Source organism: Helicoverpa zea, chromosome 16 (genome assembly GCF_022581195.2).
Source record: "Helicoverpa zea isolate HzStark_Cry1AcR chromosome 16, ilHelZeax1.1, whole genome shotgun sequence".
In the NCBI taxonomy this organism is placed as follows: domain Eukaryota; kingdom Metazoa; phylum Arthropoda; class Insecta; order Lepidoptera; family Noctuidae; genus Helicoverpa; species Helicoverpa zea.
Genome location: NC_061467.1, coordinates 6,582,278 through 6,712,649, shown reverse-complemented (window position 1 = coordinate 6,712,649; position 130,372 = coordinate 6,582,278). Strand labels below are relative to the sequence as shown.

Genomic DNA, 130,372 nt, shown 5'->3' with positions numbered 1-130,372 from the left:
CAGTATCTAAGAAATAAATGAGGTGAAATATCTAAGATGAATTAAATACTCCTTACATATTTTCTAGATCTCGGGGTACGCGGACAATAAATAAAAGTGTGGACTAAGAATGTAAAAAGACGTATAATCTAGTATAATAATGTAAACAAAATGTGTGGGGAATTTTAAAAAATAATATTGCTTCGCATAATGTCGACCAAAATAAGACGGAAATAATGAAACTCATAAATGAACGTTTAAGTCATATTGATGAAGGGATGTTGGGTAATACTTGTCGACATGTACAAAAGAAAAAAGAAAAATACTATAGACATTTTGACATGGAGTCAAAATTTATAATTTACCTCGGTGAGAGTAGCGAATCCGAAAATTCATCATTTGATTTTTCAAGTAGCGATTCAGAATCATTATAAATAAATAAACATTAAATTACGTAATAACTGTTTTTCTTTAAACAGCCGTAACCCCTAAATAACTGTATTTGTACCCGACTGTACCTCTTGTCACGCACACAAAGTCACTGTGTATGTACAAGGGTTACCCACACATAAGGCCGCGCGCAAGACTGAGTTGAACTTACTATACCTATGTATGTACTTTTCTCTATACACGTATTCGGTATTTGACTGTCTAAGTGTTTCGGCAGACTAAGCCACTGACCGCGGCAACTCTGTGGTGGTAAGTCGCCACAAGTTGCGGTCGACATTACATGCATTTTCTATGAACTTCAGATTTGGCAGTCGACGCGTCCGAGCAAGTTGGTAGGCACGTCTTGGGCTAATTGTGGTCGCGACTCGCACTTGGACTAATGGCGACCGCAAGTCTGTGTTGAGTAGGCGGACATGTTTAGAATTGGACACCTACTGAAAATAGATACCTGTTTATTTTGAGGTTTAATCGTAAGTATAATACATTAAGAAATATCTTTTCTCGTTTGCAGGATGAGCGATGATGGTTTAGGGTGCATAGTTCATCATCATCATCATCTCAGCCATAGGACGTCCACTGCTGAACGTAGGCCTCCCCCTTAGATCTCCACAGATACCTGTTGGAGCATAGTTGCCACATATATTTTATGATATCTTCCCCCAAAATTAGCGTCCAATGTGATGTCAATGAAAAGTCAACATTTAAATAAGTTGTGAAAATGTGCAATCTTCAAAAGAATTGTGTAAATCAAGAGTAAATTGAAAATCAAAATATGTAATTATTTTATGTTTTACAAAATTGAATAGGTACTAAATTATATAACGTGTGGCCTAGTTTGCGTAAGCCCCGTTATGAAGCAAAGTTATCTAACAAATCATATGTCTCATTATTTTATGATTACAATGCTAAATTATACAACTGTTACGTTTGTTTACGTTTATGAGTGTTTGTAACTAAGTAATTACCAGTTCATAGTGACTGGTTTGATGTCCAATTTAAATTAAGCATTTTAGAGCTTAGATTGGTAAGTAATAAGTTATCATCTCCCGAGCCTTTTTCCAACTATGTTGGGGTCGGCTTCCAGTCTAACCAGATGCGGATCAGTACCAGTGTCTATACAAGGAGGGACTGCCTACCTGACCTCCTCAACCCAGGCAACCCAATACCTCAAGGTTACACTGCCGTCAGACTTACTGGCTTCTGACTACCCGTAACGACGGCCAAAGATTGGCGAGCTAGTGGCAAGAAATAATTTTTTGCAAAGTTATTTAAATACCAACAACAAAGGTCTTACCTAATTTATCTCGCCCTTTTTATTTATAAAAGAGAATTGCAAAAAGTCGAAGGTTCCATATATCACGTGATACGACTCGGTGTTAAGAACTACCGAAGTAAAAGTTTGAGCCTACTCACTATGACGTAAATGCCGATAATGGCGACATAAGTCATGATGTGAATGGCTTTATGATATAATGTGCGATTCAGAAAACTTTTATATATATTTAAAAACAATTTTACTGAAATAAAATTTGTATATGTTCAAAGGCCATAATAATATGATGATTTTTTTTTATTCGTAGATTGTATTGCAGTTGTTTTCCATCTTAAACCTGAAATACTTAGACCGTATGTGTGTAACTATGCCCACTTTGCTCAAAAGCCATAGTGATGTGATGAATTTGTTATGATAGATTAGAGTACATGTATATGATAGATTTTATTGCAGTCATTTATCATCACAATTAAGGGTATCTATTCAGCTCATGTTGATGAAACTGACACAGTTTAGTTAATAGTAGGTGAACTGTTTAGGTTTGTTATATCCTAATGATAGGTTGTGTGAACTAGGTTATTCTAACAAATGCAGTACTGAAAGCTGTGTGCCAAGACTCACCCCCCAATTAGTAGCACTTAGCTATCTATTCAACAAACTTTACTGTGTTGCCCTACTACTTTACACATATGAAATACGTTTGCAACTGACAAGGACTTTAAAAGTCAAATGAGGATTAATTCCTTTGATATTTTTGCGGCTTTGATTAGGCTAGTTTTGTAGGGCCAGAGAAATAATTTGAGCTAACAAACTTAACAAGTCTATTCGTGCAAACAGAGTCGTCAAAGGACATAATGAAACAACGCCGCGCAGAATAGCATCTTTGACGATCGTTTCCGCGAACTGTCTATAAACTTTTATCGATATCGATTTTTCAATCAAAATCTAGGGACGGTACGGCCTTTGTGTTACAGTTTTTTTCCGTATTTAAACTTGAGAATTACTAGATTAATCCCCAGTGCGTACGACCCATTCCCTTCATCTCCGAGTTAAAAACTAACGCAGACGTCGCTTTATTCAGAGGTTTTCCTCCTTTCACACTTTTTGTGCGCGTTCGTGTGACACTTCATTTATAATTCTGCTTAATCCAAGTGAGTGAGTTCTTACCGAATGAATTTGTAATGTAAAGATTAATGATATATCCTACGAGCTCTTTCAAACCGTTCTCTAACTGCTATTCCTTATCGTATTTATCAAGTCATACAGCTCCATTGTACTGTCGAACCTAAGCACGTTTTTCAGCTTGCGTAATTCGCGGATTATCAAGAATTAAATTGTGCGGAACGCAAATACTTTTTTGTAACACAAACACGGGTTCTAACCGATCCGTGTCCCTTATTGAAATGTTATGTTCAGACTTGGGAGTAAATTTAATTGTCGAAGTTCAGATTGAAAAAGTTACAGGCGGTCGCATAATTCCACAAAACGAGCCTCGGTGCCCGCGGCGTAATTATTAGATATGTTTGTTTTGTACAATTTGGTTAATGTAGCTGGTGCCTGCGCCGGGAGAGTTTTATGACTCAAATTTTCGGTAACCTCTTTAAACGTAGGTGGGAATTATTTCTTCAACTTTTATTACTTTTCCCTTAATAAAAGTTTTTAAGCTGCGTTCGCATTAAATTGAACTGCTTTACGTCGAGGTTGTTGCCTAGACGATTACTTGTGTGTTTTAGCTTTAAACATTCATTACTTGTAGATTGGTACTTAGTAGCGGTATTGCTGAACTTTGTGAATAAAGATAATCATTATGGATTACGCCTAACCTTTGAGAGCAAACAGTGGGGCTATAACAAAAGTATATTAAGAGCCTAAAGCCTTAAGTTCGTTTATTTATAATATAAATAGATTCCTAAACCTACGTAGAATGAAGCGGTCAATAACGGGTTCATGTAAAGGGAACTCTTTGTTATATGATTTATTGGAACGACTTTCAATAATCCGGGGCCCATTGCCTTCGCGGGCGTTAAAAAAAAATGGTATGGAAATGCGGAACGGCCGCAGGAAACCTTTATATTAAGGAATTCTTCTGATAAACTATTGTTTCGTCATACAAGGGCAACTAACGGAATATTTGAAATGATTCAGGATAAACAAGAGCAGCAACAACTTCTTTATTCGACACAACATAACCTAAATAAAATCTTCTGTAATAATATTTTTTCAAAGGTTCGATTTCGTTTACATATTCGTTGCATCAATTTATTTAAATCCGCATCGAATAAACTGGTTGCTTCAACTTCATGTAAAACTATCTCCGTACAAAAAAAAAGAGAACAAAAGACTACAATATCCACAATTTAAAAATAATTCATCGCGTGTCATTGGCATCCAATAAATTGGGGTAAAAATTGCTAACACACAGTGTTCGCAGTAACAAGTTTGCCCAACGTTTTCATGTACAGGGTGTCCATTACGCGAACAATCCAGCTGCGGCCGAATTTAATCCATTTAACTGTATAACGCCAGCAAAGTTATCTCTCTGAATATGTGTGTAAAATCAGCCCTGGTTTAATGAGTCCAAAATAACGTTGCAGTGTGCGGTCCGTTTATTTGCACGCCGTGTTTTTCTCAATTTGTTAATGTTGTAATTAATTTATTTGTGTGTGTTGTTGACGTGTTTTGTGTTTTGTGTTGTGATTCCGCTTTTAACCAATTACAGCCTGCTCACTACTCTGGTGACGGTCATAAGTCAGTATCCAATTGCGTATTAACAAAAGCGCAAGCACGCAGTCTTATTTCTTTAACAGAAAAAGTTTCGATTTAAATAAATGGACTGCATTACTACCAATACAAAAAATAACCAAACATAATACTACTACAATGACATATACTGAACAGTCTACAAACAACGCTACCACCGCGTAACATATTGCAGCACTTGCAAAGACTCCATCAGAATGATATATAATAAAACTTATCAATTGAAAAATGGAAACTCTTTGATCTACTTTAATCCCAGTATGTCGTGAACGAAGCGAGGGAATGAGACTGGAAATGTCTAACGAGATTTTATTTTGAAAAGAAACACGAAAACGCTATTTATTGCGAGTTGCTCTATTTGATTTGCTTTGCTACGGCTAGGTTTTGAAGTGTGCAAACGGATTAAGCGAAGAAAAATATCTATTTAAGTCCTCTCTTCCTAGTTTGTAGTTCTAAGCGGGGAACGAATTAAACTAGAGTATGTAGTCTTTTGGTGAGTTATCTGAATTACGTGATTCAACGATTCGAACTAGCAGGTATAATATGTTTTGTTTTTATAACGAAATATAAACACACTGTAGTTTCTTAGCTGCAGATATTTTCTTAAATCATCCATATTATACTTATCTGTTGCCTAACAATTCCGATCATGATAGAGGTGGTTTTATCTAATTTAGTTAATAATTCTAGCTAAAGAGTGTTCAATACCATGTAATCTTCTTGAAATAAGACCCTTTTGTATCCTTATACGCACTCAACTGTGAATACACTCACTATATTAACAGCACAGCAATCGTTGGCTTTTATACCTAAGTTCCGTATATCATACCACTGCTTATCATTCCATGCTAGTACCGAGAGTCACCTAGGGAAAACAGGCTATTACTGGCTCATACGCGCTGACTATCAATGCGTGTTATGCTATATAATGCCTGATAACTGTGTTTCATGCTTATACTGGAGAGCTTGTTTTGCTCCTATTCAACAGTTACGTCGTCGAATGACAATTTATGAGAGCAAGCGGCTTAGGAATGCACACAGCAGTAAATTAGCTCAGTCAACTCTTGAATTAATTTCCAGAAAGTTCATAAAAACATCGTAAGTCAAAATCTTCACTCTTAAAGATCACATCGTGTGTTAAACATTAGCCTATCCGATCGGATTTTTTTGTCATAAATACTGATTGAATTAATTTACAGGTAGGTACAAAATGGGAAGGCTGATGGTGCTAAAATAAATATTATAATCAAGCCATGCCTTGCATTAAAAGGTAAACAACATCTGAATAACTAATGCTTTAGTAAAGAAAGGTAAAATAAGAACATAGTGATTATGCAAAAGTTCAAAAGCAACGTGTTATTTAAAAAGATCTCAAGGTGGTTCGAGTATATCGCACTATATTCACAGCTCGTCTACATTGGTATTGGGTTTGTCGCTATTTGTCGGGCAGACTTCCAATCTCCGACTGTATCAAGAGTGTTTCGTACCAAGACTTCGTCACATACAAACATTTTTGTCTGACACATCTCTACGGTATTTGGAAAGGATTTTCTGAGTCATGGTTTAAGTTTCCTGACAATCACTATTCATTAGTAAAGATTTTCTTTGTAATTTTTGTATGCACAAAGACTATGTTGGTCACGTAGCATAGATTTTAAATCATCGTTTATTGCCTTTTCATAAAAGAGCTACGACCACATTTTCACAAAACCTTAATTTAAAATTCGAATCCAATATGCTTCATGCAAACTTTTTCATAAAAATCCTTCTATTTAATCTGTGAACAATGACATAACAGACGTCGAAGTTCGATAAGTGAAACTTTTTATTCATGTAAATCCATAGGTATAATAATATGGATAGAACGGAACAAGAGCTTGCCGGGATTTATAAATGGAACATTCACGTTCAAATTTCAATTTCCTACTAGTAACAGCTATTCTGATTTAAGGTGACATCATTACGGAAGATCGTTTATTATTATGTTTTATAAATAGTGATTTAGAATATAAGTAGAAAATAAAATAGATTCCGAATTTGTAATAAGATTTTTGGATAACAATGGATCATTATAAATTCTCATAAATCCGGAAGACATCCTTGAGATCCTTCCCATGATTGTCATAAAAACCCTAAAGAGGTTTAACCTGAATATTGAGGAAAAAAGGTACTTTAGTGTACTTAGGTAAGCGCCAACGTTCTTTTCAAGCATACCTCAATTTGTTCCGTAAAAGCAAGGCCCACAACAAATGATTATAATAATACATCCTCACATAATATAAATATTATTGTTTTTATCGAGTCATTTACAAAGAATTTCGATCCCCAAATTTCCCGCTATTTGCTTCGTTTTGTTAAGAAATTTATGATTGTATTTTACTGTCACTTGATGACTCCTAAACTTTGAAATGCGTCATAATAAATTTTAATGATGCCATTTGCCAAATATTCTGTTTGTCAAACATTCTCTTTAAGAGTCGTATTTTTGAAATAATATAGCACTTCAACTTTCTTCCTTTGCGTTATATTATCACTAATACTTTATATAATTTAGAATCAATATGACCTTCTCAGTTTACGGTAGCGAGGCAGAATACATTTTCTTAAATATATAGTCTTGACATTTCCGCTCATATTTTGTCAAGCATTGTTTGGTTTAAATATTTTTTGCCAAAAAATATTTTTTATAGCAGTGGTAAGGTAAAATAAAGAGCTTGGCTCCAAAATAGTCACAATGTTTTTTGTTGTGCTATAAACTAAATGAAGAATCTGTTTATATGGTACTTTAATTCGCCATAAATTGATAACCAAAGCCTCATGCAATGTAAAGGGTATGTGACAGTACATACAATTTTGTGCCAATCCATTATACAAGTTTAGTGTTATTGTGCCAATGTTCCACATTTTTTTACAAAGAAGTCTCAACTACCTATTAAAAAAAAAACAAATAATATTGACCAAAACATACTGCTATTTCAAACTCTTTTGCAGTCGAGCTACTACTAGATAAAAGGCAAGCAAATCATTAAAACTAGCAAAGCCTCGCTTTGTAAAAGCAGATACTCTTTCTATTAAAACTTAGGGAACCGCCCGACCGTTCAACCGGATTACATGTAACTTTAAAATGTGGTTGAATAGAGATGGCCTGATTAGAGCATTAATACAATTACATGTTCTTAATGCGACTAAAGATTTGCTTAAAACGTTTCACGGTTTGTGTTTACAAGTAAAGTGCTCATTTGTTTTGTTTATTTTAATCGTTATTGCATACGATTTTGAGAGCAAAAACGTCTTGGATTTGTATTTTTGTGGGAAATGATCCGGGAAATGGGTTTTCTGTTAGTCCATCTGTTGGATTTGGAAATCTAGGCGTTTATTACATTCAACGCTTATTAATTAACTTGTGTAATTGATAATAGAATAGGCTGTCGAGTGGCAATATTGGTTATAACGTGATTATATGGACGTTGCTAATACAGTCCGGCGTGCTAGCGTCTAGTAATTAACCTTTCACCTTTAGTTAAGCTATTCTTATCTGCTCGCCTGTCGCCTACCACATACTGGCTTGCAAGAATATTGTTTTGTTCAATATTTTTCTAATTAAACCTTCATTATTGGTGTGTGTTTCTTTCTCGTGTTTTTAATTGAGCTGTTGTTGGAACTAATGCATAGCTACATTATAATAAGACTTTAGTCATATTATGTACTTGTATATCTATATTAATATCATCATCATCATCATCAGCCTATCGCAGTCCACTGCTGGAAATAGGCCTCTCCAAGTGCACGCCACTGAGATCGATTTTCGGCTTCGTAATAAATTCCTCTATATTGATATAATAATCAAATATACCATTTAAATACTCTCTTTCGGAGTAACCTAGACTTTTCATCCCACTACGGCCAGTAGTTTCCATAGGACGTGAGTGAAACCACGGGTAAACGGCTAGTTGTCATTTAAATAAGAAAATAAATGGATGTGCATTTCTTTTTTCAGAAATTTTGTAAATACTTCTTTAATCTCAGTCAATTAGCCATTAGCTCAAAGAAAATTGCATTCGTATTATTTTTATTTAATCGCTAAACCGCAGCTTGTTATTGCCAATAAATAATTCAGGACTTAGTCAAACAGGCAGTGAGCAAGCTAGAAAATATGCAGAGTAACGACCAACGACCCATTTTTATAGTTTCCTGCTTAGAGTATAAATCATACAGTGTGTATAATGCTCAATTTAACTCGCACTTGGAGTTCTCTTTTAAATTGTATGTACCTAGCTACTTATTTATGAGAGTGTATTTATTTATTTTTTAAAGCTTTATCAACAGTTTCTGTAATGTGGTTTCTGTTACCAGTAGTGAAGCTAAGTAGGATAGGCTGGTATGATACTACTGTTTAAGTGTGACAGTAGTTTTTGAAATGTCTCTTCTTTCTAATAATCTATGAATGTTAAAATTGGTTCTACAGTTTCAGGCAGTCTCTGATTCTCTCATCTATACTAATATTATAAAGCTGAAGAGTTTGTTTGTTTGCTTGAACGCGCTAATCTCAGAAACTACTAGTCCGACTTGAAAAATTCTTTCAGTATTAGATAGCCCATTTATCGAGGAAGGCTATAGGCATATACTTTTTATCCGGGTTCGTGCAGAGATTCCCAACGGATGCGGGTGAAACCGCTGGCAGAAGCTAGTCACCTATATTGGTCTTTACTTCCTCTCTTCTTCTTGAAAACTTTTGACAGGTGTCAAATTTGACTTCAAATATTATTATACATTTTTAAAGCTTGTATGATTCATACTTGAAGGCTCTCCGGTAATGCAGGGTAACCGAGTGGCCGCATTATGCGACAGTAGCGCTCTCTGGGCCAAGTGGCTGCACCGAGGCACTACATATATATGAATTGTGCACAACCTGTATATAAAATACGGAGCAAGGAGGTTTAGTTTTAAGGTAAATATTTAATACAAGTATACCTAATGAATATTTTGAGTTCATGATTTTGAAACATTTTTAGGTTCTTGATTTTTGGTGACTAATTTAGACTAGAGCAAAATACAAAACGAATATTTTTTTTGTTACTACTATACTATCTATCAATGTAAATAAGTGCACTACAATGAATTATGAATTTGTAGAGCATATTTTGTCAATAATAAATTGTGGGAACAGGGCAGGAAGATGATGATGATGATGAATAAATTGAAAGTTTAGGTTGAACAGTTCTTGGTAAATAAAATGCCATCTGAAAACGTAAAGAATACTTACCAACATAACACATAACACTCCACAGAGTCACATTAGCAGTCATCCACTTAACACGGCCTAAATGTCGCCCCATACCTGTGCGTACATCGCTTCACATCCGAATCACTTAGTCACGTAAGATGAAAGCATATATCAAGCGGTATCAAAGGATCTAGGGAGCCCTAATCAGGTGTATCGCTCACTAATGATCCGATCTCAGCGCTAAGCCGGTTCCAGCCGGTTCGAGCCAGTGGGGGCAGGGCCACTTTTTCCCGTTAATCCCTTCATTAGCGCTGCTTACAGTTTTCCAAACAAACTGTGACCAGGTATTATATGGACGTTTTAGTGCATACGGTTCGGGTTCCATTTTTGAAAGTTTGGCTTTTTGACGGGTGATTTCATTTTGTGAGGTCTTTGCATCTGGATGTAATAAAATTAAAGTTCTTTTCATTTATGTCTCTCATTATCATTACGAAAGAGGTGTGGGTCCAGAGTGCGCGTAGAATACGGATATTTATTATTTCTATCCCCTAAAATAAAGCGTCATGCAAGAGTATGTAATCGATCCAAAAGTTATAATAGAGATTTATCCATTAATCTTACAAACATCTTCTTCTTCTTCTTAGCGTTTATCCCGTCTTGTGATGGGGTCCGCTTTCCGTATCTTCTTCTTCCACTTCGCTCTACGACATCTTCGCTCCTGGACATCTTCCTCTTTGAGTTCGCAGATTCTTACAAACATCCTTCCATCTTATTAGAGTAATAATTAAAAATATATTTCAAAATGAATTAAAGCTTAGAATTATGAAAATTATATCATACAAAACTCACTTGCATACTTAGATACTTAGATATATTTATATATATATATATTACATATGTATTTAGGTTAATGTTAGTAATTATTTTTAGTTATAGTTTCTTTCTTTTTTACACACTATTTGCATCTCTTCTTATTCTAACTCTCCCATAACGGGCCTGCTGGAAGACATTTCTCTTGAAATAAGCTGTGCCTATGTACTATGTGTTCTATCTTTCTTCTTTTCTGTATTCTGTGTGTGTATCTGTGTACATGAACTATTAAATAAATAAATAAATATCTGCATATACCTATAGGTATGTAGAGAGATTGAAATTACAGCTACGAAATGCTAGTTTTCGCTAACTTGTTTATAATGAATTAACTTCAGTTAACTCTGGCCGCTTACACGCAGTTCATACCCAAGTAACTTTGTCGTAAGCTTATGACATATAACGTTTATCTCATTTTCATTTAAATATACACACATCTGAATTTTAATGTTCCTTACGATACATACTTGGGGAACTCGGAGATAATGTGGAAGTTACGTAAATGTTATTATCTTCTGTGAAGTCAAGTCGTGCTTACTGGTTGATCTAAGGATGGGTGAATAATGTGACCATGCCGTATAAGTATATTGATAGAAAGGCAAAGTACATAGCATACTCAGCTGATGCTTTGATATGAAGTTCAATATTACAATGGCTACTAGAAATTTGGAGTTGCCGCGGTTTCACCCATGCTTCGAAAGAACTACTTACTGCATCCGTATAAAAAGTAGTCTAAACGTACTTATGATAAGTAAGCTGTCTTGTTATATCTGTAACTGTGAGTCGGACTGTGAGAAATTGCAGGAAGACATAGATAGAGTGGTTGAATGGAGCAATAAAAATAAGCTCTATTTCAATACAGCTAAATGCTCAGTGATGACGTTTACGCGCGCGAAGTCTACCTTAGCCTACAACTACAATGTGATTCTGCTGATTTTTAAGCCAACATTCTCCAGTCTCTGTTGCCAACTCCCCAATCTGCTCTGGATCTCAGGTCCGTCTTCACTAACCAGGACGATGTCGTCGGCAAACAGCATGCACCAGGGTGCCTCCTCCTGTATGTCCGCCGTCAAGGCGTCCATAATAAGCAGGAAGAGGTAAGGACTTAAAGCAGACCCTTGGTGCAGGCCCACAGCCACACTGAACTGGTCAGTATTGCCGGCCGACGATCGGACATACGTACAGGACTGCCTGTACATCGCACGAACTAACTCCACATACTTCCCAGGCACACCTTTCTCTTTCATGGCCCACCACAACACTTTCCGAGGCACCCTATCATACGCTTTCTCAAGGTCAATGAACACCATGTGCAGATTCCTGTGCACACGTCTGTACTTCTCGCACAATTGGCGAAGTGCGAAGATGGCGTCCATTGTCCCTCGACCTGGCATAAACCCAAATTGGTTTTGGGTAATTTCACTCTCTTCTCGCACTCTTTTCTCTATCACTTTCTCCCATACCTTCATAGTATGCGACATGAGCTTTATCCCTCTATAGTTGCCGCAATCTTGCACATCCCCTTTATTCTTGAAGATGGGCACTAGCGAACTACTGCACCATTCTTGCGGGATGACTTCTTCATGCAGCAACTTATTGAAGAATAAAGTTAGCCACATACATCCGTTCCTCTTTAATACCTTCCATACTTCAGCTGGTATATCATCAGGGCCCAAGGCCTTTCCATTTTTCACACTTCCAAGCGCTCTTTCAACCTCATCCATGCTAATTTCTCTTACCAATCCCTTATTTACTTGTGCCTCTTGGAGTATTCCATTCCAAACATTCTCTTCATTCATAAGCTTTTCAAAATAAACCTTCCATATCTCTTTTATTTCCTCATCTTTACATAAAACCTTGCCAGATTCATCTTTCATGCATTTTATGTGGGTTATGTCCCTCGATCGTCTTTCTCTCTCTTTCGTAATACGGTAGAGCTCTTTTTGGCCTCTTGGACTGTCCAGGGAGTTGTACAACCTCTCCTGCGCCTTAGCTCTGGCAACTGCTACCGCCTTCTTTGCTTTCCTCTTCCATTCCATGTAGATTCTCTTTCTGTCATCCTTCAGACTTGCATTCACTATTTCAACATTCTGCCACTCTTTGAATGCTACTTTCTTTTCTTTCAAAACCTTTTGTACCTCATCATTCCACCACCATGTATCTCTATCTATCAAACCTTTTCCTCTCGACTCTCCGCACACGTCTTTTGCGACTTCCCTTATATGGCTTGCCATTTCACTCCAACATTCATTCACATCACCTTCCATCTCCTTCATTTCTGAAATTTTGTCCACAACCTGACTCCTAAATACATCAGCACATTCTTCCTTCTCTAGCATACGCCATCTAATCCTTGGAGGGGGCCGATCTTTGTTGCTTTTGGGCAACACAGTCACTTTGACATCCAGAATCACAAGTCGGTGCTGAGTGACTAGTGCTTCGCCTGGCAGCACTTTGCAGTTTTTGACACAGCATAGACTACTCCGCTTCACTAGAAAGTAATCTATCTGTGTCGCGTGGTGGCCGCTCTTATATGTCACGAGGTGCTCCTCTCGTTTATTGAACCACGTGTTTGTTATGGCCAGGTCGAAGGCACTGGCAGCTTGAAGTAATGTCTCGCCGCTTGCATTCCGGGTTCCAAAACCCCTACCACCATGCACTCTCTCATATCCATCGCTCAGTCTTCCTACGTGACCATTAAAATCCCCACCCACATAGACTTCCTCACTATCCTGTACATTCATCATCAAGCAGTCAAAGTCCTCCCAAAACTTCTCCTTTACACTCTCCTCGCAGCCTGACTGCGGCGCATAAACACTTATCACGTTTATGGCCTTGCCGTCCACAATTAATTTAACCGCTATTAGTCTATCATTCATTCTTTTAACATCTACTACACATTCTTTCAGCCTGTTGTCCAAAACTATACCCACACCATTTCTCTTGCCGTCACTTCCACAATAGAAAAACTTATATCCTTCACCTATCTCTCTAGCCCTTGCACCCTTCTATTTTGTCTCTTGCAGGCACGCTACATTTATTCGTCGCCTTTTCAAAACATCTGCTAGCTCTCTTCCTCTTCCAGTCATCGTTCCTACATTCCAACTCGCATACCTCAATCTCAATTCTCTCACACTTTGAGCTTGCATCTTACGTCGCACCCGCCCGTTTTGGTGCGACAACCCTTGTCCATTTCCCACAGGAGCCGGGTGCTGCTCCTGCGCGTCGCCTGTGGGGTACGCCCTAGCCCTATCGCTCATAACTTTATTTACTTTCTTCATACTGCAGAAGTTTTGGCTTAAGTTTTATGGTCGGCCGCCTGCCTGACACCAACCCTCTTTGGGAATGCTATTGTGGTGAATTACCCGTCACCGTGCGGGTGGCCCAAAGTACAGATGTTATGCACTGGCCTTTAGGTTCCCTTTAGTCGCCTCTTACGACACCCACGGGAGAGAGATGGGGACGACCTATTCTGATCCGGGACCGTCACGGAACTGTAATGATAGTGTGTATGTTTTTAAATAAATAAATAAATAAAAGTTATTTACATGCAAGATTAACAAACATCCATAATATTTCACACTTTCACTTTCAGAAAGCCACTGAAATCTCATTTTGGGTAGTTCACATGCTAACAATTGTACACTCGTAGTCCTACTAGATAGTTATAGGAATAGACATTTATCCTCATACGTCTTCTTAATTTTAAAAAGAGTAACCATGGAGTTTCTTGCCCATTCTTCTCCATAGGAAGCTACTGTTGGAATGGGCAACTAGAGTCAAACTTAGTTTTATTTTTGACGTTCATAAGTGCTTGTGCAAGCCTAAATGAAATAAATGATTTGACTTTAACTTTGACATTATTTAAGACGAGTTAAAAAAAAGACTTCATTCATTCAGACAAAAAGCGCAGTGAAACATTTAACCTAGCGATTCTACGATGTCATCTTGTTGAATGAACTACAATAATAGCAATTTAAATCACAAATCCTTATATCTATTTCATTTCCAGCCAGTCCAGAAATAACTTGATGTTTTAAAGAACGGAATATCAGGTTTAAGTGAACTGACGCTTAAAAATCCCTGCATTAACTAAATCCTGGTATTAGTACGCCCCTCTCAGTCCAGTGTTTTGCTAGCAAAGGGGTCGGGTATAAAGTATAGAGAGTTTTAAATTTTTTGCGTATATTTCTTTGTGTATTTTTCATTTAGATGGTCAACTTGTCAGGTACAATTTTATATAAAAAAACACTATATTAAAAAAAAATCACATCCGCTTCTCAATTGTTTTGACACATTATATTGGTCTACAAAAGTTGTTAAGTACCTAATTTGCTACTTATAGTGAACCTATATTTTACTTCTTAATTTGCAAAAGTTACTCTCCCCTACATAAGTCCAAGTTAACTTAAATCCGCGATCACATATAACGTCGACTGCACACATCGCTCGATTTATCCACCGCCAATAATCCATCTATTACAAAAGCTTATTCAACCATCGGTTAAAGTTAATTCTGACAATCAAATGTATGAACGAGCGTCTCATTCCGGCCCGCTCCGGCCCGGTCCGTCCCGGTCCGGCTCGCCAGAGTCCGGTATTCGGACAAGTACGGCTCTAATATTTTATAGATATTGGACCGCGTTTTCTGTCATTATCGTAAAAGTAGCGTCAGCAAGAAAACTATTCCCTCTCCTCCTCCTATTACTTTCATAATACTTAAGTGGATCCGATACTTGCGTAAAGGAAATTGAATCATTTATTGTAACGACATAATACTGCTTTATCAGATAGGTTTCGAATGAACATACCTATGATTGTTTACTACAAAAGATACGAGCTAACCCTTGCTCCAACAGAATTGTATACGCTCCAATCATACCGATATAGATATGGCCAATCAATTTTATGTATGCAACAAAACTATTTGCCAGAAACACGAATATTTTTGTCGTAATTGAAAATGCTAAAAGAATGTTCCTACACTTTCATTTTTTGTTCATTGAGATGCAAAATTTATTTACATAAAGATATATGTCAGACGCACGTATTAAAGAATAAACATAACTACACAATTGTCGCCTGCAAACAATAAAACCGAAAATACACGAACAATGTTAAAATGGAATACAATTTTATTCGGGCAGTATTCAAAGACATAAATTGGTGGGTTAACCGAGCTCACGCGGCCTCACCCATGAAATCATAAAATCAGAACTACAAAGTGGGTGGAACGTCAGGCGTCATGCGGTATGCGTCACACATTAATCTATGTACAGGGTGCGCCACTTGCAACTGTCCGACAAAATCCGCATGCGGTGGCCGACAGAGTAAAGCCCACCGAAAGCTGCTTTGAGTTTGTCCCTGAACGGATTAAAAGCACAAAGTTTGTTGAATGCAATTTTAAAAGGCTTATGTTTAACTGATCACCAGATATAGTAACAAACAGCAGACAAAAATAGTAAATGATCACCAAAATGAAACTCGCATTTTAATGTAAAACTATCACCAAAGTTTTAACACTTTGCTATCCTATTTAAGTGAAATTACTCCAAAATAAATCATGCGTAAGCCAAAAATAGTAAATGATCACCAAAATTAAACCACCATTTTAAAGTAAGATTATAACCAAAGTCTTTAAATTCTGCTATCCTATTTAAGCAAAATGAGTCCAAAAAAATCATTGTTATCCCAAAAGTAGTAAATGATCACCAAAAGTAGTAAATGATCATCAAAAAAGTTTTTACATCTTGCTATCCTGTTTAAGTAAACTGACTCCAAAAAAATAAGTTCGGCCTGATAAAATAAATGTAATAACATTTTGGGGACCCTTTTCCTGCACTAGCGTGGAAAATTGTCTATTGCATGCCTCTAAACAGTGCGATAAGAGTGTATTGAGAAACACATTCTTCTTCTTCTTTCTCCTGCCCTGTTCCCAATTTTACTTGGCGTCGGCGCAATATGTCATTTTCTTCCATTTTCCCCTGTCACTCGTCATACTGACACTCACGCATGCATTGCAAGCCGGACACATAACTTAATATGGCATCATAATACTTTATTTGGTAATAAGCCTACATTTTATGGCAATCACAGTGACTTATTTAGGCAAAAATAATACATTAATTTGGTCGTCAAGAGTTGGTGATCATTTACTAAATTTGGTGGTCGAATACAATTTAAAGTGAAGTCGTGACTAAAATAGCTGGTACTATTACATTTTTAGACTTTATTTTTCTGGTGTTCAGTAGATATTTCTGGTTGCAAAACTTAGGGTATCAAAGCATTTTATGGTGGTCATTATATTTGTTCCCATTTTAAAATGAAACTTTTGTAAGCAAGTGCATTCTATTATGTAACAACTTCATTTATTTTGTAAGCTGCTCGAGAGCAATATTGGAAAAAGGTTTTATTTTCAGCTACATTATGGCATGATAAAATATTTATTTTATTTTATTATACTTTTTGCACACATTTTACAAAAAAACAATGTACAAAGGCGGACTTAACGCCTTAGGCGTTCTCTACCAGTCAACCTTTAGGTGGAGGAGAAATTTCATGGCAGGTGCACTAAATATGTATATGAGACAAATCGAAAATATATAAACGTACATAGACTTATTATACATACACATATATATATAATATTAAATAAACTTTAATACATATATAAATAACACAAAATCAAATGCACAGTTGTGTCAATTCTGCAAACTCTGGTGAAGATACTCACGAAGCTTCAATTTGAAAGTCAATCGGCTATTAATCATCCTAATTTCCGAGGGCAACTTGTTCCATAAAAGAATAGATTGGACAAAAAAAGAGGAATGAAGGAAATCTGTGCGATGTGAGGGACATTGGAGTAGACGGTTGTTGGAGGAACGCAAATTTCTGTCATGTTGAGAACACAAAAACTGGAAGTGGCATGATAAATAAGGAGGTGAAAAAGGAGTATGAAGAATGGAAAATAGAGTAGTTAATGCTCTCATCTCACGTCTTTGCCTAATTGGCAGCCATCTAAGCTGGTCTCGATAAGCAGACACATGATCGTACTTGCGGAGATTAAAAACGAATCGAATGCAATTGTTGAGAAGCCGGTCAAGTTTATTGAGCAGATCTGCATTCAGGTCATAGAAGCAAACATCACCATAATCAATTATGGGAAAGATCAAGGTTCGCACAAGCATCGCTTTCACGTTGAACGGGAGAAGGTTTTTTAACCGATAAAAGTAGCGCAGCAAACCTGTTACCTTCTGGCTAACACTCCCAATATGAGATTGCCAGCTTAACGTAGTGTCGATATGTAAGCCCAGGTTTTTCACGCTTGAGTTATAAGGGATGTTCATACCATCAAATTGTACCGGAGGTAAGCTGCTTAAATCCACTCTTTGCATAATGCGACTACTGCCAACTAAAATAGCTTGGCACTTGCCAGGATTTACCGCCACTCCAAACCTATCAGCCCAGCTCTTCAACCCAGCTAGATCATTATTTAATTCCATGATTGTAGCAGATAAGTCCTCGAGGCTGGAGTGACGATATAATTGCAAGTCATCAGCATAAAGATGATACGCAGACTGAAGTTCAAGAGTAAGGAGATTTATAAAAATTGAAAATAAAAGTGGAGAAAGAATACCGCCTTGTGGCACACCAGCATCCAATTTGCACCAATTTGATGTCACTTCATCAACTCGTACTGACTGCTGGCGGTCTTGAAGATAAGACATGAACCAATCCAGCGCTTGAGAAGACACCTTGTAGAAGGATAGGATGTGCATCAGGAGATCGTGACTGACTGTATTGAACGCATTCGAGAAGTCAATTAACACCAGCACTGTGAGCTTGGTTTCCTCCATGCTTGTTCGAATATCGCCAGTCACTTTAAGGAGAGCAGAGCAGGTGCTATGCCCAGGCCTAAAGCCGGATTGGAAAGGGCTGATAACTTTATTGACATATATAAAACGAGAGAACTGCTTATGGGCACAAGCCTCAAGCACCTTAGAAAGAAAAGGTAAAATGGAAATTGGACGGAAATTACTGGGAAGGGTAGGAACAGGGATCTTGGGTAAAGGACGCACGTAGGCTTTTCGCCATAGTGAAGGGAATTTACCAGTGAAAAGGGAGAAGTTAATTATGTGGGTAATTGCAGGTACCAATTGATCCAGGATAGTGACAATCATGCCACGACTTATGTTGTCATAACCAACTGCTTTTGACTTAATGGAAAGGATTATCTTTTTTGTGTCTTCTTCACTGATTGGTACAAAAAGAAAAGGTTCTATATTGGGGCGCGGTAGACTAGATATGTAACTGATAGTATTCGATTGGATACGAAGATCCAAAAGAGGTGTTGCACAGAAATGGCGATTTAAATCGCTTAAATCAATAGTATTAGGAAAGTCTACATTCTGCGATTTACCAATACCTAAAGTTCCTAAGAACTTCCAGATATCGGCAGAAGAAGATGATGATACATGAGCAAATATATGGCGGCGTTTAGCGTTGCGTATCATCTGATTACACCGATTCCTAGCAACCCTGAAAAGTTCCCAGTTCTCATCCGTACGAATCTTCTTATATTTCCTAAAAGCGCGATCTCTTCGTCTCATGGCAATTTTAATCAACGGCGTCATCCACGGTGCTGGTGGCCGTTTTAACTTGACTTTTTTAATCGGAGCATGGACATCATACAAGCTATTTACCTTAAAATTAAATACAGCAACCTTTTCATCAACTGTAACAGCCTCAATAAGAGGTGTCCAGTCAATGTCGGAGGCATCTTTAAGTAATTTCTCCACGTCCATTCGCGCAAAACAGCGCCTGTGCAGAACCTTGGGTTTGGATTTGGGAGGTTTTAGGTTATAGGTGAGGAAAATGAGGTCATGATGAGAGAAACCAGGAGCACTATGTTGACCATGACAGGAGACAAGGGAAGGATTAGAAGTAAGGATGAGGTCTAACCAGGTATCATCGCCAGAAGAACAATGATGGGTGCCTTTAAGGGGTAGGATACTTAACCCAACTGACTCGGCAATATGGAGGAGTTTACGGGATCGTGGGGAATGAGGTGCGAGGAGGTTCGTATTGAAATCGCCCATGATGATGTAGTGCTCATATTCAGAACCCAAAGATTCTAATACCAATTCGAAGTTGGTGAAATAGTCCGCAGAGGGGGGGCAATATACAACTCCGATCACTGTCTTAATTCCCTTTATGGGAACTTCTAAAAACAAAAATTCCGCAGTTCCTGAAGAGCCAGCCGAAGTTGCTAACACTCTATGTCGGAATTCACATCTAAGGTATATTGCCACACCACCTCCTCTTTTCTCAAGACGATCATTTCGGATGAGAACAAAACCAGGAAGAGAGTAAGAGGTTGATAACAGATTAGGTTTAAGCCAGCTCTCAGAAATCAAGATGGCATGCACGTTATTGTCTGTAAATGTTGCATACAATTCACTATAATGACTGGGAACACTTTGTGCATTAATATGACATACGTTAAAAGTGTTGTTGTATGCTTGATTAAATTGAGTTCGCAAAATATCTCCAAGAGTATCAGTCACAGAAATGAAGCTACCATCACTAGACGCAGAGGACTCATTTGCAGAATAAAAACTATCATTATCAGAAAACATAAAATATAAATATATAAAATAACTAAATTATATATATAAAGGTTATAAATTAACTAACGTACTAACTACTACTCAAATATTATTTAACTCCACCAGCCAGTTCACACTTAACATAAAATTTGGAACAGACAATACAACCAAGACAGAATGCAAGCAAACTTCGGAACACACAATCACAAAAAATTTTGACATCTAAAGTTTGACACTTGACAGCTAAATCACACTGACATCTGACATTTATAAATAAACAAAGTGAAATCGACTTACCCTAATTTAATGATTGAATTGAGAATGAAATAGAAATTACAAAGAGGGTACATTAGGACTAGAAAAGAAGAACGATTAAAAGTATGTGAAATGAAAAGAAACTATAGCCTTATTCAAGAAATATAAAATACGGATTCAATTGTTGAGTCGATCACTGTGGTAAGTAAAAACGGATATTGCAACTTATCAATTTAGTTCCAAATGTAACTTACGTCTAATCTTAACTAAACCTTTGCAGAGACTCCCCTGGCGTCGACCGAGGCACCTGATGGTTTAGGGAACTTCAAGAGCAGCGAATTCAGTTCACTGGACGTAGTCACCTTGTGCCTGCTCCCGTCCATGGCTTTGATCACTATTACGCCATCCTGAGTCCAGCATGACCGCATTCCAAAATGTTGTCGAGCTCTAGCGAAGATGGATTGCCTGTCCTATGTTAAGAACTCCTTCACAGAAATCTTGGTGCCTTTCAAACCAGACTTTGCCCTCCATATCTCCGCCTTAACATCCAGAGAAGCAAACTTGACAAGAATTGGTCTTGCATGGTCGTTACTGGGATTACCGAGTCTGTGGGCCACTTTTATTGAAGATGCTGTCATGCTCCGGAATGCTAACTTGCCAGTGAGAACATCCAGAATGACAGCACTACAATCTTCTTTATCGGCTTCCGGGAGCCCTTGGAAAAGCAAAGCCTTACGTCGATGTCTTGTCTCCATCCCATCCAACTGCACTGCACACTCATGAATCTGCTTCCTGAGCAAGCCAAGCATGCTATACATGAGCTCTCTGAACGTCCGGAACTCTTCAGCAACCTTTGCCACAGTATCCTTGGCAGTTCCCGCACTCTGGATCTGAGCACCCAATTCGGTCATCTTCATGTTGAAGCTCTCTTCTAACGTCTTCTGAATGGACAGGATCTCAGCAAGTTGTGACATAGCAAGAATCTATGTAGTGCCCGTGCAAGTCAGTGAAATAAGTGTGGTGAACTGGTGATGGTTTTCTTAGTTCAAATAGTTCATAGAGTGCTACTAACGTAAGTAATTATGTAGGGACACTATTAGTTTAAAATTTTATTAAAGTAATTATATAAAAAGTGTTATTTTTAATTTAAATAAAATAAAACCTCTAGAGATATGTAGTCACTTTTTCGCACCTACCCGCGAAAAAAAGTAAAATATTGTTGGCTACTAATACGAAACCTTTTTTGCTTTCTCTCTCGTCTTCGTAAACGTTTATTACCGAAGCAATATCGGGTATACCTTTACAAATCACGCACGGCTACGTTAAATACATCGATTTCACATTTGGCAACAATAAAAACGTGCATCAGCGAGATGTCATCTCAAAATCAAAAAGCTTTTAATTTTCTTTTTATCGTGTTCGACAAAGTTTTTCCATTTACTCCAATTCTTGTATCGGCTACATTTCCGCGGGCAACTTTTTCATTTTCCCTACTCATGTTACTTTATACGAGTGCTCTCCCCGCCCAAAAAGCCTCCTTTGTGCGATAAAAATATTGACAACAAGTTTTCATCAGAAAGCAAAATGTTCGGCCAGATTATATCGTTCATTTGCATCAACACCTCTCTTTGTCGAACGCTGATAACGTTATTGTTTAAAATAAATGGAATAAGTGAGTGAATTTGTATTCACTATGAATGTCCGCTTATCATTATTCTGTTGCATTGCGGTTGGCTTTTTGTATTTTAATCGTTCTGCTAAATTCGTTGAATATGTTTCGCGTTATTTTGGTCTCGTTGAGTGTGTTCTGAAATAACTCGCCTCAAATTAGTTATGTGTTTTAAAAATGTTTTATATTTTTATTGAACCAGATCGTATATTGTTTGGAACCGACATCGATAATAGAATGAAGTAAGCGTGTGGGATGTACATATAGCAGGAAAGAGAAAACCAGATATAAACTGCATTTCAAATACAAAATGACAGACATACGTAACTATAGCTACGTTTGAAGTCTGTTATTTTAGTTCCGTCAGCGTCTTTTAAGCATATAAACATTTAGTTAATAAAATCACGCTAGAAGATGGCAATTCCCATTCTATGTGGACGACTTTACATCAAGCTGTCTCCGGAGTCGAGAATACTTGGGGGGCAACTCATCACTTATTACAACCCCAACTATGCACCGGAAAAATGATGTACTGACGGCAGACAAGGGTTGGATCTAGTTGATGGAAAAAATAGGTTCTTAATTTTGTAATCAAATAAAATGGGTATAAGTATGTGTTGCGTTTAAAATATTCGTGGATTTTGTTGTTGTATTTTTTGACTCTTCAGTAATTTAGGCAAGGCTCTTTTCTTGACATTTCTCAGACATAATGGGTAGCCAATTAGGCACAAAAAATAAGTTCGAAAGCTGTAAAGCTTTTAGTTATAAAACATTATATTTATGAATCCTACCAGTTTGATTAATTATTAGTGTCTATAAAACGCAAAAGTAAAGATGTATTTTTGTTCTAACTTCAAATACTATGGAGCGTTTGCCAAAGTCGCTTTAGTCTCGGGTCCTTTATCCGAATACAAACATTTACATCAATGTAAACATTCGTTTCTGACTGTACGAGCGAATTCCTTTGGAAATGATGAAACTTGTAGTTTACGGGTAATGCACTAGAAGTTTATGGTAAAACTGGACTGTGTTAGAGTTAAACTATGAAGCAATCTTACTTTTTGGTAGATTTTCTTTGGTTGAGATCTTTATTGGAAATCATTGCTTTTTTTCAAAACTTTGTGTATTACATGCCTTCATGCAGGCATGTTTACAATTTGTGCGCATTTACGTATTCCCTGCATCGATATAAAAATACTGCTCCATCTTTTAATATTGCAGTCTTGGAGTATACACACTTTCGCTATACGTTTGATTGTTCAGCAGAAGTGTAAAAACAAAAAAAAACAAGCAAGTATTTTTTCACCAAACTTACATACTTAAAATACCGTAATGCTGGGGTTCTCGTTATTTCACGAGTCCAGGAATTCACCAAGACCATTTTTCCATAATGCATAAATGTTCTCGCAAATAGCCAGCGACACCCAGGGTACGCACTAAGCAATTTCTTAGCCACTCGCTCTCACAGGCAAATTCAATACCCACTGTTCCCGAACGTAAGAGCTTTTCATCTTTCACTAGCATTTACAGTTAGTACTCTCTTCAAAGGAACAGTTAGGTAAATTAGGCAAATGCTACGAGTGCTAAGTAAATTGGTTCCTTTTTGAACGTAAGGACCGGGGTTTAGTCATTACTATTCATTGTCACCCTATGAGAGTAACAGATTTTAGAGATGTGACTTGAATTGTACTGCTTAATGGATACGTAAGTTGTAGTCCGGTACTGAATCTTTTGTGCAGGTAAACTGCAGTTGTCAATTTTCAAGGGATTAGCATTTTTTGTACTGAGTGATAGGAGTGTCAATAGGGTATTACATGCATTTTTGAAATATATCTTAAATAAATTCTTTAGTCTTAATATATCTCTAAAAAAATAAAAATATTTTTTTTTCTCACGTTATGTACGAATATAAATTAATTGTTTTATCATAATTTCAAATTTCGCGCGTATTTCGCGAAAACGCGGCACACAACGGACGCCATGATTGTTTTTTGGTCATGACGTCATTACGTTAGTAAACAAACTACAGCTGTCAGTAATACATATTTTGATATGTATTGAAAATTTTAATAATGAGTAATTATGCTCCGTATCGTTGGTGTGTTGTTTCTGAATGTGAGAACACTAGTGTAAAAACACCAGACAAATTATGGATTCAAGTACCAGTGGATATAAATATGAGAAACACTTGGCTAAAAGTTGCGAGACGAGATCCCGGACTGTTATCAGATAAATCTCGTTTATACTTTTGTGAAGATCACTTTGATGTAAGTAACTGTATTAACATTACCTATCTAATGAAATATACTCTTTAATGATAGGTTAACTACTTCAAGAATCAATACTTTGGGAAATGTGGATAATATTTAGAGGTTACACTTTTGTTTACTACCGTAATGACGTCATTAGCATGGCGGCGACATTTCGTAGTGTTCAAAGACAGATAAAAAAACCTAAAAACTTTAAACTGCAATAAAAAATATATTTATGTACCTTACGAAGTGAAACTAACATTTCCCGATTGCTTTTCCTCTAAACAATCATTGTAATACACTTTTAATTTTTTTCTCATCTAGACTAAAATACCCTATTGCATCCAAAAACGGTCAGATCGTAATTTGTTTTGGTTTCAATATATATTTCTATATCATTAAGACAATAATAGAAAATGCAATGGCAATAATTTACCAAATCACACATGAGCGAACTTATTTTAACCAAACCCAGTAAAGAGACATACCATTTGCACCTCCCACATGTGGCTTCAGTCGATACGAACGAACTCTGCAACAAAGAGATCACGTACAAGATCACAATACACTCGGAAACAAGTCACAAAAGCCTTTCAGTTTCATAAATATCTAACTACCTGCGAACATATGACCGCGTTCGTCATTTCATCAACTTTTAGCACCGTGAATTCTCTATACTACTTGGAAAACTTATCATTCAAGCGCACTCGAACTTCGTTTACTCGTAGGTATCTCTTCAAAGTTAGCACATAGCGTTTTACACAAATGTGTACCTTAATGGCGAAGACATAAAGCTGACTAGAAGGAACATGCTTTGTGGTTATTGTGAATCTAAGACCTTTATAAGTGAGGGCACGCCACCATCGTGGCGGTAAGTCCCCTCTTTGAGGAGTGGCTCGGGAGGAGTCACGGCGCCCTCACGTACCGCATGACGCAGGTCCTCACCGGACACGGTTGTTTCGGGAGGTACCTGCACCGCATCGGTCGTGAGGAGGCGCCCGGGTGTCACCATTGTGCGGACAGCCCCGAGGACACGGTGGACCACACAGTCCAGGTGTGCCCCGCATGGGAGGGGCACCGCCGGGTCCTCGTCGAGGCTTTGGGCGGCGGCGACCTCTCGCGTCCGGCCCTGGTTCAGGCCATGGTCCGGGGCGAGAGGGAATGGGATGCCGTCGCCTCCTTCTGCGAAGCGGTCATGCTCGAGAAGGAGGAGGCGGAACGCCAGAGAGTTCGCACCTCTCATCCCGGCCGCCGCGCTGGACCAGGTAGACACCATGGGCGCCGGGTGTCGCGAGATGACTCCCGGCCACCGTAGGCGTGGATCTGTGGGCGGTGAGTTCGGGTGGCTCATCGTCCCTCTGTCTTCCTAGACGACAGACCCGTGTCGACGGCGCGCGTTGTTCCACGCGCTCCTCAAAGAGACGTCAGCAACCCCAGCGGGGCCCAGCAGGGCCAAGGCCTGCCGGGGCTGCGGGTTGTTCGAAAGAGATACCGCGGCCCTGGTACATAAAAGGCCTATGACGGAACACGACGATTTTAGTCAGTAAGAGTCTGACACTCCCTCACCGCTGCTAACCCACAGCGGGAGGGGTCATTTGATGATTTTACGTCGATAAAAAAAAAAAAAAAAAAAAAAAAAAAAAAAAAAGACCTTTATAAGTGCATGAAGTTATTTTTATACATTTTGCTTGTTATCTGACTTGTGTAGTCTTGCTTTGTAGAATGTCGTTTATCTTTTTACCAACCTCTTCAGTCCATATGCATGCACTGGTATAATATTCAGATACTTTTCAGGTTATTTTTTTTTTGTCGTAAGTGCACACAAAATGTGTCTGTAACAAGTATTACCATGTCACGTAAAGCCACTATTTTAATTATTTTAATCAAATTTCCTATCTCTGTATTACAACGCATGGTCGCGTGTCCAGCGCTCTATTTGATGCACTAGGATTTGGTTGTTATCTGAAATTGTTTCATTATGAAACCATGTATGTGTAACAACTTTTGATTACAGTAACTGTAGCAGTCATTTCAGTTAAGTGAAATACACTTTGATTGCTTAATCTGAAATGTAATTGTAATCTTTGTAATCAATCTAATGGATTTCACTTGTACCTATGCTTATAAAATCAGTTACCTTCATATTATATCTACTTTCAGTAAGGACTGTCATTTATTTAGGCTGGTTTGCTAGTTTGCCTAAATGTGGAAAAGTGGTTAATTTTATCTTGATGAGAGTTTAAAAATTTCGTGATGATGTTAAAAAACTTTTTCAACCAATCAACTAAAGCACCAATTAATTCAGACCGCGTTTCCAGTAATTCTAAATCCGCGTTCCGTATTCCGATTCGAATCGCAAAGTTGGTAGCACGTTGTAATTCCGATGCACTTCCGAGATAACTTTCTGGATCGTGCGGGGCCCAAACGACCTGACAAAGTTCCGCCACCTCGTCCTTCAGATTGTAACATTGTATTTAAGCGTTCAAGTATTCCCGCCATCTTTGAAATGAAAGGTATCCCGCTAGTGTCCCCTTGGCTTTAACGTTAGACATTTTGTGAAGAACGGGCTGTGCGTGCCTTAAATGCCTTTGTACTTCACTTTAATTAATTTGTGAATGTCCGTCCTCGATTGGGGACGTTTTCATATTTTTATGCTTGGATGGCGTTGAATAGCGTGGTATCGTGAATTTGATGTTGATTTTCGTTGTAAGTAGATATATGTTTAGGTTTATTGGGCTATTCTTTTGATGTTTTAATATTTTCTTCTGGGAATTTGCTAGTTTGATCTGTGACTCGTTGTATTGATAGTAGCACCGTTTGCTTTCTACGAACTAGTACCCAAGTTTCCGTTCCATGGACCTCGTTGAATAGTCCATTACTACTTGTTAGTAAAACTTCCTGTAACCCATTGGTGAATAAACTTACGTATTGATAAAATAACAACCACTCATATATTATTTACTTTGAGTTAATTACTTCTCTGGTAAATATCCAATAATCACTTCATGACACCACATCCGGTGGATGAGGCGTCTAAATAATCAAAATTGTGAATTTATCGTAAATAACAACATTGCAGTGTTTCAACACTAGAAAATAACATAATGTTGACAATAACTTTCTGAAATAAGCCCATAACATAATACCAAAATTGTACCACAATTCTAAGAGCATCAGCCGAGTGTCCAACAAAATGTCTAACAATACCGCTGCATAACCAAGCGAGCAAGCAAGACAAGTCTGACACCAACTGAAAGGCCTGGCCCATATTACCGCCCAGTTAAGCTCAAACAAGACATATTGTGATCTGCATTGTAATGGAGGCTGGATAAATTTTGGGGTTTTAATGTTACACTGCTAAGCAGTGTATGTTGAATTTCCTGACGCTCGTGCTATGGGAACAAACATACCTGTTAGTAGTCAGTAGGAACCTGGTACCTAATGCATTCCGCTGCACACTCCAAAAAATGGCTTAACATTTCGATGTTGTTAACCAATACCTAACTTACTCTTGATAGAACCGAATGAGTCTCGACTGGTAATATCGAACACACTACCACCAGACTACTGTTAAGTTCATGTTTGGTTTTCTTTTATCAGCGCCGAAGCACAATTTGCAGGTCGTCAGGCGAAAAGGTCCCCGGTAGTACTAAACACTAAACAGTGTCCTTCCTGGAACCCCGCTGTATACACATTTATCGATTACTTCTCAAAATTAGCTTGAACCATCTCATTAAACAACCTCTAACAAAGCAGCCTTAGCAAATAAAACTACGGGAGCAAGAAGTGTATTCAGAATCAGTGGCACTTGTAGTGGCGCCGATTGTTTCGCACATCGTACTCCATCGCTAAGTCGAGACGACTGCATAAGCCACAGCTGACAACTCAGTCGGTCCCTTTCCAATTTGCGTTCGAATAAATGGAAACGCTCGAATCGCATAAATGAAAACGGTGGAACAAATTGATTTCTCACTCAAACAGAACCTTGCATAGAACAACCTATTACACTTTCTATTTTCTGTTCTATTCTAGAAATATGTTTTTTATTAATATAGAAATGTGGGAGTGTCAGTCTCATGTGTAGTTTTTTACGTTAAGTTTTTTTGCTAAAATAAATTTTCTTGATTGGAAAAAATATGCACCAAAGACATTGTATTTTGAAGTAAATTATATTTTATTGATTCATGATACAATCAAATCCCATGTCGCACTACGCTTTACTCTAATTATGTTACTTATTGCCAAAAAGGGTATGCCGGAAATACATACTCTCTATCGAATATACCAGGCTGTATACTGTACATTATCAGTAGGGGTAAAATTTTGCAATGTTCGATTTTTCAATCGAATACGTCAGACAGAATGTTTCGAACGGTTCATTAGAAAATTTCGCTCCCCATCCGTTCCTGGTCTGGCCTCCCGATACTGTCTGATGCGCAATCTGCCCTTTTACGCCTCAACCAACTCAATACCAATGTACTTATGTACCTACATCTCTTTCCGAGTATCGTAGAAGCTAATGTATGTATCTACACGTCGGTGAATGTATACTATTAAACTTGTAGATTTAACAGTACACAACACACAAGAACATCGCAAAACTAGTTTCCCAAGGCCCCTCTGGCCTCACTCCGTTAAGGGACAGTAATTCCCTATTTACAAAACTTATATAACATCCGATAATTTTGGCAATAAATCAGACAACTTGTTAACTGAACTGCCACAAGAAAATACGTCCAAAATTTTCCCTCAGTAGGTACATAATGTAAAAATAAGGGGTCCCTTTGTCGTTACGTGATCGTCAGGCAAGCATCACGCACGAACCGACCGTGGCCAATGAAGCGTTGACAAATGCCTAATTGAATTTTCAGCTACGACATTGTGTCCCTGTCAAAAAGATTTATACTTATAGATTCTACGCTTTTATTTCCCGACAAAAACAAATATACAAAAAAAGAAAATGAAAGGTCAAAGTAGGCAGGTTTTAAGGCTCACTTTATATATCGTAAATAGTTGAGGCCTCTGCTCGTTTATCGAAGTCTAGCATGATTGCTGGGTTTTTTCGTTGTTTCTCTGCAAAATGGACTATCCAGGATGAATGATCGTCGATGTAATGGCCGAGTATGATCGTAAAATAGAACATGATAGGAGCTGGTGTCGATTTAAGACACGACACTGTTGATAAGTTTGTTGATTACTTTTATAAGAGAGATCTGTGCGCATTATGGATGTACAGTTAGTATAATATTTCCTTTGACCGTAATACTCTTATACAAAGTACATTGTTAACGTTAACAGTCGAAACAATTTCGAACATATTACTTTAAGCTTCATCACACATGTACATATGGATACATAGCTCGTGTAGGCACATAATATACGTTGAGCATCCACTACAATAATACGAGTAATTTCGCTGCACGTCATACGAAGATTTATGTGAACAGGAACAAATAATGTGCGCAGAGCACACAAATTAATTCCCCGTAAACGGATTCACGCTTACATTCTCTCGCTACTTTTTTATTATAAATCTTAAAGCTGATGTTTTTTTTTATGCCTACGGCTTAATATTTACTTACTGGAGAAATTAAATATTATGTGCTGGTAAATGTGTGTTGCTCATTTTTCGTACGAACCCATCAACATATATTAGTAGGTAATCATTTGTTTCATATCTAAGCGTTATTGAATTTAATCATTTGAAACGTATAGATCAATATTGTTTAAGCAACTCCCTACATAAAGTCAGGATCCACGCCTGTTACATATTAACCTACACTTCAACCACTGAACATCTTAGGTACCAAAAAAGTTGAATTTTACGCCTAAATAAACACGCCACCCAATGAGCACGTTGGCTTTTCTTCCCAACGTAGACAAAAACGAATCGCTCAATGTTCACTCATGTATAAAGCCACATTATTACTTGTCAATTCAAGCAACGAGATTCAGCTTACTGTCGATGTACGGAACAATTCAAGTCTGACCCGAATTTCTGAATGAGGAAGGCCTAGGCCCTAGCATCTCGAGAAGGCTTCACTTAATTGAAAGAGATCGCCCCACACCACTTCACGTTGAGGGTGAACAAACTGTGAAGCCACTTGGTGTTTTACTCCATGTGTGGTTTAAGGCTTTAAAAGGCTGGTGAATTCGTTTATTGGAAGTTTGTAGGTAGGTAGTCTATTTAATTCTTTAGGGCAACTTAAGAACGTCTAGCGAATTAATTTGTTATGAATGCTTAACTGCTCATTTAAGTAAGTAGTAAGTTTGTATGAATTTACATTGATGCAGCTAATTAAGAAGAAATTGAAGCTTAAATCAAAGTTGCCTCATAAAAACATTGACTTAAAAATAAAACTATAATAGCAGTAAGTTTTATAAGAACATTTAAATTAAATTCACATAAAAGCTACTTAAGCGCAAGTCGAAATTAACGAAGCTACTTAGTTATCTTTTAACTGTAACATCTACTTAAAATTACTTCGTATTTTAATTAACCTAAAACAAGTAAGTTTTCTTGCAATGTAAAGTAAAAAAAATATTGTTATTTTATTAACAGACTACAGTTACTGTTATCTATCATTACAATAAACCGGTAAATCCTCCTTTCTGATACGACTTAAAACTTCATATTTACTTGCAGTAAATTAAATTAATCCAATTTGTGGTCATCCAGTTTTATCAATTTATAAACTTCTGGCTTTGAGCCAACTTGGCCTCTTTTACATATTTATATAGCCTTTGTCAGTCGCATGTACTAAAGCTTAGAATTTTAGGGTTAAACTTTTCGAGTATTTTATTTAATAAAGACATTTCTTTCTGAATAAGCGACTTTATCGCTTCAATATTGTGTTCTTTTATATACAAAAGAACCTTTTTTAACAGCTGTCACGTTAAAATACAATCATAAGCAAGATATTTTATCATAACCCTTCAATTCTCTCTGAATAAACTAAGATGCGTCACAAAAATTTGAGTGTCTCATACATATTTACGATTCCATCGGATCACATTACATACCTCAATATTTTCTTGTTCCAATATTATTTTATCAGAGGGGGCCTCTTGCGAGAGACGCTTATTCTTCAAAGCCTGTTTCGAGAGCTAGTCGTAAAGTTTACGAGCGTGAATGACAGTGCCCGGGTCAAACGTTCCGGGCCGCTGTACCAAACGGGAATTCCGTTTATAACACTATTCTGTGCTAAGATAAGGTGGCTCCCGTAAGCCTGGCTATGGCCTCGTCTCTAAGGTGCACACGTTAAGTTCGGTTATAGCGTGCAGATGGCATATAAATCTTTGGGAGATGTTGGACGTACTGCCAGGCAAATGGAATTGCTATTATGAAGAGGTGGAACTCATTTGCTTGCTCTTGTTCTTGTACCTTTACGCGTTGGTTTCACTCGGGGTAGTGGTTAGCGCAACATGGAGTCAGTTTATTCTATAGTGTAAAGTTCCATACTTGTATACCTAGTAGGTACTACCTGCACATAATTTTCGAATTTTGCTGTGATCTGCTATATATCGTGATTTATTCTGCTAGTTTTCCGTACTGTACACCATTGCACCCTTTTTGAACTAAATTCTTTAGTGATTTATCGTATTTTGCCCCTCGTGGCTAAAAATTGGATTTGTCGGGAACATTAAGCAAATGATCGCTATCTTGTTCACGCAATCTGCTTCTAATGATGCGTTAAGATGAGACCTGAACAACTCAAATTCATGTTGTTTGAAACGTAGATTATTTTCGACAAATGATTATGCATCAAGTATTTATGAAATCGGTATCAACAAGGTATTTATGAAATCGGTATTTATCCGTTATGTTATGGTTCACTGGTAGTTAGGCTCGCTTGTGGTGTTAGCTAGAAGATTACATATCTATACTTCTCTAGTTGTACAATCTTATCCAGAAAAAAAAAATTCGAAATCAGCCCACGCACTTTCGAGTAATTGTATAATATACATAAAAAAAGCACAAAGGCGACCTCTGATCCGTTAGTTAAAACATTGTGCAATACCAACACAAACTTCTCCCATAACTATACCCCAAAAATCACGTCTCAATAATAAGAATGACTTAACGACCACTAATCGTCCATAGAGCACTAACATTCATATTCCGAACTCATTCATCCGAGCTGAGTACGCCTTGTTGAAACACTGTTGATGGGAAAAGTTTGGATATTGTACTTATTGCGAGCTTTCTGTTACGTGTGTGAATTGAACACCTGGCGGAGAGATTTGCCGAACTTACCGTGTGCTTACTAGCGAATTCTTTTGGTAAAACGTTGTTGGGTTTGTGTAGTGATTAGTTGTTAATGTTTGGGATTAATTTAATCTAGGTTTATTGTTTTATATTTAAACATAGTTTTGATGTACTTTTGTCGATAAACTGACAACTATGTGCAATGATCTAAATATACAGCCAATTCCTAAAGCACTACAAAATTGATTGACAGGCTTCTAACTTTCCCATATCCTGATATGTATTCAAATTAACTAACTAAAAAATTAAAACCGTTACTCCGAAGCCACTAGTTTGGCAACATCTGACAGAAAAACAACAAATCCAGGCCTACCAAAATAATTTTCCGCCTCAACTTTAACTGGGCCACATAATAAACAAACCGTATTGCCCGTTAAGCCCTCATGGCAAACGGATTTAAATTTTTGAGTACTATAAACAACCCTTAATGGATTACAGTAGTTGCAGATCCGATAATCCTTTCACGTGGGCTGGGTGATACCTACAAAACTTTGTATCTGACATGTAGGTAACAAATCGATTTTGATGGCTGTCTGCAAACGAACGATTTTGGTCTGCGACAAATTTGTCGCTTTAAGACATTATTTATAAGCTTAAGTAACAGAGATTACAAAACCTATTTAAAAAGAATAGTAATGAGAATATTTTAAGTTTTTTTTGTACACAACCATGTACATTAATGGGTTGAAACTAAACTGGTCGAAGAAATGTTATTTAATGCCTTAATTTATCTTGCAGCCAAACCTTATTTAAATCGCTCATAACATGTAAAATGTAAGGGCAATCATTATATTATGTTATTAATGATGCTTGTTACAGGTACATTATTTAATGATAGGCGAGACAACAGTCAAAGACAAAGTTCGGAACAACACAATGAACAGTAAAATGTCCACTAAGTTTAAGTTCGCCCCTTACTTCTTCCTACAAACCAGTCGTAACTAATAGTCTATGGGGAAATATGTCTGAGACGTATCACAAATTTATTTCTCCTCTGTTCTAATAGTTTTTCGCCTCCTTATCTCCCCTCTGTCTTGCGTTTAGTCGTACGTGTAACCGAACCATTTAGTCGTCGTGGACCCCTGATGCAATTGATTTAGATTATACGTCACTGTGAATTGATTGAACATGTCTTTACAATAATTAGGTAAGGATATGGAGAAAAAGTATTTAACATACTCATTGTTCCTCTTTGGACTGTATCTTAGATAGGTAGGTACGTACATGGGTTCCATATTACATTATGCATCTAAAGTTATTTTTATTTAGAAGAAAGCCTTAGAGGTTTAGAGACACTTTGAATAAAAAGTAAATGTGGTTTATTATTTACATTCGACTCAAAGAGAAATGGCGGTTATTTAATAAGAAAAATAAATAATGAATGCTTTGGTTGTATTCGGTGTTCGCTGAGGCAGCGCATTAGTTTTCAAATCCATGATTATGCGTTGATACCCCAACCTTTACCGGCCAGCCACAAAACCGCAGAACCGACCCGAGCACTAACATTATCTTGTTATTTGAATAAACGTAAACTATTTTATTCTTCTCCCCTTCGCAGCGATTAATCGTTGTTCCAATCGCATCAGTCGTCGATTCGTAGCAGACTCAACCCCCCCAGTGCGGTCGGTTGGTATTAATTGTGAAAGTTACTCGGCTGTTAGCTACACCAACTAATCTGAGCGGTACGTGTTCCTCCGTGCGCCACGCAACAGTGACGCACGGAAACTTCTTACTAATTTCCTGGAAATTTCTAGAAATTGTCCATGTTGTTGATTAGAGTTGCGGGGTTTGCGGGTTAAGTTTTTTTCTAGTTTGTTTTAGTTATGCATTAGTTTGAATATTTTTTCCTGCGAGCTAGTAGGTAAATAGGTGTACTTGCATGGGCACATTGGTAGGTATTTGAAGTGTTAGGTCGCTAATTATATTGCGTGCCATGATTAAACAAATGAAGAATCCAATACACATACTTAAACATTTGTTTGTTTATGTATCCATTGCTGTGAAGAAACAAACCCTAAACTGCAACGGGGCTTTACTTTTTGCTATAACAAAAAACTGTATCTATTTCGCTCTGCTTTTTAATTTAATTTTACGTGAAAACAATGAGTATCAGAATAAAAACTGCACACAACAATGCTTCTACCATGGCAGCCAGTAAATTTCACAATCTACGCTTGATTTTATTCAAAAGCGCCGATCGCTTTTACAAGCTATATCAAGGCGTAGATTGGTCAAAGGTTTTATATTTCCACTCAAAAAAAAAAAAACAAACAGTCTATGTAAAGCCAGTATAAATGTGTTTTGCGAGTAAATAAATGTGTGACTCCAACACCGAATAAAATACTAGCGTACACACGTTGTAAAGTTTTGTTTGTTTTAGGTTCTATTGTCATAATAAAACTGAATAATTTTTGGTTAAAGAAGAAAAAAATTGATACTAAATAGCTAGGTAATATTGAATGAATCGATGTTTGTAGAAGTTACTACTTCCTAAACCTGGATAAAATGGATTGCAAGTTGTTCTGATGTGTGAACATCCTCTGGATGCGAGTGAGTACAAGCTATATCAATTACTGCTAAGTTTCGTCAAAATCCATTCGGCCTTTTGCGCGTTAAAGTAACAGACATCTACACACATACAAACTTAATAATATTAACGTGATTAATATAACTTTTCAATTATATAAAAGGTCAGTAACAGTATAAAATAAGAGAAATGTTTTTCTATTAATCTAGTGATAAATAACAATTTTATTGGATTTCTTAATTGCTTACTGTACTGTGTTTATTAACTGTTATTTTATACAGATATATTATTGTTGAGAGAAACCTTTCATTTGAAAAAAATATACCTGTATATTACATACCTATTGTTTATCACGATTGTTTATTGCATTCTTGTTTACTCTTATAACACTTATTGCTGGTATTAGAGATAAACAAAGTGATCCTATAAGGGTTCCGTTTTTTCCTTTCGAGGTACGGAACCCTAAAAAAATCTGTAAAACCTTAGTTATCTTTTGAATCAAGTCTTAATTGTTGAAGTATAAAGACTTATTGATACATTGAAAATTAATGGTGATCAGCACCATATCGGTCTACGTGATATTTTGTCTTTGTAAAGATAACACTTAAAGCAACTTATTTATATACATCTTATGTTCATACTTCAAATAAATTAATTTTCTTAAAGGTTACTTTTATTTATCGCCTGGATGTTCCAAAATCGAATAATCAAACAATAGTACAGCACAATATATTGGGACTACACAGTCTACCTTTGTACAGAAATGTTTTTACACAGGCTTTGGTCCCCACAGGAGTTTTTAATCCAACCCCCGAACTTCAGAGACACATTAATGAGGAAATAACACCACATTACCTGCCCCTATTTTGTTCCAAAAGTTAGATTGAATAAAAGGTTGTATACCTATGTTAGTGTCAAAAGTTTATGATTTAATTTCATTGCATTTATCCCAGGTTTTTAATTAAGTCGCTAAGGTTAGTTATTACGAGTTTTAGGCTGGCTGAATATTGTACATTTTTTGTGGTAAGTTGGCCTTAATTTGATTTGAGCGGCGGTAATTTGTAAAGGCCATTCGATGATTAGAAACTAACGACTACTTGCCATGTAATAAGCGGTTAACTACTTATCATAATAATATCAATCAGGATATAATTCATTATTAAAATGTAAAACGAAAAAAGCTTTCACTAAAAAACATTTTAACATTTTCAATCAGCAGCCATCTACAACAAAAAGGCCATGTAAAAAAGGCAATTAATTAACAATTACTTCGCCTTCCTCTCTATTAATAATGAGAAAATTGCTCCACCCAAATGAGGCAGATTCAACATTGTTCCACCAACCAATTTCAGTGTGGAACGTACTCCAACAATTTATGATAGGACACGTGTGAACCGGGCCGCGGTTTTAATATCAGCTGTAAATTAGACTGAGCGAATGGATACTGCACAAATTGGCCGTACTATGCTCTTATTTACTTTATTGTTTTAGAAACGAGCTTCGATGTTGTTGGTGTTATTTATTGGTGATGAAACTTGAAAAAAAATATGGTCTTGATTATTTATAACCAGTAGTGAGTAAGCAAAAGTATTTTGAATTAAAATATTTCCCCAAATTCAACCTTTGTCCAAACCAAGTATCGGTAACACCGATTCACCATACGACAGACAAGCGAACACATTTTCACAAGCACCATATAATTTGGCGACAAATTGCGACGTTACCTTTAATGAGTTTAAAATCGATCGCGATACGCATCAGCATTAGCAGATAGAAACGTGTTGACAGCATTTCCGAAAATGGCACTAGGTAATCAGGTCGCTTAGCCAATCCAGCGCACCGTGCGATATTGTAGGCACGTCTGATTGGCTTACGGAGCCTTGCACTGACCGACGGATTAGCTAATGCAACTGGCTGGGTGCTGCTAAATCCAATGTTGCTGCCCCAAATTTCAGGCTTTGGACTAATTACTTCGTGATTTGATTCAGGGTTTAGGTTGGATTTTATTTTGATCTCTCACCTGATGCCCTGATTTTTGGAGGACAGATGCTGTCAGTTCTGGGTTTTTGTCTGTTAATCCTTTGCTTGGACGAGATTGGTTTTGTTTTCATTAAATTTTTAGCTCTTTCAATCGGCAAAATTATATTACCTACCTATATCATTTATTTGTTGGGATCCGTCTTCAACATTTTTTTCCGCTATTGAATGTTTGATTCACGTTCACATACTTGTTTCCATCTCAAAGTATACACAAATGTACAACCAATTTCCAACGCTTTAGGAATCCTTTCTAATTATGCATCCCACTAACAAAAGGAGACTAACACAACATTTGTAGCATACCTATTGTGCACTTTATACCCAAAAAGCTAACAACATCATGCATAAACTGCTCTTACCCACTGACCCGTCCAAGCGGCTGGCTAATCTAAATTAAACCGTGTTTTGAAGAACAAAAGGTGTATTCTCATTTGGTAGGTTGGTCACGTCAACTCTTATTAAGTTCGCCTGGTAAGCTCCTTATCAGGCAGTGTATGGTAAAGATAAAGCGAACGCCAATGCCCGCTGTCTGCCGGAATGCATTCGGTGTAATCGCGTACAATGGTGATTTCGGTTTATTTGTCCTACGTTCCGTGTTTGGGAAGATGTAATGTTGAGTGCTAAGTATAATTTGTCCATTTCTTAGCAGTGTTTTGGGTGCGGTATTGTTGCAGCTGTTTTGTGTAGTGAATTGGTTAGATTAAATTACATTAAACAAGTATTTTAGATTAAATATTCTTTTAATATGTTCTTTGTATTGTTGGTTTGTCTATAAGTAAATATTTTTTTATTAATTTACTTTAAGTAAGGTATCTTCAGAAATGACTTGACAGAAAAACATAAATTACAAAATACTGACCACAAACACCCACACATTCTGTGCACACCAGTACCTGTCCAAGCAAGTAAGGCGGAAGACTATTTCTGGGGGTTTACTGGCTGAAATTTGACAGCTTTGTCCCCCCTACATTTCTCACCCCAATATTATTAAGCTGGCTTTTATCGCGCCCACCTCACCGCGTAAATTAATAGAGGTAATTGTGGCGTACAGTTTAAATGAGTAAAAACTGCTCGGAACATTCAATTATTCGGTTCGGTTGAGAAAATATGGCTGAAGGGTGAGCGGCTATAAAAAGCTTTGTTTTAGTTATGACTGCGTGATTATTGAGATTAATTAGTTTAGGATTTTTTTGGTGAGTGATTTTGCTGTATTTGTGATTTAATTTTTATGTAAATTTGAGAGAAATTTGTTGTTTATTCTACGGAAATATACCTGATTGAATACATGTAATTTCGTACTTATTTACAATATGGTGTTTGGATTAAAATTATGCGGCTAATAATGATGGCCTCTAAATAAAATAGAAAGAAGGGTTAGCTCATATATATTCACATACATAACAACGAGAAATACCTATTATACAAGCTGTTGATTTGCATCCGTGCCATATTCAAGGAGGTAATTATTCTAATGATTCTCGACCCAAATCAATAAAAAAATTGGTACGTATTTTTTTTTCTTTACATTTTTTTCGGAATTCCGTAAATGTCATCTAGCCTTATTTACACTTGGCGCGTATGTTACTGGCGTTAAAACCGTGCTACACCCTCACACAAACGCAAACACAAAGCATACGCAACGATCACTAATAAATTTCATTCATAAAATTGGATGACTTCAGAAATACCACGACATTACAATGACAAAAAAAGCAGTGCATATTAGTTATTTCCCATCTACTGTAATTCCAATCGATTATTTACGTATTGTATGTCCTCCTCCTGAACTATGGCACAAATGCAAATCAACACCTTGTAGTAAACAAGCTATTCAAATCGGGTTTCAAATTATTTTTTCACAATAGTATCCAGCCCCAAAAATACAATTTAATCCTTCCAAATTCTTTCAATTAAGTTCTCTCTAGGATATTCGCAAGAAAGCTAATATTCAAAATTACTTTTAACGTAATACTAGACTAAGTAACGAAATGTCTTACAAAAAACTTTCCTTCAATTCGAAAAGTACGCACGTAATATAATTTTGTAAGTTAATTTCGATGCTTCTACGCTACTCTAATTCGTTTAAACTGGGAGCGTTCGCGAAGAATGTTATCGGGATTTTATGAATATTCAAACCAAGTAATCATGTCGAGGTAAATACGATTAATACGAGTCGGCTTTATTATTTAATTTAGGCTTCGGAGTGTTGAACATTATTAATAGTATCAAATTTAATGCCTACCTAGTTAAATCGTTACGTTGCTTAGGGATTTATAATCGGAAATGTTTGTTCTTTTTACATTTATATTTAACTGACCATTTTCCGTGGTTTTACTCACATGCCAGGAGAACCACTTTCAGCAACTGGCTGAAGGAAGCCTATGTATCTTCTCAGGCTCTAGACAATTTATGCACCTACCTATTAAAATCAGTTTAGTAGCTTTGCTGTGAACGACAGATATAGACTTTCGCAAATATAACAATGATGGGATCATTTACAAAAGTTGTACGTTGTTTAAAGTCACTAAAACAACGAACACCGATTATTACCAAAAGATTATTACCTACAACTAATTTAGTACAAACTAGGTACTTTCAACTTAGTATAGGCTAAGGGTTTGTGTAGTTCAAATTAAACTAGATTTATAATCATAGTTTCTTTTTATTGGTTCTCATTATTACACCCACAAACTTTCGCCAGACTAACATAAAAAGTAATGTGGTTTTTTTAAGTTTTTTAATTACGTATTTTAAAGATAACCTAGATACATTTTCAGCATAGTTCTTTTCACGGTCAGAAATTAAAAAAGCTTTTGATATTTTCATTTAATTTAACAGTTAACTGCATTATATTACAAGACATCTGCCTTGCCTTTCTTACCTACTACTGTTTTACATAGAGCGACGTCCTACCTGACCTTCTCAACCCAGTAATCGGTGGCAACTCGATATCGCTTGTAAGACAAGTTGTTAGACTTTCTGGTTTTCGACCACCCGTATCAACGACATACAACACAGCTGGGTCCCACCAGTTTGAGGAGCTTTCCAAAAGACCCATTCACGCCATTCATTGCTTAACCTGCCTAAGTCAATCTGATAATACGAGCGGCTGTTCCTTAACCACGAGCTTCATAAACTATAACATGTATAAAATAGAAATATATAATCAGAAAAGGATATAAACAATTTACATAGTCATAGCTTTTTTTAGATAGCAACAATGCCGTTGTGCCCAAATTTTCCGCCACGTGCCTTCCAATTCACGTGTAACTTACAGATCATTTACAAAAAGTTATTCAGTCATTTTAAATAGGGAAATATGGTTTATTATAAGGAAACACCATAACATAAGAAATGTGATAAAATATAATGATATGACATTGACGTTATAATCATCGGCACGAATCTTGAGCGCTGATCTTCACCTGCGCAGAAAGAATTTATTAGGTCCTTTTTGTGATATGAAGTGAGGCGCGGGGGCGGGCTAAAGCGGTGATTGGCCTGCAGCGCATCGCGTCATAGCCAACACTCAGGATTGGTTCTTTGCTAATAAATCACTTCGCGCAGATGAAGGTCAGCGCTCAAGATTCGTGCCGATGATTCTACCAATATAATAAATCCTAAAGTAACTTTGTCTGTCTGTGCGGCTTACACGTCAAGTGACACATAGATAGTTTAACTGAAACCTGACACAATACATAATGCTACTTTTCATCCGGCAAGTGGTTCCTTCGCGTCCCGTGTGGAGCTGCTTAAATTTCCTTCTTCGAGATTACTAACCGCACTCTTAAATAATTGTTTTTTAACAACTGGCAGGTTTGGATTGTAGCACTTCATTTTAATCAGCAATAATGATTCAAGTGAGATCTAACAGAAAACTGTTAAGTATTAAAAATGTAAATAAAAGCGCGGATTTCTAAGTCTGAGGTTTTATTAATAAAAAATAAAAAAGCAGAAAACAGTTACACAAAAGTTAGGTATTCATTTTAAAACAAAGAAGTTACAAAACTTCATATTGTAACTGTAGGTAAGAACACCATCAAAGAATATGCTTGTCATCTAAACTTATTTCAGACGTACGGGGAAATAAACAAGGAAATGAGAGATGTCGTTTCTGTTACAAGTGCCATTTTCATGATATTCAGTGTTATGATAATGTCTTGTAGTAAATAAAATGGGGAAAACTGTACGTAGGGAATGCCAAGAAAATGACATTTACTCTCATACGCGTATGATTTTTTGTTAGTAGAAGGTATTATGAACTTGGGTGGCATATAGGTAATGCAGAACCTGAGCGCGTATTTAATTATTCCTTTTTAAATAAATCCACGGTTTATAGAAATTACCATTTCTAACTAAATACTAGGTTTAAATAAACATGTGTTATGTAACCAAAAACATTAGGTAGTTTAAAGCTAGCAAAGTCACTTTTTAAAGGTATTAGCGAAACGAATAAAACACAACCCAATTTCAGCTCAAACCTATTTTAATTCAGAAAATCCAGCTCAGAGAATACTATAATAAAAAAGGAAATTACACAAAACAATAAACCCGAATAAACAAAAGACAGAGGAACTTAGTAAACCGCTTTCACAATAAACTACATAAAATACCAAAATTATAGTCGTTTGAATAACAAAGCAAGAACAATAAAGAATTATAAGATTCGATGGAAATTAAACTTTTTTCTTAGGTACAACAATTCGGGGTAAGCCATAAACTTTGTGGGAGTTCTTAAAGGGAAACATTCGGAATCAGTACAAAGGCGACTTGATAATAACGCGGCAACTCCATTCAGTGTACTGTAATCATCTCCCATTCCCAATTTCTGAAACTTTTTTCATCTTTGTTCACATCTGTTTGGGCTCTTTGGTAGCCGTCTTTTGATTTTTGTGACGCTTTCTACTAAGACACTTTGTATACGGAATTACTTTGCAAAATATACGTTGGGCTGCTACCTACCTCATTTGTTAGCGAGGCTATCGTTCTGTCCTGTCAAGTATTCAAAAATATCTCGGGAACATTTCAATTCAAATCGGAGTAATCCTAAATGTATTCTGTTCAAAGCGGGAGGGATCTGTTGCACTGTTTCAATTCAATGTTTCTAATTCTGGTACGTTTTATTTTTGTAACAAAGGACAATAATAAATTGTGATGTTTTGGTTGAATTTCCTTGAATAGCCTTTCAAAGCCGCTAAAATTACGAATACCTAGTCATTTGGGGTGCTCCGGTTATATTTTTAGAACCGACGTTAATGTTCTGGGCAGATTGACGGGACGTTTTGTAATGACTACAATGTAATAAGTAGGAAAGTCGGTTGTTTGACAAGCAATCACGTTACTTCATAATACAATAGCTTGTAGCAACAGCGGACTTGTGTTGCCAAAGTTTAATAGATTTTGTTCTAGAACTGGGAAGCATGAAATGCGAGAATCGCTTCCCTTGTAAGTTCTCAACAAATTCAAAACAGATTCCAAGGGTATTGTTATATTTTAATTTGATATACAGTTTAGAAGTTTATGCAGCTTTCGTATAAATGAGTTTGATCGATCTACAGTAGCCAGCATGGACAGCGATTGTTATTTTGTAACTGAACCTGTGCTGAAGTATGACTCTTTACCTAGTACTGAGTGATTTCGAATAGAATTTACCAAGCGGCTTACTGTTACCAACTACTTATAGTTTACTTACAGTTGGTCTTTACTGTATACAAGGTCTTAAGTTCCAAGAACATTGAGTATTAAAATGCAACTGACGTAAACACAAGGAATGATCCTTCAGTTTATAAATTCACTTAGTTTCTCGGAAGTCGATTTCGAAGAACCTTGCCCGATTATTTATCGTACGTAATGCTGGATAGAAACTTCATCATCATCATCATCATCATCAGCCTATCGCAGTCCACTGCTGGACATAGGCCTCTCCAAGTGCACGCCACTGAGATCGATTTTCAGCACGTCCTCCGGCACGGTGGAGTGATGACTTGCGCAAGACGGCTGGCAGGAACTGGATGCGAGAAGCTGAAAATCGATCTCAGAAACTTACGTATAAATATTAAGTTTTCAATACATAGAAAATAAATAAATTATCTTTGGGATACTGTAATTTTTTTTCTCATTCAGCCATAATCTGATCTTTTGGGTTCGCAAAACGACGTTAAAAATACTTAAATGTCTACTAAATAAGATTATTATGTGGTAGTACAAATCTAGATGTCAAACCTAATAAATAAATTATACAAGCTGTTGATTTGCATCCGTGCCATAGTCAAGGACGTAAATATGCTAATGATTCTCGACCCAAATCAACGAAAAAATGGGTAGGTAATTTTTTCATGTTTTTTTCTTATTTACGTATATCCGTCAGTGTAACCCAGCCGTACTTTAATTCGGCGCGTGTGTTACTAGCCTTACTACCGCGCTGCGCACTCACACAAACGCAAACGATACATGCACAAAGCATACGCAACGATCGTTCAATAAAAATCGTAGATCATCCAGCCTACCCAAATTCACCCAATCACAGTGCGAGTACTCCCACACACTCGCCTCGCCGCTCCCCGCGTGCCCTTGAAGCCGGAACAAACAAGCGCCGACGGCAAGCAGTGTGTTTGATGTCGCCGCCGCTGCTGCGTACGTGCGCTTTGAATTCCGCGACGTGTAGGTACAAAGTGCGAGATGACGGAAAACTACACGAACACGAGTTGGTGGCGATGGTCCGCCTGTATGCGATCAGTGACAACAGTGTACTAACAGCCATCCATCCTCCGAGCCTTTTCCCAATCATGTTGGGGTCGGCTTCCAGTCTAACCGGATTCAGCTGAGTACCAGTGCTTTACAAGAAGCGACTGCCTATCTGACCTCCTCAACCCAGTTACCCGGGCAACCCGATACCCCTTGGTTAGACTGGTGTCAGACTTACTGGCTTCTGACTACCCGTTACGACTGCCAAGGATGTGCAATGACAGCCGTACATACCTACCTATGTTCCGGGAAATGTTTACCGACCGGGAACCCTCATCACGGAGGGTCATGCTGGTCATGTGACAGACTTATGTGCTAGGACCGTTAACTTAGTGCTTTCGACACATTAAAAACGAATGTGATAGTGTTATGTTAGCTGAAGGACAACCAGCTACTTCGTCGTGCTCGATTGTGCCAAGAGTGTGAAGGTGACAGCTTTGAACAGTACCTCCGGGTAACTAAACTAGGTAATTTATTTATTTGTACATTTTGTAAATACGTAGTCAGCTTAATCAATTTTATTAGTGTAAATAAGTTGATTTCTTAACCACGCCAATAATACCTACGAGCCGAAAGAATCACCTCGTGCCTACACTTAACTAACACATCTTTCACCAATTTAATCGAAAAGTAAAAACAAAATTACTACGAAATCTTTACGCTGAATGTTAAAGCAAACCGAAAATGTTATCAATCAGCTGTTAACAGGTCAGTGAACTTTCCTTTAGCGCACTAGTATTACGTCATTAATAAGATTTCCGTGTTCCAAGGTCCTAAGACCGTTAAGAAGGAAGCAAAATTTCTAATTATTAACCAATTTAATTCAAAAATAAAAACTAAATCACTGCGAAAACTTTATGCTGAAAGATAAAGCAAAACGAACATTTTATCAATCAGCTGTTAACATGTTAGTGAACTTTCTTTCGCGCACTAGTATTGCTTATTACTGTAGTTAATAAGATATCTGTGTTAAAATGCTCAAAAATTAGTAAGTAAAATAAAACGAAGTTAATGACAATAATGAAGGTGATTTTCGAAACTTTAGGTAAAATGATTGCTATCGCGTATCACTCGGTCTCGCTCGCTCGCGCGCTCGCGCTGTCATGTCGTAGATAAGACACTCACACATCGACACTCACGCACACACGTAGACATTAGTTTTCTCTGTCTACGCACACATAGCTGCCATCACGCACACACTGTGGCCGCGGGGCAATTCTGTTATGATTTGTGTTTAACCGTGGGCTAAATTCTGAAATACCATGAAATTACAACATCAAAAAAAGCAGCGCATATTAGCTTTTTCCCACCTACCGTAATTCAAATCGATTATTTACGTATTTAATTTTAACCTCCTTGACTATGGCACGGATGCAAATCAACAGCTTGTATACTTAAATGAAACGTGTCCATTGTCCACAAGCATTTGCTTGCGCGCCAACCCGTGAGTTCAATTCCAGTGAGAGTCTGTGTCTAAAATTATTTAAAAATAGTTAAAGTCTTCTTTTTTACTTTTGCTACGTTTTAAAATCATAAGTTAAGTGAAAACTATAAGTGAACTTACTATCTAAACAATAAAATGAACCTATAAAAAGTTATAAACTTTTTTTTTAACAAAGTGTGTCTAAACAAACTCTGACAAACAAAGTGAATAAATAACACATCTCGCATCGTAAATATTGGTAATAAACATTCATAAACTTAAAATAAAGTAAAAAAGTGAAAAAACTATTAAAATACATCGACCAAAAGTGTTGTTGAGTGAACAAAGAACTTTGCAAAAAATTCCGACATAATGAATCATAATAACCGCCACATATAATTCAAATATCTAGTATCTACATTGAGGACACTAAATTCGCCACTTAGTTCAGATGTATAGTTGGCTCAGTGGCAGATAAGGTCCGCTTAAAAATCTGCGTGAGCTACACGACACGGGTTCGGAACCAGCAACTAGCAGTTCTTTTTGAAAAATTGTTAATTGCTATATCTCAGAACAAAAACATGTCTACCGACGCAAATCACAACAATGTAACATTTCGACGACATCTGTTTCGTTCAAAATCGATTGACTCGCTAAGTGACTCATCACTATATAGACAAAACAAACACAAGGAGTCTTGACATATCAACATGCATTAGCAAAAATGAACTGGAAGAAATGAAGGTTGAAATATTAGAATTGAAGGAACAACTTGACATTACCCGAAATGAATTAAACAATGTTATATGCGAAAGCAACGAATTAAGAGAAACGATACAGCGACAGCAAGTTTATATAAACACACTTAAAGACCTTTGTACCAGCCCTATGAAGTCGCAAAGATTGCAATTACAATCTGCCAGAAAAAGAAGTAGACATTCCATCGCAGACAATTTGCGTGCCGCATCCATTAGCCAAGAAGAGCATTTGTGCACAAAAAATACAATAACAGAAACACCTATGAAAAATAAATCTCTTAGAAACATAAGTACATGTGAGAAATCCTCATCGGAAACCGTTTTATCTGACTTATTTTTAATCGAAAACCATAATAATGCACTGCCAACAAGCGACGAGTTACTCGAGCCGGACATACAACGACGAATAATGAGAACAAAAAGTACAGGAAAAAGGAAACTCTGCATTATTAATAATTGTAATCAGTATGGTACATTAGACATATTAGAGAACACTTTTAGTCAGCATTTTGAGTATTGTCATTATTTGTCTGCTAACAGTAGCTTAAATAATATTTTATGTAATGTTTCTAAAAAAGTTGAAGGTTTTAGCATGGACGATTACTGCATTATTATGATCGGAGAAAGGGATTTCAAAGATTCCGATGGATCTTTGGAATTAATTAGATTGATCAGGGAAACTTTTAAAAAAATTACCTACACTAATGTGATCTTATGCTGCCCCACTTATATACAAGGGGCTCTGATACATAATTATAAAGTGGAAATGTTCAATAGTTTACTTTGTATGGACATAGAAAACAATAATTATGCATATTTTGTTGATAGTAATCGCGAACTTACCGGTGAAACATTCTCGTATAGGACCGGCAAAGTTAATAAACTCGGTTTAAAACGTATTTATGAAGGTATTCTTCAACGCTTGCTTGTGGACATTGCAATGTACCCGATTGCATCCGATTATCGTAGTCCACCAAAATCGCCAAGAAATTATAAAAATACTCTTTTTCGTCCCGTTAAGTAAAAATAAAAATGGTAACATTGGCAATCGATTCGAGGGAAATCAAAAGTTTATATTATTGCACCAAAACATAGCCGGGATTTTAAATAAAATAGATGTATTTGAAATTACAATCACTGAGTTGGTAAGCCAGATCGGCGTTATAGATTTTATCTGTCTTAGCGAAACTTTTATTAAATCGGGCCATGAAAGTAATCTAATACTCGCAAACTACACTTTGGCGGCTAGTTACACAAGACAAAGACAAAAACGAGGGGGTACATGTATTTTGGTGAGAGAAGGTTATAGTTTTAATACGTTAACAATACCGGACGAATTGGCCACTGATTTTTGTTTTGAATGCTGTGCCGTTGAAATTTTGAACCATAATCTAATTATAGTATGTATTTATAGAATTCCAGATTCTGATTTATCTATATTTTTTAGAAAACTTGAATTATTATTAGGTAAACTAACCCATAAAAGTAAAAATCATATAATTTTGTCTGGTGATTGGAACATAGATATATTGAAAAACAATAGATATTCAAGAGAATTAATATCTATTCTAAATAATTACAACATTTCGACACACATTAAAATGCCCACTAGGAAAAATACAAGTATAGATCAAATAGCCAGTAACTTGCCCACGCTTGATTTAAAAAGCAATATTCATAAATTAGCACTTTCTGATCATGATACTGGTCAAACATTAACTTTCCGCCTACATAATATTATGAAAAATAAATCAAAAACCTGTAAATTTTGGTATGATACCAAAAGAGATTTTAGTATGGATAACGTAAATAAATTCTTACAATGTTTAGAATCCTTAAGTTTTAATGATGTGTATGAAGAGACAGACTGCGACAAAGCATTCAATAAATTTCACGACCTATTTATTCTATTCTATAAATTGTGTTTTCCAGAAATACGAGTCAGATCAAACAACAAATTAATAAAAAATAAATGGCTTAGCAAGGGCTTAAAGATATCTTGCATTAGAAAGCGAATGCTATATTATGACTACCAACACAATGCTATAAGCAAAGGCTACCATAAAAAAAAATATCGCCAGTATACAAATATTTTGAAGAAATGTATAATAAAATCACAGCAGATAAACAATAATAATTATTTCTTACATTCTAAAAATAAATGTAAAGCCACATGGTCTATAATAAAAAATAACTTAAACAAACATATTATCAAAAATGACATAAGTGATATAAAAATTAATGATAAAATAATTACTGACCCTACTGACATATGTAATCATTTTAACAACTTTTTCATTGAACTGACAAACAAAAATAATTTCAACAATAATTTGGATGTAAATAATATTGACATGACCGCTAATATAAACACATTATTTTTAACTCCAGTAATCGAATCTGACATAATAAAAATTATTAACTCTTTAAACAACACAAATTCTACGGGATACGATGAAATTGACACAAAAACAATAAAGTTAAGCGCGAAAATTATAGCACAGCCGCTTAGTTACTTGATTAACCTCTCGTTTGAACAAGGTGTCTTTCCAACAAGACTGAAAGAGTCTATAATAAAACCACCGTATAAAAAGGGTAAACACAACGATCTAAATAATTATAGACCTATTACACTCATACCAGTATTTGCTAAAATTTTTGAAAAAGCGATGCATGGTAAAATATCCAGCTTCCTAAACAAACACAATCTAATTGTGGAGAATCAGTTTGGTTTCAGAAAACATAGTTCAACAACACTAGCCAGCTATTCTTTAGTAAAACTAATTAGTGAAGCTCTTAATAATAAAATATCAACTTTATCAGTTTTTCTAGATATGAGCAAAGCATTTGACTTTGTCTCACATAAACGTCTTCTTTACAAGCTAGAGAGATATGGTATAAGAGGTAAATCTCATGATTGGTTCAAAAGCTATTTGTCCAACCGCCAACAAAGGACTGTTATCTCTAAAATTGTAAAGGATAGTAGAATGACATATAGCTCCGAATTGAAACATAACAACTCTGGTGTACCACAGGGGAGTGTATTGGGCCCGCAGCTTTTCTTGTTATATATAAATGACCTACCACAATGTCTAAAACATAACTGTATTCAATTTGCGGATGACACTACATTGACGATTCGATGTTTAGAGAAAACGGATATAGAAACTGAAACTAATAATGAATTAACAAATGTAATGAAATGGTTAGAAGACAATAATCTTCAAGTAAATATTGACAAAACAAAATTAGTTAAATTTCAAAGGTGTAACTCAACAGTAATACCGACAGCAATACAACATAATAATAAAATTTTACAACCAGTACAGTCAGCTTTATTTTTAGGTATTGTAATTGACAATAAACTCGACTGGAAAGAACATATAGAAAGAGTGTGCAACAAGTTAGATAAGTTTGTGTATGCCCTAAAAAAGCTTAGGTTAGTAACCAGTAAAGAAACAGCTCTTAACGCCTATCACGGTTATGTTTCATCGGTGTTGCGTTACGGTTTAGTGATATGGGGCAACTCAGTAGATGTGCAAAGAGCTTTTATAGTGCAAAAAAAATGTATCAGAGCCATAAGTGGCGCCGAATATTTAGATCATTGCAGACCATTATTCAAGGAACTAAAAATACTTCCTCTGCCATGCTTATGGGTCGTTTTTAAAAAATTTGTAAAAAACAGATATGAAACAGATAGGAAAGCTATATTGTTATAACGGAAAAGTAACAGAGACGAATTATTAGGGTCAGTATATAACGACGTACTTTTAAAAGAAAATAAGTAGATAGTAGTATTCGAATTGTTCTCTATAATTTCGCTGTCGTCCACCTGGTGTTAGTGGCATATTGCCTGTGAAGAAAAGAAAACCTTAATACATAAATATTAAATATTCTAAAACAAACCCCACAGCAATTCTTATACCCGAACTAAAGCCATTCGTAGGAAGGTAACTATCCCAAACTTATCCCATTATAATACATGATGTTACCTGCAAATATCGATTGTAAAAATGTATATCGATAGAAAACATTTTCGAGTTTTATATTTTATTAGTGGATTGATTTTTATTTACTCTGTTCATGTCGACTTTTCGTAAAGATACCTTTATAAAATTATAAAATAAAAAGAAAAGTGGTAGGTTTGATTAAATACGTTTTTATCTCGGTACGTGCACTGTGAACAAACCTTAACCGTTCATATCTGTTACGTCACAGAAAAAAGTAATCGATATGATAACCGATATGAATAAATTGCTTGTATCTAATCTAAAAAAATCTCTTTTTCAATGAAATTTCAAAATTTTTCTTACTTTATACGAAACTTGTATAGTACAGTGATAGTGTCCATATACATTTATTCTAAGCTGAGTTATAAAACAGTAAAAGTACTTACCGATACTTTAAAAGTCTCACAGTAATAAGTAACTTTTAATTGTCGAATAATCACTGCACCACAATATTTCGTGCTTGTTGCGCTTCTCAAAATTACCGAACATTTTTGATTCGTCGATTCTTTTGACAGTTCAGTTGCTAATGTTTTAGGTAAAATAATTTTGATAAATACTACAAAAATATTAAAATTACTAATGTAACAGACAGGAATAACAGAAATGAAGTGAAATCAAGACTTGCTTTAATTAATTATTCCTGAATTCTGCGTGTTATATTTCATGATAATTTTAGCAAATTCCTTCAGGTTCCACAATGCTCTGCTAAGAAATCAATTATTTGTCAGTTAAAATACTAATATTGAATAATAAAATGTTTTCTAAATGTCGCGCCAAGAATGTGGACACGCATTGCTTATATGAAAACAAATGTTCTACGTTGTAGTTTTCTTTTAAAATTAATCATTCATTGAGGATTATGGGGCGTTATTTTTGTTTTTCATAATGCTGAAATAAATGTTTATTCTGTTTTAAGAGTAATTAGCTAGTAGCTATTCTTTAAAAAAGATTAACTCTGTTGGACGTTTTAATATACAATTTTTTTGAATATGACCCTTATACATTTTTGAACTTTGTCTTTTTGTAAAAAAATACCCACATTTATTTCCATTAAATGAACAGACCTCTGTGAGGTTAAAAAACAAAAATCCTGGAAAACTACTGGCACCTAGACAAAGATTGCATTTATACAGCAATAATGTACATTGTATGGCAATTAAAATTTATAATAAATTATCACCTGACTTGAAAATGTTACCAATAAGTAAGTTTAAAAATCGGATGTTCACTTGGCTTATAGAGATGTGCTTCTATTCTGTTAATGAATTTCTAAATCACAAGTTTTGACATTTTATTTAATATTTTGACATTGTATTTAGTACCTATTTTGACATTGATTGATATTGTGTTTAGTATTATAGTTTAGCATTGTGAGAGTACGTTTTTGACATAAGTATTGACACTGTATTTAGCTTTTTAACATTATAATTAATATTTTACCATTTTGACGCAAATAATATTGTTACCTACTTCTAATTACTATCATATACTTACTTATACATTATTTTTTTTGTGATTCAATTTACTTGACATTTTTATAATTACTTTTTTCTTTCTTTTTAAAGCATGGTTAACTAAATATTTCTACACCAGCAATGGTAGTGTATGTGAAACTATATTCAATGTAAAACCTCAATGTACCATATACTTAGAAATAAATGATATTCATTCATTCATTCATTCATTCATTCATTAGTATTCTATAGTGAGTGTGTAAAACTGGAACAATTCTCAGAAAACTATGAATAGGAAATACGTGAGCCTAAATTATTAGGTACTATTCCAGTCCCTTTGTTCTAACCAAATAGGCTTTAATTAAGTTCAACATAGACGTGATCTAAAAGATCAAACAACCGACAGACGAAAATATAGACCGGAAAAATATTTTCGTGCTGTTATTTTTCTTACAGCATCGGACCGAATATCTGAGCTTTTACAAAAAAGTACATATGTTTGTTTGCAAAGAACCAGACCCGAAACAATTTTCGTTGTCCTATGCGGGAATCGAACTAGCGACACGCAGAGTAACAGTCGATGTGATCGATCACCATGTCGGATACGGGACGCCGTATTTCTTGTAAATGTTGCCCGATACAAGCAATAATTCCTGTTTCGTGGGTGCGTTTATAAATATACGGCTCACATGCATTTTCTATAAAAAGTACATAAAAACATAAAGCTTATGCGACTGTTATTTGAACATCCTTGGCAGTCGTTACGGGTAATCAGAAACCAGTAAGTCTGACAACCAGTCTTACCTAGGGATATTGGTTGTTTGGGTAACTGGGTTGAGGAAGTCAGACAGGCAGTCGCTCCTTGTAAAACATTTGTACTCAACTGCATCCGGTTAGACTGGAAGCTGAAAAAAGGCTAGGCAGATGATGATAAAGCTTATGCTATCAGAATATACTACCTTCATATCGGCTACAATCAGGGCTGGAGCCATGCGATTATAGGTCACATGTGGTTAAAAGTTTGGCCGATCAGTTTGTTCGTGAAGCTGAACTGTGAGTCAGTCATACGGGTGTTTTAAAATTATGTTACCTAACACCGTTTTTTAATTGACATTGTTTCATTTTACACAATCATTTTCGAAGCGTTATCAGTCAATATGGTATACATTTGCCATCACATCACCACAAAATCAAATCCTAGGGTACATCTGAGAAAATATCGTGCATTAATTTAACTTACATAGCTGTTTTAGTGGAAGAAGAGAAGAAAATTAGACAGTGGTAGAAACATTCGTACTCCTAGATAGGTAAACTTAGCAGGTTCTGCAAATTCTAGAGTAAAACGGAGTCTTACGTTTATTACAAGAGGCCACAACGGCTTTAAACATAGTTCCAACTTCCATTTGCTCCCATCGATTTTCATGACCTACAAATACAAATAAAATGGTGGCACTTAAAAGTTTAATGTCAAGGATTCCTTAACGTATTCTCGTCTCAAACATGTCGGTGATTGGTCGAACAGGGCTGCAAGTGTCTACCTACGTGATTCGGAAGCAAATTCTGAGAATCAGGTACAGTTGGCAAAATAAACATTATATATAGGCGACTTTGTTATTTTTTCCAGGAATTATGTACTTTGATGTATTACCAGTCAACATATTGGTGTATGAAATATGTCGCTTCATTCTCAAGGCTGGTATTTACGAAATTCATAGGAATTTATTATGCGGTGAACACTTATTTCTTTCGTTGTTTGTACTTCTCGTACTTGTATCTGAAGTAAGTTTTACGTCGGATTTTACTACTGCAACGTGATTGATACAGTGTAGAATTACTTGGGGAGTCACTTTTATAGCTGGAGTCTTTGTGAATAAGAATCGGCCTTGTTTAAAATTTCGTGGCAGTTTCTTTTGTTACGAAGCTGTTGCTCACAATGTTTTATTGTGGACCGAGTGTAGATAAAAAATTATAATGCACTTATACATTTCTGCCGAAAATTTTAAAGTCACTATAAAGGTTTTATGACGAATTAATGTTAGTGATAATGAGCTATTTAATGAAATGAAGAACTGAAGCATTTTGTGCTAATATTCTGCAACCCATTAAATAATAATTATGAAAATTAGTTCAGTGTCACCGGCAAATGTCAAATTCCGGTTAAATAATAATTTATTGTATCTAATTTTCTACAAAACAGTAAGCTCTATTTCAAACGATATCTAACGAAACTATCGGACAATTAATTACATTAGAATACTTAGCAACACTAATTGATACACGAATCTGAAAATGTATTTTGTTGTATTATGACCGAAAAAATATTGTAACATCACAATCTGGAAAACAATGCATAAAATAATATTGAACTATGCCTTTCTTTACCAGATTATTGTATAAAAAAACATTTTTACTGGTGTCCCGTGTAGATATAGGACTTACAGACTACTACATATACCTACATTCACTCCCTAACCTCTATCACGCTACCATTCATCAGTTACCAATACTGGGACCAGATCTGTGGTTACAAATGTGTGCCAACAAATATTGCAAACAGCTTGCCTCCTTGGCTTGTGTGTCTAACACACTTCTGCTACATGCATTGTCCGAACGCATGCAAGCGTATACCGTTCACATTTCAAGCTTAGGGGCACACTCATGTACCCTGCAAAATTTAATACTGTATATTCTGAGAGCGATTTCGGAGAGGTCTGTCTACCCGTAGATTGATTTATTGGAGCCCCGGGGCCTTCGACGCATTCCTATTCCCTGTTAATGGAAATCGTAACGGGGTGTCCTTTTCATTTTCTACCAATGACTACGCTCGATGTTATAAAAAAAGTTTGAAGTTCTTTTTTTCTTTACGTTGATTTTTCTTATTCCACTCTCCCTTCTTCGTCCCGTTTATTGTACCGTTCGGATTTGTGTGCTCAATTTTTTTGAATAATCTGGCGGTTGATCGAGATTAATAATAAGGAAAAATAAACGATAAGAGCCCAAAGTATAGAATTATGTCGGGATAATTTTGGGGGGTTCCTTTCGATTTCGATTCTCTTCTGTCTGTTTGACAATGATTGAATTCTTTTTACCGTTCTTTGTTAAAATATTGAGGGCTCAGGTTATTTTTTAAATATTTCTTAAATAATTAGATATAGAGGTATCAAAACCGTGATATAAAACCCTACATTTCTTCTTCTAAGTGATATTGTTACATGTCATCAACCTACTATCAGTACCTATAGTTATATTTTCTATTATTAAGATATATGCATGCTCTATACAACTAGTTATTGAAAAGACAATTTAAATAAAATAAACGATGATACAAAAGGTAACTTACAAAAGACAAAGATATATTCACAATTAACTGTAATCCATTATAGAATAAATGAATAGACTTGCGTTCTTAATTAAATCGATGAATGTTCTATCTTCGCAGTCAAGGTATTTCAACTAATTTGGTTATCAGAATTTGCTAGAATTCATTGAAGCTAGTTATTGCAAAGTCTGAGAAGGTATTGTGATAGTATGGAACTATGGACCCACCGGAAATAGAACTATTGACCCATTGAACAGTCTTTCTCATTCAACGTTACGAGGTGTAATATAATATGTTGCACGGCGACCATTCATCTAAGATGACATTTATTTTGTAGTCAGTACGCCAATGCGTACTACACTCGATAGTGAATCTTTCCTTACTCGTTTCTACTTAACACAATAAATGACTGCACAAATTCTTGCTGTGTAACATGTTACATAACAGATCATTAGGTGGGTCGGTACCACCCTATGAATCACCTTTACGAATCACTTAATTCTTAACCTTTAGTTAGGCTGCACTTGTAAAAAGTTCTCTTTTCTTAAGTAACTATCAAAAATAACGAGGCCAATTTTAGAACTTTGTCCGAACAATGTCATTACACAGTCACATAAAGGAAAGCTAATTTCATAAACAGCATAAATTAATATATGTACATAATTACAATCAAAACAAACAAAATAACGTAGTCCAATATTCCGCTGATTAAACCTGTCTGCAGCAATCGGGGGTATAATATACAGTACTTATGTAAGCAAACACAATACTTCTAAATGATTTATTGAAGGCTCCTTCCATTGTGGCGGGGATCCCTCGCACGAGCTAAATATCAATGACAGTAAGAAAGATTTATTATGTTTCGCAAGAAACACTGTGGAGCAAGTTTCGCTGCAGTTGGCTAACCGATAACTTTGAACGTAGTCGGTGTTTAAGAGCCTTTAATCTATTCTACTAGACGGTTTGAGCCTGGAAAATATATGCGTATTATTTTTGCAAGTAATAGTTTCGTTTTGAAAGCTGAGAGATACATAATAAGCCTTTTATTGATTACTGCTGTAATGGATCAGCTCTTCTACGACTTAGCTATTTTATGTTTGTTCAGTATTTCCAAAATGGTCTCAGCCGTCAACATTTTAGCTCAGTAGCTATAAATAAATCTACCAATGAACTTCAAATTAGCACTGTATTTTAGTGCTTTGGCATAACGACGAAATTGATTATAATAAATCAGCGCAGTGTCAATACTGTGGCTGGAATTGAAATTGCTTTTTTCGAAATATCGACTAAAATGTTCGGTAAATTATTTCGAAAATTATCATTGCAGCGGACACTATTTTTAGTTGGCAGCTGATGCTGTAATCCGCACAGGCTGTGCTTTTAATATGATTGATAGGGTAATTATTAGGGGCTAATTAAGCTACACTATTAAACGAATACATTGTGTTAATTAGCCTCAAATTAGCGTAATAGCTACCGTTGAATAGTGGATGCGTGAATTAAATATGTACAGGTAATAAAAGCGGCTATTACAAATTATCTATATTAGGATGAACTAATATGTAATCGAAATAGTAAATGAACAATGAGGTGGGCGTGAATTTAGAGCAATTTCATTAACCCATAGGTTTGGTTCAATATTGATCTACGTACCTGCTTAACTCGTACAGATACATTTCTTCTTATTGAATTAGCTGCAGGTTTCATCTAACAATAATCTTTTTAGAACAATCTTTTTAGAGTTTTATCAAATCTTAGAGTTTAATGTAGATTTTTTATAACAGATCCCAACCATTACCATGGTACCAATTACTTTTGTGCTACAGTCAATATTTATATAGCTATGCTACGATTGCCACATTTTGAAAAAGCATATCAAACTTTATAGTGGTGAACGAATGATTAAAATTTAAGTCATGTAAATTAGGTACGTCTACTTGGGAAACATAGAAGGTTGCTTGTTACTTAAAAAAGCGATGTAAAGAATGCTTTGTTTAATACTTACTGCGAATAAATCGTTTGTTACGTCGTTAAATAGGTATCTGTCGACGTCGACCGTTTTCAATGAGATCCTTTATTGAAGATTTACTGTATTCTAGGGACCCAGTACTTATATGTTTTGAGAGGATTTTCGTTTTCAATTTAAGATTAGAATGATAGTTTATTAACGTATTGCAATGGTTGCTTTTGTACCCTTGTTTGTATCAGATTAATCTGGAACGAAATCTCATGAACTTTTTGAAGTTTCAAAAACGATTCATTTACTGCTTTCAATATATTTTTTTTTTCAGAAAACTAAAATTTAGTAGAGGTAGGTAAAATTGGTATAATGACAAAGTAGAGGTATATACCAATTAATAGAAACACGTGTATGTACCATGGGCACTCTAACACCACTGAGATAGGTTCAATACAGCCTTAATCCACTCCGACAAAGCAATTGACCTACGAAAGGACACAATAGGCACAATAATAGAGTGGGTATTTTCCAAAGAGTTCCCTTTTACGATAATTGGTTATAGCCTTTTCGTAACTCCGCGATTGAAGTGTCGAGATTTACGTTTGCACAACTATTTTGAGGCTTTCAAAGTTTAAATATTGATTATCCAGGTTTCTCTGTTGGTCACACTTTTGACACACGGAAAATAGACAGTTTATGTACAACGGCACGCCTACTTAACCCAGTGTTGAGTTTTCTTCCAGCTAACCTAAGAATGAAGTCTACCATTTTGATCCAAACTCTTTTCTATAACAATTAAGTTAGCTACGACGTAACTATACTTAAACTACTTCATAATTATTTACACTAGAAGTTTACAAGTAATTAGGTAACTTATACAAGTTCTGTTACAGCCTTTTTATCGTCCCACTGCTGGGCACAGGCCTCCTCTCACACGGAGAAGGATTGAGCATTAATCACCACGCTTACTCAATGCGGGTTGGTGATTTCAGACTATATAGTCCAGGTTTCCTCAAGATGTTTTCCTTCACCTTTTTTATCAGCCATTGGTGTCTAAGATGTACTTAGAAAGTACATACAAACTTAGAAAAGTTGCATTGGTACTTGCCTGATCTGGAATCGAACCCACACCCTCATACTCGAGAGGCTGGTTCTTTACCCACTAGGCCACCACGACTACAAGTATACCTATGTATATAATTAGTTGCATAAAATATAGTACACATAAGTGGGTCAGTATATTCTATTGAAGAACAATCACGTAATTATAAGGTAACAATTTCTTTGAACAATATTTTTCTATAACTAGGGACTTTATTACAGAGCAAAAAACATAATTACCCCATTGTGAAAAAATGTGCTATTAGCAATTGTCCTATTTTCTTGAATTAGAATTCTAACTATCATGGTACATAGCTGAACTACATATTGCATGCAATTAACTGCATTTAATAGTTTTATGAGATTCCTTTAGAACGCATTCTGTCATGGAACTTTTAAAATTGCTTTAACAAAATGTAAACAAGCTAATCGCCGTCCGATAAATCCTTCTAATTTTGAACTAAATATTAGAAAACCCGTATGCCTCGGCCACGGCATAAAGAGATCGTTTAGCAAAGAAGAAAATGCGATTAAATTTCCGCTGGTAGGAAGTCTCAAAGGGCTTTTCGATAGCTGCAATATCTTAAGCCGGCACTCTAAAGGTCTGGCTATCGCGGTCTTGCCTTTCTACAGCGAGCCTTTTCATGTACTAGTTTAGCCTTAGGGCGCGTTTACACGAGAAGAAATTGCTTGTTTTTTGTTGGGGAAAACAGAGCGTAATTTCGTGTGTACTTCTCACGCGAAGCTGTCATGAAATGAATGAAGGGTTGCGGAATACGTTACGCTATTTCGCGTTACGTTTATCTATTTCGTTTCCTTTTTGTTAGACTTTTTTTTGTAAGGATATAAGATATATGAATTTACTATATACGACGGCAAGTATATAATACTTTGACGTACCTCATTTCCTATGTTAGCCTAGTTACCTTATATTTTTTACGTAGGACAGCAACATTTTCGTATATCGAGGTACTTATTTTTTGAGCAGTCGTCGTGTCGGAGAATGCATAATGTGCATTATGCGTCACTAGAAACAGTACTGAATATTATATTTATTCTGATCTTCATCTTTGGTTTCCCACTATAGTTCGAGGCAACCGAATACCAATATTCACTACCACCTGACCGGAGGAACCGAATACTAGGGTAGCAATTGTTTAACGTTCTCTCCATTGCACAGAGACCTACCTCGTTGATAGTAAAGTCTATATATCGAATATGCCGGCGGCTTAGCTTAACCTAGCAGAAGAATCTATAGAACTATCAATTCTAGTAAAATCTTCTATGTAGGTTTTTCCTTTTGGTAATCCAGAAAGTAAATAAAAAAATAAAATATATAAATAGGCATATTTATTTATCTCGCAGCTAAAGCTTATCTTTATAACTAAACGGCTCTTCAATTCATAACAACACCATATTGTAGCAATAAGTCCTACTTTTTTATCTACAAAAGTTAATCCATAAACTAAAAATCATAGTTAATCCATTCTATAATCATAGTTTTTCAAGCCGAATTCTAGGTAAACAATTTTCAACTCTGTACCCTAGCACCTAAAGCTCATTTTTATTTAGCATGAATTAGTTCCAACAAAAAGCGATGGAAAGGCTTGGATAACAGTGAACTGGATTACTCGCTAATCATTCAACCAGCATACGTCTGTTACGCTACTCGCTCCGTATCTTAGCGGTGTTCATACATACGCGTCGCTTGCCGAGGAGTGATGGTATACTGAATGACTACTAAAATTCGAAGAGTGGGATATTAAAATCGGTTTTGGATGAGAGAGTATGAACCTTCCTTTACTCTCTCAAATATACCTTATGTGTGACAATTTCTATTGTATAGAAGTACAGTTTATGAAATAAAGGCTGGCGAACTGATACATCATGTTCCTTCTTAGGTCTTTTATGTACCAGGGCCGAGGTAAGTCTTTTGAACAAGCCCACGGGCCTTGGTTCTGGTGGACCCCGCTGGGGTTTGCTGACTCTCCTTGAGGAGCGTGTGGAAAAACGCGGGCCGCCGCCACGGGCCTTCTGAGGGACAATGAACTACCCGAAACTCGCCCACAGACTCATGGTTCCCTTCCCATGCAGGACACAGCTGGACTATGTGCTCCACCGTGGTCTCGCGTTTACCCAATAAAAAAAATACGTGTGGCACTCGAGGACTGCCGCGGTAAAGCTATTGCATAGCATTCTGTATCAACTTATGCAATTATAAGTTTTATTTAATAAAAAAAAAATTGTTTTCCTATCGGTCACCACGCTCAAAAAGTGTAACTTGAATTAATATCAAAGAAAAAGAAATACTGTATGAATTGCACGTTGTAGATAAATACTTATACACCTATATACTTTCTCACAAACAGCTGATTATGTATTCGTCCGATTTCGGAGCAGCTCGTCTCGATTCGGGTGAGTTCCGTAAAGTCGTACAATACGTCTAATCGTACGACACACAGCGCCGTGTCGAAGACTGCCGAACTGACATGACGTTAGACGATGCACGGCCTTCAAGCCACACCTCCGTGCCCGTCGGAGTGGGGAGCGTGAGGTTTTTTCGTTACGGAATTTCTGGATTTGGTCCCCGCGCTCAAGGCCTGCGATAGAAGCTATGCAATAGCTTAAAAGGGAACTCTAAAAACCCACTATGATAACTAAGATAACTAGTTGACTTGGATATACCTACTAATACTCCACATAAGCTTGCAATAATTCAGTACCAGACACGGGTAGACCCAATTATTATAACGGACATTTCTAGGAGAAGATTAGCTCGATCACGTGCTCGGTACTAGATTAGTATTCCGTGTAATCTGTGCATAATTGTTCATATAAAGTACTTACTTACTATCGGTACTATCGTTGCTATCGGTACTTATAATGCTCTACCGTTCCGTAAGCAAGAACGTATAGGATTTAGGAAGACAGAGTAGTTTCCTCATTTGTATATTTTAAAGCACATGAGATACCATTTACATGTTAGTATATTTTCCAACAAGCGCACCTTTAGTTAAGGCATGCTTTGTGCGCCGTTCGTAGAGTATGCCTCGCAACTTTTGTATTGACCTGATTACAAGTATTTTATTAATCTAAACATCGACATTTACAGCTCTGTTTAAGTCAAGAGTATGTTGAATATATCAATGTCCAACACTAGATGATTCTTTCCACCACTTATTCACCCACCTAGCTACGATTACCCACGTTCCTCAGACTTTTAAAAACTAAAGCACCGGCAACTCAGCTACATAAGTTACGTCGTGCTATTTTATCGCAACTCCACTCCGTTCTATATATCAGAGATCTAAGTCACATCCATTTGTTCGTAAGTCTTTGTAACCCGAATGGTGTAAGTGCGATGCCGAAAGAATGATCGCTCGCTAATACTGCTCCGAATTGTGAATAGCCGGCCATGCAGTTTTATTACAGTCTTTAAGAGAATTGACCGCCGTGTTGTCTGTTAAAACTGTTGGTGTTTTAGATAAAATTTATTGCTATTACAAGTTGGTTATGACTTAAAATTAAATTAGGGGGAGTAAAGAGCAAGTCAATTAGTGTTTTGATGAGATGCTAGAGGTACTAGCAGTGCACACAGGTGAAGAAAAGTGTATAGAATAGATATACTTATTTCATATTTACCAACACAAAGTAGAGACTTTGATTAATTTATTAAAGTGCTTAAACGAAAGTTAAAAAAGTTTGATCGTTAAAAACATAAGCCAATAACAATTTCATAATTCCTACGAATTTTCTATTTAAAGTTAATTTTATTTAAGCAACTAGGTCGACAACAATAGCTCGGTAGTACATTGCGAAACACGATATTAAATCCATTGCTTATTCCGCAAAAGGGTCGGGTACCAAAAATACCCGCTGTTATGCTTGTAACGTTTCACTTACTTTGCCTAACAAATATATAAGTAGCAACAAAATGTTCCCAACGCATTGCAGTCAACCTTTTCGAGACTGTCGGCTAGTGCGGAAAAATCATTATGCTGTATTTTTACAGATCAGTGGACAATTATGATGTTGTTCAAAATATAGTTGGTGATATAAATATAAGTATCAATGGAGTGGTCTCGACTGTGCGTGGGTGCTATACTTCCGAACATCAGTTGATTTCCTAAAATAGTTAATGTATTTACGAAACCCGAAAATAAAAATAATGAGTCTTTTTTTCAACGGTCAGTAGTCTTACAGTTAAATTAGCAAACATTTTTGCCTAAGGAAAATTTCTTAACCCACGAAATTTTGAAAAAAGACCGTTCGCCGAAAGGCCTTGTACACCCTCCCAGCAATAAAACAAAGGCGCATAATGAGATGTAACAAGACCATTGACAAGGAGGCTGTCTGTTTATAATTAACGAAGTATTTACACCACCAGTACGCCTCAACAAAATCGCAACTGTCTTCGGTAAACCCATGGAATTCTTCACTGTTGAAGCGAAATAACCCCAAATTCTTAATAAGGCCTTAAAGGCATTTCAGCCAAAAACCTGCGCGTCACAGATACACAGCAGGTTTTAATGAAAAAACTTTCGTATATTTCAATTAGTATCCGTTCAAAGACTGTAATTTTCCGACGTTAACGAGTTTAATTTTATCGAAAATTAATTGCGACATCTTCATTGAAAACTTTTCACTCAACTTTAATACCTACCTAAATTTTCGTTCGGCGAAACTTTGACAATACAGAGTATCTACCGTGGAACTCCGAAGGGTGACTGAGTAGCTGTAACGTTGAAGTAAATCTTAAACAAATTTTCTCTTCAATCACCCGTTGAAACGTTCAACTGGATTGCCAAAACATTATTAAGAAAGTTCTCATCTCGTTTTGTGCTGAGTTTAATTATACAGAATCAATAAAGAGGGAACAGACTTGTTATTCTCTCGTGTCCTGAATTGAGGATAGTTCATTTAGTTCTCGCATATTAGCATGCAAAGCCATGAAACTGAGGAATAGATTGCTTTTTTGCTATGACAAAAGCTAAGCTGTCTCAATGTTCTACTTAGGTGAAACAATTCCATCTGTTCGGATGGTTCGAGAAGTGTCGGCATAAAATTTTGCAAAAATTGAATTATATTATACGATAGTGTAAAGCATATATATTTTATATAGTTTGCACCTAAAATTACTTTGCATTTTAACTTATGCTAAATCTTTGATTAGCAAATAAATCCCTACTTTTCAATGAGTATTTTATCTTAAAAATGGAACCACAAAACATATTAGTTCCTATACATTTATTTTTGAATATTTTAGCCGATCGAATGCATAGATCTGCTTAATGAATATAAACTACCATGAATTCTTGATATACTGAATTCAAAATTAACAATTTTATTCCAGAACATTCATTTTCCAGTAATACGAACGGCGGTATCGGTTAACGATTCGGCAAGCACACGTAACTTATAATTATTATTCGATCGGCAAACAGTTTTATTAAAATCAAACTTACTCGTTTCTGTTTTAGTGTAAACCAAATCCGTTGAATACAAATTATCGTTGGGGATTACAAGTTTAAATCGCTTCTATGTGTATGGGCATGAGAGAAGTTGTGCGTCGGCCGGCGCGTGTGTGAGTAAATCACCATTAGTGTGTACATCATTTACAAGCCCAAAAATGTTACTTTCCCGCTTCCTCTCGCGGCCCTCTTGTAAGAGCCGCAGGTGTGTGCGTGAGCCGCCCTGTGCCGATAGGTTCGCGAGCTCGATGTAGATGTGTAGGTGAACGGTCCGGGCTCGCGTAGCCCCCGCCAGTGGCGAGCCGGCCGTAGCGGCACTACGACGCGCCTACGCCGTAGCAAACGCGCTCGCATCTGTCCCCCTACCCACATCATCGGACAATAGGACCGGCGACGATTCGTGGCGTTTTGTTATTTTTTGTTAGATGTGAATAAAAGCGACTCTTTGTGACATTCACTCGTAAAAAGCGGAGACAGTATGCTGAAGGGACACCCTTTGTCCTCAAAAGAGACGGTTATTAAGGCGGCACTATGTAATTTTTGAACATTAATTTGTTGAAATGATAGCTTACAAATTGGGACAGTTTAGTCGTGTTGCGGTAGATTGAGCGGGATGTAAGGCAGCCGCAGCGGGATTTATGTTGTGTATTAATAAGTATGCGCGAGAAAGCCTATTTTGGCGTATTATTATAATCCATGTGACGGTAGTGTTGGTGTAACGTAATTAATAACAGACAATTGTACTCAGAGTGCTGGAATGGAGTTTGTATTTCTGCCTTCACAAATACAAATGTAAGGTAAATAATGATATGTTTTGGAACACTTTTCACCTTCCAGCATCCCTTTCCGTTTTATGTTTTTACTTTGTACTGTATTTTTGTTCTTTGTTGTAACGTTTATTTACCAACACTTTTTGGAAAGTTAATGTACTTTAAGAGGCTTTCGAAAGAGACTGGGAAACGTTGATGGATAAGTAGACGAAAAAGAAATGGCGCGAGATTTTGTAGACAAAAATAAAGTATGTAAAGCAGACTTTTCAGCTCGCCTAGCTAGTTAATTATATATTGAATGTTTTCGTTGAAATCAAATATCAGAAAGCTGCATTTTTTAATGTTACAATTTAAAAATGTACTACATATGAAGACACACATTTTTAATAAAGTTCACTGATATAATTTAAGCAATAAATAACGTATTGATTTATTACTTACGTAATTATGGTTGATTTAAGTATTTATGGTACACACATGTGTCAAGTTTTTTTACATTTCAGGACGGTTCGTAAATAAATAATCGTAGCCTAAGATTTTATGTATTATTCAAAAGGTCAACAACTTAAAAAGAGACATACATACATCGTTATGAACGAAAAGAAAATAATATTTTCATATAAAAATTAGGGGGTTATTACATTACATTAAAACGATCAATCGAATACTTTTAAAATCGTTAAACTTGAAAATAAAATTCCCAAAAGTAAACCTAATTTGAATAGTATTAAAATCGTATTATAGCATTGACATAAATCTTCATAATAATATGTTTGCAAAGAACCTTCAAGTGGTATTAAGTAAGTTTTCTTAAAAACTTTTTGTTAACGTTCAGTTATCTTTATCATACTCTGGAGCATTGCTTTGAAATAAGCTTAGGATAGCAAGTTTTTTTCAAACTAATTTATTTTTAAAGTTGGATTTGATACTACTTGAACTCTATATATACTACTCTGACTACGTTTAATAAATGCGATAGGGTATCGAACATTTGTTGAATTTCAAGATCTCTATCTTCATAAAATGCAATATTCCTCCACTTATTACTTCATGCTAGGCCTTATGCAGTGGGGTAGCCACTGCTTGTGAACGGTCACTTGTGGAAAGAAGGCTAGAGCATTAATCATCATCCTTGCTCAAGGCAGTCCGCTGATTGCAGATTTTATGATCAGGTTTCAGGATGACAATTTCAGGATGAAGCTGCACTTGGAAATAATAGTCGTTATCTGAGAAAGGTACTTTACTTTATGTTACCTTAGTCTAAACTAAGGGCTACGAGAAAGCAAGCAGAACCAAATGTATATCTGACATGTAGAAGATAACTCAAGACTATTATCTCAAATTAGGTTGAACACCATCAGAAGCCCCAAAAATATATAGTCCGAAGTCTTGAGTATCCGTCCAGAATGTTCTCCCTAGATTACCATAGTCTTGGAAGGAACTGTTGAATGCCTTTGTGGAGTTCTTGTCATAGTGCTAGGCCGGTGTTTGCACTTGTATTTCAGGAGTACAAAGTAAAGCGTCTTTTCATTTGACGGGCAACTTTGAGAGATTAGATGCCATAGTAGAATGCTGTGCTGTAGGTACCACGGTACTTCAATATTATGTACAGGTACAGTTTTGGTATCATGGTACTGGTGAGCGTGGTAGTGGTTTGAGTAGGATGGTATAACATACCTCTTATATGAGAAATCGTTTTCTATAACAGATGCGGGCACAGAATTTTCAGTTGGTGTCCAAAATATACTCAAAAAAAAAACAAACCAAAAAAAAACTAGGAAAGTTGCATTGGTATTTGCTGGACCTGGAATTGAACCCTGGAAAGTATGAGTATGTCATACTTAAGAGGTTCGTTTTTTACCCACTAGGCCATCACGACTTGACTAAGGGCAGATTTTTCAATCTCCAGATAACTTTTATCAGAGGAATATGTTTGACGTTTTGACAGCTTTTGTATAGAAAATATGTCAAACCGCCATAATTATTCCTCAGATAGAAGTTAACTGATGATTGAAAAATCAGCCCTAAGTATTATGAAAGGACTTAAATATAAGTTGATTTTAAATGATACGAGAACCTTTTTATTTTCTTAACCTCGATAGTAATGCGAACTCGATAACCGAGAAGAAAAATGACGATTATTTCTAAGACTACAGAAATTCTTCGCTTGACCGTTTGCTGTAATAGCCGCCATATTGTTCGATTTAAAAGAATGATGATGATTACGTAGATAGAGGTTATACTTTTTGCCCATTTATGACTACACTAGCTGGTGCCCGCGACTTCGTCTGCGCAGGTTTAGTATTTCGAACAATATGTTTACAAATTGTAGCCTATGTGTTATTCTGATGCATAAGCTATATTATTGTAAAGTTTCATTAAAATCCATTCAGTAGTTTTTGCGTGAAAGAGTAACAAACATCCATACATCCATACATACAAACTTTCGCGTTTATAATATTAGTAGGATATTTTGGTCATTTAGTACATAGTTCAGTGTTTTGGAGGACACGTTTAACTGTAGGTCCCGGCTGTTATTGTGCATCTTTGGCAGTCGTTCTGGGTAGTCAGAAGCCAGTTAGTCTGACAACCAGTCTTACCAAGGGGTATGCGGTTGCCCGGGTAGCTGGGTTGAGGAGGTCAGATAGGCAGCAGCTCCTTGTAAAACACTGGGGCTCAGTTGTATTCGGTTAGACTGGAAGCCGATCCTAATATATTTAGCTGGGAAAGGGCTCGGGGGATGATGAGTACATAGTCCACCACAAGCCATCTAGGTATTCCTAAAAATACCTTTGACTTTACAACATCGATATCTATTATTCTGGTAACAAATTTTAATTTAAATGTAGGAGAGAAACGGTGTTTTTCATTCAGCATAGTACTATCCTGTTTCGCCTCAACTTGGCCTTATGAAGAGGGGCCTGTAATTACCTCGTGAGTACACACTCCACAAAATTTCCCGAAATTATAAAGCTTAAAAAGCAAGTAGGTCCTAAGAGACGAGTAGAAGGTCAGAGTTTACGCGAACAAAGTCGCGGGTAACAATTAGTATTTTATAAAGCACTTTTAATTTAATCCTAGTTACTGTGCACTTTGTGTTGCATGTGTGTTTAGTTTTCTTGTTTTGTTCTGCAGGAGTTAGATAACATGTAGCGTTAGTTGTTGAACTTTATGTGTTTTTCTGTGCATATACATACTTGCAGAAACTGAACCACGTGTGATTACAATGCATTTTTCTATTAGATTTTAATTATATCGGTATTTAAGTCCCAGTAACCAACAGGTTGACTTGTTTAGAGCAACTTTAACAAAAATCCGCTTACATGATACACATGAAATACCTAAAAAATATACAAATAGCTAAACAGACATTTGTCACATGTTTAGAGAATATTCCCTGTTGGAATATACGCATGGTGTACGTATAATACCTCCTTTACAAATATCCAAGATTATATAAAGCATACCTACTTCAATCATTCGTCAAACATTCAATCATTCAATGTTCACTTTAATCGTACGTTCTTACATTCGAAATATAACAGTCGTTCAGGATACATGTGTTTTCTTTGTCTCACCTGCACCCATATCCAACAGGTTATGGGCCCAGGCCGTTTTCTGTAGTTAAAAGTAATACAACAAAATTTTTAAATTCAGTGAAAGAGTGTAAATTAAAATTGCATTAAAAATGAACAAAATATCACATCTTATGACGGTGTTATTTCTGCGTTGCTAGGTGATGAGCAACTCAATATGGTTTCTGTGAAGACTACGCCTACTACTAGACTACGACTCGATCATGAATTGTATAATAACAATGAGACCCACATGAGACCCACACTCAAAATAAAAATAATTAGTGCTCTCGCTGTGGCGGCATATTGGGCTGACAAAGTGTAGTCTCACTATAAGACATGTCATCGACACGAAAGAAGAAGAATAAAAATAATTATCAACCCGGAAATTCAATGCATATAATATCAAAAAAAAAAAAAAAAAAAAAAAAAAAAAAAAAAAAAAAAAAAAAATGTATTGTGATCATTGCGGACGTCGGAATAATTTCAAAAAGGACTGCCGTTACTTAAAGGGACTGCAGCAAAATAATCAATGGGTGAACTTCAAAAGTCTGCCAATAACATTGAATACTGCAACAATGACCAGGACGGTTTCATTTTTATGATTTCATAATGTAAATTGTCTGCTAATTATGTAGAAAATAATACTGTTTATTTTCTTTTAGATTCTGGTGTGACAGATCATGATGACATATATCATATTAAAAAAAAAAAAAAATTAATTAAAAGATTGACAATGTAAAAAGGTTTTAACCTCGTACGTCGAATTATCCACACCATTGAAGATCGGTGTTGCTAGGAAAGGAGTTTCAATCCTGGAGTTTGGTAAAGGGTAAATCGAGGTAACAACATAAATTCAAGGATCAATTGATGACGTTTTATATTCACCGGAGGTACGTTATAATATGCCAAAAGACTGGTATGTCGGTAATTTTTTTTTTTTTTTACATTTATGTTAAAAATAATAAATGTTTTATGACAGGTGAGAACATCAATCGATAATGTTTTTAGTATTACTTTTAAACAGTAATAATTCTCTGAGTAATTTAAATTTAGTTGAAGAGAATAACCAAGACTGTGTAAAAGAGTATAAATAATACGGCATAGTACTCACTTAAATAAACAGAAAAATTTTATGTTCAAATATGTAGTTGATGAAAATAATGTTTTATGTTTTTATTTGATAATTTGGTAATGCTGATGAATTATTTGAACCTTGCATACTTGGTAAAAACCATGTACTGTAGATAATAAGAACTATTTTGTTACTTTTATAGACAATTTTATACATTACAGTGTAATATTACACTGTTATATATATTTGATGTACCTACGCTAAGTCAGAAGTGCTGACATGTTTTCAAGATTTTGTTGCTAAAAGTGAAAATTTATTTAACCATAAAGTAAACTAATTTATATTGCGATAGTGGGCGAGAATATCTTTCTAATGAATTTAAAGATTATTATTGTGTTTGTAAGGAATAACTTAGGTACTGTTTAACAGTATCGAATAGCCACAACAAAATGGTGTCGAGGAGCGGAGGAGAGTTAACCGAAATGGCTCGACCATTGGTTACAAGTGCGAAATTATATAAAATATTCTGGGATGAAGCTATATTAATATACATATTTAACAAATAGACTACCCACAAAAGCGCTCGCCAATAATAAAACACCATACGAAACATGACACAATCAATACCGAAAATACGAAACCGAAAATAAGTCATTCAAGACATTTAAAATAATGATGATGATTCGGTTCAACATGTTCATGATAAAACTAAAGCCTCGAAATTTGACGAAAAGTCATTTAAAGCCATATTAGTTGGTTACGACCAAAATGGTTACAAACTATTTACCTAATACAGAAAATAACCAATTCCCTATTGCGAGGGATGTTGATTTGATGAAAGAAAGTGCTTGCGGCACTAATAACCGCGTAGACAAGCACTGCCACAATCATCTGTCCAAGATGCTATGTGGCCAATGATGATGATGATTTGATGAGTTGTATTTCTATAATACCTGTTCAAATTCCCGCCTAAATTAACAAGCACGATAACGACGATAAATCGGCAAAGTTAATAGGCAACAAACACAAACATAATCATTCCCCTGATAATAGCTCAGAAGCTGGACCTTCATCTAGCAAACTGAGACGTAATACAAATAATTCTCAAAGTACCCCAATAGATTATAAAAGGATTGATGACCCATTTTTGCTTATCGCTCACAACTGTTCAATCACTACCATGCACCTATTGTGACATTTTTAGTGGGGATGATTCTAGTATACATATGTTGAAAACCACAAAAAGTGAAATAGAGTCTAATCATAGAAATAATACTTGGACTCTCATAGCAAGACCTAAAAATTTTAACATAAAAAGCTCAAATTGGGTATGTACAATTAAAAATAACGAGTTGGGTAAACCTACATGGTATAAAGCCCGATTAGTAGCTCGTGGTGTCACTCAACAATGCTTACAAGATTATAACGAAACGTTGACTCCAGTAGCTCAAATATAATCTTTCCAATTTATTTTAACTCTTGCAAATCAGTTTGATTTACATGCCCATCTTATGGATGTAAAAACCGCCGTTTAGAAAGGCATTCTCAAGGAAGATATCTATATGGAAGTGCCTTATGTACGCAATGCGCATGCAATGCTTAGTACATGACCAGAAATTTGTGCTGCTATAGGTATTATAAGTCAGTATCAAAGTAAAATTAATGAAGTTATGGAATTGGTTAAAACATCTTTTGAGATACATAAAAGGAACTCTTAAATTAAAGCTATACTATCTGAAATGTGATTACAAACAACTGATGGCAGGGTATGCAGATTCTGATCGGTTGAGGCGACGTTATTGACCGCAAAAGTACAACAGATCACATAATTAAAGTGTTTGATAATTGTACAAATTCGTGGAATACACGGAAACAAAATAGTCGCCGGTTCCTCAACAGAAGCTGAATATATGCTTATTTGAAGCTATAAGAGAAGCGATTTGGATAAAATCATTATAACATAGTTCTATTCTGATAAAACAGACAATGATGATATATGAAGTTAATAACAGTTGTATTAGCATCGCTAATAATCCTACAAATCACAAACGATATTGTGACGAATTTAGTTAAGTTTTTATGTGTTGATTTGTGTGATGTGATGTGATGTGTTATTTATGTGTTTTTAGTTTAGTTTAGAATTAATAAGAACCCATCTGCCGCATTAGGCACGTCCTGTAAGGGTAGATGTAAGGTTGTATATGTAAATAAATAAGTAAATGTAATAACAAAATACCAGACAACCAGGCAACAGTCTGGAACTGAATGACATGAGGTTTAAAACTCATATATAAAAAAGCCACACTTTTTAAGAAAGCATATTATAAGTTAGAACATTAAGTTCAAGATAAAAATGCTTAGAAATGTGGTGGTCCTGCTCCATAGGACATAACAATATCTAATTAATAACCAAATTAAAATTTTACCAGCTAGTAAAATTGTATTTTTCCTTTGACTATTTGTCTGGTGACAAAATATGTACATATAAAAGTATTAATTAATGTAAAATATGTGAATGTTTATAAGTACATTAAAAGATTCATATCATGTTTAATAATTATTCTTATAAATGGTATTTGACTCATGCATTTTCGTGAAACATGAAAATTTGAAGCATGAAGCATTTTAATGGTAATTTAATTCTCATATGTTTTTGTTTGTGATTCTACATGACCTTCGCATGCTGTTATTGTATGTATCAATACATATAAACTGTAATACCATACTATGTATTAAAAAAAAAAAAAAAAGTAACCATGGAGTTACTTGCCTGTTCTTCTCTAGAATCAAACTTATTTATGTTTTTGACTTTCATAAGTGCTTGTTATGGTCTAAATGAAGTAAATGTTTTGACTTTGACTTATGATGCAAAGTTTTTAGAATTAAGTTGAACTTAATGTAAATTTTTGAATAATTTCAGTTCAATGATTTTATTTAGAATGCTATTATGTTTATAATCTAACCTGTTGATCAAAGTTATTGTAATTTGATATGCAGCAGGTACTATTTATGACTGTATAAAGTGTATGTAAATATTGCATATTGTCCTATACTGCAATGTACAAATTGTATTGTATACTTTATATATCAAACAATGTTTAAGGTTCTTCTAACCTACAGACAGACATGTGTTGCTGGGGAGTTTGTTGCGCCACTTCTTCTTCCCAGTAAAAACACATAGGAAGTGGTGAAAGGTGGGCGTTTTGGGGACTGTCTTTTATAAATTCCTGACGTTCAAAAGGTGCTGTTTTGCAGCCAAGTTTGGGTAAACGATTTTTGACTTATGATTGTATAAAATGCTTGTACATTTGAGGGGGGCTGTTGGAATATACGCATGGTGTACGTATAATACCTCCTTTACAAATATCCAAGATTATATAAAGCATACCTACTTCAATCATTCGTCAAACATTCAATCATTCAATGTTCACTTTAATCGTACGTTCTTACATTCGAAATATAACAGTCGTTCAGGATACATGTGTTTTCTTTGTCTCACCTGCACCCATATCCAACATTCCCCGTTCAAACTTTTCATGAACTTCTTTTAAACCAAAAGTATTTATTTGATGCACAAACAAAACTAAAAAATCGGCCTCGGCCTCGTATCGTGCCCTTATGAGCTTCGAGATGTAATAATATTCATGTGAATTAAAATATTAGCCAGCCAATTAGTGTGGTTGACTGCCCCAGGGCGCGCTGGTTCATTCAGCTATAGCCATACAGAAGCAGACGTTATTCAGTTTAGTAGTAATTAATACCCGAATATTTGACCAGTGGGGTGCAGATTGTTTTGTGTATGGTTTTATTTACAAATCGTATCATAAAGTATTAAACATCGACACCACGAAACCTCTGAGATTTATATTATTGTACAAATAATTTGAAAAATAAAAAAAAAGTGCAAGAGTAACACACTGCAAACAGACGACAGTTTGTTTGGGCTCATAAATCAGTGTGAAGAGGAATGGTAGTACGCACATTACAAAGATCAGGTATTTAAGCGGTCAACTGTCGGTCGACTCTTTAGTCTCCAGTTTGCGGGTACCCTTAAAAGGACCGTCAAGAAAATTGAACTTGAAATCTTCAAAATTATTATTTTTTAAATATTCAAAATTATTTTTCATCAAAAAGAGTTACAATAAATGTTTGGCAATGACCCTCAAACTTGGCTACAGCCTGTGTCTTGAGGGAGCGAGTTGCGACAGTCAGGTATTGACGAACATCTTGTAACCAGTGTTTAAAAATAGAGACGTAAATAAGCGATACCATACCGTACATTTCTTTATTGCTATCAATTCAAAGATCAGGTATGTCTGATTGCTATGCAAATCTGTCGCCCTAGTACATAATGTACATTTTCCTCGTCGACAAGAATGTTCAAATAAAATATGTATGAAGGGTATATTTCTGCGGTTTTCGTCTTCTGCCAAGGTCTGATATTAGTATTTAGAATAAGATCATAATATGATCTGATAGTAGATAATCATGAGTTTTTGTCATATCTCTAATCTTTATATTCAACATTATGGGTAAAATTTACTTCAATATCAGAAGCTTCGTGATACCTAACTTATTAGATAAGTATATATAAATATAGATCACGAGAAATACCAAAAATAGAATTCAGTATTCTATACTTTACGTTAAAGCTAGCTTATGACCTTACCTAGAAATTCAAAGCGATAGTCTGATTCTAAAGAAATATTTACCGGTAAATAGCTTCTGTTAAATTACAGAGCTATTTCAGACTTGCTTACAGTGTTGTTTCAAGGAATTGAGAACGTTTTCAGTCATGTTCAATCAACAATGTACGGCTGTAGACTGACTAGATGAGCTTAGCTGGATTAGAGTCAATCATAACACTCAAGTATTTGTTTAAATAAATTATTGATACTTCTATCTTTTTTGCTTATGGGCATCATTCACTTGCGAATAGGAGAAGGACCGTGGTAGACTCTTGTCCATTTATTTACCTGTCCTGTTGGGTCCCGTATTCAGCAAGGTATTCACCAATCCCATATATCGCCTTAACCTAATAAGTAGAGTGTATCTATTTTTCAGCCTGTCTTAAATCCGTCTTTTGCACTCATTGACCCAGGGCGGTCGCTCTCTGGAACAATCCCATACACGTTATCCAGTAGCTCAAACCATCACTGTCAAACAATGACTACACCCTGATCGATATCGGGTTGAACTGACAACTACAAGTAGTACCTCGTTTAAAACAACAAAGCAATTTAACAAAATAGATTGCAGACTAACCGTTACAAGTTAATCCTTTGTACAATCGATACCTGCCCAGACCATACTTTGTCTATAACTGACGTAGAGAAATACTTTTGAAATACCAAAGCCCAAGAATGTTTTACGAAGTTCAAGCAAGTTTATAAAATGGAGAAATACGTACTTTTGCAGCTTTACCTTTGTTCTTTTACGGGGAGTTAAACTCTGTGGGAGTTATGTCGGTGTAACTGTTATGCTGGCATAATTGTGAGTGGGCTGCCAGTCTCGATACTTGGAAAAATGAATTAAGTCTGAGGTTGAACTGATTCAGAAAAAAACGGTGTTATTAAAAAAAGGCAATACACCTACTTTCATAAAGCCGATATACATAAGTATGTGATTCAAAATGAGTTATTACGAGCATCGATGGTGATTGTATCAGGGTCGTTAATGTCTAAGTATGCTTTACAAATTGTCAAATGTCTTGTGACATAATTACTCGGCTGGTTTCCTCGCGCTCTAACACTTTGATTCTTGTTGAATTTTGTCAAATTTTGATGCTCAGTGCTCGTCACTAAACTTTCTCACACCGCCTATGATGTAACTTACGTCAAGTTTATACGGAAACTATGTTCAACTAAGAAAATCTTTACCGGCAGACTTGGTCTGAGACGTTTATCCACTTTATCAGAAGTGCACCGTGTGAATAACAATGCACGCCCGTTAATACTGAGTCACAGATATTGTAAGCCACCGTCATCATTACGGAGACTGAAGATTGACGGGATCGATACGAAACTTCATCCTGGCATACAATAGAGGATACCAAAACCCACCTTTAAGTCCCGTATACACTTGCAACAATTCCCCGTTGTTACGCCCAGCGGTGTTGTTTGCCGTACCAGCGATACCGCGATTGACTGGGTTCATTGTTTGACGCGGCAGGCGTAACTCTATTGTGGACGGAAAATGTCATAGCCCGCTACGATGTGTACCCGTCCTATGTTGCGTTCGATGTATTGTATTTCACGCAGTTTTATGTCAACTTTGATATGTCTGGCGAAATTTTATACAATTTCGAGGTGTCAGGCGGTGACGACACGGTTTTACAATATTAGTTTGGACTGGCGTGTTTTTTTGGTGGAACAACAAAAAAATATAAGCCTAAAGTTATTTGTTCATAATTTTCGTAATTAACATTTTGAAAAACAAAACTAGTTCAACGGATTGTCATGTGACATTGGTTCCTCTGGGATTCTGAGCTGGAAAATGTTTGAAACTGGGAAAAAAGTTGTCGCGTAAATAACCCACGTTTTTCATAGTTGGTTTTGACAGTTTTATGACAGAATGAAGTTTTATAAATTATTACAAAAGCTTTAAATGGGATAAAAGGGATAGACTTAAAAACCGGCTTTGAGTTAAATTATCCATGATTAACTTCAATCAAAAGATCCAAGACAAACCACATTCAAATACTACCACGCTACTGTAGTGAAAAAAAATTGCTAGTAGTCAGTTTTTACTTACTTATAGCTGTATTTTTTTATCTGGGGACACGGCAGTGCTCCATCCAAGTCTCGATTCTATTTTTGTTGTGGTCCTTTCATATTTTTGAGTTATCTCAGTAGTGTCAAATGCCCGTTGACTTTTATTAAACTTTTACCTAAAATGTCATGAAATCTTAGAGGCACTTATATTTACCTGTCTTCACTTTATTACCTAGGTACTTGTACGCATATTTCAAAGCAAGCTCAAATCACTCACAAAATACACCAAAAAAGAACACAGTTTCAGAATTGCTTTTATTTCATCTTGTTGCTACGTAGTTTGCAATAGAGCCGACAAGCCGCTTTATCTGTTACATAGCCTGAAGTCACATTCTTATTATTCGCGCGCGCCTTCGAGAGCACAAATCAAAATAAGTAACTAGTTATTGGTATAACGCGAAAATACACTAACATTGTTATATTGCGTTATTTTATTAAGTTACTCATAGTTTTATTACGATTTATCTTCATTATGTGTTTCAATGAAATCTAGATATGTTGTTTTTATGACTGGAATTTATTTTACCCTAAATTCAACGCCCCGCGGTTACCGTGGTCAAGAGTAGTGTCTGGACACAAACCGTTCGTGACATCTACCACCCACTTTAGCACTGGTGGATAATGATAAAGGTAGCGGAGAGCTATAGACCAATAGGTCACCATATTATATACCTACCAGGTAGACATTTGAAACCTTTTTTACGTTAACCTTTCAATATTTTGAGCAAAATGTCAACAAAGCCATTAAATAGACACAGAACAATGCAACGCGCGGTTCATTATGACTGAGTTGCATGATCGAATGCAATGAACATTAATAATAATTCCCCTCCAATAAACATCTATTCACCCCACTCAAGAATTTAACTTTGACTTTCAAAATTATTGGTGAAGCTAATAAATAAATAAAGTATGAATTTATAACTGTGAGTTAATAAATCTTTTCATGAAAAACAAAATAATAGTATACCCTAATTTATATAGTTTCTTTTTTTGTCAGAACCGAGCCTGTTTGCAAAGTGGCCGATTTTATTTTATCCGTTTGCCGGACGAATACTTTGCCGTCCTTGAGTCAATAGAGGTTTAAAATGAGACTTTAAATAAAAATGGCTCGTTTCGCAATGATAGTTGCGCTTTCCGTTGAGAGTATTTCTGTTTCGGATTAATTTTATTTTTTAAGCTGAATATTTGAGAAGACGGCAATCAGAACGTATTTTATTCCTAGTGTTTTATTTTACATCATCATCATCATCATCATCATCAGCCTATTGCAGTCCACTGCTGGACATAGGCCTCTCCAAGTGCACGCCACTGAGATCGATCTCGCGCAAGTCATCACTCCACCGTGCCTGAGGATTTTACATGCTTAAAGCTAATTGATAAATTGCAATTGACATTGCTTATCGATTAGGTATAAAAAACACACACACTACCAAATGCAAAAAGTCACCTTTAAAATAAGGTTTTATTTTTTCGATAGACAATAAACAGTGCCACTGATCAAGTAAAACCACCTTATATTTGCAATAAAATTTTCCACTCGATATAATTCGAACTTTATAAACAAAAGACATTTAAAAAGTACAAAAGAAAAGATTTCGAAGCTTTCGTGAAAATTCACAGCAGTAAAAAAACTTCTAATTCAATTTGATTCTGATTCGAACCCACATAATAATGTTTTTATGTTCTTACCAAATCAATTGAAACAAGTATTTCTGACCGCACAAGGGTACCTACGGCAAAAAGTTGTTTTTTGATCATGCGAATGTAATTGTATCAAACGAAGCAAAACCACAAATCGTACCGATTAAAGACAAACTTCGAAATTGCGTACAAAGGTTGTAAATAGGTTACCTTTTGCACCAACACCATTAGAGGGCATTGAAAGCTTTTGAATCTCGGTTTTTCATTTGAATATCGAATGCACGTTTAACAACATGTCCTGTTTAATGCCAGTAACAAAAATATAGCAATGATTTAACCTCCTTACGCTTTCAAGACTCCTTTGCAAAAAACAAGATAAGCTTAGAAAGCTTACATATAAAAACTCATCCCTTAAAAACAAGGTCATAAATCAAATAAAAATCAAATTAACCATATCAAACAACTTTTAATATACACCGTCCTTGCAATCCAGGAAATATTGACAGATTTTCCAGCTTCGAGAGAACCGTTGGTCCATCCAAGCCAATACGGTGGTCAGGTAGCAGCGCCTTTACGTGTTACGCTTCAGAGAATGCGATCATTGTACCTTTCGAATGTCACCTCGTTCTTCTACTAGATGTTCCTTGAATCGAGAAAATTGAATTGAGTCCGTAGTACCTCTTTTGAAAATGTCTTTTATAAGATACACGAAATACTTGTTACTGGGAACCAATAAGTTGAACGTCAAAGATTTGTTTCGAACGTTCCGGAGGGTATGGCACCGAAAGGATTGTGATTTTCCGAGGAGTAGTTTAAATGGTTTTACTACTGTATTGGATGTGGGTTTGTATCGAGAATTTTGATTAACTGCTGTTGTGCAAAGGTCATTTAATTGTGAAATATTGACCATCTGGGTTTTTGTACTGGTTGTATTTTAGGTTCCCATAATCCAAAAATATGACAGTAGCTAAATGTTAATAACACACCGCTCCTCGGCAAACATCAAAATCTGATGAATAGGATAAATAAAAGCACGGGGCACAACCAATTAATACAATTTTAATCGCAGTAAAAATCAAATCAGCCTTCATTTACCGTAAAACATAACGTCCTTTTTCGATAGCAACTGCCGCATTTCCATCGAGCAAATAAAAAAGGAACGATCTCTAATAAAATTACCGCTATAGGAAAACGGGGCCAGTTATTAATAAAGATATAATTTCCCCCGGTTATGAGTGTGAACGGCCATCCGTTACGCAATTAAAACACGCGAAATGGTTCCGTGTCCATTGAGATTTGCATACAGATATGTGATTATAGCCAAAACGGCTTTATGTTATGGATATAATGCGTACGAAAAAATATCACGCCACGGAATAGGTATACAGAATTTTATTACCGTAAAATCCGATCCGAGCATGGGGATTTTTTTGCCAAAATTTTTACGTGCGCGTCGTGTTTCGAACAAAAGTTATAAAATTCTGTGCTGGAAAAATAATACTGTTGTAAAGTTTTTACTTCAAGCCGAATCTAGGCTAGCCTAGGAATATACTTAAAGTACATACATCCAACATTTTTTGCCACTGTTTTTTGAAATATATATGTAGGTATTAGATTGTACAAACTATATCGCAAACTATATCGCAAGAGTTAAAAAAAGTGCCTTTAAAGCAAGAGCAGAGCTAAGTATTTACTAATAATATATTTTTCAGCGCCATAAATGTAGTTATAATAATGACTTTCAACTTTAAATAATAGCCATATTATTCATAATTGCTAATTTAGAAAGACGAATCCCATAAGCATCTTCACTAATATTAGTAGGTCCTAATTTACAACTCAAAACTAACCTTATATGTACTAGCAATAAGTTTCAATATCATGCACATTATCAAGACAGCAAACTAGCCCATTAAGATTTTTACGACCCTCTACTTATTTTAATCACCCAGTAATTTGGCACAAAGATAATATTTCCCTCACAAAATAACGATGCAGAAAGCTTGTTTAAAACCATACTGTATTTTATTTTATGTTTGCACGTTATACCAAAATTCCAGTAACCAGTTTATATTTGAGTGCTGGCAACAAAAGATTACAAGATAAGGCTTTTTGCAAATATACCAAAACGAGTGAAATTACCAAATGCGCAGTACATTATGTGGGCATAGAGCCTTAGGTAAGCGGCTACACGATAACGTTCTTCGACCTTGAATAAAATAAACGAAATTTTTCGCTCAAGTAGGAAACTCATAACCGAGCTTCAGGAGTTATCTATAGCTATAGAAGAACGCCTTTTACTTGACCGTCGCGATCTGGCCGTTGTATAACCATCAATTTTCGATCGGCAATAAAGAGAACAAATTCCTTTTCTTGGAATGAATATTGTCTTCACTAACATTGAAAACTGATAGTGGGTCATCGAGCTTTTCTTCTGTATTTTATATTTAACCCCTCGTATTTCCATGAACAAAAAGATAGAGAGTGATTACACTCACGTAAAAAATGTGTAGAGTTAACTTTCAAAGTGTCTTCTTAAATATATATCAGTAATGGAAGAAAAAAAAATCCGAACATAAAACTTAATTCAGATCAAGTGCCGAACCATGTCCAAACATCAATGTTTTATGACGCTCATCGCAAGATGGTGAGCTTCAGATATCTGTTAAACAGGTCAACGAACGATTCGGACATCAACCCAATTATTGAAATTCGAACGACTTATAAAGAGGTTGAATAGAATGTAGGCGACATATCGGCGACTTATTGACTCACATAGATAGTAGAACAGATGTATTTAGGTCACAATGCGATGCAATATCCTTCGCCTTTAGTGAAAAAGGGACTAACTACAATTTATTGCCACCTGAGTTTGTGACAAAAGGGGATATCAAAGAATGAGTGTAGTAGCTAGCTCATGTTACACTAACCGCAGTTGAAAAGGCACTCAGAACATATAATATCATATTTATTTATCTTTTCTGGTAGTTGCTTTGTGCTTAAAAAAACTGTATTTGAAACCTACAAAGCATTGATGATCTAGATAAATTATTACATGAAAAAAACAACGCCATACTGAAGAAATTCTACCAGATCTATCGGCACATATGTGTCTAGAAAATAAGAGGAAATAGTTAATGTGCCTGTGTTGCGGTTGTCACCCCGACCGCGACACACACAGCGTCTAGACTTTAAGCACTTAGAAGAAGTCTTATGGATGTACGGTTTCCGACATAGAAATATCAACCAATAACTTTACTCTTTGGCTGTAAAAAAATGTCTTTTTTGAAAGAAATACGAGCCATTGTAATGGCGGTTGTGACTGTTTCAATCAATATTCTAAGTATCTTTACTGCGTTAGCATCATAGCTGGATTTATTACCGACCAGTACTTATGCTTTCTCAATGCGGTTTAGAGATTTCAGACTTAAAATCTGAGTCTTGATGTCTTAAGTTAACTTTAATGATAGAATACTCTAAAAAGGACTTTATAGACAGTGCTTAAGTTTCAAATTAAATTTTTTCTCAGCACTGCATTCTAAAACGTTCATCTGCCTTTTAATCTGACAGATCTGAACCTAATTCCGTTGCTTCCAAGAATTGAATTATTAGCGGACAACGGAATTCCGTGTTAAATGGCAAGGGACATTGATCTCGAAGTCAGTTACTAGGTCAACACGGTGACAGTAACGGCTATCAGGCAAACATTCAGATCAGATCTCAGTAATGTCGCCGACGGAATCCAATAGGCCAATTTCGACATTGATGGAATTTAGTGGCCGTTCAAATCCATTTCGTGTCCTGTTGAGATAGATTTTATTTTACTTATAGCTGAATACATGTTGACAAGTTTTATTTTCGAAAAGAGTATTTTTTTAACACGATTGATAACAATACGTTTCCGATAATTTCGTTGGTTTTTGAGATGTGTTCACATTTCTTTGTTTCAATGTCTCCCATTTCTGTGACCGTTCTTGTTGATTGATGAAATCAGTTCTAGGGCAACTTCAGATTATCAAATGCTCTTTATACACATTACTAGTATTCATGGTACCTACTTTATTATTTTCTACCGATCCCCTTCCAGTGAGGTGGCAAGGCGATCTCACTGGAGTTTTTAAAAATAGAATAGAAAAAAGGACTTTTATTTTTTATTATAAACGATGACCTACTTTACACGAGCAAATTGTGCCGTCAAAGTTCTCTGACGTACCTTTCCTTTGATTGTGTCAACTAGCTTTCCTTTGTAATTTATATGGCAACTTACCTACTTTCTTTGCTACTCTATAATTGTTTGGTTATAATGTAGTAAGTTTGCACACGGAGCATATTTAACTTTTAAACCTTTATAAGTAACTAGCCGTTTTCACGGTAATTTACAGCATTAAAAAAAACAATTCGATTCAGTAGTTTCAGAGCCTTTGAGGTACAATCAAACAAAATAATGTCTCCTTTTCATTATATTAATATGTGTACAGTTTAAATAGGTTTCAAGTAATCGTAAATTCTGAAAAGATTAAAAAAAAGCAGTAAACCTCGTGGTGTCGACACGCCCAGTGTCACTGAAAGCCGCCCACAGTTTGATTTTGCGGTTTGAAACAAAAAAGTTATTGTTGACGTCACGCGGCGCTTATGTATTTTGATACTTTGTGTTGAGAAAAAAGAAAGCTAACATAGAGAAGATAACTAAAGATGTTTTTATAATGTTTTATTTTATTTCATAAATGTCTGAGTCTGTCAGTTCTTCATATTATTATTTACTTTCCTGATTTGGATTCTCAACGCTCTTACTTTATAGTAATGATTTTTTGAAAACCACAAAACACCTTAAACATCTAACGATGCGGACACATGTTTCTATATTTTATTCTCAGGTTCAATGCTAGTATAAAAGGGCTATCATGAAGTGCAATCCGATTTATCAAGCGTTCAATCTCCAATTTTCAACAAAAAAAAAATATATACTTGTAAATAAAAACACCTGAAAATCAATGCCAATAAAAGGGATTAACTTCCAATGTATATTCACTTATGTGATTATACCCGGCAGTTGTTCGTACAATTTCCAAGTACAATCTATTTCTGTTCAGTCGAGTAAATGGTTTCCACGAAACAATTCTTATTTTACCTTTTCATTATAAATAGAAAGGTTTGCATTGGCCGATGTTGCAGCTTAACTTGGTTTATCATGGATGAGTATAAAGTCTATAATGGTATTAAATTCTGTTTCGTTTTTGTTTATTCCGGCACATTTTTAATTGTTTCTGTGTAAAAGCCATTTTGATTTTAACGCAATTTATTATATACAGCTTATTTTTTTATAAAATGGGATTAATCTGGGTTAAAATATAACAAGAGATAAATAGAGAAATAATATAACATTGCATATTAAAAGTGACACTGAATTAAAAGCTTTAACTATTCCTGAATACCACAGAAACGAATGCAAACACCAAAAGCAAACTACCAACTAAAAATCCCTGATTATACACAGATAATACAAATCAAGTTTTATAGCAGCTTTTAAAACATTGGTGTCCTCTTAACACCGTTGTATACAGAGCGGCCATTTTCAAAAAATAAAAAAGTAACCCCCGCTATTTACTGAGTAATTAAAGCACTGGCTGGTCTTTACGACCAACGCCAGAATGTTCTATTACATTCAGAAACGACGTTCCTTTTATAAAAATACAAAACATTTTTTTTTCTCTTATTATCAACGTAAATGTCGCCCGTTATGAATAATGCAAGACTTAAAAAAAAATAATGTAGTTGCCAGCATTAAATATTGAATTACATTTTATGGTGACGCTGACCTTTTTGGTTCATCTCGTTATGCAATTTTGAGCCTATGAATACAATTTAAACAGACGATTCCGTGAATGTATCCTCAGTGTTATAATTGGATGAGTTTCACAACATTTTAGTGCACTTCTGCATATAATTAAAAAGTCCAAAACTGAGCTGGGTAATTAATACATATTTTTTGCAAAAACGTAAACTATAACATAATGTTCGTTAGGAAACGCTTTAAAAAAATAAGTTGGTATAGGAAGATCGTTTGAAATTCTATTTATAACTAGGTATTGTCAAAGGTTCTTGGTACTATAAGAATGTAGGAAAAGTTGGCATCTATTTAATCAGCAGTACCATTAAAAGTCCTAAGGATCTTCGAAAAGTTTGGCAGAACACTTGAACTCCCCCAAATGTCATCCTTCTCGAGACCCTGATCATTACTTCCATACTTTAAGGTACAAAAATAGAAAACACATAAATAAAGAGAGACCCAAACGAGACCGGAATATCTTCAAGCAAAGATCCGAGTAAGCATGAACACAATAAATTTTCATACCACTTAAATCAGCTTTGATCATAAATACACAAAAAACCGTGGAAAGGAGCCCCTGGGCGATGGTTATCGATCAACTGACCGTGTTCGAACCCCTTGGGGGGAACGAATGGACGCCCGTGGTAATCAAAACTGTAATCAAACGGTACGAATTGGGAGGAGCGAGTCAAAACTTCATTCTAAAATTAAATACTCGTATGAAGTTGCGCCCCAAATATTTTGTATTGATTCATTTAATTTAATAGGGGATTGATAGAAGGGATTGTTTTGGACCTGCTTTGCATGTCTATGAATAGAAGTTACCCTCTTTTTGAATTTAAATTGAGATAGAGTTTTATTAAGCCAACTGTTGCGAGCGGTTAGAAAGATGATTGTGATGGGTTTGTGATGAGCTATTGTTTGCTTAAATAGTTGTTTGTTTGAAGAACATTTTGTATTCGTCGCTGCATATTTTCGATTATGTTTCATAAGTGGAGATTCTGTTTTGTATAGTTTGTATTGTCGAATGTTTTGTTTTTTGTATTACATTCTGTAAGTCATTGAATATAGAATGTTCTATATGTAAGTTTCTTAATTTTTACCTCGATGTTTGTACAGTAAAATTCTTTCACTAATGCCAGTTTCACCCCTATCCTGCTCATTCTACATTATTATTAAAAAACGCTGAACAAATAACATTATGAAAGTAAATCCTAGTATTAAAAGGAGTGTTCGCGCAGTGTTGTCGCACCCAGCCTTAATCTGGCGACCCGCTTCGTTCGCCAAGCAATTATCTACGTGAAATAGTGTCCGTATTAGGAGCACTTACTTTGTACTGAATTAAACCGGATTACGCTAACTGTAAGTAGCCGTCTGTGCTGGTATTCAGTCGGAAATAACAGTATTAGACGAAACAATCATTTGGCTGTACTCAATGACGACTCCGACTAAATTGTTTGCACTAATTTTATTCGAATTGCCGAGTAGTGAAATGGACTTGAATTAAGTCTTCGTATAGATGGGCTTGATGGGAATTAAATGTACCGTTATTGCCAAGCTATTGCTGGAACACGATGCTCCGAATAAACACAAATACAGAACAGATAAAACGACTTCAAGGAAAGCAGAAGCGTTATCCGAGTCATTTATATTTATTACAGCAAAACATCATGTTATGTGAACCTTAAAGCCCGGCAATAATATCCAAACGATTGCAGGCACAATTTATAACACTAACCGTTTTACAAATCGGCCATATTTGTGTCAAACAAATAAAACGGGATATTTCGTTCCGACCTTTTGATACAGACCCAAACTAATGCGTCACAATAGATAATCCAATCCAACATGGATTTCACCTTTGTTCTGGTGAAAAATAAGCCTTAGTGCCATATCCGATAAATCGTGTTTCGAAAAAAATTACACTGGAGTGGGTTACGTAACGATACCCATATTATGGGCTGTTTGTGGGACAGAAATCTCTACGTAATGGTTCCCACACGGCTCCTTATTTTAAGGATACACGCGATATAGCAAAATGTTTTCGTAAAATGGTTCGCCCATTTTACTGTATTGACATAGATAATGTACTCCGAAGCCAGTGAGACGGTGGAGGGAGCGACGTTGTGCCCAGGGGAGGTTTTTCTAAAACAAAGCCGTGAAAGCAAGGGAAGATTAGAAACGATATACTTTTACCAAAGGCGTGGTGTTTGCTGGAAAATATCTTAACGGACGCCGCCGCGAGAACTTAGATAACCGCGTCTGGGTCAGATACGAAGGACGAGAGAAAATATATTGCCTTTTTTATAAAGGTTTTGTTTCCTATTTAATATCAGAACGGCAGTCTACCACTGTGTTATCTAGGAAATATTCCGCAAATTAATTTCTATCATGACCTATTTTGTGCGAAATCTCTGTTAGGTTTAATGTAGACTCCATTAACGAAGTTTATATTATTATTTTAGGTTAAAATAATAAACATCCGCTAACATACTCTATACCTAATTCGCAGAATCCACTTTATTATTAACAAGTACATAATCGCACCTTGATTCGGGTCATCAATAAGCTTTCAGGCTAATCTCTTAAAGCAAGTGCGGTGACCTCAGTCTAGCGAAGCGTACATAGACCCAAAAATGTAGATGTGGCCGTTTCGCTACTTATCTCCGCCCCCTCGCTTGCTTGTTTTGTTTAAAAGCCCTCGACACCATGTGGCGCTGTAAAAACAGACTGACTCGAACCGTCCCCTTTAATCCAGGATACACAGCCGTCCGAACACCCTTCACTCATTTGCATAAGTCCTGTCCGTCATAAGATGGGTTGTAAAACTTTAATAAGACTTTTTGATGGCCGCTCTCACAGATTTAATTGGATTATAAGGATTATCATGATTGGCATTGTGTTTTACTGTTTTGGTAAAAATACAAAAATGTGCCTCTAATGTTTTTAGAAGATTGGTTAGGGTAGATTATGCTGGGGAAGTAATTCATAGCATAAATAATTCAAGAAAAAACAGTATGCAGTGTTTATTTATATACTATTCTTTTCGATATACATATAGGTAGATATACGAAAATTGTGTATAAAAATACAACATGAAATTCAATGTTTTGTATATGCATACTATTTCATTTTAGATCAAGAAACTAACTCGTAATACAAAAGTTAGTTCCAATAAAATACGTGAGTGATAAACTACACTCTAGTACATACTCGTACATTTTGGAACAGTCGTTTCAAGTGGTAACAAGATATAAAAATAGCGAAGTGATTGTACAACTGAATCGAAATTGCCATCGAAACTTTTATTACCCTCTACATATCTAACTCTATTGGGTAGATATATAAAATGGCTACAATTGGCTAAAAAGCGACATCACGCCACAAGTTCATCCAATAAATATTCCTAACTGCCTCTTCGTAAGGAAACAAATGCTCGAAAACACAATGATGGCCGACAAAATACAATACTGCTGAGAACAAGTGAAGCGTGCTCGACATATTCTGTTTGTTGTGAAAATTGTGGGGTTCATGTTTTTCTCATGTTGCGCATAATTCTTTTGAAGCGAACTTGTTTGTTCGGTAATCGCCGTAATCGTTGTTATACTAGCTATTTGTTTCAAATATATCAGCTGACCGGAAAACGGGGAACACACGGGAACTTGATTGTTTATCGCGGAGGGACGCCGATGTGTTTTTGAGTCGCGAATACGAGGATAATAACCATAAAGAACATGATATGTGGCTATGTTTTTATGTCTACAGCAAATAGACTATTCGGACAGCTTAATGTTTGCTTAAGTGCTCTAAAATTAATATTCGTAATGGAAGATAAATTATTACGCCTTCTCAGAATTTATTACACATTCGATGTTATTACGAAAATTACCTAACGTTATAATATATATCATGTATTACAAGTCTCCAACAAGAAAAAATCATGATCTAAATTCATGACGAAGTTGTTTTCTTTTTGCAAAGTATAAGACGAGAAACGATATATTACCCAGGCATTGATAAAGCGCCCTTCGGCAATCCATAATTTCTAAGAAAATTATTCTCATGTAACTTATTCCCACAACATTAATTCGTATAAGTTTCACGGAAGGGTCTTTTTAAAACGTTTTTTGCATGCCGTCGAAATGAGTTGACGTAAATTATATTCGAAATAAGGAAAATGTACTGGCCGTTTGGGATTACTAACGAAATATTTTCTTCATTTTATCTTTGCGAGTAAAGAATAATGTCAACGCTGCGTCGGTCAGCGAAGTTACCGAAACGGAACGACGTTATCTTTATAGGCGGTAGCTACGCCTATTATTCTGCTATCGCACTTCCTTAGGGCTTGGTAGGTAACACGTATATATCGGAGCCAGTACGTATTCGATGTGTAATATATCTTCTATCGTGCTTAATAAAGAAGCTGGCACGGGAAGTAGCTAACCAAAGTTTTCTGATGAAAAATGTCGATCTATTTTTCTTCGTCGCCCGCGTAATTTGGATCATGTGGCTGGTTGCGCGATTGCGCACCGAAGAGATTATAATAAAGTTAGGACAGTCTGAAGGGTCATTAATTTTATACAATATTATAGGGCGTATGATGGAAAATACTTTGGATGTTTTGTATCCGGACTGTTTTCCAGATAAGATCAAATTATATTGGAAATGTTTTGAAGTTCCTATCTGCGATACATTATTATTATGAAGGGTTTTAAAGATAGTTTTTGTTTAACAACGACCTTACATAATAGGTTCACGTTATTCACCAGTTTTCATAACAATTCTTCCCAAGACGTATTATGTAAGTCTGTACAATAAAACCGCTCGAAAAGGTCAACTTATACTTACGGGTCAGTAAAAGACAACGAATTTAAATACACAGCTGGGTAAATTTGGAGCAGAAAAATGATTTCAAAAGGTTCCTACTTTACCTAACATACCGTAGAGAATTGGGAATAACAACTTAGAGGAACACTTCGTTAGGGAGAAAATGCGAAGGCAAACGATCTCAGTGACAGGGTCCCTAAATGAAATTTGTAAAGGAAAATCTGCATTCATTTAAATTTTTACTGTTACGAAGATTTTCTTGATTAATGTAGATGTCTATGTGTTTGTTTCGTCATAAAATATTGTCATTGGAACGTTCGTAAATGGAATTGCCGTGTACCGCGAGCGTCTTGTAAACACATTTCTGTAGTTACATGCTGTTACTAGGTACAAGTATATTTGCAATTAATTCTGTATGGGTAATTGCTTTCATTGTTAATTGGACTCTATTATGTAGTATTAAAATTAACACTGTTGCTATTATACAACCACTTATCAGGCGGAACACGAAGGAGTATACAAATTATATAAAGAGAAAATACTGAAGACATTAGTGTTTAATAGGTAAGTTTATAGTGTCATTTCGAACACAAAAGGCCTAGGCTATAAAGTCAATGCCTAAATCCAACCTATTCCACCTAGGCTATCTATAGATTTCTATATCTTCACGCACTATAATGTCTCGATTACGTACTAACGACTCATAGAACTTTAATGAGGGACTTAGTTCACATAATAGGCCGTAGTAGTGCGATATTATCGACTTATAGGTACGTGTTATGTCAATGTTAAATTTAGGGCAAAGGCTTACACGTAATCAAGAAGGTTTATATGTACGATATAAGATCGGAAGATAAAATATCATGTAACAAAATATAATAAGCAATAGATTATTAGTCTCTCAAAGCAAATATGCATTGAAATACTTACGGCTTATTATTAATTCCCTCTTTACAAGATAAATAATATCGTAATTGTCTACAGCGAGAAACAATAGAATACTTTGAGAATTCAATTTATTCAATCCAGCATAGCAACTCGGGGATATCTAAAGAGCCTATTAGAAATTCAGCAAAGAATGCTATTACTTGCACAATTCTAACAAGCTACCCTATTGAAGTCCCGAGACCACTCAGCAATTTCCAATTAAATGTAATACAAACAATCCTTTCTCCCCTTTCAATCACAAAACAAATTATTTGCTCAACTCACTGATACAAACTCATACTGTAGTCTGTAGTCCGCTACAGTTTTCAATGAGAAACTTATTTGTGCTCAGATTGGCCTACATCAGGGATTTGGTTCGATGCAGACAGTACTTTGTATCGGTAGAACGTAGAGGCATTTACAAAATTTGCATACGATACTATCGGGACATCGTAACGAAGAAACTTTTAGGGACCCCGTAAAGTGTTATTGTAAGCTACCTAATTACGTATTGGAGGCCGAACCTTTAATGCTAAAGGGATTTTGATTGTGTTTGCCTTAATTTTAATTAGAAGAGATTTTAGTTTGGAATTAAGAGATTGTGTTATCTTTTATCTGTAGATACAGCCGTGATTGGGTATCGAATTTTCGATTATATTTAAATTTTATGTTTAGCCTTTAGCAAAATAAGGTTTAACCCGATTTTTAATGTACTTTGTATACAGATTTCAGTCTACAAAAGTATCTCATCCTAATCACATATTTCCACAAGCATGATCCTTCATATAGACATAAAGGGCACTCCCCCTTTAGGTACGTATCGCAAATTGCATACTAACTATAGCTTTGAAATGGCAAATCTATTCCAGCGAAATCAATTCTCAGGCAGTCGGGGTTCTTATAATAATCAACAACTCTCGAATCCGTCGGAGATTGGAGATTGGGACCAATTAAAATTGAACGCTTGCTTGATAAACTTATGTGATTGTCTTGCCTGATACTGTGAGGAAAATATCGTTGTGCACTTGCGTTGGAAATATTCAGAATTAAATTATATCTCTAGAGATAGGGTATCTAATTGTAAAATAGTTGTTTAGTGTAAGAAAACTATTTGTTTGATATGTTTCAAACTAAAATTCAACGAACAATTCCCAAAAAGTAGTGTGGGCCAGTGTTAATGTACAAAAACTGTTGTGATTTAATCAAATGTTTCAGAAATAGATCCCCTGAAGCATTTAATAAAATTGAATAAACCAAAACATAAAATCACGTCACATTAACAATTAAAAACCCAAATATTAACGAACATGGCTTGATTGTATCCATTTTGAAATTATTAATCAGCTCGCTAGTAAATTATTAAGTAAACAATACTCGAAGTCGCATTTCATACTGCTTAGTATTCAGGAAACATACACGAAGCTCGCTGGCCGTAGACCGTACAACTGGCTTTTATTGTACTACCCACTTATAAGTAATAAAATTATATGGACACTGGTTCGATATACGTTCGTACTTGTGTATTATGCTGTGGATACTCAGTTTGTTTAATGATGTTGGCTCGGTATAAAAGCAAAAGCCTTTTTTATGCAAATTGCGTGTATTATAAACGGGATGAATCTCGAAGGCATTTTTAATTAATTAATACGTTTATTATATTGAAAGTAAACCACATTATTTTACGTTAATGCAGCAATTTTTTTGCAGAATTCGAATTCCTCTACATTATATAATCAGCAATCAACTAATGAGTTTTGTATCTGTTAACGTCGCTAATATATTCCAAATAATATTATGTATCAGCTAACAAGACGCTTCTTCACTAAAGACCATAAAATATTAACCAGACTGCTACAATTAAAAACAAACGACAACTATCATAAAGTCAAGTTTCCAACTCGACTTACTTTTAACGAGACAAGATGAATATATTTCAGGAATGTTCGTTCGCTTTGCCTCATCTGCGGGTGCTGTTGAATAATGGTTGGCATTAATAAACAGGAATGGTTTGCTCCACAAAGTTGAAGTAAGATCGTATAAGAGGATATAATTAATTACAAAGTAGAGCAAGACAGAAACTATCACTTAGGATTGAGTTGGATTGTGATGTCGGAAGGTGTACCTATATCAGCTGTCTCTGTTTATGGGATAGCATACGTAACGGGATGAGTTATGTCTCCTTGTGTGACGTGTTTGTGTGTCGCATATGCTCATTACTGCGAGACGGATGTCACGCAAATAAGTCTGTAGTTGTTAATGAATTGGGACGTTGAAAAAGGTTCAACAGTGCAAGTGATTGGCAGACTGAATTAATGTGCGAAGTGTAACTATTTCAACCGAGTTACCCCAACAAACCGATACCTATTGGTAAAAGCGGTTGCCAGACTTTCTGACTTTTGACTACTTGTAACGATTGCTTTAAGGGGTTTAAATTACAGGTGCGACCCACTAATTTAACGTATCTTCCGAATCGCGGAGAATCTCGTCATGACAAGATGGTTATCTATCCACGGATCAAACGCGCCATGCATAACTTAGCCTTAATAGATTGATCCATGTGGCTGTAACTTACCCACGACCCTACTCTGATCTCATATTACGTCATTAAAGCTGCGTCAATACCAACTAGCTGCCTAAAGGCAATTACGAGAAACATACTAGTACACCTAGGTGTTGGCTTAGCATATGTAATTAATTATCTTAATAGGAAGTCTAATACATAATTATTCGGGATTACCAATTAGAACGAGTATCTAATTACATAGTTAGAACTGTCATTCATAGCAAATTGTTTAACGAGTGATAATTGTTATTACTTACCTATCTATTTAATTGATTTGACACATTATTTTACCCCAGCGACTGAAACGCAATCGTTACAAAAAAAGTTATAATGACCCACTACTCTCTTTGAGCAATAAGAAGCAATAAGAAGCCCGCAAAGGAATCTAAAATTGACAAACTAATCCTTAATTCCGAAATGTATGTCTGTAAACACTAAATTGAGCATGTAAAAGCAGCATTAAGTCTGTAGCTCCAAACTTAATTTTAATTATCTTTGATACAAAATAATAACAAGCTTCCTCCATGAACTGCGTCCAAGAACAGTTATTGCCACCTCGAAACTCTAAAGCAAACTAAATTATATTAAATACTAACGCTACCAGAATTCATAAAAAGAACGCGTCCAAACCTAACATGAAGAAAACACACTGTATGTACACTTCTTTTTCTTTTTTTTTAATACCAAGCAGCTTTGAGTTTGTGCCAAAAAAGTTTGGTAGTTTTTCGTCGACCGCGAACGGGCGGGACCTTAGTAATTCATAGTTCCCCAATCTGTTACTGAGACACTGGATTTATGAAAATTGATAAAATAGTTTTAGACTGCAGTTTATGCTTCGCGGTTTTGAATAGAATGGCCATTCATTCTGGAAATTCTTTTGTAAGTTAGGCTTGAAGTATTTTTAGGCGTAGCTAGAGGCATAAATTACTGAAAGATTAATGGAAAAGTAAGAAAATTTTAATAATTTTTGAGTTGTGGTTGCTAAATAGTGAAGGACTTTGAGGCTGACGTTCCTACTTAAGACTTAAAGCTTTTAGAGAAATAATTCAGCTAGATAGGATCACTGTTTAGGGTAGACGGTACCTAACCTTCAAGTACTGCCAAGGGTACTTATGACCCCTTGCTGTCAGTGTAGTCCTTGTCTGAAATAAACTGGCATTTCCAAATAGCAGTTTTGTGAGTTAATATTTTTAAAGTGTAGGCAATTGTTTTGACCACCGAATGAATACAAGAATATCTTTAAAAATCACAAAAAATAAAAAAAAAACAAAGGAAATAGTTCAAGGATTTCCGCATCTTGAAATTGCTCATATTTGTATTCATAAGTAATTTTCACCAGCTTTATCTAGTTTAATTCCGAGTACCGTTTTATATACATAATTAAAATCTATTTTCTACGTAGGCGGATTCGTGGGCGAACTCAAATATTTCCTCATACATGCCTAGTTTTAATGAATGAGATTTCTAAAGTCGTTACGTAATTGCGCCCACCTTTCGTAACATAACTTTTTATATATAATTCTAATAAGTATTTCTAGGTATTATTTTTCTATTGTTACCGGAATTGTAAAATTCTAGATATTTCTTTCTTATATTATATTATTATGACTTAATAATTATAAGTATATTTTATGTGTGTGAAAACGAGGAACTACAATTCCCGGACCAAAATTTATAGTAGCAAAATTGGGTTCCCAGTCGCTCTGGTTAGAGGCTTTACAAACATTTTTTACCAACACATTTCTTAGAAAACACAAAATTTTAATATTCTATAACTAACCCAAAGTTCTTGTTACTTTGCCAATCTGTTACTGAATATTTGAATTTATGCAAATTAATAAAATAGTTGGTTGAGCGCACTGGGGCCCCGGGCTAAGCGACCTAATTGAAGTGGCCGACGAGATTCGATGACAAAGAGGAATGTTGTTTGCATTTAGAAAATTAGACCTTGCTTTATTAGTTATCGATTTATCTGTCAATGGATGATTTGATTTAGCGTTTTTGTTGAAGAATAGGTACTCAAATTTTTCTTCAAAGTAAAAATTTTTGATTTATTTTTACCTCAGAGGTTTTTATTATGATTCTGATCTTAATTATTAATAAATTACTTTCTTTGTTGCTTGGCGTTTATCGTAGGTACCTACAATGTATAGTCAAAATCATCCCTTTTTATGTTTATGTTATATACTTTAAAACACTAGTTGATCCCTTAAAGTTTCTAGTAATGTAGTACTAAGATCGTAATAAATTAAATATTTCCTATACTGGGTATAGGTAACTTGTTTGGTATTATTCTCCTGATATTTGGAGCTTTTCATTACCTGAAATACAAAACCTATTACCGCAGGTGCTCAAATAAATATAATTTGTAACAATTTCCACGGAAACGATTCCATAATCGTCGCATTATTATTGTACATGACCACGCTATTGCAGTTTTTAAGTGCTCTTAGCACGTGATGTAACTAAGTGTTCGTTTTTCAACCTAATTACGGTAACCTACATAATGAGTTTTTGTTTGACCTGACCGTAATTGGCATGAACAATTAATACTAGCAACTGCATCGATCAATGTACACAATACACCTACAACTTGAGGTTAAATATATCGCTTTCCTCCTACGCTTGGTGATTCCATTAATAGATGGACTATGTTCCTAATTTTAATAAGATATTTGGGTATAAGAAATAATATAGCTGCCCTAATTTTAAATCAGCATATCACACAAATGACATTCGATTTAATCTTAAAAGGCGAACCACAGCAAACAGCTTCAAATCCCCGCACAATATTATATTGCAGTTCTAGAATATTCTTCTTTCAAACAAAAATAGCTTAAAAGAGTCAATTTGTCGAGCTTTGCACTGAGGTGGCATTTAAATTGCGCAATTATTTTTTCCTGTTGCCTTCATTTGTCACGGGTGTCCTTAAGCAGGGCTTTCTTACCAAGAGTTTTTGTTGGCGATCATTATCAATGCTTTATTTACTCATTAATTTATCACTGTCCACCAAATTATCTTGTCTGAGGGGATCAATGGCGCGATTTGGAAAGTATTTAGGCTCCCAACATTTTTTCTTGCATTTAAAGTTTGTTTGAAGTCACTTAAGAAGTCGTAAACAATGATATAAAATACCGTTATCTTGCAGTAAAAGTTTTATGACATTTACGAGAGAAAACAATCGCGATAAATCTGAAATACAGCGTTATCTGTGGATTATATCAGTTCAGTAAATGTTTCATTAATGTGGCTTGTTTACATCGTAAGCAAAAGTGTCTGAGCAATTTATAAAATCTACATTTAGTGTAATTAAATACGCTTCAAATTATTTCAACAACAGTATTTAACGTGGTCATAACCAATACCAATCTATCCAACAGTAAAGCACCTGCATTTACCGTTTCAAAATACGCAAAACAAAATACATCAAACGGATTATTTGCATAAATTAAACGTCACCCGTCATTACGGAATGCAACAGCCCCAGGCAATGCCCAACATCAATGGGGTTTAGTGCAGTAAATACAGCGTCATGTCCAAGCTCGCAGTTCAAACGTTATCTACCTACTATCCACATACTCACTCGACGAGCCATCCAATCGGTTTTACATTTCAACGTATTATCTGCATCGCTTTTATAATAGAATTGCAAATTTAAACCCTTTATAAGCGCTCTGCATTGGGGAACACAAATTCGCTTTTACGTTCATTTGCATTGCAACGTCAGTGTTGCGGTGGCTTCCGAAACGCCTAGTTGTGCACATTGCACGGTTTATTAATACAAACTGTACGGGTGGGGCTCGTGGCTAACAACATGCATACATAAGGAGGAAACCTGTTATTGTTCATATGCGAACCTGGTAGATTACTGAAATACAGTACTTAACTATTTCATGATGGTAACCTTAAGGATGCTTACATAAATTAATATTATAATATAATCCTATTGAAACAGAACCAGGTTTACCTGTTTCTTTATAAGTGAGTGAATAGGATTGTATTGAAATATTATACCTGCTTGATCGGTACCTACCCGTACAGGTTTGTCTGTACCGGGAACCTGTTTCTTTATGTAAGCACCCTTAGTCATTAGTCAGTAGACTACAAAGCAGAGCATTTAGCCAAAACCAGTCACAATTCGCCAAGATAACAACATGGATTACACTAGTGTAACCTTTTTCTTAACTGACAACATATACATTTCATGAAATTGTTTCATTCACTCAGTCTTACTTTATATAGGAAGGGAAATCTGGATACAAAATTTCGTATTATTGGAGTACCGTACCATTGTTTTTATGCCTAATTTATTGAGCGCAGCCCCCATTATAATTACAGCCGGCGTTTAATTAAATGGGTTAAACTTCGTATATTTAAAGGTACATACTTGTATTATCGTTTATCATAAGCTTATAATTAAAGTGCTTAATATATCGAGTTTGTATAAAATTTTCCGCGAAATTTAATTGAATTTATATTGTTTTGTGCGTGGATTTTGCTTTCACAAAAGTTTAGGCTTTGAATATTTGTTAACTTAAATTAATTATGGCATTACATTTTGATTTGATATTTTAAATTGCTTTTAATCAAGAACGTAGTCTCCAAACCTACTTTTATTCATATTAAAATCTGTTTTTGTCATTTTGTGATACTTTTAATAAAGATGGGAAAAACAGTTTTTACAAAATCTTTTTCGGATTTAAAACCGCAATTTGAATTCGTGATTCCGCTAAAGGATTGAAATGAAGGAATTTACCGAAATTTACATTTGAACGCCGAAGGGTGCGACGGATTACAAGCGCTTGTGAAAATTTGTATTCACGTTATGACGGTACCGAACATAAAACTCCTAACACAGTGTCCTACTTTAAGACAAATTCTATTATTGAGCATCCTACAAAGAGATAGAATACCTATCTATACAAAGAAAGGAAGACATTTAAGTGTCTTGCGATAAAAAGAAAAAGCCTTGAAGAAGGAAATGAACAAGCTGTAAAGAAATTCGAGCCCCTGTAATCTTGAGACAATGGTATTCTTGTACTCTCTATTTCTTAATTTTATTTACGCACTGGTACTGATGAAGCCGTGTTACAGATACAGTTAATTTTATACATAAATCTAGTTATATTTAGAACATTTCAATCGAAATCTTATCTAGGGATAGTAATGGTATTTCTTGTAAGTGTGACATTTTGTTTCATATGAAAACACTTTCAAAACTTTTATTACCCATTCTAAACTTTTAACAATCTGTATTTTGATTCTATACACACCTTTTTACAAGGTCACCCCGCAAACACTACAAAAAACAAATCATTCACTACTAAACCATTCCGTTCTACGCGACGAAGCAAAAACAAGGGACAAATAACAAACGTATATGAAGTCGGCAAGTGTGAAACGGAATCGACCTCTCGTAAGTAGGCCAATACATTCAGCCACCCTTCCCGACATGTGTTGAGACCATATATTACAACGCGCACCTGTAAGTGCTAGATCATGCCTAGATAAAGAAATGTGTATAGAACTGATTTATGATTTCGTTATATGCACTTTGGGAGTCGGAATTTACGAGTGTCTTATAGTTGTGTTTGTGTTCGGTGTCGTTTTTGTCGCAGGTGTCGAAAATATAGTACAATATTGAGACAGTGCTCGAAATGTACCACTCGGTACGTTTTATTGGTATTTTCTTAGGCTGTTGACAAGTCCTGGTACGACATGCCTACTAGCTCTTTCGTTATAGGCACGAATAGTTCTCGCGCTGTATTTCGACCCGTTTCTTGGAAATCGACCAAATGCTCCCTATATACTACCTATATATTTATAGTTTTTTAACTGCCTCGTTGGTTTAGCTGTCGCAAGTGCGGCTGCTGAGCACGAGGTCTCGGGTTCGATTCCCGAGTCGGGCCGAAATCGCTTTGTGGGTTTTAGAAGACTTTCACAAAGCAGCCCGGAGCCTGGAAGCTGGTGATTGATACACCCGTGCATCGGAGAGCACGTAAATGTCGGTCCTGCGCCTGATCTCTCTCCGGTCGTTTCGGATTACCGTCCCATCGGACTATGAGAGTTAAGGAATAGTGAGTGCACTTGTGTCTGCGCAAATGCTCGTGCATTATAATATGTCCTGCGTAGTTGGCTAATCTCCTTACATGAGAACAGCCGCCGTAGCCGATAATCGGCTAGGAGGACATCATCATTTATAGTTTCCAAAATCTAAATGAATGTTAGAAAATAGTAAATTATTATATACTTTATGCTGCATTGTATAGGATATTGTTCAGCTAGATACCCGACGTTGTGTAGGTATGTGCATGCTTTTGATAATTAAGGATTAATCTTCTTGCATTCCAATTATTTTGATTTATCTAATAGATTTAAATGTTCACAATATTTTAGGTACACATATATGCAGTCCAGGATTAAGTTCAAAATATATGGGTGTAGGTACGTTTGATTTAATAGGATTAAACAAAAATGTGTGTTTGTAATCGGATTGGTTCCAAGTGTTTTATTGTCGGATTATGATAATACAAGGGTAGTGGTTATTGTTTGTTTTTGTATGGTACATACACATAAATGGGATTGCTTTGTTCAGTATCCCCGTACCTATTTGTGGAAAAGTACGAGGGAAATTATTTTGTTCACCTTCACTGTAGTTGGAAGTGTAACTAATTTTAATAAAGTAATGATAAAAGGAAGACAGAATAATATTTAGTTGTATCGAAATATAGAGAAAAAAGTAATTTATCAGTTTTAGTGTCCCTCAAAAAACCTATTTCTAAAAATATTCTCAATTTTTCCATTACTTGAATAACCTTCAATCCTATCAATGTGACGCGCGTTCAAACTAGATTAAACGTAATTTTAACCCCAAAACGAGATAGTGTGCGTGAATCGTACCGCACCCGTTCTCATTGACATCAAGGGCCGAATTAACGTGTGAATTATTTTCAATCCACTGAACCGAAAGCCTAAACATAATCATAATATACTTGGGTAATAAAAGTCTATACAAAAACGTACTTCGGTCACATATTGTTCACTCAACGCAGCTTTTATAACGAATACAGGAGCCTAATGTTGTGGATTATCTGCTGTATCGGTGAACCTGAATATGTGAAATAAAAAGTTTGAGAAAACTTCGCAGACAAAATACCTATTACGGTCTCAAGGACATGATACGAATATTCGATACTTTTAAGAGCAAAACAGGATGATAGGATTATATTTTATAGGTAGCTCTTTCCTGTGATTTTGCCTAAATGAACGGTGTAGTTTTTTCTTACAACTCAGGATCGTAAATCATAACGGATTCCCATGAAAATAAATAATTAAACTTTCTGTCTAATTTGTCTTTCAAAAGTCTTCTATTGACGAACATTTTGATATCATAAGGTTGTTTTTTTAACAAACACTTATCTTAAGTGGCAGTGTCACTATGAAGAACAAAACTATTTTTCCTGTCTCTGTGGCTAGGTGGCTAATACCTACCATCGTGTAATTATTCACTTGACACGTCCTCCGAGCCTTTTTCCCAATCATGTTGGGGTCGGCTTCCAGTCTAACTGGATTCAGCTGAGTACCAGTGCTTTACAAGAAGCGACTGCCTATCTGACCTCCTCAACCCAGTTACCTGGGCAACCCGATACCCCTTGGTTAGACTGGTGTCAGACTTACTGGCTTCTGACTACCCGTAACGACTGCCAAGGATGTTCAATGACAGCCGGGACCTACAGTTTAACGTGCCATCCGAAACACAGCCAATGGTGTCTAAGATATACTTAGAAAGTACATACAGACTTAGAAAAGTTGCATTGGTACTTGCTTGACCTGGGATCGAACCCGCGCCCTCATACTTGAGAGATTGGTCCTTTACCCACTAGGCCACCACGACTTTTTTTATTCACTTGACACGTATGATTTGGAAAACATACATAAGTACCTACTCATAAATCGATCACCAAAACCCTGACTTTGCGGTTTCTAAAATTAGCTCATACATACCGTATTAATAACTGAAGAATCCACACTTATTTAAAGACTTATAGACACAACATGTGGAATTCCAAGAATTTTCCAAGTATCTTCAACAAACTGCCGCAGTATCCTTGGAACATTCCAGAAATTCTATTTACGAAAATGTAAACCGAGTTAGTCTTTACACGTAACAGGTTATGTAAAAGTTTTGTACCACCGCCGTCGTATTGATTAGCATAAAATTTTCCTACTATTATTTTAATGACTTTCCGCTAAAGCTTGAGGTAAACGTTTGAAATAACTTGGAAAAGCGAATAAGTAGACGCTTTGTATGAGGTATTTGGGTCAGCTGCGAAAAATGTTGAGTTTTGAAATGTCAACGAACCGATGAATTGCCGTGAAAATGTACGTTATTTTCAATAATTAGAATGAAGATACTGTCAAGTTGGCTTATGTTTTAACATTTAGGGTAATTCTACAGTAAAGAAAAAATAAGGACTGCAATACTCATGAAATATTCGTTTGTTGTTCCAGGTACTAGCAGAGTGCAGTGAAACGACGAACAAAATGTTGTGACAAACGTGCGAAACAAAAGGTGACTTAAAAATGTGTCACCCAAAGAATTTCCTAGACGTGACCAGCAGTAGAACATTTTTGTTCATAATAGTGTTGCTTTCTCTAAAGCTGTGCAGTCCTCAGGACTTAAATGAGGAGTTTGTGAACGAGGATAGTATAGATACGTCTGATATTAGTATAGTGCCAGTGAAAAAAGTGAAGTTTCCTAGGAATGTAGGGGTGGCAACGCCCTGTAGGATGAGCGAACTTCTCTGTGACACCGGTCAGTGTATATCTCTGGACAAGTACTGTAACGGAGAGGATGATTGCGGAGATAAGAGCGACGAGCCCAAGTCCTGTACACGTAAGTATTATTATAGTATTACTTGCATAACACGAGTACCTCAGTTTATGTAACGTGTAAGATTATTGTTGTCTTGTGTTCGTGAGAGCAAACTAGGGCGTTGATGTTGTCGTGTCACCGTGTGTAACAACCCTTGTCTGGGATTTAGTGAAATAGTTTAGAATTATTATATTCTAAACTATTTTCGGAGTCGGCTTCAGACATTGTCTCGGTATAAATGAAAATAATAAAATAACACTCGAGACGCTTTAACGCTTGTTCCAGAATAAAAGTTTTTTTCTAAGATACACTTTTTAAGAGCAATGTAAACATTTTTTTTAAATATTAATTAAGGTAAGAGACTGTTAATGTGTAAAACAAACAAATGTAGCATACCCGTAAATGACTGTAATTTTCGTTACGAAATTCCTATGAAACCATACATTCACAATATGAAGACTAGGTACGTCATTTGTAAAAGTAATATGTGAACTGAAAGAAGTCGAACTCTTCATAACAAAAAGGCGCGCGAATAAATCTTTTGAAACTCATTTTAGGTCATTCAAACGCATTTTTAATATGTCTCCCCTTCTCGGTTTGCTGACATCTGTCACAAAAGAAAAGGTAGTAAAGGAAGGCTAAGGATTGAGAGCCTCAAAGTAAGCGATTTTATCAACGAGCGGAAAGTTTCAAACTTGTGTGCGTAAGAATGTTTCATGTTCCTCAACTTTTGCTACGTTCTGAAGTATAAGTTAATAATGTTACTTTCTTCCACTTATTTTTCGTTGAAATGCGGCCTCATTTGTCTGATATTTCAGCAGTTTGACGGAAAAGTAACTTTTTATATTTAGCGCCATTAAATCTGGCTGAAATATCTTTTAACTAATTTATCACGGGATATCTTAAGACTCTAAAAACACATCAATATTTTTATGCATATTGCTAGTTTAAGTAAAGTTTTTCCAATAAAGAGGCTAGTCCGTGCACTCTTTGTCCGGGACCCAAATCGCTAATTTCCTGGCTTCGAATGCTTCGTCGCATGGCAGTGGAGTGGCTGTGTCAGCGATGGACAGACTTGGCTCCCTTTTGCCTTTTATGTAATATTCATTCTCGGAGTTATGCGGGGACTCCGCCAAAACATATTATACAACATGTTTATGGATTTACGTAATCGTTAGGTGAAGTTACTGGGTATCGCTTCTGCATTATTTTGTTGGTATTTGTGCTTTGAGGGTTGATGATAAAGACTGGTGTTTATCTTTGGGAAAAGTTCCTTCAGTTTGTTTTATTGGAAAGCGAGGAAACTTAAATGGGGTAGGTTAAAATGGTTCATTGTTTTTGGACATAGGCCATGTTAAATAACTACTATAATGTTCACGTGTATTTAAGCATATTTTATATTTATGCAGATTTTTATAAAACAATATGCAATCTTTTAACTTGCAATTTATACAGTAAATAAAGTCTAAGTAAAGTAGTCTACAGTCATGTAGCTACGAGAAACAGTAGATAGCTTATAAATAATAAATATTTGGCTCTCTAGACCCAATATTTATACGATAAATACATCAAAGGAGACATCTTCGCACGTCTCCTAATATCGGCACTGAACCGTAAAGCAGCTTTCTCGCTTGTTTCTCGTACCTATAACATAAACCGTCAGCGGTCACAACTTATGACACAGCCGACCCTTTCGAAGGACATCACTAATAGGTCAACATTCGTCCTTGCAAACACCTTTCCCAACATTTCTTTATAGCTATAGTGTTGGGTAAAAGCTTTTATTCATTAGGTTAGGTCCAATGATAAAGTCGTCTACGTATAAACATTTTATTATATCGGAAAGTTATTGAAAACGTCATGCGTGATGATATCAACATTTTTTAATAGAATAACACCTTTTCTTTAGTTCATGACAAAAGTAGGTGACAACAATAACATTATAATAGTAAGCAGATTTCAAAAGAACTAGAATAACATTTTGTTATTTAATACAATACGTAACAAAACCGCACAAGGATTTTGTTGTGGGTAAACTGAATTTGTTTCAGAACAAAGACAAACCTAAACCACAGAACATTAGTGGTAATAATCCCTGTCTATATTAGCTGAATAAGCTTTTAGAACGGGCTCACAAACAAAATGTACTCTTGGGTACATTCGCCAGTTCATAGCACTATCACAGATCCCAAACACAAATAAATTTCTCCACCAAAGCATGCCTTAATCTGCCTCGCGCAGTTTCACCAAAACTGTTCTCATTTCGCGCTCGTAAAATACGTTTTTGCTCAGAAAATGTCTGCAACGATAATTGTCTTACACAAAAGAACTGAAGATGTACTCACAAAGGGAATTGAAAGAAGTAGATTACAATGAGTTTGCTCAGTTCCTTCTCTCAGGGGAGTTGGTGCATCAGTCTGATACAGACCGCAGAACGAAGTTAGAAATTACATTTTTATTGAGCGAACAGTATAGAAATTGTACAGAAACAATGGCATTGCGATCTCAATGCAGCTTATAGAGTATCGGCAGCAAAGTTGTTCTCTAAGGGATTAAATAATAAAACCGTGTCTTTGAACCTTGTGGTTTGATAATGTCTAAAATGTATGCTCAAACCAAAACAGGAGGACTCATAATACAAAATCCGATAAATCGTCGAATTATGTCATGTGAGTCTCAACAACATATGTATTGAGTATCTTCAATTTATTTGTAGATAAATAAGCATTTAATAGACGTTCTTAAGAATACAACAACGCATAGTAAACAAACCCCATTACTGCAGGCACAATGATTGTCCCTATGAATATTCTAGCAAGCTAAACACACACGTACGTATCCCGACGTGGGTTCCGTGACTAATGACAGTCCATTTTGTAAACACCGCCACGGTAAACTTAACACCTTATTAAACGCAGGTTTTTTTGTTAATTGTAGCTATATTTTGGCTTAATGACCACCTACGTGGGTACGATAAAAGGGAAAGCTCGTTTTCAGCTACCCGCTATAATTAAAGAAGGTTTATTATACGCCTCAGTCTTTGAGTGGTTGCTATTTGAAATTTTCGCGACGTTTGCATGAATATTTACCCGACTGCCAAAGAAGGAGGCTAATGTTTTTCTAAGGTTTTTTAGTGAACTTTTTGCGGGCCACCTTATTGTTAGTGTCAAGTTTAATTTTGTTTGTTATTAAATATAGGCACAGTTGTATTGTACATAGTACACAGCAAGTAAAATGTTTGCAGAAACATTGTAGTCAAAAGGAGAAAATTAAAGTTGTCTTTGTTTCGTTGAGAGTCAGTAAAGGGTTTCATTGCAGAAAAACGTTATTTTTGTTGAACACAAATACTCAAAGGCTATCCTAGAACGTCTTTTTGAAACTCGGTTCAATATTGCGAAGTATCATGTGCGCCATTCAACGTTATTCCCAAATATTTTACCTTTCTATGTCAGCGTTTTAAAGTCTCAGGAAGCTTTATTTCGCTCCACAGAATGCAGTCTTACTGGATAAGTATCCACTAAGACATTCTATCCAAGCGAGCATGTCGCAAAATATTCGACGGCATTAGACGAAAACTGTTTCACCTATAGGGTTTATATTTTCGATACCAGTGACATTTTTTTACCGAACTTCGGCATTACTATTTCTATGGTAGTTCGGCTTCTATGGTAGTTGGTTGTTAAAAAATTGTATGTTCTCTTTTGATGTCTAAAAAAGAATTTATGACCCTAAAATAATACATTTCCATCCGCTAAAAAACACAAAATATTCAACATTCACTCTCACAAATTGAAAAATATATTTTGTTGTTTTTATCTGAGAATTAAATATGTAAATGGGTCACACTACGGAGGTTCCAAAATAAAATCAATTCGCATTTTTAAATGTGTATACTCTTCGTGAAAACGAAGGGTACAAAAAATATTTACACAAACCGAAATTAGGTCAGGTGCAACAAAAAACGGAAAGCCGGGGCATTAAAACATTTTGCAAAAATTCGCCGCATTGAGTCAAGGCGGATGATACCGGTGAAATACATCTGCCAAAAGCTTAAATTATAATGATCCTTATTAGTATTCTCATCAAAAAGAGGAAACGAAATAAAAAATATACCGCAGCTGCAAAATAAATCTGATTCTCGGGAATTGATGTTTGCAATTTAAAAATAATCAAACGACACAGGCTTATACACAAAGTTTTTTTAACTAAAAGTACCTATAAAGGCATACATAAGCACAAGTAAATAAGTACTCCTAGTAGGTAGTAAGTATTACTCAAAAGTTATACTATTTTTGGGTTTGTATCCCACTTGAACACTGATCTACAAACCGTACGAAAATTCTCTCAAATTGCCAATCCGAGTCCCGAACATTTCATCGATTGCATTGAGATAGGTGACCGACAAATGAGACCAAACGAGTGAAAACATCCTATAGATAGGTTCGTCGAGAATCTAGATCAGAAAAGCAAGCTGGGTCGCGAAATCTAAACATTTTGTTAAAATACTCGGCGCTGTCAACGGTGTAAAGTAAATATGCATGTGTGTGTGCGACACTGCACAGCATAATAATATGTAGGTATGTGTGTGTGCGCTCTACTTTCTTTAAACCACTTAAAGTGTTCAGAGTTTATTTTATTTTATTCATAAATATTTAGCTAAAGTTAGCTTTGTTGGTTAAAGTTTTTCATTTTGTTTGTGGAGTTCATTTTGTAAAGTAAGAATAAGAACAAGGTTGTACATATTTCAAATGTTTGGGTACAGCGTTACTTAACTGAAGGAAGTTTAGGTTAGTTGGGTTATGTTGCAGAAGTTTTAACTTGAGCTAAACGTTTTATATGCTTACTGCATCTTACATTGTGACATCGACAATTTAACATTTGGATCAATGACAACAATTTAATCTAGAGAAGATACCTACAACATCGGTTTCATATCATTATTTTTTTAAAAAGTCACAATTATCAAGAACACATCCCAGTAATAATACAATGGAAAATAATTAAATAATCATAGCAAACATTGTCATTTCCGAATGGCGGTGAAAGAATAATTAACCGCACCACAAATGTAAACGTGACACAGATACGCATACGAGTTTGCACATAAATTACCGCATATGTGCAGCTTGTGACGTATGCTGCACAGTTATTTCCAAGTAAATATTTTAGTTACTAGGTAAACCTGTGATTTTGAATGTATCTTGAAGAATAGTGTGGATTGTAGACGATGTTACTGGGTAAGACGGTCTCCGTCAAAAGGGTAATATATACAATGTGTCCCGGGGATAAGTGACCGCCCGAAATTTTTTGAATATTTGTACAAAATTAAGGATAATTTCTTTTATATTTGGGACTTACCGCCTTTGGTTTTTTTTTAATGATTTTTAGTAAATACTGTGACGTGCTGCAGTTTTTTTAAGATATTTCCTAAGTTTTTACATCTTTTTAAATTCTTTTTTCTTTACTGATGGCAGCTGGTAGAAATTAGGTAGCAACTCTCTGTATATATTTTGAGGCGATATTAGTTTAGACAATAACTATCAAAATTTACCCTAGCTAGCTTGTCTAGATTGAATTTCCAAATTGTTTTATGAATCGCATAAGGTCATCAGTCTCACAACAGTTTTAGTAACATGCTTAGCAAAATGTTACAGAAGCGTTTAGGTAATTTTAGTTCACTAGGAATCAATTACGTCCGCATAGGGGTCCTAAATGTATTGATTAGGCGTAACGCCGACGTAATACGGCCTGTTAATACAATGTACTAATTTCAACTCATAGGGACTATGCATAGTGATTAAGCTACTCTATTTATTGAGTCTGTCAAGCAGGTATCTAACGTAAATTGTGTTATTTCTGTTGCTTTTCAGAAAAGTAAAATATAACTTTTGAGTGAATGCACGAATGGCTATTTTTACATTGCCTGTCGGTAAATAAGAAACACTACTTTTCACTTTTAGTCGCGTCCCTTGGGAACTACTTCGCCCACCTGATAGAAAATAGCCTGGAACCTGCCTCGATAAGTGGGCAATGTAACACTGACAGAATTTTCCAAAGCTTTCAGACTTTACAACATTAGGATAGGAATTAGAAAAGGTCTTTTTTTGGTGGCAAATCATCAAATGGCCCTCCTCCCTCCTGCTGTGGGTGCAGCGTGAGGGAGTCTCAGACTCTTACTGACTGAACCCACCATGGTCTTCCTTCTTGAGCCCTTTGTGTACCAGGGCTCACAATTATTAAACAGGTTTTTATGATACAAGAAACAATATTACACTTAACCACATGTATGTATGTTAGTTACAGCCTTTTTATCGTCCCACTGCTGGGCACAGGCCGCCTCTCACACAAAGAAGGATTGAGCGTTAATGTACCTATGTATGGCAAAATAATAATTATCCTCACAACTGTTCCCGTTGTAGCTCGTTCATAATTAGCACTGGACACAGGCTCCTGTAGTAATGCAGTCTTAACAAGACCTGTTTGTTGCCTGCATAGCTGTGTCAATCTTTGTTACGTGTAGCTCGCTTCTAATTTGGGACTTCACGCGCCGCTGGTACTTCTCATTATGGGGACTTAGTTTGCTTTTGTATGGATGAAGCAAAGATTTTACATAAAGTGGTGTGTAGTGTATGTAGGTTCATATGATTTATTTTGATTCCTTATCATGATGGTTTATAGCTAGTTTTTGTATAAAAAGACAAGACAAAAAAGACAAGAACTTATTATGTCCTGAATTGTTGATCTATATATTTAAGATTTTTACATATATCGAAATTCCGTAAAATGGGTACTTTTCTTTCAATTACTTTTGTGGCAGATTACTAAAACTTTCGTCAAATTTTTGCTTTTGAACGTAGCAGCCTTCATGTAACCTGTACAATGTTCGTTACATTATTGCTTCAGTGCATGTTAACGTAACACGTACAATAAGCGGTTAAAAGTTTATACAAAATTAATTAGTGCACAAGACAGCCTGTTCCTCATTGATTTCAGTCTCAGGTTATTGTTTATTTCATTAACACACAGCCACAGATATAATGTACATACATCGTACATAAATAAACAGTACTAAAATTATCTTAAACGCAAAAACGTGTGTGAAGAAATTCTCGTGTATAAGAAACTTTTTATCGACAAAATTTTGTTGAGTATCATAATCATAACTATTGTTATAATAGAGAACATGTAAATACTGTAAACCTTCATGTTCACACGTGACTCTTATCTACTCTTTCGATAGCACAATAAGTACCTACGGCATAAAATCTTTTTAGGTGATAGCTTTCGATTTATTTGATGGCATCGAAAAAGTCTCATTTAGTAAGCAAACATTTACCTCCCATTTCCTCTTATACCTACCCACTATCATTCGACAATCACAAACGTTCCCAGCGTGCCTATTCGAAGCGTCTCCGCCTAACTTTCCAAAGAACAATTTCGTTCCCATTCTGAGAAAACTTTAGCGAGTACTAACTGCGTTCTCACTAAAATGTCTCAATTATGTTCGCTAAGCAAACACCTCCTTTCACGTCATTCGCTCCTGGTATATTCACGACGGCTTCAGTTGGTTATTTTAGTTTTTTAACGAATTTCTTTAGGTATAACTCTGCAATCCATCTAACATAGGTACGAAGGGTTTTATTAATGAAATTTGGTTCTAAATCAACATCTAGATCATTTATAATATAAAGCACTGTACAATTCACTAAACAAATAAATGAAGACGGCTAATACAAAAATAATGTACCTACGTCAGATCCCAAAACTTCTTTGAAGTTTAAAAATAGCACGGCTTAAGTTGTATTACAGTCAAATACTTCATGAACTGCTGAAATATAAGCAAATATCTTCCTAATCCATTAATATTACAAAATCCTTAAATAACTTTGCCAAGTTGAGCCGGTAATTCCGAAGAGCTAACATAATATTTTCCTGGTACTTTAATTTTCTCTATAATTCAATATAAATTATGTCTCGAGGACCGGCCGTAACTTAGTCTTTTTATTATTAACTTTGAGTATGCGGTGAACATATTTTATTTTAGTCTTTGATGATTACTACCCATTCATATAGTCCTACAGTTATTATATGAAGTTACAAAATATACTAAGAAACTGATACCGCAAAAAATATTTCATATCAGCATCGATCCCCAAACTTGTAGTGATTTGAAGCAACTGCTCCAACGACGTCATGAAAATTAATGAGTAGGCACCTTCAGCAAACTAAAACAACTTTATCGTTTTGGCGGCTCGCCTTTCACTTAAAAGTTACATAACAATCAAAACTTCCGAATCTAAGTTATATTTCAAGAAATAAACTTAATAAATTGGGTGGTATCATTTTACTTAATTAAGCGGTGGAGCTGTTTTGATATTTTGCGTTTTCCTGCCCGAAAACAAAAGCGGAACATTAATGGGAACAGCGATTCTGGCCCGAAGTGTACACTTGTCTTATGCGATGTAATGCGCTGTCAGAGGAGACAAAAGGCGTGTTTTTTTAAAAAGATCGTAAAATATGGCCGCAGTCCATTGTACCGAGCGCTTTATTCACGACCTTTTTCCTTCTCATTTGCCTATTTTTATTCTGAAAGGATTAACAATAGCACAGGTACGGTGTTGTATTTTATAATGACTTGCATAAATTTAGGGCCATCCTACGCACAGGATAATTTTTACAGGTTTCAGAATTTCGTGACTTTAAAAAGAAGATACTCTAGTTTCTATACAAAGTATCCCGAAATGGAAATTCATATGAAAAGCGTGTCTATAGAAAATTGGACGCATAAAGTCGCATTCACAGTCGACAAATCGAGCTGTTATCGACCAATGACAGTAAATATTGACTAGCATAATTGTAATACATGTCGTGTATGTTTGGACGATTCCGTTGTATGCACTATGACACAGACAAACATCAATTATAACTGCGCAATAGACGCTGGTACGGCACGATTAATATATCGAGTGGTTTAGACAGTTAGTGCATCACAACACATGTCGAAGCCTTTGTATCAAGGAGGTAACTTCGCCGTGATTGCTTTATTAAGACTGGTGTTTGAAGTATTATTATTGAAACTATGCATTTACTCTTAATTACTCGTAATTCAAATTATTTGGAGTTGATAAGTCTTTACCGAGTAGCCACTGAAATGACTCGACCTAAATAGAAAACGAAAATTGTAAATCTGTCCAACAGAGTTTCAGTTAGATAAGTCATGGAGTCATTTTGAAACAATATCCTTATAGAGGGTTCCAGAATTTTAACATAAATCATGCCTTTAAGTTACAACTTGTTTGAGGGGGTCAGATAGGGCAGTCGCTCCTTGTAAACCACTGGTACTCAGCTACATCCGGTTAGACTAGAAGCCGACCCCCGACATAGTTGGGAAAAGGCTCGGAGGATGATGATGCATTTAAGTTACTAAAAATTAATTACTTATTTGGAGTCCTATTTTCACTTCTGAAACAACATCGACCAAAGACTGTAATGAAAGAGTCGAAAAACATGGAAAGTTTCTTTTAAAATTCAACGTCAATGTTTTTAATTTCAAAGGTAACCCCTTTTGGGATTCGATCGAAGTTAATCAAAGCCTTTGGCTGAACTACTGACTTTATAATCAGATCACAGTATCAGATATTCTAGGCTGTGACTAGAATCCTTTTTAGTTCAATAAATTATTCTACGATAAACTAATTTAGAGTCTTAAGAACTCGTATTTTAAGTGTTTCTAAAGGTTAAAATACAGTATTCAATTTGTAAGGGAAATAATGTATTTATATGTTTTAACTTCCCTTAATTGTTAGAAACATTACCAAAGGTATTTAAATCCTAGCTTACTATAAAGATTACTTTCCTTCCTTTATTCTAGTAGTTAGTACTTTGGCATCCTGAAAACTATTGCTTTTCTTTTTTAATCGACTTCCCAAAAAGGAAGTTCAACCTGAAGAGTTGGTTTCTATGAATGTATGTACTAATCTCAGAGTCTTCGGGACCGATTTGAGAAAATCCGTTGGTGTTAGACAACCCATTTATCAAGTTAGGCTGTAAGCTACTCTTAATTCGGATGCACGGACTACACACGGGTGATAAACCTAGCGGTATCTAGTCAACAAAATACATAATAACACTAAACCTGTATAATCAAATTACAGTATCGAATACAGTGTACAATTTTAGCTGCACGGTATGCTAAACATTTATGTCTTGGAAGAAATTGCTTTTGTTTTTCCCGTGCCAAGACTAAAGGAAATTAAACATGTGTTTTATTGTAACTGTTGTGTAAATAATGTATCAAATCCATCGTTTTGTTGTTTTCTATGTCCTGTCAGGTTTATACTGCATTTTGTTGGGTTTTATGTTTGTTTGTTTGAGTGCAATGGTGTTAAGAGGAGCATGAACAATTGTAATGTTTTCGTAATCGAGTTACTTTGAAGCTTTTAAAACTAACGGTATTTTTTGTCTCAAATCTAAAGTATATATTTGGTCGCTTATTGCCATCGATTAGTCACAAAAGTGACTTAATTTGGTATACAGAATTTCAAACTCAACTAACAAATTCAACCATAGTTTCAGCATTACCACCTCACTTAACATCCTACTTTGGCATTTTGAGCCTGTCTTCCGAAACCGATCCAATCGACCAAAATACGAGTAATCTCTCAACTACTTACCAACACCTTATCCCTCAGTTAACAAAACTCTTTTTTGTTACAGCCTGCAACAGAACGTACATGGGTGACGTGGGTCGTACATACGAATTAGAGGTCCGCAGGCCTCGAGAAGACCACCTCCCTTTCGTGTGCCACCTCAACTTTACCGCCATGGGCGCCGACTATGGCGACATTATACAGGTATTTAGAAATGGCTACGTGATCGAAATTGTGAGCAGAACCCGCGTCAAACGGATCGGTCTGAACTAGTATGTGATTGTAATCTGAAATAGGAAGATTGTATTTTAGTGGACGGGTGGGGTTGAATTTTGATAGGGTGAAATTGCTATTGATGTAAGAGTTTTTCTGCTTCTTGGAATATGGTATTGGAGTTGGATATATTAAAGTTTCATGTTATTTACCTATAGTCTATATACACAATATTTTCATCCTCCTAAATAATAGGTATGAGAAAATATTGCTATTCTATTCCCTTTGAATGTCTAAAGTCTCAACAAAGTTTTTTGATGGTCAGATTACATCGTAAGATCGATACACTTTTAAAAGGGCCCAAAATTCAACAACTGCTCTTCTACATATGTTTTGACCATGGGTTACCCTTTACACGTGACAGTAGGTAAACAACCATCCCACAATAGTCTAATTCTGACCTACATTAAAGTTCACCGCCCACTAGGTTTAATTTGTAACTTATTACAAATGGTGTGTATTATCCGCCCCAGTGTGTGGGAGTACATCACAAATTGCTCAACTATTACTGAAAGAAGATATCCCATTTCCTTCAGTATGAATGGAACGCACACGTCATCTATATTTAGGGGTGAAATTGAAAAGGAAACGTTTCGACAAACGAGCTCATTAAAAATGTACGCTTCACTGAAGTAACTGTCTTATTCTTGCAAAGGTTTATATTCTTGTTCATCTGTTGGCCGCTGATCATTAGAGCGATCGGCACTTCATTTCCTACTATTAATGAGGCTCGTTTGGTAATATTGACTGTTATATTTCCGATAGTGAAGCTTTTCTAGTCAGTCTTGTATTGTTAATTAACTATTTTACATATAACTAATAACTGAATCAATTAATTCGCAATACCTAACCCGAAACTTTACTGTAGCGAGAGCTCAAAATACTAGGTTCTAATTTCAAAATTTGTTCCAGCTAACATTTGATACGTTCACGGTGGGTAAATTCGTGTCGTTCACGTCGGATGGCTGTCCGGACGGGCACATGACGATCGTAGAACGGTCTCCCTCCCCGCCCACGGGACAATGGTGCGGCTCAGCCTGGGGTTACACCGTGTATTTCTCAGAGTCTGATTCTATTAATATGACGCTAAGATTAGACAGGCTAAGTCAACAGGTGAGTTTCGTTTGACTATGTGCTTATTGATGTAAAATTGTAAAGCGCGATGACAAGAAGCTTGGTGATGATTTCGTTTTATGGTGAATCAATACAAACCCTGGTGAAGCCTGGCAGGGAAACTTCATGGAACTGATGAAGTATAATATATCCAGGATGTGTAAGCTGTACTCGTAGGTATTATCAATAAAAACAAAGGTCTGCACTTCCACATAAAATGAGGTTCCCTGCAATGAACACGTAATTTTTGTGGAAATCAGTGAAGTTAAGGCCAGAGTAAGAGAGATTTTTGTGACTTCTATAAATATTCTAAGAATGGCTTTGTTCAAAATGCCTGAGACATGATTAAAGAGTTCAAGTATAAAATTGCACACTCTATATCTGTCATATAAATTGACTCTCATTAAAATAAAAGTCTAAAAGATAAACGTCTTTCGTGCCAAGAATTTTAAAACAGCCGTGAAAAATCTCATACACGTGGGGACATTTAGAAAGGGAACACGTAAGGATAAGGTTTAACATACAATTTGTTAACACAACAAACTGACGCGTTTAATTAGAGTTTTTGCTCTCAGCAAAGTTAATCCGTATAAATGAACAACCGTATTTATCTTCATTAAGAGTCACTTACTAAGCATCCCTTTGTGTTGTACTGACGTGATGTAACTAACTACACGTTTTCGCCTGTGACTTGCCTAATATTTCACATCACCCCGCTTTTAACGGTTCGCTGCCTTTCCTTTATCTCTTGTTAGCAGCCGTATTATGTGCACTAAGGGTTGAACTTTCGATCAATTAATTAGGCGACGATTACGGACACCCTCCCGGGACCGCAGGATAAGGATACCTCGCTATTACAATAATGTTATTGGGTACCGCCTTAATTCCTTAATTTAATAACGGGAATTTCGTTTCGGAACCATTTAATACATTTCAGATGGTTCCCTAAATTTTGTTAATGCGCTCCGCCTTTTATCTTTCACTAATATTTTACTTTACAAGAGAATCTTTCGGAATGTAATTTTGCTGTTCTAATTGATTAATGACTGTTCCTCAATAAGACAACAGTTGGAAAATTTTGATTACTTTCCATTGTATTTTTGAGCTTCTTTGAACAGTTGGGTAATTAATTGATTTTATTCGAGGTCTCATAAACCAAGTGTCTGGTTGATAAATACGATGCCATAATTTGAATATAAAATAATATTTTCCTTTACATTTACTTGTTTTTCTCTATAGAGGCATAAGTCTCATTTCTTTCCGCTGTAAAATCTCAGAAGGGCTGACCTGCTGACCCACAAATTTATCACAGGGCGTGGGCTACAATTTCGACTTCAAGCTGGCTTACAAGTTTTTAAGACGAAGTGAAGCGAGATTACGGTACGGTAACGCAACTGTCGGCGCGTGGAGAGGAGAGAGGGTTCCAGGGACCTACTGCGACAGAATACTGAGTGACTGCGACCTTCGGGCCTGTCGCATCCAGTCGCCCAACTTCCCCGGCGTTTATCCCCGCAACGCAACTTGTACATACCGCATCGAACATACTAAGGTAAGCAATGGAAATGGGGTTTATCTTTTTGGGTTTATATGGGTTCGGTGTTTATTCTTGCGAATTTCGAATGCGGATGGGAAACCAGTGATGTGATTGCTTGATTTTCGTTTCGCGGGGGATTCTGTAGTGCAGTGATTTGGCGATCGTCCTTAACCTTTTTGAGTATGGATATTATTTTGTTCGGACAGTTGTAAACTTATGTTTTACCAATTGTCCAAGTAATTTCTAAAGCTCAACATCCTGAGTTCAAAAAGGATAAGTTAGAGTAATGCCTGAATAAAAATAAAAGATGTAATTTCAAAGTAAAAAGCAGTGGAACAACGCAATTAAAATTAAAGGAGTGTTGTTCCTTGTTTTATGTTGAAAATAAATCGTAAGCACGAGATGTGTAATGTGGGCTTTGTGTGGTTCTTTGTGTTAATATTTAATATAAAATTCACACCAAACTGCGTACCAGTTACACCTGAAATGTACATAATAAATGTCGGATGCGTGAGGGGTTGAACTTTTTTCGTCAAACAAAAATGTAGCTTAGATTTTTGTGCATAGAGTTGAAGTTACATTGATGTGTTCCCTTGCAGATACCGGCAGATAAACATGTTTTACTAGCAGTAAGACAGACGAATAGTCACAAAATACATATCAAAGACCAAATAGTGAAGTACGATAGGAGTCAGCGTGTCTTAAAGTGAGTACATATAAAGTTCTGTTCATTCCTTACTTCATTCTTTACTCTGAGTGTAAAGTTGTGTTAGTTGACAGAGCTACGACGTTTGTTAACTTCTTCGTAAAATTATCGTATGTTTAAGTTGGTAAAATCTGTTTTATTTTCTATGTTATGATTTGGAACATGCTTTGTACGTTTATGAAGTCGTAGTAATGGTATCAAACTGAGTAGTTATAATAATTAGGATCAAATCTATATTCATTGGAAAATTGGAGCTCCCAGAAATGTACCACTACGCAAAACAGAACTAATGTTAATTTCTCAAGCTACAACTCCCCAAACCCTTTGACGGACCACTCCTACACAATTACTCATGTCAGACGATAATCGTAATTACAACTGTAATATAGATTAATGAACAACTACTGTCCGTCGACGTCATTAGTACAACGCACTTTATCTCATTGAAATGAAACTCCCATTTGTTACACTAATCATGTTGACAAATTCTGTTCAACCAAGACATTTTGGGGGACGTTGTTTACGCTTCATTTGAGAAGGTTGAGAAGCCATTAGGGGCGAAAATACTCAAATCGGAATCATTTTAAAGGACCTATGTTCTGTTGCCTATGACTTAAAATTAGTTAGAGAGATAATTGTTGTATTTATATCTAACTAAAATGAGAACACATTGTTTCATTATGGGTAGCTTAAATTACAACAATGTCTTAAATATTTGTACCACAATAATCCCTTCAGAACTCGCAACTTAAATCCCAAGACACTAATCTGTACCTATTAAACCCATCTGTCAAACTCGACTAATCCATCAATGTTGTAGGATTTGGGACCAATGCAACGTCGTGCAAGATTACCTCACAGTTTGGGACGGCCCCACTCGCGATTCACCTGTGCTGGTGCGCCTTTGTGGTGGGGATGCGGTCCCAGATATTGTGAGCCGAGGCCCCAATATGTTGCTCGAGTTTCATACGTCGCCGTACGATAATCCGTTTCACCCGGTACCGTTGAGCTACCTGCCAGGATTCGAGCTTGAAGTACAGGTGAGGTTTTCGAATTGTGAATATTATGTGAGAGGATTGCAAACGACAGATCTGAATTTATTTTGTGCTCCGGTATGCGTGAGGTACGATTTGTGACGAAAAGGCTTACTGTTTTTGATATTATTTTCAATGGTATAACGAAATAATAGGATAAATTACATATTTGGGACATTTTTCACATAGCACTACGAGTAAGGTCGTCTGGTGTTGTAATATGCTGAATTAATGTTTAATAAGTTTTAATGTCGAAGCACAAATTAGCTAGCAATAGAAATAAAAATCTGAATCCAACAAAAACCCATTTCAAATTATCGTCCCGCAGTCTTACAAATGCTTACCAATCCAATAGAGATGGAACGATTTCTAAGTTAAATCCATACTGCATTGGAAAGCTGATTGTATTGCATGCAGTACAAAGCGAAGTCGGTACCTACTTCTAGTTCTACTATCAAAGTAAATAATAATATGTTTTCTCGCAGGTGCTATACGTGGAGAAGGATTCACACTCGTACGTGCGTTCGGATGGACGATGCCGTTTCGTTTTACGCTCGTCAGACAAAACTAGTGGAGTATTGAGGAATCCAAGGCATTCGTTGCCGCCGAACACGTCTTGTGTCTACTATTTTCAGGTAAATTTTGTGCGACTGCTTTTATGTTGTGAAGTTTTTAAAAGAGATGTGTGTTCGTTCTAAATTGGGATGTGGAAGACTTGCTATAGATTCGAATATGTTCAAGTTTGTATTAGGTTTATCAATATGTGGGTTTCAGTGAAGGCGGTAGATTAAATTAGATAACTTAGACGAAGGGTATGTAGATCAAAAACAGAAGAACAGTAATTGCCTTAAAATATCACTCAGCCATCATACCAAACTGATGCAAAATAATGTTTATCCAAAATGAAAAATTCACGCTCTAACATAGTGGTGTTTTTTTCGACTGCACAGCCAAACCCCCGGAAAACAAGATATATTAGGCGATTAACTAAATTCCATAAATATTCGAAGTGGAACTAGAGCGAATAGGTTTTCACAAATCCATCCGGAAAACTCATTCTGAAATACCAACAAAAATATTTGACTAGTAGTTTGCTGACCATCGAAATCAATTGTAAATGAAAGTACATTTAGGTTATTTTGTAACTGATGTTAGATTAGTTAATAAATGTAATATTATACTTTATTAATATTAAGAACCACAATCATAGTTTGACTAATGAAGCGTATATAATGTAATTGATCACTTCGTTGACTAAAACAAAAGAATACAGAGGTCCAAGAGCTTTTATTCTATGCTCAACATTAAATATCTTATATCTTCAAGCATCGTTCTATTTATTACGTAATATCTCTGTGTGAGTTGTCCTAATTACAGTCACAGTATACAGGTTTATTATACATTTAATGCTGCTAGACATATTAATATCACAGAGCTGCTGTCTTGTATTCAATTAGAAGTAATAAATGTATTGGAGTCACGCAAATGTCTTGGAATAACTTAGCATCTAGAGCATTATTATATAATACTTTTACTTGACATTTATAGTTAAGTAGGTAATTAATATGATAAAGGGTTATAATGTATATGTTGGCCTTTTCACATGGGGATGTAGAAACAAATGACCCATGAACTCAGGGGTTTCAGTGTTTCTCCTCAAGTTAGTCAGAAAGGAAATACTGACTTAACCTTGCTTTAAAAGAATATTTGACGTGTAAAAGAGAAGATTGCAACCAATTTCCAAAATAAATATCATATATCATTATAAAGATGAGATTTTTAAAGAAAATTGAGTATCACAAACTTTGCGTTCTACAAAATATTACTACAAACGTACCAACCATTTTGCATGTCCACCAACAGTGTTTGAAACAAAACAGCTAGGGTTGTAACTGGTAGTTAAAACGATTTACGATTTCTAGGGTCGCGCCAACGAGATAGTTTGGGTGTCGTTTGTGAAGTACCATTCGGCTGGAACGGAGCCGGCTGGCTTCGACCAGCAGAAAGACTGCTCGTCACAGCTAACGATATGGGATGGAGCGGCGCCTGATGCTGATTTGGATCGAAAGGTAATTAGTTCTTGATGTGGTATTCGATTTTGAACTCTGTTGTCTTTTGGGTTGGGCTGTAAATCGTTTGCGTTATGATAACTCTTATATGGCTTATTGTTGCCGAAAATGGTATGAGAATTTTTCAATGAACTTGATTCATATTGTGTTCAAATCTATTTCCCCAGTAAAATTGTTTGGTAAAGTATCCAGGTAAACATCAATTTTATTTTTTAATTTTAGAACTAGTCCTGCTTATCCTATATTTTTAATATTAACTTCATTATAATATCGACTACGTTATTCTACCTTTATTCAAGATTAATACCCTATTAAGCTATAGTTACTTTACCTAGAGCTCTAGACTTCTATTTTCACAAAGCACAAAGGCATGATTGATACACGCTACCGGTATGACTTATCTACAACACTGTAGATTAATCTTTGTACCGTATGAAGTACTGCTATAGTTTCCCTCCTTGAAATAAATATAGGTACGTGACGTAATAATTTTTCATAGCGCTCAGTATTTAGGGCTTATCCATTGTTTAAAATACTTATATAATAAAATTATTTTAAGTTATTTTTAGTAACTGATTAGCGTCACTTCTAGTAAAAAATATATTTAGGAACATTATAAAAATGATGAGAGTTTGCACACAATAAGTAAGACAGAATTCGTTTGGGAGCTACAAGGACAATTGATGAATTGTCTGTAAGGCTTTGTGGTCGGGTGAGTCAATCAACATTTGGCCCTGTTAATGGAAAGTACTGATAAGCCTAAGCATCTCAAGAGATAAAATGCCTACGTGGTCTCAGTAACTTTGATTACTTTACAACGACTAAATATCTTGTGACCCTATACTTTTGAATATTACACGAGGCTATATTTTCGCCTACCAAGCGCGCGAACTGGCTGATTCGCTTTCGGTTATTCATAGCATAAAACTCGGTTTATACGAGTATACAAGCAACTACGTAGCTGTAAACTATCTTAGTGGGGAAATTATAAAATGTTGCACCGTATAGCGTACAAGAAAATGAGCTAGCTACATTTTAACGCCCCCCGCTTCATAGCATAAAGTGTAGAACATACTTTTAGAGGTACCCACTACATATTTCCCGTGACTTCAGTTGCATTCGGAAACTCTTATATGACTATTAATCGACTTACTAACTTACTAGAACTATTAATCTAAGGTAAATCTTCGACCAAATCATAACCCTTGTGAGATTGTGGCGATTAGAATGTGTGAAAAATCTTATAAAATAACTAAATGATTCAGCTTTTATAGGTCAAATTAACTTATTTTTAAGCGGCGGTTTTTGCTATTTATTTGTGACAATTCTAATGTTAATTTTAACTTGTCTAGACTGGGTGGAATGTGGGCTCCACGGCATATTATGACAAGAATAAGAGATACAGATAATATAAGTACTTTCTAAAACGATACACCTATTGAGGTACGCTTAATTTTTTCTGCTTAAACAATTCAATAGAAATAAACAATTTTCACAATGTTTCGCGAAAGCACTAATTGAACATTTTCTTGCTAAATAATATTTATCTTGTAAATGAGCTCCTTAGGATTAGATTAATTTTCGCGACAAGGTCGAAATATAACTTTTTGAATGATAATCGCAAATTATGCCGTGTCGCTAAGTAATAGCCATCATTACTTATTTCGTATCTGCGTAATCATTAGAGCTGACAGAAATGTTATTTCTGAGTATTTTCTGTTGAGAATATTCTGTTGTTTATCCTGAATTTATGTTGCCTAAGTATAGCTTAGGAGCTGTTCCGTATCTAATTTTAGTTGCTATTTGGTTACGCCAACATGATATACGTGAGATGGTTTCCGATACAAGTGTATTAAAATTTGAATACTGAGTTTATTTTGAAACGATGAGAGCAACTTCCCAAAAACACCAAAGAGACATTACGATTCCTAGTCGCGTAGGCAGAAAAAGGAAGTACCCAACCATGTGTCGTCTAATGTCCCAAATAACACAGTAAATCTCCACTTAAAACTGTTATTGTCTAACTTCCATACTTATCGGAAACAATTCTTGGCTTTCGCGCAATAAAAATAAAATATTTAAATTGTTATCGCATACCGAATCACAATACCGGGTCGTTCGTATAAAATTTTATAGAACATGAATTTAAATGGTAAAAAGTCCGGAGCCAACGTGTATCGTAATGAAATGTGGATTAAGTTTAGCATGTACGAGTAAAAGTTTCGCAGTGCGCAAGACTAACGCGATGATACAAGTACGAAGCGATATAGAATTGGGCGGCATTCGCACCGCCTTTATTCGTGCCATTTCACTTTGCCAACTACCTCAACCTCCTACTTGACGTCGGCAGCCAAACATTAATTTTCTTTAATGTGTCTGAGCACTTTTACCGAGTTCCACCGACTGCAGTGCGGTGTTTCGTTTCATTCATTCGGGATTCTTCAGTTTGCATTAAGAATGGATAAGCGGTTCTAGTTCAACTTATTTTTTGTTGGCACTTTAATCAGAAAAGTTTTTCCGTTCGCTCGCAGATACACTATGTAAATAGTGTTGCTGAGTTGAATAACTAAATAATTTATTCAGGGCCTTTTTAGTTTTCTTTCAATTTGCATCAATTTATGAGCCAGATATAAAATATTCTTTAAATTGGAAGACTACAACTAACCCAACCAAAGAAAAGTGTTTTTATTTTTATTTATGTATCATAACAAGGATGTCCTTTTCCCGTTATTCATTTGTTTCTTCCCCAACAGTTGGACATGAGCGACAAGAAATCCCGTCTCGGACTGTTTTGTCGCGAGGAGTCCCCAAGACTATGTGACCATGCGCTCCTTTCAAACGCGACCAGAGCAACGCGGCCATGCGCCCCTTCTGAAAGCTACATCACGACTGGAAACGCCCTCACTATACTGCAAGTAAGTAATAGTAACAATTAGGCCCAGCGCAGATAATATGCATTTTAAAAACGTGCGGATCTACCAACTCCAGCATGTACCAAAGCAAAATACCAACCCGCGTGTCACTTGCGCATGTTAACTTGCTCCAGCCACATGCACCGTGTAGAAGCGCCCTAATAATTAGGTGTGATACACACGTGCTAGTTAGCTCGAGTATACACATGTATGTACGCTATCATTTGAATTACATAGCTTTAGCAGCGCTGTCAACTGGATTAGTTTGGATAGATTTTGTGTTTTAATGTAAAACTAAGCTAGGTATTTTGTTGTACTACTTTTGAAGTTTGGATAATGGTGCTCTCGTTTATTGCAGTAACGATTTAGATCTCTAAGGCTTTCAAAGGCTAAATAGCTCAAAGGGCAGATCGTACTATTCACAGTCGATAGTGAGTTGTAGCTTTACGTAAGTTATAGGCGTATCTTAGTATTCAATTTATTTCCATTTCAGTAAAAAGTTCGGTTGTTTTTTTTTTTTTTGTTAAATACACATGATAATGTTTAACCTTTCAGGCCTGTATGCCATGTTCTGATATCTTTTTGAAAGGTGACAATAAAAGGTCAACATTCATTGTTGAACTAATGATGATTAATGCATTGTCAAACTCTATAATAAAGAACTAGATACCGTTATTATTTCTGTTTTTGTATGTCAAGTTGTATCATTAAAAAACAATGAGCCGATACCATTAAAAGTTTAGTTACACTTCTTTCACTTTTATTTTTGGTAGCACTCGTCTGTGAATGTAAATAGAAATTGGACTCAGGCTTATTACTTCGTAAAAAATGCAAATCATTGCATTTAAGATCAATTCATTGCAGTGAAATTGAAAGTTGGGCAATCTTTATCACTCATCTAGAAACAGCAAATGCTTTAGACAATGCACTTTCAGTATGATATGAATATCGTTACTACGTCACCGTGTCCCAATTCTAGTACAATATAAAAAAATCACAAAAGATTTCAACACGTAATTAAAACAACTAACTGCCAAAGCTCACATAATTACAGCTGCAAATATTTATCTACCCATTTTGGAACGTACTCCTGTATGCAAAGAGCAACGCGACGTGATAGCCAACGAGGAATTTTTACCGAAAATATAACTGGAACATAGAACATCGCGTACAAGTGACTGGAAAAGTCATGAATATAGGAACAGTCAGCTAAAACACGTCACGTGCGCTCAGCTAATAGTGCGAGTGGTTCTTCCACAATTTTTATGTCTTCCTCAAAAATTCCTGGCTGAATCACTAAGGATATGGCGTTGAGAATAATATATGTTAGATTGTAATGTAACGTACACTAGTTGTTTGTTTTTAATGTATGTGAGATGTTTCTGGGAGCACGGAAATGTAAGTGCATACGAAAGTGAGATGATATAAAATTTAATCTCAGCATTAAGCACGTTGGAGTACGATGAAGACAATTCCAAAGTACGTACTTGGAAATGACTATGTTCCACAACTGGCAATCGCCACAAAAATATAGAAAGGAATATTAAATCATACAATACGATATTCTGAGTCATAAACGACCCTCTCAACAAATCAGAGGATAATAATATAAATCCTATAAACATGATTTCTCCATTATAAGAACCCGCATATATCAATGTTATATGTTCTGCTATCGATCCGATACTCTGACATTCAAAGCAGCAATCCTGTGGGATTACAGCAGTGACTACCCATTGTTTCGTTTTCTCCCTCGCCACTGCCCTTTCAGCTATATTCCCTCGGCTTGATGTAACTTTTCTGGCGTGTGAAACATTCATACAGGCTAGGATAGATAAGTCACGCGCTCTCCCGTTGCATTTGCCATAGTGAATAATGCACGAAGCACGTGCGAGTCCGCTTCTCTCACAGTGATAGAATGCTTTAGTGTTGTCACGTTATTTCAAGTGTTAGGAACGTCACAGGATGAGACACGTACCAAAGTGTTTGTAAAACTCAGATTTATTGCGACTCATCACTCGTTATAGCTGTTTTATTTTCTTCGCGGTGTTTTGCATAAAGTTGAAGACTTAACGTGGTTTATGTATCCAACTAAAGCAGGTACATAGTCTCGCAGGCAACACCTGCATACGTATCACATTTCAGTAGATGGGGATGTCAATCAAATTAATTGGTTTACTGACAATTTAGCATTTGTACTCATAGGTGTCGTGGTGGCCTAGTGGGCAAAGAACCAACCTCTCGAGTATGAGGGCGCGGGTTCGAATCCAGGTCAGGCAAGTACCAATGCAACTTTTCTAAGTTTGTATGTACTTTCTCAGTATATCTTAGACACCAATGGCTGATAAAAAGGTGAAGGAAAACATCTTGAGGAAACCTGGACTATATAGTTTGAAATCACCAACCCGCATTGAGCAAGCGTGGTGATTAATGCTCAATCCTTCTCCGTGTGAGAGGAGGCCTGTGCCCAACAGTGGGACGATAAAAAAAGGCTGTAACTAACTCATAGGTGTCTGGCTTTCATAGGATTTCACGATTCGCCGTAATTTTCCGCTGCATTCCGCTGCCTCTGCATGAGGTACTAAAATTCGTAATTTGTCAAAGTTGATTTCTGTTTCCAATTTGGGAAATAATTCCTATCTCATTTTGTACTCGAGTTTACCTCTGGGGCTACGTTTCTGAATATTTGCATATGCAGGGGCATCATTTTAGAATTATGTTTGTTTTTAAAGAAATTGGTTTTACCGTATTACAACTTCTACAATCTGCAACTCAGTTCAACTCTCTTCAGTCTTTTAACGAATAAATCTGAAATAACTAGTTAACGCGTACAATAATTGCAAAAAAACTTTTACCACGCCATTAGTATTCCACGCAGCTGTTCAGCAACTAGAATACGCCCTAGTTAATATAGGAAACCTGGTCTTAAGCAAGTTGTTAAAGTCACTAGTTGAGAACTGCTTTATTATTCAATATTAAATTCAACAGAGGAAGGACTGAAGCAAGTTTCTAACTAAATATTTGAAGTTTTACTACACCACGCGGTCTCGCTGTACCGTGAAGCCGACCTTGGTGATACACCACTTATAAACTAGATATAAGTTTTAACGTTTATAGGAAAGTGGAAATTGATGGGGACTGATCATTATGGGTGATTAATGTCTTTGGTGTTCGACTACTACATGTTCAAGTACTTATTTACTAATGGCGTGTAGATTGAAGTGTGACATGCCCTATAAAAGCAATTTCTGAACTATCATGTTTGTATCGAGTAGGTATTATAGGCATACAATACTCTATTGTATACTAACAGTGTACTTCTTTACAGGAACTACGTCAGGGATCCGCACTTTACCCAGTATCGTTTGTCCTCCGGTACGAATTTGTAGACGTTAGTGAACAAGGACAACCTTTGGTAGACTCACAATCAGCCTGCGACCGAGTCTTCAAGTCTGCTCAGACCTATTCAGGCAGATTTCAAGCTCCACGTGCAATATTCTATTATGGAAGAGGTGGTGCACAAAACCTTACTTGCATCTTAAGGTAAATACCAATTCAAAAAAACTTTCAAAACTGTTCGAGTTTAGTATACATAACACAGTATTTAAATTAACATATTTTTGCAGATTCGAAGCTAAACAAGGAGAAAGAATACAGTTGACCTTCACGAGCACTTACTTTGGAAATAAATATTGTAATACGCACAAAGACTCACGTACAAGTCGTTGGAAATGCGATAGGCCTGCGAAAAGAACCATTGGGGGCGAAGGACTCGCGCAAATTATTATAACAGAATATCCTTGGGAAGGAGTGCCGATTCAAAGGGACTGCATTTGTACTAATAGATCTGAACCTTTGAACGTACACACATTAACTGCTCCAGTAGTCGAAATTAACTTTACTGTAACGATGATGAACATTACTGAAGATTATGACGATTTTGCCTTTGAAGGTGAATATAAATTTGTTCCTACTGGACCTGGTGATGAGACCGTATGTTCAACGGGATGGGGTAAAAGACGACTAAGGGGTAGCAGTGGAGAAATTAGACTATTTGATAAAAGGCAAATTCCTGTAGCTCCTGAAATAGTTGGAGACAGACATGTAATATCAGAAAGTGTTAGAGCTGAAGTTGCGTGCGTTCATAGACCTTGGCTCATCGAACCTGGGGGTGATGAAGTGACTCCTGTACAAGGAAGGTATTTGTACGTTAAAGTTCCAGGGTATGAAGTCACACCAGCTTCACCATTCTGTAGCACTCCAAATCGATTGTATATTTACGAGGCACATGATACGTCGAAATTGAGAGAAGTGTGTCCAGATGGAGCAAATGTAATAGAATTATATTCACCAGGATGGAAATCTTCGCAAACGACTTTAGAAACTTCTTTGAAACCTCATGCTAGGAGCTACGTTATTGATTTTCTGCAACATGAACAGGCTGATTATTCAATCAAATGGATAGAGCTTATGAAGAAGCCATCTTTTGATCACGACTCGGAGTCTAACACTATACCTCCACCTGTCTCTTTGGAATGCCGATATAGGTAAGTTTTACTCTTCGTTTTTGTTCCTTTATTTATGTGCATATGATGAACCTAACAAGTTTTCTTTCATTCAATTTAGCTGTCCGGAGTTGAACGCCTGTATTCCTATCGCATTATGGTGTGACGGTAGCGCACACTGTCCATCGGGTTATGACGAAGACGACTCAAATTGCTCGTTCAGGATATCTTTACCGCCACCGTACGTGGCTGCGGCAGCTGGAGTTGGTCTTCTTCTATGTGCTATTGCCGTTGCTCTGTGCGCATGCAAACGACGACGAAGAAAAGACAAGGAGTTCAAAGCGCGACTTGACGGTGCATTACCTCCTGAAGAAAGACCGTTTGATCGCGCCAAAACAAACGGTGTTCCAGAAGCTGCGCGCCAATACGCTACTGTTCAAAAGTATGCCACGATAGATAAGTACAGCTTAAGTCAGAAGTACAGCGCAGGGTTGAACGACGCTCGTTACTACGACGAGGTAGCACAAAGGGATAAGCTCGCGGATACAAGGTACGCTAGTTTGGGTCGTGCTGGCCGAGGCATGCGAGTCGACAACTCGAGAGGCAACGGCTCGAGAAGAGCGATGCCTGATTTGGGTTACCCGGATTTAAAAGACGGTTTTTGTTGACCCTCCCCGGATCTGATAGAAACGACAGTTTAGCGCTTAGGACGTTAACATTTAACAGATTTCCTTTCGTAATCATTAGATTGAAGACTGAATTTGGCGAAAGTGCCTCCCCTAACATTTTGATCAATAGATATTCAGATTCGAAATTGTACTGCAGACATTGGCTTCTATTGTTAAGTAATTTGTTTTATACCGAGACGAAGACTATGACTTTGACTTTGTAGAATATTGTGTAAATAAATTAACTAAATAAGTTTGGATAGCAGGCGTCAGATACTTAATATTCTTTGCATCAAATCTCACAGTAATTTTATTCTCATCAAATAACATATCTAAATGTACATAAAACGCTTGACAATACGATTTTAAGATACAAAATAAAATCATTTTAAATTGTTTGTAGAATGAGTGGTTAGTGACTGACTCTGAACAATAGAATAATTGTCGGAATTAAGTGTACACTGAACATGTTATTAAGTAACTTCATAATGTATATGGGTATTTTCCTGCATCAACAATCCTATTTTAATATTGGGTGAAACAGACAATTGTTTGCTACGTTATTAATATTTTTGTACCTTCAAATAAAAACACAAAATACCTTTTTTGAACTTTTTGCAATGGCAAAATATGATCAATTTTACGATTGCTTTTTTGTATTACTTTTTTATTCATTCACTGCAAACAATTGTTTTTCACCCTGACTCTACATTGTAATAACACTAGTCATAAAAAATGAAAATGTGATATAGGTTGTAAAAAATGTAGGTATCTAAGCGTTCACAGAATGTATAACTTAAATTAGTACTTTTCCTTTGTGTATAAAAGTAATTAAGGGTGTAACTAATTAGATATTGACTGTAAATAAATTATAGCATAAGATTTTTAAAGTCTGTAATTATTTCCAGGTAAAAGGAAGATTAAAGTCATTTCTAAAAATTAATTAGGTGTTTAACTTTGATCCCTACGTCCTGTACATAAATACTCGTATTCATAAAATTTTCTCATAGAATACACAAACCCACGAGGGTTTTTTGTGAATGTTCTTTAAAACAAACATAACGTTGATTAATTAGGTTATAATTACATTTTACGAAAAAGAGGAAACAAGAAAAAAGCGGAGGTAAGACGAGTAAAAATCTGAAGAAAACCTTTCCGTACGAACGACTCCCTTGTACACCTGTAAAAATCTCAGTACGGCTTAAAAATAAAAAGTATACCAAGTTAATGAATAGAACGCCCGTCTCACAACAAAATACACAAGGCAAATATACCTACGGAGACAGTTTTTATGACAATGAAATATTTTTATTTAGTACACAAAAAATGAGACACATTTCGCTTCATTGAGGTCGTGATATAAAGGTGGGAGTCCCTACGTTCTTACATTTCTTGTCTTGTTATAATTCTTTTGTAAATTATAGCTTTGTATTAAATTACTTTATGCGTCGCCGTCACGGAATAATGCGAACATTATGTCAAAAATACTTTTGGAACGTTAAAAAGCTGGGGTTTTTGTTAATAACGCTTTATCGATACGTTTTACGTTACATTCGTCGCATAGCAAAATGTTCAAGGTTTTTATACAAAATTTGAAAATTATAACAATTTTTCAGGATTCGCTTTTTAGTAGAAACTGCTTCCGTAATTTCTACGGCGAAACGCTCGTTGTTTTATCAACCTGAATTCTTAAACGAAGCGCTACATTTGAAAATAGGACGCATGGAGATATGACAACTACGAAATACCTAACTTAAAGTCACATATCACTTAGTCTAAACAGTCAGATAAGTCTTAACACTGCCTATCAATCAATCGAAGATATAGGTTAGCAAAACTAGGTTTTAGTCTGTCAATCACATAATTCTAATAGTAGGTATCTACTTACTACCAGAATATTAATTTACCTTAATATTCGCTTCCAACCTCATCCTCCACAATGATGTCATAAAACCAGTAAGCGCCATATTACCAAGCTTATCTGCGGAGGTACGCAACGTCAACTAATTTGTATTTGTCTCGTCAAATAATTAGATTATAGGCCCAAGCTGCATTAGCCTGTCCACTTCGCTAGCGTAACGAGCGCCGCGTAAACTAAATTATCTGATGAACTAATTAAAGCTTGGATGGAACAGTACTTGTGTTACGACAAATCCCTGGGAAGACCGCGATGTCGAGTTTGAAACATCGCTTTAGATTCACTGTTGTTGATCGTTTGTTGAACTTTCGAGGTTAGCTGGGATTAGCAGTTGACGTATTTCGAAAATAACTTTACTAAAGATAGGCTTTTATAGACATAATGAAGCTACGACATCAATAATGATTTTAGAAACATGATAAAGACAAGACAAAAACCCAATTTGACGGTTTATTTTTATTATCCAAACTCATTATCTTACTTTTTTGTTGTAGACTTTTTTACTCAGTTGCTAAGCAAAACATTTTGTTGTTTTCTCAGTCCTGAATCAAGATAAAACTCTATATTTATTCATATTTCATCTTCAAAACGGAGATGGTTCTCATATTTTTGTCTACAAACCTCAACTTACTAAACTAAGATAAATGAAAATACTTGACGTAAGTTTGTAAGCGGGTTTGACTCGTCCAGTTATCTAGCTAAACCAGTTATCCTCGGAATTTGAAATTTAAGGAATGTTCCGAATTTACGTTGTAGGCGCTCAGTAAACACGTTGTTTTGGAAATTCAAGACCAAAGGGGTAACCGCTGGAAAGCTACATAGTGCAACTATATTCTGATACACGAGAATCTGTTAGACAAGATGCGTAGCTTTGTACGAGAATAGACTCAGCTGGTAAAGTTCATTTTCTTTAAATACTCATGAATATTCTAATTAGGTTGACTTGTTTATCTTTAGAAAAATATTGTCTCAGTATCTAAGAAAAGAATTTAATTGAAGTTTAGTTTCTATTCGTGTGTAAAGTAAGCTTAGTTACTGTCTTTATTTACATTGTCTCGCAGCTGAGTTTTAGTGGAAAAAAAACTAATTTTTTTTTCATGTAAATGTTAAGTATAATAAACTAAAATCGCAAAAATTAATCAAGTAAGGTACTTACGTTAAAATTATCATATGTTATGCACAAAAAACCCTTAGAACATAATTGAGTGCACCTGTACAGTTTACAGGAGAATTACTTGGTCTGTAATTTCGCACATAATACGCAGATAGACAAAGGACATACAGGTTCATTGAGCAGCCTCAGTAAGATGGTAATTGAGCAAATCAGACCAGCTAGATATAATAGTTTCATGTAGGTACATATACATTCATATATACATATCTACATATATACATAGTATTGTATATAGCTGTTAGACCGAGTATTATACGGTAATGCATTAATTGCTTATTATATGCGCTAAGATTAGCATAATAAACGTAATTGTGTTATCTCGTTTAGTATGCGAATATTTAATTTTCTCAAATTATAAAACTACTGTCAAATCTTTGATTGATGTAACTGGAATTTTTCAATATCATATGAGTCTTATTAACTAGATAGACATCGAACTATTGAGTTTCGTAAACATGTTTTGATTGAAACAAACAACATACCAAAATAAAAACCCTTAGATAGGTATATTGCATAGCAACTTCATTTGAAATAAAACCGCCTTCATAATGAGTAATTTCAACTTATTAACCCTTGAAACTTACGTTAAAATATATTAATTATAAAGGATTTAATCTTCAAAAGTAGAAAGCTACACTAAATTAAAGTCTTTATTAAGAACGAAAGGTTGCGTGATTCAAAGGCATTAGAATTAAATAAAAATAAATAGTTATTTAAGCCTCTAATAACTTGGTTTACTACGCAATAAAAAGAAAACAAAATGCTTGATCCAACTGATTGGTAAGTAGGAAAGTCGACATTATCCTAAAGTACATATATAAATAAAAAGGTAACAAAAGAACTCTATTTTCTTGAGACAAGAGAAAAAGCTTTATTAGATCATCTTTTACTCTCAAATAAAATTGATACGGCCTATTCATGTAACGTGCCTAAATCGAATCATATGTTACAAGTCCTAGTTGTCTGTTTCAGCTCATAATATGATAAACACGGATGGTGTCGTCTAGTTTTATTTCTATATTTACTTATATGTCTACTGGGAACACAGGGATTTAATTATGGGTCTTAAAACTTGCCGATTAAAAAAGCTTATTTATTCATCAACCTCAACCTCAATATCGATTGAGGAATATTTAGACTTTGATAAAGTGTAAGAAACCTTAAATAGCACGCATGTTTTACAGGATAGAATATTGGCTTTAAAAAGACCACAATCCTGTATTTCTTAACGATGACAACAACCACATTTATACCCTGTCGTGAACATCTATGGGAAACACGGTATTTTAAACCTGAATTATTCTGTCACTATTCTTCATATAGCGCACTTAATACATTTCTATTTAAAAAAATCTGCAAATTCTGAAAATGTATTCTGAAATGAAATTGATGAAATGAATTCTGAAATTTCTGAAAATGTTACAACTATAACATGTTTGTTACTTCTGGTTTTCCTGGAAATTCAATTCTATAGAATTGCCGCGTTTGTGACAAGATTTAAATTCAGTGCGGCCCACCGTTGAAATCATTTTCCACAGGAATTTC

At 35.8% G+C, this 130,372-nt stretch overlaps 2 protein-coding genes and 1 pseudogene across 3 annotated transcripts; 1 reads left to right on the top strand and 2 right to left on the bottom strand.

Moving 5' to 3' along the window:
* Positions 1 to 11,090: 11,090 nt before the first annotated feature.
* On the bottom strand, positions 11,091 to 13,837 carry LOC124637497. Its single transcript, XM_047174007.1, has 3 exons — positions 13,671 to 13,837; positions 12,020 to 13,508; positions 11,091 to 11,102 (listed from the first exon to the last, which is right to left on the bottom strand). The coding sequence occupies exons 1-3, from the start codon at positions 13,835 to 13,837 to the stop codon at positions 11,091 to 11,093; spliced, it is 1,668 nt and encodes a 555-aa protein (XP_047029963.1).
* A 3,538-nt stretch (positions 13,838 to 17,375) lies between these two features.
* On the bottom strand, positions 17,376 to 21,393 carry LOC124637760 (annotated as a pseudogene).
* Positions 21,394 to 63,821: 42,428 nt separating this feature from the next.
* On the top strand, positions 63,822 to 126,678 carry LOC124637837. Of its 2 annotated transcripts, none has more exons than XM_047174535.1 (13): positions 63,822 to 64,208; positions 99,909 to 100,293; positions 110,989 to 111,125; positions 112,107 to 112,307; positions 113,620 to 113,856; positions 114,441 to 114,547; positions 115,368 to 115,587; positions 116,067 to 116,216; positions 117,504 to 117,650; positions 120,404 to 120,565; positions 123,891 to 124,105; positions 124,189 to 125,109; positions 125,189 to 126,678. In XM_047174535.1, the coding sequence occupies exons 2-13, from the start codon at positions 99,981 to 99,983 to the stop codon at positions 125,733 to 125,735; spliced, it is 3,357 nt and encodes a 1,118-aa protein (XP_047030491.1). In that variant the 5' UTR covers positions 63,822 to 64,208; positions 99,909 to 99,980; the 3' UTR covers positions 125,736 to 126,678. The 2 variants fall into 2 exon arrangements, with proteins under 2 accessions (XP_047030491.1, XP_047030492.1); XM_047174536.1 differs by having other exon boundaries at positions 63,822 to 64,213.
* The last annotated feature ends 3,694 nt before the right edge of the window (positions 126,679 to 130,372 follow it).

Bases quoted from the DNA above. Each gene is read 5' to 3' on its own strand.
- LOC124637497 (XM_047174007.1), bottom strand. From the start codon at position 13,837: ATGAAGAAAGTAAATAAAGTTATGAGCGATAGGGCTAGGGCGTACCCC. The intron at 13,509-13,670 runs GTATGCGAGTTG...CTATTGTGGAAG, and splicing joins GTGAGAGAATTGAGATTGAG to TGACGGCAAGAGAAATGGTG.
- LOC124637837 (XM_047174535.1), top strand. From the start codon at position 99,981: ATGTGTCACCCAAAGAATTTCCTAGACGTGACCAGCAGTAGAACATTT. The intron at 112,308-113,619 runs GTGAGTTTCGTT...AATTTATCACAG, and splicing joins TAGACAGGCTAAGTCAACAG to GGCGTGGGCTACAATTTCGA. The intron at 125,110-125,188 runs GTAAGTTTTACT...CATTCAATTTAG, and splicing joins TCTTTGGAATGCCGATATAG to CTGTCCGGAGTTGAACGCCT.